The 110,757-nt window shown below is 53.3% G+C and overlaps 5 protein-coding genes, 1 long non-coding RNA gene and 1 pseudogene across 12 annotated transcripts; 2 read left to right on the top strand and 5 right to left on the bottom strand.

Moving 5' to 3' along the window:
* Positions 1-26,167: 26,167 nt before the first annotated feature.
* Positions 26,168-37,005, top strand: SLC37A4 (solute carrier family 37 member 4). Of its 4 annotated transcripts, XM_045576183.1 has the most exons (11): positions 26,274-26,473; positions 27,115-27,347; positions 27,579-27,822; positions 28,225-28,383; positions 28,557-28,642; positions 29,296-29,409; positions 35,114-35,281; positions 35,479-35,574; positions 36,051-36,234; positions 36,767-36,868; positions 36,961-37,005. In XM_045576183.1, the coding sequence occupies exons 1-10, from the start codon at positions 26,326-26,328 to the stop codon at positions 36,859-36,861; spliced, it is 1,527 nt and encodes a 508-aa protein (XP_045432139.1). In that variant the 5' UTR covers positions 26,274-26,325; the 3' UTR covers positions 36,862-36,868; positions 36,961-37,005. The 4 variants fall into 4 exon arrangements, with proteins under 4 accessions (XP_045432140.1, XP_036279018.1, XP_036279019.1 ...); XM_045576184.1 differs by lacking the exons at positions 35,114-35,281; positions 35,479-35,574; positions 36,051-36,234; positions 36,767-36,868; positions 36,961-37,005 and adding exons at positions 29,580-29,645; positions 29,880-30,018; positions 30,130-30,299; positions 30,497-30,751 and having other exon boundaries at positions 26,168-26,473; XM_036423125.2 differs by lacking the exons at positions 35,114-35,281; positions 35,479-35,574; positions 36,051-36,234; positions 36,767-36,868; positions 36,961-37,005 and adding exons at positions 29,580-29,645; positions 29,880-30,018; positions 30,130-30,751 and having other exon boundaries at positions 26,173-26,473.
* On the bottom strand, positions 31,327-35,082 carry TRAPPC4 (trafficking protein particle complex subunit 4). Of its 2 annotated transcripts, none has more exons than XM_036423131.2 (5): positions 34,634-35,082; positions 34,287-34,461; positions 32,661-32,785; positions 31,911-32,037; positions 31,327-31,657 (listed from the first exon to the last, which is right to left on the bottom strand). In XM_036423131.2, the coding sequence occupies exons 1-5, from the start codon at positions 34,806-34,808 to the stop codon at positions 31,579-31,581; spliced, it is 681 nt and encodes a 226-aa protein (XP_036279024.1). In that variant the 5' UTR covers positions 34,809-35,082; the 3' UTR covers positions 31,327-31,578. The 2 variants fall into 2 exon arrangements, with proteins under 2 accessions (XP_036279024.1, XP_036279025.1); XM_036423132.2 differs by having other exon boundaries at positions 32,661-32,764; positions 34,634-35,079.
* Positions 32,804-33,764, top strand: LOC123651729. Its single transcript, XR_006740602.1, has 2 exons — positions 32,804-33,004; positions 33,244-33,764. It is a non-coding gene; the product is annotated as an uncharacterized LOC123651729 (long non-coding RNA).
* On the bottom strand, positions 36,975-46,307 carry CENATAC (centrosomal AT-AC splicing factor). 3 transcript variants are annotated; one of them, XM_036423127.2, is made up of 12 exons: positions 46,105-46,306; positions 45,813-45,976; positions 45,383-45,481; positions 40,746-40,812; positions 40,621-40,683; positions 40,258-40,322; positions 39,545-39,650; positions 38,726-38,731; positions 38,480-38,537; positions 37,425-37,511; positions 37,220-37,352; positions 36,975-37,146 (listed from the first exon to the last, which is right to left on the bottom strand). In XM_036423127.2, exons 1-12 carry the CDS (start codon positions 46,222-46,224, stop codon positions 37,083-37,085), a joined length of 1,032 nt encoding a protein of 343 aa, XP_036279020.1. In that variant the 5' UTR covers positions 46,225-46,306; the 3' UTR covers positions 36,975-37,082. The 3 variants fall into 3 exon arrangements, with proteins under 3 accessions (XP_036279020.1, XP_036279022.1, XP_036279021.1); XM_036423129.2 differs by lacking the exon at positions 40,621-40,683 and having other exon boundaries at positions 46,105-46,307; XM_036423128.2 differs by lacking the exon at positions 38,726-38,731 and having other exon boundaries at positions 36,976-37,146; positions 38,480-38,510; positions 46,105-46,305.
* A 22,456-nt stretch (positions 46,308-68,763) lies between these two features.
* FOXR1 (forkhead box R1) lies at positions 68,764-76,095 on the bottom strand. The gene is made up of 6 exons (XM_036423136.2): positions 76,020-76,095; positions 70,919-70,993; positions 70,616-70,839; positions 70,241-70,464; positions 69,284-69,510; positions 68,764-68,799 (listed from the first exon to the last, which is right to left on the bottom strand). Exons 1-6 carry the CDS (start codon positions 76,078-76,080, stop codon positions 68,771-68,773), a joined length of 840 nt encoding a protein of 279 aa, XP_036279029.1. The 5' UTR covers positions 76,081-76,095; the 3' UTR covers positions 68,764-68,770.
* A 2,591-nt stretch (positions 76,096-78,686) lies between these two features.
* UPK2 (uroplakin 2) lies at positions 78,687-81,443 on the bottom strand. The gene is made up of 5 exons (XM_036423146.2): positions 81,295-81,443; positions 80,816-80,947; positions 79,690-79,828; positions 79,348-79,418; positions 78,687-79,034 (listed from the first exon to the last, which is right to left on the bottom strand). The coding sequence occupies exons 1-5, from the start codon at positions 81,368-81,370 to the stop codon at positions 78,898-78,900; spliced, it is 555 nt and encodes a 184-aa protein (XP_036279039.1). The 5' UTR covers positions 81,371-81,443; the 3' UTR covers positions 78,687-78,897.
* Positions 81,444-92,273: 10,830 nt separating this feature from the next.
* Positions 92,274-92,793, bottom strand: LOC118710584 (annotated as a pseudogene).
* Positions 92,794-110,757: the final 17,964 nt, after the last annotated feature.

Raw genomic sequence — 110,757 nt, 5'->3', positions numbered from 1 at the left:
AAGAAAAAAAAAGGTCATTGAGAGAAAGGTCACCACAGACAAAGACAGGACGACAAGCAAACACACAGCATTGGCACCACGCCTCCCGGAGGACGCCTGGTCCCTGTGCCTGTGGTCCCTGAGGTCCCTGTGGTCCCTGAGGTCCCTGAGGTCCTTGTGGTCCCTGTGGTCCCTGTGCCTGTGGTCCCTGTGGTCCCTGTGGTCCCTGAGGTCCTTGTGATCCCTGTGGTCCCTGTGCCTGTGGTCCCTGTGGTCCCTGTGGTCCCTGTGGTCCCTGTGGTGCCTGTGGTCCCTGTGGCCCCTGTGCCTGTGGTCCCTGTGGTCCCTGTGGTCCCTGTGCCTGTGGTCCCTGTGGCCCCTGTGGTCCCTGTGCCTGTGGTCCCTGTGGTCCCTGTGGTCCCTGTGGTCCCTGTGCCTGTGGTCCCTGTGGTTCCTGTGGTCCCTGTGGTCCCTGTGCCTGTGGTCCCTGTGGTCCCTGTGGTCCCTGTGGCCCCTGTGCCTGTGGTCCCTGTGGTCCCTGTGCCTGTGGTCCCTGTGGTCCCTGTGGTCCCTGTGCCTGTGGTCCCTGTGGCCCCTGTGGTCCCTGTGCCTGTGGTCCCTGTGGCCCCTGTGGTCCCTGTGGCCCCTGTGCCTGTGGTCCCTGTGGTCCTTGTGGTCCCTGTGGTCCCTGTGGTCCCTGTGCCTGTGGTCCCTGTGGTCCCTGTGGTCCCTGTGCCTGTGGTCCCTGTGGTCCCTGTGCCTGTGGTCCCTGTGGTCCCTGTGGTCCCTGTGCCTGTGGTCCCTGTGGTCCCTGTGGTCCCTGTGGCCCCTGTGGTCCCTGTGCCTGTGGTCCCTGTGGTCCCTGTGGTTTCTGTGGTCCCTGTGCCTGTGGTCCCTGTGGTCCCTGTGGTCCCTGTGCCTGTGGTCCCTGTGGTCCCTGTGGTCCCTGTGGTCCCTGTGGCCCCTGTGGTCCCTGTGCCTGTGGTCCTTGTGGTCCCTGTGGTCCCTGTGCCTGTGGTCCCTGTGGTCCCTGTGGTCCCTGTGCCTGTGGTCCCTGTGGTCCCTGTGGTCCCTGTGGTCCCTGTGGTCCCTGTGGTGCCTGTGGTCCCTGTGGCCCCTGTGGTCCCTGTGCCTGTGGTCCCTGTGGTCCCCTGTGGTGCCTGTGGTCCCTGTGGTCCCTGTGCCTGTGGTCCCTGTGGCCCCTGTGGTCCCTGTGCCTGTGGTCCCTGTGGTCCCTGTGCCTGTGGTCCCTGTGGTCCCTGTGGTCCCTGTGGCCCCTGTGGTGCCTGTGGTCCCTGTGGTCCCTGTGGTGCCTGTGGTCCCTGTGGTCCCTGTGGTCCCTGTGGTCCCCTGTGGTGCCTGTGGTGCCTGTGGTCCCTGTGGCCCCTGTGGTCCCTGTGGTCCCTGTGGCCCCTGTGGTGCCTGTGGTCCCTGTGGTCCCTGTGGTCCCTGTGGTGCCTGTGGTCCCTGTGGTCCCTGTGGTCCCTGTGGCCCCTGTGGTGCCTGTGGTCCCTGTGGTCCCTGTGGTGCCTGTGGTCCCTGTGGTCCCTGTGGTCCCTGTGGTCCCTGTGGTCCCCTGTGGTGCCTGTGGTCCCTGTGGTCCCTGTGGTCAATGTGGTCCCTGTGGCCCCTGTGGTTCCTGTGGTCCATGTGGCCCCTGTGCCTGTGGTCCCTGTGGTCCCTGTGGTCCCTGTGGTTTCTGTGGTCCCTGTGGTCCCTGTGGTCCCTGTGCCTGTGGTCCATGTGCCTGTGGTCCCTGTGGTCCCTGTGGTCCCTGTGCCTGTGGTCCCTGTGGTCCCTGTGGTCCCTGTGCCTGTGGTCCCTGTGGTCCCTGTGGTCCCTGTGGTCCCTGTGGCCCCTGTGGCCCCTGTGGCCCCTGTGGTCCCTGTGCCTGTGGTCCCTGTGGTCCCTGTGGTTTCTGTGGTCCCTGTGGTCCCTGTGGTCCCTGTGCCTGTGGTCCCTGTGCCTGTGGTCCCTGTGGTCCCTGTGCCTGTGGTCCCTGTGGTCCCTGTGGTCCCTGTGGTCCCTGTGGTCCCCGTGCCTGTGGTCCCTGTGCCTGTGGTCCCTGTGGTCCCTGTGCCTGTGGTCCCTGTGGTCCCTGTGGTCCCTGTGGTCCCTGTGGTCCCTGTGGTCCCCGTGCCTGTGGTCCCTGTGCCTGTGGTCCCTGTGGTCCCTGTGCCTGTGGTCCCTGTGGTCCCTGTGGTCCCTGTGGTCCCTGTGGTCCCCGTGCCTGTGGTCCCTGTGCCTGTGGTCCCTGTGGTCCCTGTGCCTGTGGTCCCTGTGGTCCCTGTGGTCCCTGTGGTCCCTGTGCCTGTGGTCCCTGTGGTCCCTGTGGTCCCTGTGCCTGTGGTCCCTGTGGTCCCTGTGGTCCCTGTGGTCCCTGTGGTCCCTGTGCCTGTGGTCCATGTGCCTGTGGTCCCTGTGGTCCCTGTGGTCCCTGTGCCTGTGGTCCCTGTGGTCCCTGTGGTCCCTGTGGTCCCTGTGGTCCCCGTGCCTGTGGTCCCTGTGCCTGTGGTCCCTGTGGTCCCTGTGCCTGTGGTCCCTGTGGTCCCTGTGGTCCCTGTGGCCCCTGTGGTCCCTGTGGTCCCTGTGCCTGTGGTCCCTGTGGCCCCTGTGGTCCCTGTGGTCCCTGTGCCTGTGGTCCCTGTGGTCCCTGTGGTCCCTGTGGTTTCTGTGGTCCCTGTGGCCCCTGTGGTCCCTGTGGTCCCTGTGGTCCCTGTGCCTGTGGTCCCTGTGGTCCCTGTGGTCCCTGTGGTTTCTGTGGTCCTTGTGGTCCCTGTGGTCCCTGTGGTCCCTGTGGTTTCTGTGGTCCTTGTGGTCCCTGTGGTCCCTGTGGTCCCTGTGGTCCCTGTGGTCCCTGTGCCTGTGGTCCCTGTGGTCCATGTGGTCCCTGTGGTTCCTGTGGTTCCTGTGGTCCCTGTACCTGTGGCCCCTGTGGTCCCTGTGGTCCCTGAGGTCCCTGTAGTTCCTGTGGTCCCTGTGCCTGTCCTCTCCGCCCGTCACTGTCGCTGAGGCCACCAGACCACTCTCTGGAGCCAGAGGCAAGCACAGGCCTGTCCCGGGCCCTGAGCGCAGGGCCATCCCTCCACCTGCTAATGGCCCCCACCTGCTAGAGGGCCAGTCCAGTGGGAGCCCCACGGGCATCTGGGCGGTGCCTAACGCGGCTCAGCAGAGGTCGCAGATGGCTGGGGGGGCGCAGGCAGCTGGTGGGGGGGCGAGGGGGCTCAGTGGAGGGCGCAGGCGGCTAGGGGGGGCTCAGGCGGCTGGGGGGGCGCGCAGGCAGCTCGGGGGAGGGCACAGGCCGCTAGGGGGCGCAGGCGGCTGGGGGAGGGGGCAGGCGGCTGGGGGGGGCGCAGGCGGCTGGATGGGGCGCAGGCGGCTTGGGGGGTGCAGGCGGCTTGGGGGGTGCAGGCGGCTTGGTGGGTGCAGGCGGCTTGGGGGAGGGCGCAGGCGGCTGGATGGGGCGCAGGCGGCTGGGGGGGCGCAGGCGGCTGGGGGGGCGCAGGCGGCTTGGGGGGCGCAGGCGGCTTGGGGGAGGGCGCAGGCGGCTAGGGGGAGGGCGCAGGCGGCTAGGGGGGCGCAGGCGGCTGGGGGGGCGCAGGCGGCTCAGGGGGGGCTGTGAGAGGGCAGGGCAGGGTGAGGGGGCAGGTGGGGCAAGAGGGCAGGCGGGGTGAGAGGGTGGGGCAGGTCCAGCTCCTGGTAACTGGACTCTAGGCCTAACCCAACCAATCAGGTCAGCCAAGGTAGCAGCACCACCCTCCCTATAAAACCCATTGATATGTTAAGTTCTTTCTCTTTCTCGCCATGCCCTCGCTGGTGTAAGTGGGACTGAGCTCGGACTAGTCCGAAATAAATACAGGCTTTCTGCAATTGCATCGGATTCGGCTCCCTGGTAGTCTTTGGGGTTTATGACACTTGGGCATTACAGGCGCAGGCGGCTGGGGGGGTGGGGGAGTGCGCAGGTGGCTCGGGGGCGCAGGTGGCCTCTGAGAACCAGGTGATGGGGGCGCCTCAAGCTGAGGGAGGGCAGCCTGCGGCTTAAGTCCCTCCCAGCGAGGTGTGCACCGGCCCCTGGTCAGTAAATAACAAGTAAATGGAGGCTATTGCTCTGTCTTGCACTCTGGATCGTGTACCTATGAGTGCTTTTGTTAATTCTCACCCAGGGATTTTCTTTCCATTGCTTTTTTAGAAAGAGTGGGAGGGAGGGGAAGAGAGAGGGAAACATGGTTGTGGGAGAGAAATCTCTATTGGTTCCTTCCCACATGTGCCTGACGGGTGGGGGTGGAACCTGCAAACCAGGAATCAAACCCTCAGCACTTCCGTACCCCGGCCGACACTCCATCCACTGAGCCACACCAGCCAGGAAAATACATGCTTTTTTAACTTCATGCATTGGTCATTTGGAAAATGTTGGTTCACTGAATTATGCAAATCTTCCAAATGTTAACACCTTACATTACACAAAACCAAAAAATGATATTTGGTAATATCACCACTGATCTCACTGGAAACATAATAAAATAGTGGAAAGCTGGCCCTACTTGGCTTGTCCAAGTGGCTAGAGCGTTGGACCATGGACTGAAGGGTCCTGGGTTTGATTCTGGGTAAGGACACATACCTTGGTTATAGGCTCCATCTTAGGCCCTGGTCAGGGTGCGTGCTGGAGGCAGCCAATCCATGTGTCTCTCTCACATCGATGTTTCTCTCTCTGTCTCTCCCTCTCCCTTCTTCTGTCTCTAAGGAAAAAAAAATCGATGGAAAACTATCCTCAGTAAGGATTAACAAACAAACAAAAAATAGTGGAAAGATGTCAAGCTGAAATTTTAAAAATTTGGCAACAAATACTGTCAGTTATTTTCCTTGACATGACAGGATTACTTGGTTCATTTTGGAGAAAATGTCTGTCAAATACCCATATCTGGGTAGCCATGGCTTGTCTCTCAGTTATTCTTTCAAGTAAAAATGATGTTCCATGAAAGAAAAGGCTTTGCTCAGCTCCCAACTCACTGCACGGATGCTTACCCTCAGACAGCCATTGTGCTTGTGTAAGCAGAAGTGCCTGCATCCTTCACATTTTATCATGCAAAACATTAAAAAGATATGTGCTTGAGTTAAAAATTAATAAAGTTAGAGAGAGAATCCAAGACGGCAGCATAGGTAACACCTAACTGCAGCCTCACACAACAATTTCAATAAAATACAACTAAAATATAAAATGGACATTACCCAGAATACAGGAAAGTCAACTGACTGGAAATTCTACAATGAGAAGCAAGGAGAAAACCAGAAGGAAAATCAGAGGAGCTGTAAAAGCCTAAGGTACAGAGACACATTGCGTGTGCAGAGAGGACGGAGCCGGAGAGGAGGGGGAGGCTGAGTGCCTGGCTGACGTTCCCTAGCAGGAAGGAGATAAAAGCTCCAGACTGTACGGAACCCCAGATCCGACAGCACTGAACCCCAGTTCTAGGCCAGACCCTGGGGACCCAGGCTCAAACAGAGGGAGCCTGGGCTGTAAGGCGGAATCCCAGGGGAGCGGTGAAAGGAAGTCCTGGAGGCGTGCACATTACACGCAGAGAATGGACGGTTGACTGTGCTGCTGGATTGCCCTGGCAGGAGGGAAACAGGGACTCCAGACTGCTCTGAACTCCACTTCCAACTCCACTGCCAACTGAACTGAACCCCAGTTCTGGGCTCATTGGGGGAGAGCCTAGGCTGTTTGGTAGCAGGCGTAACTCGAGGGCACCTTTCTCACAGAGGTGCTTGCAGCGAGTACCGAAGGACACTGAGGAACACTGAGACTCAGGAGCCTCATAGTGTGTGGCTGACGGAAGCCAAAGCTGTAGGCTCCACCCTGAAACTCTGCCCCATCCAAGCTGAACACAGAGACTTTTAAGGCTACCAACTCAGGAAAGCTGCAAAAATGCTGAGACAAGGAAACAGATCACAAACAAAAGAAGTGGAGGACAAAAAGCTACTGGATATAGAGTTCAAAACCACACTTATAAGGTTTTTCAAGAATTTCCTAGAAAAGGTCGATAAGACCTATAAGGATATGAAAAGGGATCAACTAGAAATAATAAGGGATCAATAAGAAATAATAAGGGCCAAAACCGGTTTGGCTCAGTGGTAGAGCATCGGTCTGCGGACTGAAAGGTTCCAGGTTCGATTCCAGCCAAGGGCATGTACCTGGGTTGCAGGCACATTCCCAGTAAGGGGTGTGCAAGAGGCAGCTGGTCGATGTTTCTCTCTCATCGATGTTTCTAGCTCTCTATCTCTCTCCCTTCCTCTCTGTGAAAAATCAATAAAATATATTAAAAAAATAATAAGGGATCAATAAGAAATGAATACATTCTCTGAAATAAAAAATATTATACAGAGTCCTAAAAACAGAATGGAAGATTGCAAGAATCAAGTCAAAGATTTGGGACATAAAGAGCCAAAAGATACTCCTCCACAGAAGCAAGAAGACAAGAGAATCCAGAAAGTTGAAGATAATGTAAGAAACCTCTGGGAGAACTTCAAGTGAACCAACATCAGAATGATGGGGGTCCCAGAAGAAGAGAGAGAGCAAGATACCAAAAACATATTGGAAGAAATAGTGACAGAAAATTTCCCCCACCTGGTGAAAGAATTAGACCTACAAGTCCAGGAAGCGCACAGAACCCCAAACAGAAGGAATCCAAAGAGGACCATACCAAGACACATCATAATTAAAATTCCAAGAGCAAAAGACAAAGAGAGAATATTAAAAGCAGCAAGAGAGAAACAGGTAGTTACCTATAAAGGTGCTCCATACGATTGTCAGCTGATTTCTCAACAGAAATCATGCAGGCCAGACGGGAATGGCAAGAAATATTCAAGGTGATGAATAGCAAGAACCTACAGCCAAAAATAATATATCCAACAGGAAGCCATGCCACGGGCCAGCCTGCTGAGCTTCCAGGATGAGGAGGAAGAAACCGAAGAAGCTTTCAATGTGAAGAAGTCAAATTATAGCAAAAAGATAGTAAAATTACATAAGAAAAAATTGAAGATTAAGACAGAACTCAACTCATCAGCCAACATTGCAACATAAATGCATTTTTAAAAACAAAAACAAAAAAGACAGAATGTTGGAGCTGCGGCGGCCAGGCTGAAAGCAGCCAGGCCCAGGGCGGTGGCAGCCTGGCCCGGAGCAGATAGGCCCGAAGCAGCAGCAGCCAGGCCTGGAGTAGCAGCAGCCAGGCCAGGAGCAGCCAGGCCTGGGGCAGTGGAAGCCAGGCCTGGGGCGGCAGCGGCCAGCACCAGGGCGGCCAGGCTTGGAGTAGCCAGACCTGGAGCAGCTGGGCCCGGAGCAGCAACAGCCAGGCCCTGAGTGGCAGCAGCCGGGCCCAGAGCAGCCAGACCCGGAGCAGCTGGACCCTGAGCAGCCAGGTCAGGAGCAGCCGGGCCCGGAGCAACAGAGACCAGGCCTGGAGCTGCCGGGCCCAGTACAGCTCGCTCCTCGCCTGCCCATGCCCCAGGGCTGCCTCTCAGACATGGCTGGAAACTTTGGGGGGAACTTGAGGGTCTGCTGAATCAAGGATGAAGGCTTAGATCTGGATGTGTTGAGCAGTTGTAGCGCTGGATGTTGATCTGTGAGTGCCTTGTGTGGGGTCTGGATGAGGTTGGTTGATCTATTTGGATGTGTCTTTTGTTTGTAGTGTATCCCTGGGCATGTGGAGGTATTATTGATTGAGAAAACGCTAAGTAATTGATTTGCTACCTGAAAAATTTAAAGTTCTGAAAGTTTAAGGTCTCTTGCCAAAAAGAGGTTTTAAAGCTAACACATTAATTTTAATGGAGAAAGGGGAGGACATGCCCTTCCCACCCAGAACAGATAATCCAATTCCAGCCAGCAGCTATCTTTAAACAATGTGTTCATTTACATTTGAATGGCTATGCCTTTTGATAGCTTAAGGCCAAGTTTACATGTAAACAGTTTGCTTCTCAGTTCCCAGGGCAAAATAAACAAGGTTTAAAATTATTAGATTTTAAAAGTTTATTAATTAAAAAAAACACAAGGAAATTAAAAAACCTGATGAACAATATTAACTGTTGATTATAATAGAATCAGAGATACGGGAGGGGAGTGGACTGACAATTCTCAGGGAAAAGGGGAGTGGGGGATGCGGGAAGAGACTGAACATAAACTGTGCACCTATGGATGAGGACAATAGGGGGTGAGGAAAGGGCAGAGGGTGGGGTGGGAAACTGGTGGAGGGGGAAAAATGAGGAACTTTTGTAATAATATGAACAATAAAGGTTTATTTAAAAGAATAATAATAAAAATAAATTTAAAAAAATACTATACCCAGCAAAGCTATCACTCAGAATTGAAGGCCAGATAAAGAGCTTCACTAATAAAAAAAAAAAGCTAAAGGAATTCATCACCGCCAAACCAGAATTATATGAATTGCTGAAGGGGGTTTTTTTGGAAGAGAAAGAAAATAAAGATAAAAATTATGAACAACAGAGAATGAGGAGGATCCAAGATGGTTGCTCGGGTAGACACCTAACCACAGCAGCACACAACAATTTCAATGGAATACAACTAAAATGTAGAGTGGACATTGCCCAGAGCTACAGGTAGTCGACTGACTGAAAATTCTACAACAAGAAGGAAAGAGAAAACCAGAAGGAAAATCAGAGGAGCTGAAAAAAAGCCTAAGGTATGGAGACATGCTGCGCGCCCGCACGCATGCGTGCGCAGAGAGGACGCAGCCGGAGAGGAGGAGAGGGCTGGGTGCTGCCTGGCGTTCCCTAGCAGGAAGGAAATAAAACCCCCAGCCTGGGCTGAACCCCTGAATCGGCAGCACTGAGCCCCAGTTATGGGCCAGACCCTGGGGACCCAGGCTCCAGCAGGGGGAGAAGGGGCTGTGAGGCAGAATCCCAGGGGAACGGCAAAAAGCAGGGCCCCCGGAGTCGCGCGCACATTGCGCGCAAAGGACGGAATGTTGACTTTGATGCTGGATTACCCTAACGTGAAGAAACAAAGCCTCCGGTGGCGCTGAGCCTCAGTCCGGACTGCTCTGAACCCCAGTTCTAGGCCAATCCCTGGGGACTCAAGCTCAAGCAGAGGGAGACAGGGCTGTGAGGCGGAGTCCTGGGAGAGTGGCGAAAGGCCGAGTCCCCGGAGTCCTGGCGCACACTGCGCGCAAGGGAAGGAATGTTGACTCTGATGCGGGATTGCCCCGGAGGGAAGGAAACAGGAGCCCCAGCCGGCTCAGGCAGGGGGAGACGGGGCTGTGTGGTGGAATCCCAGGGGAGTGGCGAAAAGCGGAGCCCCCCGGAGTCGCTCACATTGCGCGCAGAGGACAGTCTGTTGACTCTGATGCTAGACTCCCCTAGTGGGAAGGAGAAAAAAAGCTCCAGACTGGAGGAACGCGACAAGGAGCAGGAGCCCCTGCTGGACACCGGCCAGCCAGGTGCCAGCAAGGAATTGGGCGATGGGGCCCCCGGGGGCGGGGGGTGCCCCCGAGCCATCGACCTCTGAGCGCAGGCAATGGAGCCAAGGCCGGGGGCTGCTTTCTGGGCGGCGCCGACCCCGGCAACAGGCTGAAGCAGCGCAGGAGCCCGCGGAGAACAAAGGGGTGCCACCTGCTGAGCTCCCAGGACAAGGAGGAAGAAACCAAAGAAGTTCTCAATGTGAAGAAATCAAGGGAGAGCAAAAGATAGTAAAATTACTTAAGAAAAAACACAAAGAAGATCTTGAAAAATCAAAGACTAAGTCAGAACTCAACTCAGCAGCCAACATTGCAACATAAATGCGTTGTTGTTGTTTTTTGTTTGTTTTTTTTTAAAAAAGGACAGAATGTTGGAATGGTGGCGACCAGGCCTACAGTGGCCAGGCACAAAGCAGTGGCAGCCAGGCCCGGAGCAGCAACGGCCAGGCCCCAGAGCAGCAGCAGCCAGAACCAGAGCAGCAACAGCCAGGCCTGGAGCAGCCAGACATGGGGCAGTGGCAGCCAGGCCTGAGGCGGAGGCGGCCAAGCCCAGGGTGGCCAGTCCAGGAACACCCAGACCCGGAGTGGCTGGGCCCGGAGAAGCCAGGCCCAGAGCAGCCAGGTCTGGAGCAGCCAGGCCCAGAACAGCAGTAGCCAAGCCCGGAGCATCCAGGCTGGGAGCGGCCAGGCTCAGAGCGGCCGGGCCCGGGGCAGCCGGGCCCAGAGCAGCCAGGTCAGGTGCGGCCAGGTCCGGAGCAGCAGCTGCCAGGCTGGGAGCAGCCAGGCCCAGAGCAGCCGGGTTGGGTGCGGCCAGGCCCGGAGCAGCAGCAGCCAAGCCTGGAACAACCAGGTCGGGAGCGGCGGTGGCCAGACCTGGAGCAGCTGGTTGTGGAACGAACCAGAGCAACGAAGGCCAGGCCCGGAGCAGCCAGGCTTGGAACAGCTCGCTCCTCGCCTGCCCCTGCCCCACGGCTGCCTCTCAGACATGGCTGGAAACTTTTGTGGGAACTTGAGGGTCTGCTGAATCAAGTGAGGAAAGCTTAGATCTGGATGTGTTGAGTTAGTATAGCGCTGGGGTGTTGATCTGTGAGTGCCTTGTACAGGGCCTGGATGAAGTTGCTTGACCTATTTGGAAATGTCTTTTGTGGGAAGTGTATCTTTGGGCATGTGGAGGTATTATTGATATGAGAAAATGCTAAGTACAGTGGTGCCTCACACAACGAACTTAATTCGTTCCAGGAGCAAGTTTGTTATGCGAAAAGTTCGTTATGTGAAATGCGTTTTCCCATAACAATACATGTTAAAAAAAATAATTCGTTCTGTAGCATAAAATATGCTAAGATGACATAAAAAAAGATAAATTTTTTGTTATTATTTTTATTTATTGATAGATACATCTAAAAACAATTTAAAAAAAAACACACATTTTTTAAATTTTAAGACAGACTAAGTAGAGTCTACCGAATCTTGCACATCTTCATCCATTTTCTGCTTTTTGGCCGATGGTTTCATGAAAAACCTGTCCAAAGTCGTTTGTTTTTCTCTTTTCTCCAACATCTGCCGGAAATAACGGACAAGAGTATCGGAGTAAAGATCGTTGATCCTGTTTGCTTCAGCTGAATCCGGATAGTGGGCATTGGTAAACTCCTGAACTGCTTTCCATTTGACCAGGATGTTCTTGATGTTAGCAGTTGGGATTGGTTGATTGTTTGATTGTTGCTCCTCGTTATCAGATGACGCTTCCCTTTGAGCATTGTCCTGTTGCTGGACCAGAAGTGCTTGGAGCTCTTCAGTTGTCAGCTCTTCTTCGTGTTCCTCAATAAGCTCCTCTACATCCTCTTCCTCTACCTCTAATTCCAACCTTTGGGCCACTGTGATGATGTCCTTCACCACTTCTGTGTCATCAACTACTGCTTCTTCCTGGGTCCACGAAGGCACAAGCATCTTCCAAGCAGAAATGAGGGTCCTTTGTGACACTTCTTCCCAGGCCTTCTGTATAAGTCGTATTGCCATAAGGACATCAAATTTCTCCTTCCAAAATTTTCTGACAGTCATATTGTCTCCACCAAACTCGCATTCTTCAAACACCTTATTAAAGAGGGCTCTAGTGTAGAGTTTTTTAAAGTTCGCAATAACTTGCTGATCCATTGGCTGAAGAATGGATGTGGTGTTTGGTGGCAAATACTGCACCTTGATAAAAGGATAATTTTCCTGCAATATTTCCTCTAGGTCTTTTGGGTGAGAAGGGGCATTGTCAAGTATCAGAAGGGCTTTGAGCGGCAGTTCTTTTTCCAGCAAGAATTTCTTCACGGCAGGAGCAAAGGTTTCCAGAATCCATTCGTTGAAGATAACTTGGGTCACCCAGGCTTTTTGATTGGACTTCCAATGGACGGGCAGTTTGGACTTAATAACGTTATTTTTCTTGAAAATTCTTGGATTTTCAGAGTGATAAACCAATAGAGGTTTGATCTTGAGGTCTCCGCTGGCATTAGACGAAAACATAAGGGTAAGTCTGTCCTTCATGGCTTTGTGTCCTGGCAATTTCTTCTCCTCTTTTGTAATGAAGGTTCTGCTCGGTATTCTTTTCCAGAAAAGACCCGTTTCATCGGCATTGAACACTTGTTGTGGGCAGTATCCTTCATCCTTAATACATTTTTGAAAGTTAATAGAGAACTTTTCTGCTTCTTTCTTGTCAGCACTGCCAGCCTCACCATGCATAGTAAAGCTGTGGATTCCACACCTTTTCTTAAATCTAAAAAACCACCCCCTGCTGGCTTTGAATTCTTCTTCATTATCTTGATTGCTGCTACTTCCAGGGACGTTTTTCTTTAGATCGTCATAAATTCTCTTGGCTTTGTGACAGATAATATCTTGGGTTGTTACGTCACCTTTCACCTGCCTGTCCTTAATCCAAATCGCTAATAGCCTCTCCATTTCCTCGTGGATTGAAGACCTATGTTTATCATGAAATAGTTCTGATACTCCTTTGGCTACTTTGGCTGATTTGATTGCATCCTTATTTGTCAAAATGGTGAAAATGGTGGTCTTGCTGAGGCCAAACTCTTTGACGAGGTCACACTGTTTTACCCCACATTCACTCCTTCTAATTATTTCCTGTTTCATTTCAACAGAAATCACCTTCCTGCTTTTTTTAGAAGCCATGATATAAAAAAAATATTGAGTTTAACTTAAAAGGAGGACTGCCGTGATACGTGCGTGATTTAATTCGTAATGAAGAACGATTGCCGCGATACGTGCTTAAGTTAAGCGCAGTGACTAACGACTGCCTGCAGTGCCTGCGCGGAAGGATGCAATACATCGGCAGCGATCGTGGAAGCTCGGGCGAAGCAGTTGTGGAAGCTCGGGCAAAGCGGTCGTGGAAGCTCGGGCGACTTCGTTGTGTGAAACGAAGTTCGTTGTATGAATCATGAAATGAAGTTCGTTGTGTGCAGCGTTCGCTGTGCGAGGCGTTCTTTATGCGAGGCACCACTGTAACTGATTTACTATCTGAAAAGGGATTTACTATCAGGGAAAGGGAGGGAGGAAGAGACTGAACATAAACTGTGCACCTATGGATGAGGACAATGGGGGAGGGGAGGGGGGCAGAGGGTGGGGTGGGAACCTGGTGGAGGGGGGAAGAAATGAGGAACCTTTGTAATAATATGAACAATAAAGATTGATTTTTTAAAAAATAATAAAATAAAATTTAAAAAGAAAAAAAATTATGAACAACAAATACGTAACTATCAACAAGTGAATCTAAAATCCAAGAGAATTAAAAAATCTGATGAACAATATTAACTGGTGAATATAACAGAATCCGAGGTATGGAAGGGGAGTAAACTGACTATTCTCAGGGAAAAGAGGAGTGTGGGTGCAAAAGAGACTGAACATAAACTGTGCACCTATGGATGAGGACAATGGGGGGTGGGGAAAGGGCAGAGTGTGAGGGGAACCTGGTGGAGGGGGAAAAATGAGGAACTTTTGTAATAATATGAACAATAAAGGTTTATTAAAAAATTAATAAAGTTAGTGATTTTTCCTACTTAATAAAGGGGAGTCTTAAGACACTGGCCCTTTCCTTTCCTTTAGGCTCTGAGTGTGAGGTGGTGAAGGAAGCAGAGCGGCTCATGGCATCTTGATTCACACCAGGGGGCCAACAGCGGAATCCTCATTTGCTTTTCTTCACGGTGCAGATATTAATACGATAAAAAGATCAAATTAGAGCTCAGTGTTATCATAAAGATAGTTTTAACCTCCTTGACCCCCTGAAAAAACCTCAGGCGTCGAAGATTACACTTGGAAAACCGCTGCCTTAATCCAACCAAGGTTTCCGCTTATTTCATTGGACTGTAGTTTTTGTGAAGATTGTATATTCATGCTTCTCCTCCTTCCTGAAGCACAGTCCTGCAGAGGCCTCAGGGCCGGGCTGGTCTCAGGGTGCCTTCTCCTTGGGGGCCTGGAACTCCAATCTTCGTCCTGGCAGACACCTGAGGGCTGTGCTGAGCTTCTCCTCCCAGCAGCTCCCTCGGAACCAAGTGCCTTGGTGATGCAAACAGCACCCCAGGGCAGGCTCACTCTCTGCTTTTCTCCACTCTGAGCCCCTGCTGAGTGTGGTAGTGAAAAAAAACACCAAGAAAATCTGCAACTTTTCATCTACAACATTTGCAGTGTGATTTTTCAGCTCCTCCCAATAGAGGTGGAGTCTATTTCTCCATCCCTTGAATCTTGGTGCTCCTTTTTTTCATTTTTTTATTAAGGTATTCTATGTGTACATATATTACCATTGCCCCCCACCCCGATACATACCCGCCCTCCCAGTGTTTTGCTTCCATTGGTTTTGCTTATACGCATGCGTACAAGTCCTTCCATTGATCTCTTATCTCCCCCACCTCTCCCTACCCTCCCAGCTGTAATTGAACAGTTTGTTGCTTTACTGTCTCTGTACCTATCTTTTTGTTCATCAGTTTACAATGTTCTTTATTATCCATAAATGAGTGAGATCATGTGGTGTTTTTCTTTCATTGACTGGCTTATTTCACTCAGCATGATGTTCTCCAGTTCCATCCAGGTTGCTGCAAATGGTGAGAATTCCTTCTTTTTTATGGCAGCATAGTATTCCATTGTGTAGATGTACCATAGTTTTCTGATCCACTCATCTGCTGATGGCACTTGGGCTGTTTCCAAATCCTAGCTATTGTAAATTGTGCTGCTATGAACACAGGGGTGCATATATCCTTTCTGATTGGTGTTTCCAGTTTCTTCAGATATATTCCTAGGAGTGGGATTAATGGGTCAAAATCTTGGTAGTCTTGCAGCTGGCTTTGGCCAATAGAAGTCACAGAAGCAATAATGTAGCATTTCTGGAACTAGGCCTCAGGAGGCTTGCACGCTTTGATTCTGTCTCAGACCCTCTCCTTGGGAACTGCCAGGGGACTAAAACCAAGCTGTTCTGCTGGAACAGACAGACTACACGGCCCGTCTTAGATCAGCCAACCAGCAGCCAGCCCACCTGCTGACTTGAGACAGCGTTTTGGCCTCATCTCGCCCTCATCCCCACACAGCGGACGCCGAGGGGTCTGGCCTGCGCAGAGCTCTCCCACTCGTGCCCGTCATGGGGGCACAGCTGCGGCGAGCGTGCCTATGCCATCTGCTGGCAGCTGCTGACAGTGTCCTGGGTCCGATCACGCCGGGTGACGGTGCAGCTGCTGTTCCTGCAGCCTGAGAGCCGCAGCAGGCCCCCCCAGCCCCCCATGTACAACAGCCGGCCTCAGAGCCACCTCGGCCCGGCCACGCTGACAGGACTCAGCACACCTGAACCATCTGCATGTGGGCGCCGGCTGGGCAGCCTGCATGGGCTCCCTGCTTCTCACTGCCGCCCCAGGCATGCCCACTCACTCCCCGCCTCAGCATCATGACCACAGCCTCCGGGGTCAGGCAGAGGAGAGCGGAAAGCTGCGGGAGCAGCTGGCAGCGCCTCTGGCGAGCACACCCAACAGCCCCCAGCACTGCATCAGCCACCGCGGAGGCCGCTGCATGGGCCCCGGAGGCCCAGGCGTTCGGCATCTTAGACAAGATTCTGGTGGACATCCTGGCTGAGACACTGTGGTTTTAAATTAAATTTTTGTAATAAAATTTTTAAAAATCAGAACTTAAAATATGTGTAACCTCTTACTCTCACCTCTTAAGACTCAGCTCAAGCCTTTGGGGAGAAAGGTCTGAACTGTGTCTCCTGTCTCCTATCTGACTTCTTACAGTGAAACCCTCTTCTCTGCAACAGACGCGGCATCAGGCCCGTCTTTCTGCCCAGGAGTGGCCATGAGCCCGTGTGCTCAGCGGTTAGTTTTGCCACATGACGCGAGCAGCGACCGTCAGGTGATCACTTGGTGCTTTGGTTGTTGTTCGATACCTTCCAACACTTTTCACATTTTGATCCGCAGTTTTATTGTTATTGGCAGGAGAACTGACCTGCAAATTACTAGAAGCCAAACATCCTTGATGACCTTGTTTTTTTCTAATATTTTCATTAATCCTTAAATACAATATTTTGGGGGATATTTTAATATGTTGATTTTAACTCCTGGTCCCACCAATGTACCTTGTCTACTAGAGGCTGTTCAATTTGTTTAATTCATTCTTGTAATGATTTCTTCCTTGAGCTCGGGTTCCCTGGGGTACTTGCCCTCTTGGCTGGCAGACTTGTAGGAAGGGCTAATTTCAGTCCTCACATGGGCCCTCCTGTCTGAAGGAGGGTGTGAGATACAGATCAAAGATTTTTCCAATGTTAAAACCATCCCTGGCGGTGCAACTCCCTTTTGGGGAGCTCTCTTGCTAACTTGGAAATATCTTGCCTTTCAGGTTTGAAGTGGCGGAGTCAATGCTAGGATCCAGGCTGTCGGCCTGCACCTGTGTTGAAAGTTGATACCCCAACCTGTTGACATTTAAATGGTTGCTGTTTTCTGTCCTTAAGTAGTAACAAGGGCAAGCAATGAACTGTCCAACGTAATGACATAATACTGAGGGAGAGCGAGTGACAGACTAAAGACTCTCACCCTGCCAGAGGCTAACCCCAGCGGCCAGAATATGCCAGAAGTTCCTCCGAAGGCTGATGGACCGGAGCTTCAGCAGGGCTGGAAATTTGCATATGATCCCCTGCTGCTGAACAGCTGCAGGCATTTCCCCTCACCCGTCATCTGTTCCTCAGACTGACCTGATTGCGTTCCTAAAGGGCCAATGAAAAGCCGGAGATCAGGTTCCCCTGCCTCCCAGATTACTATTTCTGTCTGGGCTCTTCATTCCTTTACATCACAGCCCTTCTCCAGGTTCCCAAACCCCAGCTGCGGAAAGACCCTAGCACCCTCCCTCTCTCCTACCCGCAGTTTATGGTCCTCTGTCACTCTGCTCCTTCCGCCTTCTCCACTCATACTCCAAACACACACTCGGGATCTGTCATCCATTTTCCAGGAATTTCTCTATGTTCCACTGTTAATTTTTAAAAATATTTTATTTTAAAAAAATATATTTTCATTGATTTCAGAGAGGAAGGAAGAGATAGATCAAAGATGAGAAAGAATCATTGATTGGCTGCCTCTTGCACACCCACATTGTGGATGGAGCCCACAACCCGGGCATATACCCTGACCAGGAATCAAACCATGATCCCCTGATTCATAGGTCCATGCTCAGCCACTGAGTCATGTTGGCTGGAATAACTTCTTTGTCATAGTAAAAATCATTTATGCAAGGGCCTGTTTCTATTGATAGAACATCTTGTTCCTTTAATGACTGGCAATGCTCTAAACTAGGGGTGTCGAACTCAATCAGAGAAGGGGCCAAAATCTAAAATCCAGCCTAAATTGCGGGCCGAATGGTTTACTAAACAGTCATAAACTGTCATTGTGATGGAAGCGCAGCGGAGTGCAGTGATGACAGCTCGGTGCGGGCCACATTGCAAGGCCTGGCCGGAGGGATTTGGCCCGCGGGCCTTGTGTTTGACACATGTGCTCTAAACCATACAATTACCATAACCTTAGAATTGTTAATATTTGGCAATGGAAATGCTCCTCTTTACTTTTTTTTTTTTTTCAAGCTTCTTATTCTGACTCTTATTTTTTCCTCCAGATGATCTTTAGAATAATTTTTTCCAGTTTTCAAGAAATACTATTGAGATTTTTTTTGAAACTATTCTAAAACTCCAAAAGAACTTGGGAAAGATTGACATTTTGACAGTATTGAAATGATAGCTTTTTTTTTTTTTTCAGGCATCCAGTATGACTTACATTTATTTATTTTTATTTTACTAGTTAAAAAATATTTTTGACTGCGCATGCGGGCGGATGGCGGCCGGGCGCCCGGGAGCCGCGGGTGACCTGCTCCCCTCCACCCCGCGCCTCACTCCGCGGCGTGGGCAGTGCGGGCCCGCCCGCGGCGCCGCCCCAGCTGCCTCCGGGGGGCGCTGGGGGCGGCGGGCGGCCCGGCCCGGGAGGAGAAGGCGGGAGAGGCGCGGGCCGCGGGGCGCGGGCGGCGCGGGTCAGCGGCGGCCGGCGCGCAGGCTGCCCGCGAGCTCGGGGACCGGGCCGAGGGGCCGGTGCGCCGCCGCTGCCGGACCCCAGCAACGTGGAGGGCCTGCTGAGCCCTGAGAGATGGCCGTCTGGTCTGGCAGTTGCCAGAATAGACCCGGGGCGTGCGGCGGCCTGCGCAGGCCATCGGAAATAATGATTAACTTAAAGACAATGTGCAGTGCGTGTCCGTGAGAAAGACTCTGAAAGGGAAGACGCCCCGGTCTGATGTGTCGCTGGTGTATTTAACCCGGACGTTCATGGATCTGGTCGGGAACGCCCGGCGGGATTCTCGACTTGAACAAGGTGGCCACCGAGCTGGGAGTGCGGACGCGGAGTGTACGGCATCGCCAACGTTTGGACGGCATCGACCTGGTGAAAAGAATCCAAGAGCCACATCCGATGGATGGCAGCCGACCGCCACAACCTCGGGGCGGTGCCCCGCAGCAGCGCGAGGAGCCGGCCGCCCGTCGCCGTGGGCGGCTCTGGCGCGATGGAGGGCTGTGCCCAGCCCTTCGAGCTGACGGACCGCAAAGACGGCGGGAGGCTCCGCACGCGACCCCCCGGACCTCCGCAGCAGCCGCGCCTTCAGAGCAGATGGCGACCGCGGAGAAGGCGCCGGCGGAGACCAGACCTCACGGAGCTGCCGAGCGCGGGGGCCGGTCGCCGGCTGCCTGTGGGGCGGAGCGGCCGCTCCCGCGGGAGGCGCGCTGGGGGCGCGGGGCCCTCGGCGCCTAAGAAAGCAAACGCTCCGGAAAGCCTGACAGAGACGTCGGCAGCCGCGGGAGGCGAGTGCCCGAGGGGAGCTGGTGCCGTGTGAGCGGCTCGGAGCGCCGCGCGGATGTGACGCCGAGCGGGTCCTCAGCGGCCGGGCCCTGTGAGGCCCCTCCGGCGGCGGCGGCCGGAGGTCTCCGAGCAGCTCGCTGCGGGGGTTCCGGGATCCCTGTGGTTCCCGCACTCACAACGACAACGACGCTTTTCATACCTGCCGGCCTGTCAGTGACCTGGACGTCCTGCCACTGACGCTCCGTCCTCAGCGAGCGCCACTCCCCGAGAGGCCAGGCCTGGTGCACCCTCCTCCCAGGGCATGTGTCGTCCGCCCGGGAGCAGTGGCCTTACACGGGTCACGTCTGCATTAGCTGCTGCGCGGTGGGCAGGCGTGCACACGCATCTCCCTGTGACGTCTGTACACATCTGTAATGCTTAGATTGCTCATGTGTGTCTCAGTGAGTCTTCGCCGTGAACAGCCAAAATCATGTACATATGGAAATTAGCGGATTCTCTGACCTGTGGTATCTGTAACTTATTAGAATCCTCTGAACGTGAAGATCGTGGGTTTGGTTCGAGTTTCTGTGTGATCCCTGTGGTGGAAGGGTTCAGGCTGCCTGCAGTGACTGTGTCTGAGCAGACGGTGGCGCCCCACACCTTCAGGGACAGGGGTGGGAAGGCCATCAGGTAGCGGCTCAGTGAGTGTGAGACAGGACCTCGATGGCGGTGGCCGCTGGCCGCTGTTCTGAGCTTTGTGCCAGCAGGTGTGTGATGTCTCTGTGCAGCCCTGCTCCTCCCCAGAGGGTGCTTTTAGGCCTTAGCTGTCCCCTCCCTCTCCCGCTCCAGGCCCTTCTCCGAGCACCTGGCGATGTCTACCTCACTGGTGAATCACGTGCCACCTGTGCCTCAGTCACTGCGTTACCGCGAGACTGAGCTCCGGGGGCCTGTCTTACCGCCCGCCCCGCCCGGAGCCGTGCACAGTGCCTGCGCGTAAACATGTAGCAAGTGCGTGGATTGTAAAATCAGACCAAACGTCCGTGGCTTGTCTGCCATACAGGACCGTAGGAGCATCATTCACATTTATATTTTAAACGTCTCTCGCTTTCAAAGAAAAATATGAAGCAACTTGAAATTAAGATCATGTATAAAGGTTTAAAATAGGAATCAAAATATTGAAAAATAGTGCTGCCTGTTTAGGATGCACATACCTCTGCACTCCCGTGGCTTCTCCCTGTGCCCTGTGCACGTGCTGTTGTCCCCCAACTGCTCCCCTTCCCCCCACCCCCACCCCGGCTTTCTCTGCAGGCCTGCCTGCTGGGAGTGCTCCCACGTGGGACTGAAGCAGGCCAGGTCTCAGTGAGAACTGGCAGCTGTCGGTCTGTGTGATGGCCGCAGCCCTGAGGATGAGGTCATTAACGCAGCGGTCACCAGCCTTTCGGACCTCACAGGTCCCCACGTGTTGACCGCTGATCTCACGAGGGCAGAGCGGGAGGAGAGGAGGCCTGAGCCCCTGTGGGGAAGGGGAGATAGGGAGAAAAGGCCTTTGCTGAGAAGGAATGGGGTGGGGGTAAGGCATGCAGTCTCCCCAAAGCCAACAAGGGAAGCGTGGCGCAGGTGATGGCTTTGTTTCTGAGCAGCAGTTCTGAACTCGCGAGACGTGACACGTGTTCAGCTTTACGGATTGGTGCGAGGGCAAAAGATCATGTGAACAGTGCTCTCTGTAACCATAGACATGTGCTATAAAGGAATGTTCTCCATCAAAAAATATATATTTTTTTATTGATTTCAGAGAGCAAAGGGAGAGTGAGAGAGAGATAGAAACATCAATGATGAGATACAATCATCAATTGATCAGCTGCCTCCTGCACACCCCCTACTAGGAATTTTGCCAGCAACCCCCATAACCCGAGCATGTGTCCTGACCTGGAATTGAACAGTGACTTCCTGGTTCATGGATCAATGCTCACCCACTAAGCCACACCAGCTAGGCTGATTTACATTTATTCACATTAACTTTTATTATCTCTTAGTAAAGTCTGTCTTGCTTTTTGTGATGTCATCTTATTTTCTTTCCTTATTTTTCTACTAGAGGCCCGATGCACAGATTTGTGCAAGAATGGGCCTTCTTTACCCTGGCTGCCAGCTCCGCCTTCACTTTGTCCAGAGCCACCTTTTCACTCCGGCCCAGAGCTACCTTTCCATCTTCCCACACTGCCCAGAGGCCCGGAGCGGCTGGGGCCGTGTGGAAGGCCTGCATCCTTGCCATGGAAACAAGCAAGAGTCCCACCCTGCCGCCAGCCGCTTGGCTCCTGAGTATGCAAATTAACCCTCCATCTTTGTTGGGTTAATAGGCATACTCACTCCTGATTCGCTGGTGGGTATCACAAAGGTACAGTCAATTTGTATCTCACTCTTTTATTAGTGTATAGATCTTGGGAAATAGTGAGAACACTAGCATGTGAGTCCCTACTACGGCCTGATCATTAAGATATTTTATAGTGTTTTCCTTTCTCCTCCTCTTCCTCCTCCTCCTCCTCCTCCTCCTTCAGCTTTTTTTGTTCATTTTCACAGCTATGCTGAAGTGGGTTATATAATCCATATTTTATTTTAGGGAACCTAAATGAGAGAAGATGGGCAAGTAACGTGAGCTGTGGCTCAGAGGAGGTTGGATTGCACCTAGTTGGTGCTGCAGGTGTGAAGCACTGTTAAACCCTGTCTCTGGGCAGTTTTCAGGGCCCTTGTCAGGTGTATCTGCCCTTAAACTGTGGCCGAGGGAAACTCCTCCAGACTTCCTAGGTCTGCTGGATGTCAACTCTGAGATCCACTCCCTTCCCCTCTAGCCAACTAGTAGAGTTAGCAGTGGCTGAGGCAATATTCTTTTTCCATTGTGTCTCTCTACTAGAAAGTTCGCTGACACTGCAGCTCTGTCCACTTTCTGCTTCTGCTTCCATCTATTGCTCCTCAATGGCAGACTAATTTGTAGTAAACAGCATTTTGACTGTTTCACTTTCCTCAGCTCAAAGTCCTAACTCTGAAAAAATGTGCAGCCCAGCTGGCATGGCTCAGCAATTGAGCAGATGAACCAGGAGGTCAGGGTTCAATTCCCAGTCAGGGCACACGTGGGTTTTCTCCCCAGTGCGGGACTTGTAGGAGGCAGCCAGTCAATGATTCTCTCATCACCGATGTTTCTCTCTCTCTCTCTCCCCATTTCCCTTCTCTCTGAAATCCATAAAAATATTTTCTTAGAAATGTGTGTGCACTAATATAGAAGATGTTTATAGATGTGAGTGATTGCTCACCTACCAGTTTACAGAGCATCTGTTCCCAACCAGCACGCCCTGAGCGGAGGGTAAAGGGGCCATCATCCGTTCTCATGGAGTTTATGGAGTTGGAGAGGCTGACAAGTAAACTGAAAACTTCAAGTCAATGGGGAAGACTAATTTCTATATTCTAAGATATATATGTACACACATATGTACTAGTATACACGAAAGAATGAAATCAGAAATTCTCTGTTATAAATGACAATCTTCAACTGGCATTTAAAACTTTTTTATTTTTTCCAAGTTTATGCTAATAATAATGTATAACATGAATGATGGAAAACTTTTAAAAGCCCAGCTGGTGTGGCTCGTGGTTGAGTGGCAATGTATACGCCTGAAGGTCACCGTTCGATTCCTAGTCAGGCATGTGCCAGGCCTGGGGACTCAATCCCAGTAGGGCATGTGCAGAGGCAGCTTATCAAGGATTCTCTCTCACCATTGATGTTTCTATCTCCCTTCCTCTCGGAAATCAATAAAATATTTTAAAATAAGTAAAAATTAAACATATAAGGGCTCCCACTGACCAAATATGAGACAATTTGAGCAATAAGATAGATAATAGTGGGCACAGATTATAATATTACACCAAATACAATGATACTAATCTTTTGTTGCTGTTAATCTTCACTTGAGGACACTTTGTCCTGTTGCTTAGAGGAGTGGAATGGAGGGAGAGAGACAGGGAGATACCCTGTTTCCCTGAAAATAAGCACTAGGTCTTATTTTCAGGGGTTGTCTTATTTTTCCATGAAGAAGAATATGGTACACATTTATTGTTAAATGAAAATAAAGGAAATTTATTAGCTGTATACGGTACGGCAGTACGGTAGTTGTCAACACAAACCAGACAAACTGTGAATCCTACAGTATCAAGAATTTACTCATTTGCTGAAGCCGGTTTGGCTCAGTGGTAGAGCGTCGGTCTGCAGACTGAAAGGTCCCGGGTTTGATTCTGGTCAAGGGCATGTACATTGGTTGCGGGCATATCCCTGGTAGGGGGTGTGCAAGAGGCAGCTGGTCGATGTTTCTCTCTCATCGACGTTTCTAGCTCTCTCTCTTCCTTCCTATCTGTAAAAAATCAATAAAATATATATTTTTTTAAAAAGAATTTCTTCATTTATTCAATGACAATCATGTCATTATCTTCTGGAACATCATAATAACAATCCAATTCCTGAATTTCCTGGTGAATTTCTTTATATATATATATATATATATATATATATATATATATATATATATATATTGATTTCTGAGAGATAGGGAGAGGGAGAGAGTGATAGAAACATCAGTGATGAGAGGGTGGTGAATTTCTTCTGACTCCATTTCTTTCAGAATCAGTGGACCAAATCTCTCATGTTTAGCAATAGCATTCTGAGACAGAGCCTAGGGAGGCCTTATTTTCGGAGGATGCCTTATATTTCACTCAGAAGGAAACCTGTAAGTAGGTCTTATTTTTGGAGGATGTCTTATTTTCGGGGAAACACGGTAGAAACATTGGTGTGAGAGAGAGGGCTTCTAGCACATGCCCCAACCAGGGGCAGGGATCGAGCCTGTGCCCTGGCCTGGAACTGAGCCCAGGAACCTTCAGTCTGGGGACAACGCTCCAACTCCTGAGCCAATACTAATCTTTTTTTATATATATATATTATTTTCTAAGTTTATTACAGAAATATTTCATGATTTAAACATTTTTCTTCAATTTTTTAAAAATATATATTTTTTTATTGATTTTTTACAGAGAGGAAGGAAGATAGAGAGCTAGAAACATCGATGAGAGAGAAACATTGACCAGCTGCCTCCTGCACACCCCCTACTGGGGATGTGCCCGCAACCAATGTACATGCCCTTGACCAGAATCGAACCTGGGACCCTCCAGTCCGCAGACCGACGCTCTACCACTGACCCAAACCGGCTTTGGCAATAATTTTTTTTTTTAAAGAATTTTCTTTCAAGTCCAGTCGCTCTTTAAAAAATATATATTTTTTAATATACATATTATATATATATTTATTTATTGATCTCAGAGAGGAAGGGAGAGGGAGAGAGAGAAACATCAATGATGAGAGACAATCATTGATTGGCTGCCTCCTGTGCGCCCCACACAGGATTGAGCCTGCAACCCCCACAACCTGGGCATGTGCCCTGATCCGGAATGAAACTGTGACCTTTTGGCTCATAGGTTGATGCTCAACCACTGAGCCACACTGGCCGGGCTTTTTTTTTTTCCTTTTTTAAATGGGTAGCTGGTTTCTCTTTATTTGGGCCTTAGGAAGAAAATTAACTTTGATCACATATTACCTTTTTAAAAACAATCTAATTCTACATATTGTAGATAGGATCAATGATCAGAGACGTCATTTCTTTTGTAAAAACTGGCCTAATGCTATGGCTCAATTGGTTCCATGTTGTCTTGTGCACCAGGACAACGAACATATTTTATGTTTTTATTGATTTCAGAGAAGACGGGAGAGTGAGAGAGACAGAAACATCAATGATGAGAGAGAATCATTAATAGGCTGTCTCCTTCATGCCTCCAACTGGTGATCCATGCAGTTGGGCAATTACTGTATCTTTTTTATCCACTCATCTACTGATGGGCACTTGAGCTGTTTCTAGACACTGGCTATGAGTATAGGGTGCATACATTCTTTCTGATTGGTGTTTCAGGTTTCTTGGGCTATATTCCCAGAAGTGGGGTAGCTGGGTCAAATGGAGTTCCATTTTCAATTATTTGAGGAAACTCCATACTGTTTTCCATAATGGCGACCCCACGGTGGATGCTCAAACCTGTGGGCCGGGCTAGGTACCGTATTTTTTGTTTTGTTACAATGGGAAATGCGATTGTACTAGTGTTCTTGGTTTCTCTTTCTGAGAGCTCATTGCTGGTGTGTACAATGTAAGCTTGCTGGCCTGGCTCCATGGTGGCCATGGGCCTGAGAGCCAGGGATTCTCTGCTCCTGGCGTTTCCATCCCCTCCTTCCCTCCCTCCTCTCGGGAACCGGTACAAATGCGTTCTCAGAAGAGAAAGCAGAGCTGCCAGCCCACGGAGAGGCCCTGGCCCAGGGACGGGGTGACGGCGGGGTTAGGTCTGAACCGGGGCCTGGACTGGGCTCTCCCCCCCCTCCGGGTTGGGCGCAGACGCTGCCCGCCCCCGGCTCCCGGGCGCTGGTAGGTGGCTGCGGAGCGGCGCCCTCAGGCCCAGCTCCGGGCCGGAGCGCCAGCGGAGGCCCCCCTTCCGCCGCCGCCGGAGCGCCCCGCGCTGGTTCCGGGGCCCGCGGCGCCGCTCCGTTACGCGCATCAGGCGGAGTCTCCGCGCCCCGGCGATCCTCCCGCCCGGCCGGTGCGGGCAGCGGAGGCCATGGGCTGTGCCGGGCGAGCTCCCTCCCCCACGGCCGCCCGCCGGGCGCCCCCGGGGGCCCGCAGGGTCCGGCTCCGCCCGCTCCTTCCGCCCGGTGGCGCCCGCCTCGGAGGCGGGGCGGGCGGCAGGCACCGCAGCCCAGCCGCCGGGTCACGGGCCCAGGGCACCGGAGGCGCTGAGTGACCCTTCGACTGCAGCCCTGGGAGGCCTCGGGGTGACCCTGTGAGCCCCGCCGGGCGGCCTCCTCCTGGAGCGGCATCGGGCCAGGTCCGCCCGGGCGCCGAGCTGGGGGCACCGGGCTGGGCCAGTTCCGTGGCCTCGCACGTGGCGCTGCGGCACCTGCCGATGGGCGTGCGGGCTCACCCCGCCCGTGCGGCCCGCACCCAGGGGCCCGCGGCAGCTCTGCTGGGTGCGGGGCGGGGTGGGGCAGGGCAGGCGGGGGGGGGGGGGGGCGGCCCGGGCCGGGCTGGGCTGTGCGGGCTGTGCAAGGGGGGGGGGCAGGCGGTGCGGGGCGGCCAGGCGGTGCGAGCCGGGCGGTGCGGGTCAGGCCCTCCTCCGCCCCCGGGCTGGCAGGCAGTCGTCGGAGCCGTTAATCACCGCGGAGGAGGACGGGGCGGGAGCACGGGAGCGGCAGGAGGCCGGCTGGGGACACAGGCGCCGCTGGCCCCCGCAGCTTGGCTGTGGCTCTGTTTTCTTGTCTCCCCAGGACACCGGGTTCCCTCCGCGCCGCCGGCTTAATGATTGCCCGGAGGCGGCTATAAAGGGCCTGGTGCGGGAGGGGGAGGCCAGCTCAGCAGATCGGCCGGCAGCTGCCGGAGGGAGCGCGGCAGAGAGGCCGGTCAGCGCCTGTCCGCCTCAGGCCGGGCTCCGCCATGGCCGCCCGGGGCTACGGCTACTACCGCGCCGTCATCTTCGCAGCCATGTACGGGGGCTACAGCCTCTACTACTTCAACCGCAAGACCTTCTCCTTCGTCATGCCCTCGCTGGTGGAGGAGGTCCCTCTGGACAAGGACGACCTGGGTGAGCCCTCGGGCAGGTGGCGGCCGATGAGTGTGCAGCTCAGTGGTGTGCGCATCTGCACAGCGGAGGGCGGGGACGGGGGCCGAGTCCGCGGTGTGGGTGAAGGACTGCGATCCATGCCGCCTAGGGTCTGTGCTGTCCCAGGGCACCCAGGGGCACTGCTGGCGCGTGCGCCCAGGGGGTTGAGTCCGGCTGCCTGTGGTGCGGGTGCGCTGAGAGCACGGAGCGTGCCAGCAGGCTACCTTTCCGGAGGACTACGTCCCCGATCCATTCTAAGTCCTTCGCCCCATGCCCAAAGGCGGGGAGCAGAGTGCCAGAGACCTGGGCACCAGGGTGAGGGAACCAAGCGGATGTGAACCCCGGGAGGGGCTCCTGTTCTGCCCCTCTGGCTTCCAGACAGCTGTCGCTGGCACTCCCCAGGAGGCCGAAAGGCCACGGGTCAGGCGGGCTGGCGCTGCCGGAAGCGGGGAGAGCCACTGAGGCAGGGCAGTGGCGCCGGCACGGGGCAGGGCCCGCACGGTCCTCCTGCGCTCCTGGCAGGAAGCTGCCTCACCCTGCCAGCACCTCTGCCCCCCGACCCCTCTCCCCAACCTCTCCTGTGCCTCTGCCTGCCCCTGACCCCCGGGCCTGTCCCCCCGCAGGGCTCATCACCAGCAGCCAGTCGGCAGCCTACGCCATCAGCAAGTTTGTGAGCGGAGTGCTGTCTGACCAGATGAGCGCTCGCTGGCTCTTCTCGTCGGGGCTGCTCCTGGTCGGCCTGGTCAACGTGGCCTTTTCCTGGAGCTCCACCGTGTCCGCCTTCGCCGCCCTCTGGTTCCTCAACGGCCTGGCGCAGGGCCTGGGCTGGCCCCCGTGCGGGAAGGTCCTCAGGAAGGTGAGGTCTCCTCCGCCTCCGCCGAGGGGTTGCAGGAGTGCGGTCCGCTCCCGCCGCTTGTCTGTTGGTGTTTTAGGAGCCTGACACGGGGAGGGAGGGATCAGGCGGAAATGAGGGAATGGCCCTCCTCATTCCGTCATGTGAGCTTCCGGGTCTGCCCCTGGATCCCCTCCGCGTGGGCGGCAGGGAGGCTGGGCACCTGCCTACTCTGGCCCTCTGTGCCCCCCGCAGTGGTTTGAGCCGTCTCAGTTTGGCACTTGGTGGGCCATCCTGTCCACCAGCATGAACCTGGCTGGAGGGCTGGGCCCCATCCTGGCAACCGTCCTGGCCCAGAGCTACAGCTGGCGCAGCACGCTGGCCCTGTCGGGGGCGCTGTGTGTGGCCGTCTCCTTCCTGTGTCTCCTGCTCATCCGCAACGAGCCGGCCGATGTCGGACTCCGCAACCTGGACCCCACCCCCTCCAAGGGCAAGAAGGGTGAGCACGGGCGAGGCGGGCCCTCGGTCATGCGCGGCCATGCTATCGAGGACTGGCTCCGGTGACGTGTGCGCCCCTGCACAGCGGGTGCCCGGCCAGGGGGAGGGGCAGGATGGTGATGGAGAGGGTGGGCGTAGACAAAACTCCATTCCCAACACATTTAAGTGCCAGACAAATGGCAGCGCCCATAGTGCTAGGATTCATCTCGCCCCGCAGCAGCCTAAGCGGCCGCGCTCTCCTCCCTCCGCCCCGTGCTCATGTCGCCCCCTGGCTGAGGCGGGCAGCGGGCGTGAGGGACCTCGCTGCCTCGCTCTGGCGGACTCTGTTCCTGGGGCTGGCAATGGCCGGCGGGCGCCCTGGGGGAGGGCAGCAGAGCAGAGCCTGAGGCCTGCCTCCCCCCAGGCTCCGTGAAGGAGGAGAGTACCTTACAGGAGCTGCTGCTGTCCCCCTACCTGTGGGTGCTCTCCACGGGCTACCTGGTGGTGTTTGGAGTGAAGACCTGCTGTACGGACTGGGGCCAGTTCTTCCTCATCCAGGAGAAAGGACAGTCAGCCCTTGTGGGTAAGAGGCCATTGGGACAGAAACCAGTGCAGGGTGGGCAATGCAGGCCCGGCTTCCCTTCTTTCCTCTTCTTCTCTCCCGAGGCTGGTGCTATGCAGGCAGCTGTGACCAGCCCTTGGGGACCCTCAGGGACAACCAATGTCCAACACCTTTTTCTCTCCCACCCCCTGCAGGGAGCTCCTACATGAGTGCCCTGGAGGTCGGGGGCCTTGTAGGCAGCATTGCCGCCGGCTACCTGTCTGACCAGGCCATGGCGAAGGTGAGTGGGCAGAAGGGACAGGAGGGTCCCTAAATCTTCCAGCCAGAGCCCTAGCCAGTTTGACCCAGTGGATAGAGCAGTGGCCTGTGGACTCAAGGGCCCTGGGTTTGATTCTAGTCAAAGGCATATGCCCGGGTTGCAGGCCCCATCCCCAGTGGGGCGTGCAGGAGGCAGCCCATCAATGATTCTCTGTCGTCATTGATGTTTCTGTCTCTCTCCCCCTTCCTCTCTGAAATCACTCTCCCTCTCTCTCTCCATATATATATATAAATATATACACACACACACACCTTCCCAGCCAGAACGGGACAGGCACCAGAGGGGGGAGCCCTGGGGCACAGGCAGGTTGGCATGTGCTGGTTTAGGCCAACGTGGAAATCAGGCCTTTTGGGGAAAGGGTTTTTAAAAATATATAACTTAGGCCAAAGTGAGCCAGAATTTCTCAGCCTACCAGTGGGCTCCTCACAAGCCCAGCAATGTTTGGGAGGAGGTGCAGTGGCCAGCAGTCCCGAACTGGCTGCGGGGAGGAAGGGACATTGGAGTTTGGACCCAGAGCATCGGAGGTCCCGGTGGAGGGACTGGAACGGCTGTCAGCAGAGGCCTGTGTCAGAGTCCAGGGTCTTGGGCCTGACACTGCTGGACCGTCTCCACAGGCTCGGCCGTCCACCCACGGGAACCCTCGCCATGGCCTGCTGCTGCTGATGATGGCAGGCATGACGGCGTCCATGTACCTCTTCCGGGTCACCGTGACCAGGGACGCCCCCAAGGTAAGGGCTGGGCCAAGGCAGGCACGGGATGAGGAGGGAGCAAGGGCCACGGACTCGCTCTCCTCTGGCTGTTTCCCTTTCTGGTTCTGTTTGTGCCTCGGCTCCTCTCCTCTGCACCTCATGCCCGCCCTGACTCTGCTCTGGTTTTCTCCTCTTCCTCTGCTCCTCAGGACGCTGCTTTCTGGACTCTGGCTCTTCACTCTCTCTCTGAGCTCACGGGCTTTACGGAGCAGGAGGTGCCTTATCTTTGCCTGTTTCTCACCTTTGTCCCCACTGCCGTGCCCGCCAGTCCCACTCAGAGGCAGGGCTCCTGTGTCTCCCCCCTGCATGGCCTCAGGTGGCAGCCACTCCCCGGCTCCACGCTGGCAGCTGGGAGTGGGTGAGGGTGAGGGGTCCCTTGTCCCTGGGGTGCCTCCTCTCTGGTGGGGCGGTGGCGTGCCCGGCCCTCATGCCGCCTGCACTCCCCGCAGCTCTGGATCCTGGTGTTGGGAGCTCTGTTTGGTTTCTCCTCTTACGGTCCCATTGCCTTGTTTGGAGTCATTGCCAATGAGAGTGCCCCTCCCAACTTGTGTGGCACCTCCCATGCCATCGTGGGACTCATGGCCAATGGTAAGCGATCCCCTTGCGTCTCTGCCTCACCCCCACATGGGCAGTTAGAGGCTGGGGCGCCCCCCTGACTAGTTTCACAAGTGACTCTGCTCTTCCTCCTCCTCCCTGCAGTGGGTGGCTTTCTGGCCGGGCTGCCCTTCAGCACCATCGCCAAGCACTACAGCTGGAGCACAGCCTTCTGGGTGGCGGAAGTGATCTGCGCAGCCAGCACAGCTGCCTTCTTCGTCCTGCGGAACATCCGCACCAAGATGGGCCGCGTGCCCGCGAAGGCCGAGTGAGAGGCAGGTCCGAGCCCGCCCCGGCCCCGCCCCCGCTGGGAGGGGCGGGCTGCTCTGGCCGCACTGAGCCCCACCTCCTTCTGCTCCTCTTCCCGGCCAGGATCAGTGGCTAACGAGGTTCCGCTCCCGTCCTGCGCTCTATTGAAAAGATACCCTCTGTTCTAGGATTCCATTAGCTTCTATTTTCTGCCGTCAAACAGGAAGCCCTTACAGCCAGGAACCCTCCATTCCTCTCTCCTGGGCCCTGCCCGGCCCCACGGGGCCCTGCCTTCTGCCCTGAGGCCTCTCAGCAGAGGTAACTGCTACTGCCAGCTCCTCAGGGGCCAGGGGCGACCATCACTCTCACCATTATCCTGGGTACCCCTCCCGTCCGGTATGGGTGGGAGGGGAGAAAGACTTTATAGGTTTAGCCAATGACCCAGGTCCAAAAGATTAAAGCTAGATTTGATACTAAACACAGATAGCGAGTTAGTCCTTCTTTCAAGAGGAATATATAAGCCAGGCAGCTTTCCCCAAAAACACCCTCCTGGGGCCTGCTCTTCCCACCCTGAAAGTGAGCCAGCTCCCTGGAACGGGAGAGCGGACACGGCCTCGAACGTACGTCTCCTCCGCCTTCAGTTTAACACTATCTACCTCAACCATCACTTCAGAGGTGCGGTTACCGGGTTTGGAGCAGATTAAGGAGTGGAGACAGAAGCCTGGGTCTGCCAGTAACTGCCTCTGAGACTGCAGCACAGAGCCTCGCCCCGAGGTTTGAGTGTGAGGATTAAATGAGATAAAGCAACAATTCAGTAAAGCCCGGCTGTAAACACTTGTAAAGTTCTATCACCATCACCACCACCATCACCAGCCCAAAAGACAGAGCAATTATGAAACTAGATCCAAGGGCCCTGATTCAAAGTCCCACGTTCACTCATTTAATGAGCACATTTGTGTGTTTCTTACTAGATTATCTCCCCAGAATTCCTTATCATTTTTGCCTCCCCTCCTGGGCCTTTCCACCAAAACCATCAATTAGGATCGCAAACACTGAGATCAAAGGAATGTTTATTACAGCATTTATGGGCCCACTCCTCCATAAATAAAGTGTGCAGAGTCGGGAGTGGGACCAGGACAGGTATGAGGGAAGAGCAGGGCAGTAGGCTCAGGGCTCAGTACCGTAAGCTCAGCCCCTCCCCCTTCAGACGTACTAACAAGGCGCCCGGGGCTCCACTGGCGGCCCCAGTGGGCCCTGCCACAGGGCTGCGTTCGGGAAGGCAGCAGTGGGTGCTGCAGGGTCAGCCTATGACCCGGGTCCGAAAGTTCCAGCCTTCTCTGCCACCTCCAGGGCTAACTTCAGGTTCTGGTCGAACAGCTCACACCTGCACCAGGCCCAGGAGGCACACGTAAGGACAGAGGGAGCGGCTGAGGCTCTCCCCGCGCTGGGTACAGAGGCAGAGCCGGTGAAGTGCCTGCTTGAAGGATACACTTTCCAAGAAAAGTCATGAATTTCTTAAATAAGTAAAAGGCTGCTCGCTCTTGCTTTGTTTTTTAAAAGCTCTGTCAGACCTCAAGGTGGCTTTGGAGGAGAGCACACAGGGGGCAGAACTTGATCTGGGGAGTGGGACCACCTACCTGATAGGCATTTCCAGGGAGTAGAATGGATTCTTGAGGGCGAAGTCTGAGTAGATCTCATAAATCTTCCGGAGCAGAGAGTCTATTCCGGCTTGCCTAGGGTCTGCCAGCACCACAAACTTGATTCCTAGGGAGGGGCCAGCAATCGTTACCAAAGGGAGAGGCAACTAACACGTCACCCTGTGTTTGTACAGCACTCCAGTTTGGCAAAACACTTCCATCAGCCCGTTTCGTTTTATCCTTATTGCTCCAGAGCAGAGAGGCAAGGCTTTAAATCCATAAGGAGACCAAGAGCTGAAGTGATTTTATCACGTCCCTCAGCTGAGATGAGGCTTTGGGTTTTCTCTCTCACTTTCCTCTGGAGTTGGGGGTCCCTCAGCAGAAAGTGCAGGCAGCGGACAAACTCAGGCAACTTTCAATTATCTGCGTTAAAAGGGAGTGAAGCAATGGAACTCAAGATCCAAAGGTCACCACTTGGCATTCAAATTTCATTTTGAAACAACACTTTCCAAAATGTGCGCACCAGGAGCTGACAGTAAGTTTTGTGTGTGCACAAGATAACTGGGCTGAGCATTCTGGTGGTGTGGACAAAACCAGCGGCAGATTACACATTAATTAGCTTTGGATTCACAAAACAGACAGACGTGTCCATGCTTGACGGCCCCGGGAAGCCAACCGCTGCTTCCCCAGCTTTGGCCAGTCCCTCCCACAGCCAGCCCACTGCGTCCCTGGGCCTCTCTGGAGACGTACCTGTCAGGGTCTGGAAGCAGTGCAGCTTGAATGTGTCTGTCTCCAGCATCTCGATGCCCGAGCTGCCCTGCTCAGGAGACAGCTGAGAGCCGATCGCGAACAGCCTATTTGCAAAGGAGGCAGAGCTGGGGACGCCTCTGCGGCCGAGCTCTCACTACAGTGTGAGGCAGGCAGACCGGGCAGTGGGAACAAAATTCCTTTCGAGTTCACTCGAATTCTGCAAGGATTTTACAGCATGTCCTCAAATAACAACGTTTAACACTGATGAGATGCCATAGGAACTTTTCACATCAATTGACCTGTGGCAAAACTGGTTTCATGATACAATTGACACTTAAACATGGGTTTGAGCCGAAACCGGTTTGGCTCAGTGGTAGGGCGTCGGTCTGCGGACTGAAAGGTCCTGGGTTCAATTCCGGTCAAGGGCATGTACCTTGGTTGCGGGCATATCCCCAGTAGGGGGTGTGCAAGAGGCAGCTGATCAATGACTCTCTCATCGATGTTTCTAACTCTCTCTATCCCTCTCTCTTCTTCTCTGTAAAAAATCAATAAAATATATATTTTTTAAAATTGAACAAAACAGGTTTGAACTGTGTGGGTCCACTTATACACAGTTTCCCCAAAAACCATATAGTCGGCCTTCCTATCCAGGGGTTTCAAATCGAAGGATTCAACCACCTCTGGATCAAAAATAGTATTTTCAATCCATAGCAGGGGATTCCTGGAAGTTGAGGGCCGACTGTCTGCAGTTGTATGCTGTTTTACTTACTGGTTTTTAGAGAGAGAGGGAGGGACAAAGAAACATTGATTTGTTCCACTTATTTATAGGTATTCACGGGCTGATTCTTGTATGTGCCCTGATGGGGATCCAACCTTCAATCTTGGCATCTGGACCATGCTCCAACCACTGGACTTGCAGACACCAGGGGAAGACAATTGTTTGGGAGTTGTTATTTGTGTTGGGCTCACACCCCTAAAACCCTCTGGTTCAAGGCCAACTGTACCTTCTTTTGCTTAATGTTGCAGAACCCACTGAGGAGAATAAGTGAGGTCTTATTGTATACCCATACTTTGCTATACAACATTTGACATTAAGAACTTTGGAAAAATTAACCCTGAAGCCCACAATGCGACTCAATGCTTGTGCGTGGACCTATGAACCAGGTCAGGGTTAATGGCCTTCGGCCAGCGCGACGGCATCCGCGACGGATTCCTAGTCAAAGCACAGGCCAAGAGTTGTGGCCTCCATCCCCAGTAGGGGGCGTGCAGGAGACAGCTGATCAATGATTCTCCCTTATCATTCATGTTTCTCTCTCGAATCAATTAAACTTAACAATGGGAATGTTACTTAGCCCAAGGCTAGCATACCCATCACAGCTCATGCTGTGGGTGAGAACAGAAAATGATCCTGAAGATTTTTTACTATAAACAGAGCTGACATAAGCCATAGCCACCGATGCCAGTATTGCCTAAAACCTGGCCGAACAGTTTTCCTAACGACTTAAAAGCAGAGTGAGGGAAGCACTGCCGCTCAGGAGACCGCCTGCCTCCGGAGCACTACCCCGCCAGCCTAAGAGCGTGGAGCTCCGCGGGAGGGGCTTCTGCCGGCCAGGTTGGAGGACTTACGAGTGGAACATGGAGGCCAGCATGAGCTTCTCATTGGAGGTGAGGCGGGGCCGGCCGAATCGCACGGACACGGGATAGTTGGCAGGGTTTCCGAGATACTCCAGCACCTCTTTGCCATCGGCCGTGTACTTGCCGTTCACGTCCTTGCCGTTGATGGCCAGCACTGCGTGGCCCACTGCAGAGGCGAGGCAAGGGGAGGGGAGGGTCAACGAAGCCCCATCCAGTGGATTCCGCCAAGGGAACAGGGATGCAGTCCGGGTCCCAGCCCCAACCGCAGCCCCCCGCCGAGGATGCCCTCCCTCCCGAGCCCAGCCCATCGCCGCGGACTCCCTCCGAGCCCAGCCCACCCCGGATGCCGTCGCGCTGGCCGAAGGCCACGAGCACTCGCTCGTCGTGTAGCTTGAGCAGCAGGTCGAGCGGATAGCTGAAGGTTTTCTCAGCCTCGGCTCGTGGCGCGTAGCTGTCGAGCTGGTAGATCAGGCCGCCGGCTTTGTTCACCACGTACACGCTGAAAATAGCCATGGCTGCGCCGGCGGCGAGCGGGCGGCGGGCGGCCTGGCTGGGCCGCGGCCGCCGCCCCGCCGCCCTCACCTCCCCGCCCGCCGCCGGCCGCGCTGGCCCAGGTGAGGCTACGCGCGGGGGGCGCGACGCCGGAAACCGGTCGCCTGGACCCGCAGCGGGTTTCCGGTCCCGCTCCCGGCTCTCAGTGCCCGGGCAGAGCAGCGCGCGGCCGCTCCCGAACCCGCGGCGCAGCTCGACGAGGCAGGCGGGGCCCGGCGCCGGAATCGGAGCCCAGCTGCTCAGCCCGCTTCCGCTTCCGGCTCCAGCGAGGGGCGGGGCCTCGGGCGCCCTCCGCGGGCCCCGCCTCTTGCCCCTTGCCCCGGAAGCGCTTGCCGGCGGGGACGGCTTCTGCCTCCGGTGCGGAGCGGCGCTTCCTCTCGGGCCGACATCTTGGCGAGGCAGCAGCGTCTCCGTGCTCTCCGACCCCCGCGATGGTGAGTGCGGCGCTGCGGCCCGGACGCCGGCGGCGCCGTGTCCACGCGGCGCAGGCTCCGCGGGAGGGACCTGGGACCGCGGCCGCAGCCGGGGCGGGTGGCCCGCCGCCACGTGCTCCGCTGGGGCCGGATCGGGCGCGGCGGTGGGGTCTGGGACGCGCTAGGGGCCGGCGGTTATCCCCACTTTTCTTCCACAGCCGCCCAAGGACGACAAGAAGAAGAAAGATGCTGGAAAGTCGGCCAAGAAAGACAAAGACCCTGTGAACAAGTCGGGGGGCAAGGCCAAAAAGAAGGTAGGAGTGAGCCCCTCTGAGAGGAAGGAACACGGGGGCGCCCGTCCCAGACGGCCGTAGTAGTGAGTGATGTGTAGCTTTTAGCGTTGTGGGATGCAGAGGCAGACCATCAGAGCTCATGCGTCTATCGCCATTCTCGCTTCTTCTCATTTCAAGAACGGTGTGGTGCATGCTACTCGGAACTTCAAATGTGAAGACATTTGTTCTGGTGCCTCTTATGTAACATTATTCCAACCAGTCCGGTGGAACTCCACCCATGTGGAGTTCAAAGCCTGATTTATGTGATGCCATTAAAGGTTACCAGGGTCTCTTACTTTATATCCTAATTATTTTAATCTTAATTTGTAGTTTCAGACCCAGGAACCTCAGTCCTGTCACCCTCCCAGCCCTGCCAATACAGGAGCGTCTGATAGAGCTGGAGCGCAAGGGGGCTTCTGTCAGGAGCACTGACCCTTCCTTTTTGTTTTTGTGAGCAGAAGTGGTCCAAAGGCAAAGTTCGGGACAAGCTCAATAACCTGGTCTTGTTTGACAAAGCCACGTATGAGAAGCTCTGTAAGGAAGTTCCCAACTACAAGCTCATCACCCCAGCGGTGGTCTCCGAGCGGCTGAAGATCCGCGGCTCCTTGGCCAGGGCCGCCCTTCAGGAGCTCCTCAGCAAAGGTGAGGGGGGATATTGCACTGGAGTGGTTTTGCACATATTTTTAAATTTTATTTTTATTGATTTCAGAGAGGATAGAAACATAAGTGATGAGAATTGCTGATGGGCTGCCTCCTCTACACCCCCCACTGGGGATCGAGCCCACAACCCAGGCACATGCCCTGACCAGGAATTGAACAGTGACCTCCTGGTTCATAGGTCGATGCTCAACTATAGCCACGATGGCCATTTTAGCCATCTTAAATATTTTAACTGAAATTCGTAAAAAAAAAAAAAAAAAAAAAAAAAAGCATAGGCTTGGCTAACCAGTGGTGGTTAGTAATATGACTCTAACATGTCGTTTTTGTGCTCTAAGTGCTGTGAGGTGGCCATCTTGAGCAGGTGGTGGGTCCCCTCACTTACAAAGGATAAGTAAAATTAGGCTACCATGCAGAATGTAGCGTGTCTGTTATTGAATTCATGCTCAAATCCAGCAATTGTTTTGGAAAGCAGTATAACACAGCACTATGTGAAAGCCTTGTTCTTTCTCCTTAGGACTTATTAAACTGGTCTCAAAGCACAGAGCCCAGGTGATTTACACCAGAAACACCAAAGGCGGGGATGCCCCCGCTGCCGGAGAAGATGCGTGAACAATAGGTGAGCAAGAATCCAGGGGCTTGTGCGGGAATGTGGCTCCCCTTTACAAGCCGTAGACTGATGCTTTTTACCTTTCTTTCTTTTTTTAACAGATCTCACCAGCTGTACATTTTGAAAAATAAACCTTTATTAAATCAGTAAGTGGGTGTGTCTTTCCTAAGTGAGGCCATCACGAAGGATAGGATAGCGGCAGGGGTAGGGTGGGCTTCTAGCCTTAGGAAACCTTTTTCTTTGACTGCTGTTTGTTCCTTGCTGCAGCTTCAGTTTTGAATTGATGCCTGAAAGGAAATGAGGGGTTAACAGGACAAAAGGATGGCTGGGGGGAGGGGAGTCTTGGCCCTGGGCTCATACCTGGATTGCCAGCGGCGCCCATTGTTCCAGACCCGGCCGAAAGAGGGCAGCCAGCCCACACTGGTGCTGGAGCTGTGGTCAAAGTTGGCTCCAACTCTATCTGGGGGGAGTTTCTTCAATTTCTGTTTTTCCTCTATAACAAGTAATGACTTTATGTGAGTAGGCAGCTATGAAGAGCCCCACTGCCCTTCTTTAGTTCACTCACTTTCTTTAAGAAACTCTTCATAGGAAGGGCCTATCGGCTGGTTCCCAGAGCTGTGCTCCTCTGGCGCCATCCAGGGTGGCGTGGCGCCTGGAAGAGGCCACTGGTTACTTGGAGCCCCGTATACGGATGCCAGCAGTTCCTCCGCTGGGGAGGACTGCTCCAGTTGACACTTGAGGCGGCTGTTTTCAGATTGGGGCTACTATGACGAGTTGTGTACAGCCTGTCTTTACTCTTGGAATGGCTGGATCACAACGTATGTTTAAGGCATCGCTTGACTTTTCCAAAGTGACTGCCGTTTCCCACTGCGCCAGCAATGAACAAGGCTTCCATCGCGGGCCCAGCCTCACTGAGCCGTTCTGAGGAACAGCTCGTTTCTGAGTTTGGGGTTCTTGATATACTCAGAATCTAAGCCCTTCATCAATTGGTTTTCCCTTTTTTCCCGTCATTCCCATCCTGACCCTCCTACCCTTTGGAAATCATCAGCTTGTTCTCTATATGGGCCTGTTTCTCTTGGGGTTTTTTAGATTTCACATATAAATGAGATTGTATGGTATTTGTCTTTTTCTGACTTACATTCAGCATAATACTTTCTAGGTCCAAATGGCAAGCTTTCATTTTTTTTATTGTGGATACACATGGATAACATCTTCCTCCATTTATCTGTTGGGCAGCTAACTGCAGTTAGTGCTTTATCTTAATCGTATTTCTCCTGGGGCACCGTTCCTGGTGCAACACCAGGCCGAAGCATGGAGTAGATGGAGCAAGTTCCTATTCCATCTCCCTGCTCCAAAAGCCCATCTGATACATTGTCCTCAGTTAAATGATGTATCTATATTAAACTGGTCCAGAATAGATACTATGCCCTGGCAGGGTAGCTCAGTTGGTTATGTTATGGATTCCCTCCTGGTTGAGGGACATAAGAATCAACAAATGAATGCAAAACTAAGTGGAACAACAAGAAAAAAAGTTACTACACTTGATCTTAGCCAGAAGGCCAAGGAGACATTCAACTGCTTTTTTAAAAAAGTACTTCTTACAGTTGGAGAAACACTTACCTGAGTGGATGTTACCAACTCCTGGCGTGTCCTGCAGTGGGAAGTGGGGAAGAAAAAACTAGATATAGAAAGCTGGGGGATAACAGGCACTCACAGCTAGAGAAAGGGCAAACTAGGAGGCGGGTGGAGCCGATGCCACATGCTAGTTCTGTGCCCTAAATCCTAAGAGCACAGGAAACCACTGCAAGTCCTGTCCTCACGACTCGGTCTTCCTAGAAAGAAGGGCCTGCTACATGCCAGGTAGACAAAACCCTTTCTCATAACATACATGTTGGGGAAGAGAATTAAAACACAATTACATTCACAGGCTCGTACATGGTACTGCATCCATTTAAAAGAGAACTTCAGATAAGCCTTCCAGGAAATGTGGCATCTGAGCTAAAACCTGAGGGGAGGTTAGTAACCAGGTCTTGAGGAAAGGAGCATATTTAAGGCAATGCAAGTGCATGCGCACAAAGCAAAGAGCACAGTACAGCTGGAGTAAAGCCTAAGGCCCAGCCGGTGTGGCTCAGAGGTTGAGCATTGACCTATGAACCAGGTCACTGGTTTGATTCCTGCCCAGGGCACAAGCCTGGGTTGTGGACTCCATCCCCAGTATGGGGTGTGCAGGAGACAGCCGATCCATGATTCTCATAATTGGTATTTCTATCTCTGTTCCTCTCCCTTCAACTCTGATATTAAAAAAAAAACAAAAAAAGAAAAGACTAAAGACAGCAGGGGGAGGGGCAGGAACTGTTAAGAGATCAATGTACTGAGGCAGTGGACATACTTGCTAGGATGCGGAAGCTGGAGGGGAGATGATCTGCATTAAGCCTATTGGGAACACAGGAGGGGCTAATTGCAGATGCCACGGGACACCTAGGGATGTAATCAGCTGGACTTCTCCAGATGAGACAGGGTGGGTGTTGGCACTCCCAAATGGCAGTGGGGGCAACGGGTATGGATGGAGGGTGAGTAACACACCTGAAAACTACAGAACGAAGATAAGATGGGTGGAAACCTGGGAGAGGGGTATCTGGGAGCCGAGGGGCATTTGTGCTTTCCTAGCTGGCTTGTCCATTGTACCTGATGACCAATGAATGTCAGGGGTTGTCCTGTCTCCATCCAGTCAAGCTCGGGGGCAGGTGGCAGGTCCAAGTATGAGGGCCACTGTGAGGTGGAGGCTACTTGACTGAAAAAGACAGACAGGAACTAGGCTGGCAGACAAGGTCCTTGATCCACAAGGACAGCAAAGATGCGATTTGTTCCCATATCCCAGCCAAAAGTTACAGAATGCTGCCTAGCTGGTTTGGCTCAGTGCATAGAGCATTGGCCTGCAGAATGAAGGGTCCCAGGTTCAATTCCAATCAAGGGCACATGGCTGGGTTGTAGGCTCAATCCTCAGAAGGGGGTGTGCAGGAGGCAGCCAATCACTGATTCTCTTTCATCATTGATGTTTCTACCTCTTTCTCCCTCTCTCAGAAATCAATAAAAATATATTAGAGCCGAAACCAGTTTGGCACAGCGGTAGAGCGTCGGCCTGTGGACTGAAAGGTCCCAGGTTCTATTCCAGTCAAGGGCATGCACCTTGGTTGCGGGCACATCCCCAATATGGGGTGTGCAAGAGGCAGCTGATTCTCTCTCATCGATGTTTCTAACTCTCTATTTCCTCTCTCTTCCTCTCTGTAAAAAATCAATAAAATATATATTTTTAAAAAAATACATGTATATATCAGGAAAAAAAGTTACAGAATGCTCTAACAGGTCAAACTCAACTCGAGATTCCCCTCCAATCTTACCTGGTTGTCCCTTTCCAGCTTCCAGGTGCCGAAGAGCCCTCTTCTGGGTCTGGCACTGCCTGAGACTGAGTTTGATTCAGGAAAAATAAATGTGTCTAGGATGCTTAAGAGTCTACCTAGGCCATGCTCCCACCCTCCAGAATATGGAGGGTACTGCCCATCTTGCAGCAACCCAGCCTCCCAGCCCTGCCCACATCGTCTCCACTGATAAGGCTTCCCCCTAGTGGAGAGGTAAGGGAATCAGGCAGAGCAGGTGAAGCACGGAGTCCATGAGTTTCAGAGCTGATAGGGGAAATGCTGGGCCTGGGGAAGCAGGGATCAGTGGGTTTGGATACTGCTCTGGCTTCTCCGAGGGAAACCAACCTCTAAGATGGACCGAACCACCTCCTGCCGGCTGTGCTCCACCGCCCGGATGTGAGCTGCCATCTGTGGGAGAGAGGCTGCTTAGATGGGCCCAAGAGCCAGGGGGCTGGGTCCCTGTGACTTACCTCTTTGATCACCTCGTCCTCTTTTTCCTCATAGGAATCCAAACCTTTCACCATGGATTTCTTGAATCTTAAAAAGAAAAAGGGCAAGTCAGCCCAGAACCTCAGGCCCTGCCAATTGTGAAAAGATCTTCAGTAGATAATTTTTTCTTTAAATGTTTAGAAGTTTCAAACTCACAAAAGAAAATAGTACAATGAACACCTGTGTATTCTCATCCAGACGCACTGTTAACACTTTTTCATACTGGCTCTACTTCTCTTTTCTACACACAGTTCCTTTTTGCCAAAGCAAAAATGGATTTTGGACATCATGAGACAACACTACAGCATGCATTTCCTGAGAGCATCTATGGAACCATGGAACCATGACCACATTTATGAAAGTCAATTACTCTTTGATATTCAAGTTATCCCATACTAGAGGCCCAGTGCACAAAATTCATGGGGGGAGGGATGTCCCTCAGCCCAGCCTGCATCCTCTCCAATCTGGGACCCCTTAAGAGATGTCTGACTGCCCGTTTAGGCCCAATCCCACAGGTCAGTCAGGACATCCCTCTCAAAATCCAGAACTTCTGACTCCCAACTGCTCACCTGTCTGCCTGATTGCCCCTAACCACTTCTGCCTGCCAGCCTGATTGGTGCCTAACTGCTCCCCTGCTGGCCTGATTGCTCCTAACTGCCCTCCCCTGCCGGCCTGGTCATCCCTAATTGCCCTCACCTGCCAGCCTGGCCACCCCTAACCCTCCTCCCCTTCAGCCTTGGTCACCCCCAACTGCCCTCCCCTGCAGGTCTGGTTCCCCCCCACACACCCCCCGCAACTACCCTCCCCTGCTGACCTGATCACCCCTACTATTCTCCCCTGCTGGCCTGCCCTCCCTCCCAACTGCCCTTCCCTGCAGGCCTGGTTGCTCCCAACTGCCCTCCCCTGCTGGCCATCTTGTGTCCACATGGGGGTGGCCATCTTGTGTTGGAGTGATGGTCAATTTGCATATTACTCTTATTAGACAGGATGTGGCTATTGAGACCCTCTTCAAACCAGTTCTTGTCCTCTGTACCACTCCATGGGTTCACCGTGTACTTTCCCTGCTCCAGCCTGAAATCAACTGTTCTCCAATGAGATCTGCTTTCTTGCAGTAGAAAGCCATATTTAGAAACAGAGCTGAGTGTTAGTAAAGTTATTGCTCCAAAGGTGCACATATAGCTCTTTCAGAGGGCAGAGCTTTGATTTCCTTAAATAAAAATTCATACTGATACCTCCCAACCAAATCCCTCCATGCCTGCTGATCTCTTCCTTTTGCCATACTGAAATCTCTGGTTCCTCACACATCAACAGGCAGTTTACTGTTAGGGCACCAACTCCTGCACAGCTGAAATCCAGGTATGACTACAGCTGGTCCTCGACATACACACTCGCAATTGGGAAGTTGGCTCTTGAACAACATGGGTTTGATCCACTGAAAAACGTGTATAAGTGAACCCATGCAGTCCAAACCCATGCTGTTCAAGGGTAAACTGTCCTACAACACACACAAAAGTATCAGAATACCAATATCGCTGTTAACAGTGAAACTACTAAGCAAAGCTTAAGATTTCAATTCTTTAGTCCTTAGAAAATACCCCTTTAAGATGTACAGTCTTTTTTTTTTTTTTAATATATTTTATTGATTTTTTACAGAGAGGAAGGAGAGAGATAGAGAGCTAGAAACGTCAATGAGAGAGAAACATCGACCAGCTGCCTCTTGCACACCCCCTACCCAGGATGTGCCCGCAACCAATGTACATGCCCTTGACCAGAATCGAACCCGGGACCTTTCAGCCCGCAGACTGACGCTCTACCGCTGAGCCAAACCGGTTTCGGCAAGATGTACAGTCTTAAATGTTGTGTACAACATAGAGTCAGAATGTTGTGAACAAAAGTTACTTGAGCCTAGCTAGTTTGGCTCAGTGGATAGAGCTCTGGCTTGTGGACTGACGGGTCCCAGGTTTGATTCTATGCAAGGGCACATGGCCAGGTTGCCGGCTCAATCAGTAGCAGGTGTGCAAGGAGCAGTCAATCAATGATTCCCTCTCATCACTGATGTTTCTCTCTCTCTCTCCCTTTCCCTTTCTCTCTGAAATAAAAAAATATAAATATTTTTAAAAAGTTACTTGAATTCTTATTCTTTTGTGATTCTTATCAACTTGACTTATAATTAGGAAAATTTGTCTTTGCAATCAATTTTAGGATCTGTTTTCTAACTGAAAAAGAAGTTTTTAATTCCTCACCCAAGGATATTTTTTCCATTGATTTCTAGAGAGTGGAAGGGAGGGAGAAGGGAGAGAAAAACATCAATGTGAGAGACACATCAACTGACTTCCCCCCAACATATCCCCACTGGGGCTTGCAAACATGCAACGAAGGTACATGCCCTTGACCAAAAATCAAACCCGTGACTGCTGTGCGGGCCAACGCTCCAACCACTGGGAAAACAGGTCAGGGCTCTAAAGAAATTTTAATTTGTGGGGAACAGCTCTCCCACAGTGCCCTGGCAGCCCTGCACGTAGCTTTGATTTCCTTAATCAAAGCCCTGAACAGCAGTTTGTCAGTCTTGGCTAAATGCCTGTGTGATCCCAGAACACAAGAGGACAAGAGGCCCGGAAGGCACTGAGGCCATCTCCTACCCTCTCTCCCCTGCGAGGCTGCCAGGAGACAGTTTCTCATCAACCCCCAGCTTCTGATGAGGTTCTGATGAGGTCGGGCTTTCTGTCCTCACAGAGCAGAGCTGCGACCTGAGAACCATGCAGCTAGGCTGCAGCCGACACCTGGCTCCCAGCCACTCCCGCCACTCATGCTGAGGTCCCCCAGCCCTTTGTGTCTCAGTGCAGTCCCTCTGGCATGCTGGACAAGGACCTGGGAGGCTGGCATACTCTCTTTGCTGTCTAGGTAAGGAACAAACTGTCTAACCCTAAAAGTGGCTCATTTTATCATTACTGGTCAGTCAGGCTTGGCCTGTTTGGTCTTACGTGTGGTCTTAAAATGTGTAAAATTAGCCTTGGCTGGTTTGGCTCAGTGGATAGAGTGTCGGCCTGCAGATTGAAGGGTCCCAGGTTTGACTCGGTTAAGGGCACATACTGGGTTGTGGGTTCAATCCCCAGTAGGGGGTGTGCAGGAGGCAGCAGATCGATGATTCTCTTTCATCATTGATGTTTCTATCTCTCTCTCCCTCTACCTTCTTCTCTGAAATAAATAAAAATGTATTTTTTAAACATGTGTAAAATTAGCCCTGGCTGGCATGGTATGGTGGTTGGAGCATCAGCCCAGGCACTGGAGTTGCTGGTTGGATACCCAGTTAAGGGCATGTGCCTGGGTTGGGGGAGGCAACAGTTGATGTGCCATCCATGTTTCTCTCTCCCTTGCTCCCACTCTCTTTGAAAAGCAATGCAAAAATTATCCTCAAGTGAGGATTAACAACAAAACGTATACGGTTAAAAGTCAAAACTATCCTCCTATATAATAAAAGCCCAACAACTGAATGGCAGAATGACCAGAACCACCAGTTGCTATGACATACACTGACCACCAGGGGGCAGAGACTTAACGCAAGAGTTGCCCCCTAGTGGTCATTGTGCTCCCATAGCTGATCATCCCCACAGGCCACGCCCCCCACCAGTGCATGAATCTTGTGCACCAGGCCTCTAGTATTTTCATCAATTCCAGGATTCTGTCCTCATAATTCTCAATCATAAACTTTTCTGATTAATTACCCTTCAGTCACCCTCCCCCAAAACCCCTATGTGGCTGGATCAGGTAATGAGACGTGAGTGCTTTTGGCCTCAGATTCCCATTTCCTAGTCCGAGCCACAGGTGTGAAGGCAGGTAGTGGGATTTAAGCATTTTTTTTTAAGTGTTGGGTCTTTATTTTTTATTGATTGATTGATTTCTGAGAAGAAGGGGGAAGAGAGAGAGATAGAAACATCAATGATGAGAGAGAATCATTGATTGGCTGCCTCCTGCACATTCCCTACTGGGACTGAGCTGGAAACCCTGGCATGTGCTCTTGACTGGAATTGAACCCAAGACCCTTCAGGCTGACACGCTATCCACTGAGCCAAACCAGCAAGGGCGGATTGAAGCATTTCTCGTCATTCCCTCATTCCTCTCCACACCGAGAAGAACGGAATGACAGACACTAGGCCCCGTGAGCTTCTCTGTCATGTCCACTTCCACCACCTGAATGTGGTCCCCAGACGCCTGGTGCCGAGGGGCTGCGTGTCCCTCCCGGAGCCAGCCAGGCTCACACTGCCTCTGGGCTGACCAGCTTGCTGCACTTCTATTGTATTTCTAAGGGCCCTCCAGAGGCCAGAGAGTCTAAAACTATTGCGAGTGGGTGCTGGGTATAGTCACTGTGCCACCCTTCATTGATTAGTCAACCTTTACTGCTCTCTATTTGCTAAATCCCACTTGTCAATTCCATCCCCAACTAGATCATAAACCTCTCAGACTCTTGTCCAATATAGTACCTACAGTAATGAGTCCTATGAAGACAATAGACACTTATAAATTCTTTACTAAACTTTCCAACTAAGAGGAAACTCTAATACTTGACACAGACCCAGAGAATTCACATTCTGCCCCTTCGTCCCTCCTCAGCAGGACTTACTGTGCATACTCCTGAGGGGAGATGAGGAACTTCTCTTTCATCTGAAACTCAGCCTTGTTCTCCCACCAGAACCGGTTTGTTGCTTTCCTATGCTCTGGGCTGAGAATGGAGAATATGGATAATCTCAATGATAGATTATAGACTATTGCTCAGGTATTAGCCAGGTACTAGATAAGTAATGCCAGCTGACATCTGGGTTTCTGCTTCTGGGCAAGGCTGGCAGAGAAACAGTCACTAGTCTCTTCCAGATGTCCAGTCTCCGTCCTCAACTAAAATGCGAGAACCTGAGGAGGTGACAGGAGGTGACCTCGAGCTGGCTGCCCTGCTGGCTTTTCCAGTGGCAGCCCAAAGCCTCTCATCCCTTAGGCACACCCTCTGAGGCGGCCACCCGCGCCCCTGGTCAGGCCCTCCCCCCCCGCGGAAGGCTCACCTGGCCAGGTGCTCCAGCAGCCCCCCGTGCAGCACCGTCAGCGTCCCGTGGCTGAGGTGCAAGCGCACCTCGCAGCCACAGCACGGGCACCAGCAGCGCCGCTCGTGCTCCGGCACGTACCGCGCCACCTGCGCCGAGCGCACGGCCTTGCGGGCGGCCTCCACCTGCGGGAGAGGCGGGATGGCCGGAGGAGGCCGAGAGGGAGGCAGAGTGAGGCACCGAGCGCCCAGCCCCGCCATGCCATCGGGTCCTCACTGGTCTGCCCGCCGCCCCCGTCCCCCGCCGCCCGCACCTGCGGCAGGAGCCGGTCCAAAGCCGCCTGCAGCTGCCGCCGGTGCTTGCGGCTGTAGACGTGCCCGCGGCCGCAGAAGAAGGTCTGGCGGCACAGAGGGCAGCGCTGCGCCAGAGCCATCGCCCCGGCGGGAGAGCCCGGCGCCGCGGGCCCCGCGCAACCCGTGACCCCTCACCCCTGGGGGCGGGGCGGGCGGGCGGGCCCGTCTGCGGCTGCGCGGACCACCCCGCTCCCCTCCGCGCATGCGCCGTGGGCGTCCGTAGCCGCGGTGCGGCCCAGCCCGGAAGGGGTAGGGGAAGGAGCCGCGCCGCCGCCGAGCTCAACTAGCAATGCATAGGGGCTCCCCGGGGCCAGAGCTTTGCCTGACTACCTCTGTAACCCTCACAATAACTCTGTATGGCGCGCTCTGGTTTTTAGAATGCTTTTTTTATTTACTAGAGGCCCGATGCACGGAATTCATGCACGGGGGGGGGGGGGGGGGGGGGGTCCTTCAGCCCAGCCTGCATCCTCTCCCAAGCCAGGACTCCTCCGAGGGCAGTCGGACATCCCTCTCACAGTCCGGGAAGCTGCGTGCACCAGTGACCGTGCTTTTCATGCAGGTGAAAGTGTGGCAGCTACATGTTTGCCCTGGTTATAAAAAGTAGTACATTGTCCTCCGTGATCCTTCTGAGGCAGTAGTGCCATCTCCCCTGAAATATAGTGGCAACCATACTTTGGTAAAAACTGCTGTTTGAATTTTAACCCTGCTAAGTCTGGCTCTTGCATCTGATTAAAACACTGGGTACTTACCTCAGCTTCCAGGTGGAGACCCGGAGGCTAAGGCAATTTTCCCTTGCCTGGGACCAGGACCACAGGAGATTGATTCCCCCTGACTCAGTAGCTTCAGGGATAGAAACTGTAGATAGCCTTTAGAGTCTAACCGCTGAGCTCTGTTTCTGTGTCATCGCTATTGCAAGATGGGGGCCACATTCCAATGTCCAGCAGGATGTGACTGGGAACCGACCCTGTGGGCCGTCCCCAGTCTTTAGAATTTAGTCTTTAGGATTTAGAATTTAGAACAAAGGAAAATTCCTGTGGTTTGAACCTTTAAAAGAGACTGCCTACCCATGAAACAGTGCAGTCATTTGGAGTTCACCCACGTGTGGTGCTCTTGTGGCTGTCCTGGCCAGTTCGATAAATCCTTGCTTGCTTTTTTTAATTATTTAACCAGCCTCCAGTGGTCTTATTTTGAACCCAGGGTTCGACCCCACAACATTCCCCATGTTATGGGTGGAAAATCTGAAACAGAAAGAAGTAATTGGCTTTGTCACACAGTTATGTCAGAATCAGGGCTGACCACAAAATGTGCAAGCCAGAGTCCATGCATGTCACCGCTGCATCATCCTGTGTTAGAGCAGCCTTGCCAGGTTTTAATTTTTAATTCTTTATATATATATATATATATTATTGGTTTTCCACAGAGAGGAAAGAGGGATAGAGAGCTAGAAACATCGATGAGAGAGAAACATCGACCAGCTGCCTCTTGCATACCCCCAGTGGGGATGTGCCCACAACTAAGGTACATGCCCCTGACAGGAATCGAACCTGGGACCCTTCAGTCTGCAGACCAGCGCTCTATCCACTGAGCAAACCGGTTTTGGCAGGTTTTAATTTTTAAATCTAAGAGACTGTTCCTAGAGTTTAGGGTAGGATCCCTAGGCCTGGCCAGGGATCAGGGCCATCTGTGGGGTGACCAATGGGCAGAGTGATTGGGAGGGGAAATGGGGGTGTCCCGCTGGCACCCGCCTTGCTGGCTGGTGGCCTGCTGCTGCCAACTGGCAGGCCCTGCCTTCCTGTCACAGCCGCCGGTCACCTCCCTCTGGGTGTGGTGGGGGCAGGCACTCAAGCAGGGCAGCTCCTGCGTTGAGCATCTGCCTCCTGTGGTCAGTGCATGTCATAGCAACTGGTTGGTCTTCTGGTCATTCCACCGTCCAGCATATTAGGGTTTGTTATATAGGATTTGAGAGAGAGAGAAATTGGTTGATTCTTGTGTGTGTCCTGACTGGGGATCAACCAACTGAGCTACCGGTCAGAGCTGCATATACTATTGTTATGGGCTTTTTACAGGCAGGAAAACAGGCTGGGGGAGGAGGGAACTGTGTAAGGTTGCCGAGGTGCTAGGCAGGGAGGCAGCACCGCAGACTGTGAGGAGCACAAGCTAAGGGCGGCATCACCTAAGCCTGATCACAGCCACGCCTGGTGTGTGAGCACCGCTCCTGTGAAGCGGTGATGGGAAACTGTAAAGGGCACACCATCATTCCCAGGGTCCTGTTTCCACCTGCACAGTGTCAGTCTGGGGGTTTCATTCATTCTTTGCAAACCCTTCACTGAGCAGCTCCTAAGCCCTAGGCTGGGCGGAAGGTGAGCTGCTTCTTTATTTTTAAAAATATATATTTTATTTTTTTTAAATCATGGCCTAACACCAGCCTAATTGTAATTATTCTTTTTTCATTTTATTTTATATTTTATTGAGTTTTTACAGAGAGGACGAAAGAGAGATAGAGAGTTAGAAACATCGACCAGCTGCCTCTTGCACAGCCCCTACTGGGGATGTACCCGCAACCAATGTACACGTCCTTGACCGGATTCGAACCTGGGACCTTTCAGTCCGCTTTATCCACTAAGCCAAACCAGTTTCGGCCCCAATATATTTTTAAATCCATCTTCCCATATAACCTTACCTTCTAGCTGGTCTTTTAACTCCAGGGAGACTTCCATTTCTAGAAGTGACTTACCCATTCACTCAGAGAATTAATTGTTCAGTATCTACCAGCTGCCAGATGCTTTGCTCTAGGCCAGTGTTTTTATAAGTATGATCAGCCAGCTCAGCATCTGAGAACGTTGTTAGAAATGCAAATTTCTGCCTAGCAACGTGGCTCAGGAGGTCATGGTCCATTCCCCGTCAAGGCACATACCTGGGTTTCAGGCTTGATCCCCAGTGTGGGGCATGCAGAAGGCAGCCAATTAAAGAGAGAGAAACATCAATGTGAGAGAGACACATCAATTGGTTGCCTTTTGCACGTGCCTCAAATTGGGGCCAGAATGGAGCCTGTAACCATGGTACATGCCCTTGACCAGAATTGAACCTTGGACCCTTCAGTCCACAGGCCAATGCTCTAACCATTGAGCCAAACAGGCTAGGGCAATCCTTGTGTTCTTGCATTAGGTAAAGATTTCTTAGCTAGACTCCCCATTAAAATTCCAATGGCATATTTCACTGACCTAGAAAGAACTCTCCAAAAATTCATTTGGAACAATAAAAGACCCCAAATAGCCACAGCAATCCTGAGAAAGAAGAGTAAAGTAGCAGGGATCTCAATACCAGATTTCAAGCTGTATTACAAAGCCACTGTACTCAAAGCAGCATGGTACTGGCACAAGAACAGACATATAGATCAATGGAATAGAATAGAGAATCCAGATATCAACCCAAATCACTATGCTCAATTAATATTTGATAAAGGAGGCACGAGCATACAATGGAGTCAAGACAGTCTCTTTAATAAATGGTGTTGGGAAAATTGGACACATCATGCAAAATAATGGAACTAAATCACTAACTTACACCATACACAAAAATAAACTAAAAATGGATACAGGACTTAAACATAAGACGGGAAATCATAAAATACTAGAGGCATCCACAGATAGCAAAATCTCAGACATATGCCAAAAGAACTTCTTCACTGATACTGCCCCTAGGGCAATGGAAGCCAAAGAGAAAATGAACAAATGGGACTACATCAAAATAAAAAACTTTTTTACAGCAAAAGAAACCATCAACAAAACAACAAGAAAGCCCACTGTATGGGAGAACATATTTGCAAATGTTATCACTGATAAAGGTTTAATCTCCAACATCTATAGACAGCTTACACAACTAAATAAAAGGAAATTGAAGGACCCAATTAAAAAATGGGCAATGGACCTAAATAGAATATTTTCAAAAGAAGACAGAAGGCCAAGAGGCACATGAAAACGTGCTCAAAGTCACTAATTATCTGAGAGATGCAAATCAAAACAACAATGTGGTACCATCTCACACCTGTCAGAATGGCTATCATCAACAAATCAACAAATGACAAGTGTTGGCGAGGTTGCAGAGAAAAAGGAACCCTCGTGCACTGCTGGTGGGAATGTAGACTGGTGCAATCACTGTGGAGAACAGTATAGAGCTTCCTCAAAAAACTAAAAATGGAATTCTCATTTGACCCAGTAATCCCACTCCTAGGAATATATCCCAAGAAGCTCGAAGCACCAGTCAGAAAGGACATATGCACCCCTATGTTCACAGCAGCACAATTTACAATAGCTAGGATTTGGAAACAGCCTAGGTATCCATCAGCAGATGATTGGATCCAAAAACTATGGTACATCTACACAATGAAATATTATGCTGCCATAAAAAAGAAGGAATTCTCATCATTTGCAGCAACCTGGATGGAATTGGAGAACATCATGCTGAGTGAAATAAGCCAGTCAATGAAAGATAAACAGCACATGACCTCATTTATGGATGATAAAGAACATTATAAACTGATGAATCAAAAGATAGATATAGAGACAGTAAAGCAACAAGCAGACTGTCAAATTACAGCGGGGAGGGGAGGGAGATCTTAGGAAGATAAGAGATCAACCGAAGGATTTGTATACATGCATATAAGTACAACCAATGGACACAAAACTCTGGGGAGGGAGGGCATGTATGGGGGGAGGGCATGGTATATGTACACAGATAATAATTTAATTTTTAAAAATAAAAAAATAAAAAGATTTCTTAGCTAAGACTCCAAAAGAATGAACCATAAAAGAAAAAGGGTAAATTGGGACTTTATCAAAACTAAAAAAAAAACTTTTTTTTTAATAAGTTTTTATTGTTCATATTATTACAAATGTTCCCTTTTTCCCCCCCACCATTGCTCTCCTCCACCAGGTTCCCACCCCGCTCTCTGCCCTTTCCCCTCTCCCCATTATCCTCATCCATAGGTGCACAGTTTATGTTCAGTCTCTTCCCACGCCCCCCTACCCCCTTTTCCCCAAGAATCGTCAGTTCACTCCCCTTCCATACCTCTGATTCTATTATATTCAACAGTTACTATTGTTCATCAGATTTTTTTTTTTAATTTCCTTGGTTTTTAGATTCACTTGTTGATAGTTACATATTTGTTGTTCATAATTTTTATCTTTGTTTACTTTCTCTTCTGAAAGAACCCCCTTCAGCAATTCATATAATTCTGGTTTGGTGTTGATGAACTCCTTTAGCTTTTGTTTATTAGTGAAGCTCTTTATCTGACCTTCGATTCTGAGTGATAGCTTTGCTGGGTAGATTGTCTTTGGCTGTAGGTTCTTACTATTCATCACCTTGAATATTTCTTGCCATTCCCTTCTGGCCTGCATGGTTTCTGTTAAGAAGTTAGCTGACAATAGTATAGGTGCTCCTTTATAGGTAACTACCTTCTTTGCTCTTGCTTCTTTTAATATTCTCTTTGTCTTTTGCTCTTGGAATTTTAATTATGATATGTCTTGATGTGGTCCTCTTTGGATTCCTTTTGTTTGGAGTTCTGTGTGCTTCCTGGACTTGTAAGTCTAATTCTTTCACCAGTTGGGGGAAGTTTTCTCTTACTATTGCTTTCAGTATGTTTTCGATATCTTGCTCTCTCTCATCTTCTGGGACCCCCATAATTCTGATGTTGGTTCGCTTGAAGTTGTCCCAGAGGTTTCTTACATTATCTTCAGTTTTCTGGATTCTCTTGCCTTCTGTGGAGGAGTGTCTTCTGGCTCTTTATGTTCTAAATCTTTGACTTGATTCTTGCGATCTTCCCTTCTGTTTTTAGGTCTCTGTAAAATATGTTTTATTTCAGACAATGTATTCTCTATTTCTTGTTGATCTCTTATCATTTCTTGATGAATCCTTATTAATTCTAGTTGATCTCTTTTCATATCCTCATAGGTCTTATCCATCTTTTCTGAAAGTTAGAAACATGAATGAAAGAAAAAAATATTGGAGAAAATACGCCAAGATATTAATATAGTTGTCGGTAGGTAAAGTAATTTTTTTCTAATAAACCTTTCTGTGTTTTCTAAAAATTTTTAAATTGATTTTAAAGAGTAAGGGAGAGGGGGGAGAGAGAAAGAGAAAGAGAGAAACGTCAATTTGCTATTCCACTTATTTATGCTTTTCATTGCTCGTTCTTGTATGCGCCGACTGGAGATGGCGCCCTTAAGCTTGGTGCCGGGTAAGGCTCTAACTAACTGAGCAACCTGGCTGAGGCTTTTAGGTTTCCTATAATACATAATATAAATAAAAAAATCCAATAAACCTAAGTTGAAGATTGTACCACCAGTGAATATGCTAAAAATGTTGACTTGTACACTTCAGATCCACAAATTGCTTAGCTCGGGCCAGCGTGGCTTGGCTGGAGCGTCGCCCGCCGTACCAGGACGGTCAGGGCACACACCTGGCCTGCGGGAACTTCCCTGCGGCGCATACAGGAGGCAACCAGTGGGCGTCTCTCTCACATCAGTGTGTCTGTTTCTCTCCCTTCCTCCCTCTCTAAAATCAGTGAGTTCTTTTTTATTGATTTTTGGTTAATCCTCACCTGAGGATATTTTTTCATTGATCTTTTAGAGAGAGTGGAAGAGAAGGAAAGACAGAGAGGAACACTGATGATCGATGTGAAAGACACATACATTGGTTGCCTCCTGACCAGGGCCCAGGCCAGGGAGGATCCTGTAACCAAGGTACGTGCACTTGACCGGAATCAAACCCGGACCCTTTGGTCTGAAGGTCCACGCTCTGTCCACTAAGCCAAACTGGCTAGGGCAATAAAAGTTCTTTAAAACAAAGAGAAAAGCTTTTCAGGTGCGGAAACCTGCCTTGTGATGTCGGATGCTGGAAACCAAATCAGTTTCACTGAAAAAGAGATGTTGACAGGAAGCCAGGAAGGCTGGTCAACAACCTTAATTGCTCTAACCTTTAGTTGAGATTATGTTAGCTGAAGCAGAATCTACCTTATTTGTCCTGTGTAAGTTTCTGTTATTTCCTGCCCAGGGGCTACATGTAAATTTCTGTTTATGTTGCTTAAGATGTTTTCCCCAAAGCCTCAATAAAAGGGGATGGCAGGGCCAGAGCAGGAGTAGTTCTCCCACTAGAGTTGGACTACCGCCTGGCCCCCCATATCGCCAAATTGAATTTCTTCAAGTCTCTTCATTTGTGTGCGGCCCTTCTCCAGAAGCTGAACCCTGAATTGGAACTCTTTCTACGCGGGCCGTGAAAGAGAGTCCTATATCTCATATATCTGGCGCCTTCAACGCGGGACTTCTGGAGGAGAAGGTGTTTTTCGCCTAGAGCGAAGGAGGAAAAAATTTCACCGAGAAAAGGTGTGGAAGATTCACCAGAAAAAAGGTGAGGGAAATTCACTGCACTCAAAGCCCACGGCCAGCTGCAGAGTCACGAACTGTAAGTAGAGTGGGAACGTCTTTTTTCAGCCAGGCTAATGGGGAAGAATTAGGTTATAAATATAAAGTAAACTTTATTATAGATTTTTGGTTTGTAAACTTAAAGAATGTGGTTTCTTGTTCAAATTAAAATCTTAATTTGTATTTGGAATTTAAAATCTGTAATAAGAAATGAGACTCCACTGCTGAAACCGCCTCTGGTGCGGAGAAATTCAAAGGTGACAGGAGAGGGCAGAGCCATCTGCTCTCCGAAAATGAGATTACTTAATGCTTTGTTTAAAAGTTATGAAAGAACTTGCAAGTTGGGTGTTATCTTGGCCAAATTGGGTGATAGTTATTACTTCAGAAAGCAAAAGAGAAAGAAAAAATTTAAGACCTGTCTTTATCTTTTAAGCATGAAAAAATGTGTGGCCAGATCTGTTGAAACTTCTCCCAAAGTAAGCTTGATGTGGGGGGAAGGGAGAGACCAGGCAATCCTATAAGGAAGACCACTCTCCCAGTAAGCTAAGGAATGTGGTAACTTGCATTTGAATGGCTACAAACTTCCTCCAAATTCCTGTGGCAAAATTTCTGTGGAAGTTTGCTTAATTATAAAAATAAAAAGTAAAGTTTAAATTTGCCTCATAAAAAATCTAGAGGACAGAATGGAAGCTCTTACTGACTATGTTTTGTATTTTTCTTAGAAATGTAAAGTGTCATTAATCTAGGACATGCAATATATATTTGACTTGCCAGCTTTAAAAGTTCAAAGTGCAAATTAAATTGGAAGAAATTATATAGTTGTAATTAAAATACCTAAAGTATAACTTGTTTTTGAGAAAATAAAAAGTGTGTTTTCTCTAATAATTAGGAATTAAAAATAAGTTGCTTATTATTGGTCTAATTAAAAAAAGAGGATTAATTCTGTGATCTCAACCAAATATTTTCTATGCAAAAACTAGTCTAAATTTAATTGATATCTTAAGATAATAATAAAAGGTATTATAATATTTAAATCATATATGGATATAGATATTTGTTTGATGGTTTTTTCCATGTTAAAATTTCAAGGCCTTAACAGAGATGATTCTTGGAAAGCTCCAAGGGCCCGGAGAAATACAAGAAATTTATTCTCTTCTTAAATGATTTAAAACAGATTTAATAAACTTGAAATTGCATGGAAAGCCTTATCAAATAAAAATTAATAAATATAAATATTTTAGAAGGTTTATAGGCATGTATTTTACTGGCAAAGGAAAGCAGTTAACTTTCCTGGCGCATGGTGAAGAAGATGGTACAGACGCCTGACATCTGAGAATGTCTTTCTTGCCATGTTAGCAGTAATCATCTGTACGGTTATAATATAATATTACCTGGGACAAATGTGGAAGTGTTTAGGACTTATGTTCCTGACCGTTCATGGGTAAAAGCCCTTATGTGGGCTGATCCCTTGCCAATGTAGTCACCAATAATACTAAACACCTTGGTCATCCAGGAGGAAAATGGGTGGGGCAAGGAAGTATAATTACACAGGTGTTGCCACCCATTTTCTTCCCTTTTTGTATGACACAAAATCAAACCAATGCTCCTTTGTGTATAAAATTAAAGAGAGGTTTCTGGCTTGCACCAAAGTAGAGGAATATCACTACTTACTCCTGGGAGAGGTGCAGAGAATGTAACTAAGACCTTATCTATACAAAAAGAAATTGACAGCCAGTTTGAATTTGAATTGCCATTGGCTTAGAACAAAGAATATCCTTGCATGGTATTATTCTACAATGTCATTTATAATTTTTGATATTTTACAACAGCATATTATACAATTATTCCAAACAAAATTAAAAATCTAATTTTCAAATGTTTGGCAGCAATTTAAAAGGACATGAAAGGATTTAATCCCTTCCACTGTGTGGAGCAGGGGTCCTCAAACTTTTTAAAGTGGGAGCCAGATCACGGTTCCTCAGAGAGCTGGAGGGCCGGACTATATGAACTACTAATTCCTACCCACACTGCACATATCTTATTTCGCAAAAAGGTAACAAATACAATATAAATAAGATGAAGAACATTTATAAATAAACAGATCACTTACCAATATTTCAATGGGAACTGTGGGCCTGCTTTTGGCTAATGAGATGGTCAATGTCTGGTTCCATATTTGTCACTGCTAGTCGTAACAAGTGATGCAAGTGGGCATCAGTTAATCTTGATCTGGTTGGAGATTTCAGATGTTTCATTCTTGAAAAAGTCTGTTCACAGACATAAGTGCTACCAAAGATGGTTACCATTTTGAGTGCATGGTTCCTGATATTTGGATATGTCTCAGAGGGGAGAGATGCATAGAAATTCAGAAGGCTACTTGACTTGAATGCGTCTTTCAAAGAGTCACAATTCTGCAGTTCAGCCAGTTCCATTTGGTAAATTGTAAGGACATTTTCAATCTCAACAGAAAATGTGTTACGAAAAAGCTGTATGTCCTGTTCATGGAGATGAAGCTCTTTGAATCTAAATTGAAACTCCTTTTGCAACAATTCCAGTGAATCCACACATGTTTTCTTTGGGAATGCAACCAATGGTTTGTCCGCTGACAGGTTTTAAATTGTTGGGAGATGGCTAAAGTTTTCCTCCTTTACTTGTTTGATGAGAAAGCCTAATTTTACTTCAAATGCTTTCACATGCGATGCCATATCACAGATGAGCTTCCCCTTTCCTTGAAGTTGCAGATTGAAACTGTTGAGTAGCTCTGTTATATCTGTCAGAAAGGCAAGGTGCCATTTCCATTCTGCATCATTGAGCTCTGGTACTTCTTTGTTTTTTGAAAGTAGAAAAGCTGTAATCTGCGGAAGTGAGTCATAGAAACATTTCAAAACTCTCCCTCTACTCAGCCAACGGACTTCTGTGTGGAACAGAACATCCTCATGGGCAACATTTAGCTCAGACAGAAATTCCTGAAATTGTCTGTGGTTTAGTGCATGAACTCTAATGAAATTAACACAAGATACCACAATTTTCATAACAGAGTCCCACTTCAGTGATTTAAAACACAGCGCTTGTTGGTGGATGAGGCAGTGTATGGCAATTGGATGAGGATGGTTATGTTTGTCCATCTCTTGTTTAATGTGAGCAATTACTCCTCTCTTAGACCCCACCATGCTAGGAGCACCATCAGTTGTCACACTGGCTAGTTTAGCCCAGTCCAGCTCCAAACCATTCACAGTTTGGCAAACCTTTTCATATATATCCACTCCTGTGGTTGTACCTTTGATACTTTGCAGTGCAGCAAGCTCTTCTGTGACTTCAAAATACTCATTTGTCCCACGCATAAAAATGAGAAGTTGGGCAGAATCACGAACATCATTGCTTTCGTCAAGTGCCAAGGAAAAATAGCAAAGTTTTTTTTTGCAGAGTTTTGCAAATGGTGCTGCAAATTGTCTCCCATTTCTTCAATCCTTCGTGTCATTGTAGCTCCTGAAAAACTCACTGTACTAAATAAATCGGCCTTCTCTGGACACATCTCTTTGGCAACAGAAAGAAGGCATTCTTTAACAAATTCTCCCTCCACAAATGGTCTGCCATTGCGCGCTATTAGCTTGGCAACTTGAAAACTTGCCCGCAGTGATGAAATATTTAGCTGCTTCTGCTTCACAAAAGTATTTTGCTGAGTTGTCAGTGTATGTTTCAGTTTTAATATTTTATCTTTTCTCACTTCTCCGACCAAACAATCATATTTATCTTTATGTTGAGTTTGATAGTGGCGTCGCAAATTGCATTCTTTGAACACAGCAACTATATTCTGGCATATCAGACACACAGCTTTTTCTTTGTACCGCGTGAAAAAGTAATCATAAGTCCACTGTTCTTTGAATATCCTACACTCGGAGTCAATTTTTCTTTTTCTTGACATCATTGTTTCTTGACATCATTGTTTCCTAGAGATTCCAAATTGCTATTAGTAAAATACTAATATGTGTGTGTGTGTGTGTGTGTGTGTGTATATATATATATATATATATATATATATATATATATATACACACACACACACACACAGTGTATGAACTCTCATTAGTAGGTCTCTGCCCCCGATGTGGACGCTTACCTCTTGCAGGCTTTTCTAAGCAGACCAGCTCAGTCCCTGATGGGGTTCGGTTATATCTCCCTATATATCGGCCAAATTGATATGTTCGGAATCAGCATGTGAACACTGAAAAGGAAATGCAAAATGCATATAAAATTTTTAATGTAAACCCCTTTAAAAGGCTTTAATCGTCTTTTTCCACTGGAGTTGACTTTCTGGTTTGGAATGGGCCTGGCTATATTAGTAGGAAGATGTGATCAGGGTTGCCTCATGGAAAAAAAAAAGGCTGTTGGCTGGGGCGGCATGCTGTCAGTCTCAATTCTTCCACAAAGAGACTTGGTCCAAGTCCGTCCCCCGCCCCCCCCCACACACACACACACCTGGCAGAATTTTGATTTCTCATATCAGCACCGAACACCTTCCCCCCAAAAAACTGGCAGAATTTTCCATATGGGCAATTCAGCACCGAAGCCCTGACCTCCCAACCACCCCCCACCGCCCACCCCCCAACAGGCAGAATTTTGATTTCAGCACCGAACGCCCCACCCCCCCACCCCCCAAAGGGGAATTTTCATATGAGTCACCAACCCCCCACCCCCCAATCGGGCAGAAGCCCCCCATCTGGCAAAAATTTCTTTCTATGGCACTTTCGACCGACCTTTGGTGAAGGCAGTGGAGGGAGAGGAGGAGAACCTCACTGACAGGCAGGCACAGCACACAGACACCACGTTGTCTGGGGGTGAACTGGGCGCCTTTTTACATCATTGCCGCGCAGCACAGCACAGACGTGCCTGTGCGGCGGCACGTCGCACGCTCTGAGCCCAGCAGGCACTGTGCTCTTAAAGAGGCAGAGGGGTCAGAACGGCCGTGCAGTGACAGTGCATATGCAGGTCCTGGCGGCCGAACTGTAACACCTCGGCTGCGCTCACTGCCCAAAAAACCTGGCGGGCCGGATCAGACTCCTCTGCGGGCCGCATGTGGCCCGCGGGCCGTAGTTTGAAGACCCCTGGTGTGGAGGGCCTCACTGGGAAGGCACTTGAGCATTCTATATTGGCCTTTCTTGCCTTATTTGCAAAGAGGGACCCTCTTGTCACAATTCAATTGCCCACAGCTGTTGCTTGAGTTTTCAGTTCATGCTGAGGTTGAAGCCTCATAGTGGCTGGCACCATGGATCCATCTCTCGCACAATGGCATGAGCTGGGCTCTCCCTGGAGAAGAAACCTGGGTTCCCCAAGATATGTGCTCAATGCCGGGGCCCTGCCAGCAGGCGAGGGGATCCCAAGGCAGGTACTGGGCATGGAGGCCATAAGGGCATAGGCTACCAAGGAGACAGAATTGAACCTCACATCACCCTGCTTGGCCCCAGAGGATGGCTGGTTAGCCAATGACGGGTAAGATTCCTCCAGGGAGGGACGACCTAAGACAGGCACAGCCGCAGAGGGCCATCAGGAGAGGACTTGGGGGCCAACAGAGGTGGGGCACAGATCCTCACCCCCCAACACTGCAGGGGCTTGAACACTCGCCCTCCTGAGGGATGTCTCCTGCCCCATGGCTGCTTCACGCTTCCCATACCCAGCTCAGATCGGGACCCAGGCAACAAACAGATTTGGCCCAGCTCAGATTGAGACCCAGCAACAAACAAGAGACTTGGCACAGCTCTTATTGAGACCCAAGCAACAGAGAAGTGGCTGATGGCGACTGTCCTACATCTAAATCCAGCCTAAATCTACGAGTGCTCAGGGCTTTCTCAAGGATGCATATAATCTTTTCCATTAATATTTACAGAGTAAACTAAAATTATTGTTAAACTACTAATTTGACAGTAAAATAGTCAAGTTTTCAGATTAATTTAAATTGGCTAAATAAAATGAGCTAATATTCAAGAAAATTTAATTGTACAACAGGCTGTTCCTAAAGTATTAACCAAAATTTCTATTGGTAGTCCATCTCATGGTAAAATTGTTTAACATACAATAAACCCTAAAGCAGTCATAGTTTTTGTAAAAACAAATTTAAAATTTAAAAGTTATCAAAACAGCATTATAAAAAATTTTTCCAAAAGCCTCCTAATAATTAAATAGAAAAAAGGGGGATAGTGGAAAATACCATGTAAGAAAAAAATGTCCTGTAAGTAAGTTACATCTAGAAAAATTTTTCTTCTTTTGAAAACCAATTTTCATTTGTAATGAGAACAGTAAGACAGCCATGAAAAACACGCGTAGTACCAAAATAAGTCAAAGAAAAATTGTTTGGGCAAAGAATTAAAAGTATCCCAAGTAAAATTTGTAGAAAAGATTCCTTTATTAATTTTGGTCGAGATATGTTTATATATTTTCAGAAAACAACTCCAAGACCATGTGGATTCCTGCAACAGAGAAGAATTGACAGGAATACTCCAGCCATAAAGACAGGAGGAAAAACAGACCAGAGATGGAAGATACTGACGACGCCTTGCCGTACTAGCAGTCAGCAGATGTGCGTCGCTGCAGGTTGTCCAGGACCAAACCAGAGGTCGGACCTGCATTGCCACCATTTTTCCACCATCCGGATACCATTGCTGACATGGACTCAGAACTGTTGGACATTAAAATTTGGACTTGAAACTTTTTTGGAAATTGAAATTTGGACTCAAAAAACTGTTTGACATTGGATCTGGGATTCAAAAACTGTTGGCCCAGAAAGAAACTTACTGCAGACTGATTTCATTTGACTCTCAGCATTGCTTGTTTCATTTTTTGTTATTTCTAGTCTACAATACAAATGCACAAATTTTTAAGGAAAGAAAACGGGGGAGATGCTGGAAACCAAATCAGTTTCACTGAAAAAGAGATGTTGACAGGAAGCCAGGAAGGCTGGTCAACAACCTTAATTGCTCTAACCTTTAGTTGAGATATTGTTAGCTGAAGCAGAATCTACCTTATTTGTCCTGTGTAAGTTTCTGTTATTTCCTGCCCAGGGGCTACATGTAAATTTCTGTTTATGTTGCCTAAGATGTTTTCCCCAAAGCCTCAATAAAAGGGGATGGCAGGGCCAGAGCAGGAGTAGTTCTCCCACTAGAGTTGGACTACCACCTGGCCCCCCAAATCGCCAAATTGAATTTCTTCAAGTCTCTTCATTTGTGTGCAGCCCTTCTCCAGAACCTGAACCCTGAATTGGAACTCTTTCAACGCAGGCCGTGAAAGAGAGTCCTATAGTCGGACTCCCTAGAACTAACATAAAGTGATCTTCTATACATGTTTGTCCATTAAGTTAAAACATCAAAACTTCAGGCACCTGGGCTTACGGTGCCTCTGAGGTGGGAATTGAGCAAGGAAAGAGCCTACAAAGCATGCAGTAGCAGTCTACTAACTAATAGTATCAAACGACAAAACAGGCTAATGGGTAGTTTCATTTATTTAAAAACTGTAAAAAGTAATTTCTTGTAAAAAAGAAAAGAAACCTGTATAGAAGCTATAAATAAAAGGTGCTTGTCCTCTGTATCTCTTGCTACCCCCACTCCTCAAAGCTGATTAGTGCTATATTCTTCAAGACATTTCCTATGCTTAAACATATTTTTATTTTATTTTTAATGTTTTTATTGATTTCAGAGAAAGAGGTGGGAGAGATAGAAGCATCAATGATGAGAGAGAATCATTGACTGGCTGCCTCCTGCACATCCCCCCACTGGGGATTAAGCCCACAACTTGGGCTTGTGCCCTGATGGGTGGGATGGAGGAGTCAAATTGTGGTCTCCTGGTTCATAGGTTGATATTCAACCAATGAACCACACCAGCCAGAATAAACATATATATATATATATATATATATATATATATATATATACACACACATATTTAAATATATATTTTATTGATTTTTTTACAGAGAGGAAGGGAGAGATATAGAGAACTAGAAACGTCAATGAGAGAGAAACATGGACCAGCTGCCTCTTGCACACCCCCTACCGGGGATGTGCCCGCAACCAACGCAAATGCCCTTGACCGGAATCGAACCTGGGACCTTTCAGCTTAACAATAACCCACAACCTTCGGACCAACTTGAACCTGGGACCTTTCAGTCCGCAGACCGATGGATGCTCTACCACTGAGCCAAACCAGTTTTGGCAAAACATATTTTTATATATGAACAATAATTTTTGTCACGATTAAAATCATATCAAGCATACTGTTTGCTGTTTGTTTTTTACTCCAAAAATGTACTGTGGATATCCTATCTAATAAAAGAGTAATATGCAAATTGACCATCACTACAACACACAAGATGGCTGCCACAAGATAGCCTGCAGGGGGGGGCAGTTGTGGGCAGTTAGGGGTGACCAAGCCAGCAGAGGAGGGCAGTTGGGGGTGACCTAGACGGTAGAGGAGGGCAGGGGAGGCCTGCAGGGGAGGGCAGTTGGGGGGGACTAGGCCTTCAGTGGAAGACAGTTGTGGGGGGAACCCAGTTATGGGGATCAGGCCAGCAGAGGAGGGCAGTTAGGGGGACCAGGCCTGCAGTTGAGGGCAGTTGTGGCTATCAGGCCAGCAGGGAGAGCAGTTAGAAGTGAACAGGCCAGCAGGGGTGGGCAGTTGGGGGCGACCAGGTCTGCAGGGGAGGACAGGGGTGACCAGACTGGCAGGAGAGGGCAGTTAGGGGTTACCAGGCCAGCAAGGGAGGGCAGTTAGGGGCAATTGGGCTGGCCGGGGAGCAGTTAGGCATTGATCAGGCTGACAGGGGAGTGGTTAGGGGTGATTAGGCTGGCAGGCAGAAACGATTAGGGATCCATAGAGATCGGGCCTAAATGGACAGTCGGATATCCCTCAAAGGGTCCCACATTGGAGAGGGTGCAGGATGGGCTGAGGGACAACCCGTCCCCCCTCCCCCTGTGCATGGATTTCGTGCACTGGCCTTTAGTCTTTCTATAAGTACTATCTATATCCTGATGACTCTCAAATGTACCTTTAGCTGAGATATATCGTCTCAACTCTGACTTATAACAATTATCTACTTCACATGAGCACTCTGATTTCTCGGATTCTGAACAAAACTGCTAACCCTGCTGCTCTTACAGGCTTTCTCCCATCATTCACCCTATTACTCGAACCCAAAACCCGAGTCTTGCCTGGCCAGTGTCGTTGTGTTTGATCCTTGACCCATGCACCAGGAGCCCACTGGTTTGACTCCCCATCAGGGCACATGATTGGGTTACAGACGATCCCCCAGAGGGCGGGCAGGGGCCCCTCCATGCTGTTTTCATCGCTCTCTCCCTCTCCCTTTCTCTCTAAAATCAATAAAAACAAATTTAAAATAACAAAACAAAGAAACCTGAGTCATTCTTTTCTCTTTCAGCATCCGGTCAATACTGTTGACTTGTTGATTCTACCTCCAAGATTCATTATCAAATCAGCCTGCTTCTCTTCATTTCTATTGCAAGCAACTCTCACAGGTCTTCCTGCGTCTGTTTGCACCCTACAAGCCACCTTCAGTGAGTGGCCAGATAGGATTTTTTTTTTTTTTTAGGATCTTACTTTTAAAACCGATCAGTTGCCTCCCATATTTGTCCTGGCCAGGATCAAACCTACCTACATAGGTACACTGACTGGGAATCCGGGAATCGAACCCAAACTTTTTTGTGCACGGGACAATACTCCAGCCAACTGGACAAGTGGCTAAGCATGATTTTTTAAAATATTTTATTGATTTTTTTACAGAGAGGAAGGGAGAGAGACAGAGAGCTAGGATCGTTGATGAGAGAGAAACATCGACCAGCTGCCTCCTGCATGCCCCCTACTGGAATGTACATGCCCCTGACCGGAATCGAACCTGGGACCTTTCAGTCCACAGACCGACGCTCTACCACTGAGCCGAACCGGTTTCGGCTAAGCATGATTTTTAAAATAAAATCGGGTTATGTCAAGTTACTTCAATTACTTTCCACTGTCCTTGAGAGGGCTAGTCCCCGCCTCCCTCCGCAGCCTCAGCCTGGATCTCTCTCCCACAGCCCACCCCATCTCAGCAGACCACAGGGAGGCGGCCATTCTGTTCCCATCTTACCTTTGAGACAGCACGGAGGGGCCTGGGAAGGCTCGCGCTAAGAGAAACAAGCCAGAAAGAACCAAACGACACAGCCCTATGGGAAAGCGACCCTGAGAAAAATCTGCCTTCCCCCATTTCCTCCCCAATCGAATGGTATTCTCCCACCCTCACACCTGTTATTCGCTCATTCCACAATGATCCGTTCCGTTCTCAATGTGCCAGGCCCTTCGCCAGGTGCCAGGGACAAGGGGGAGCCCCAGAGGGTCCTCCCTGTCTCAGCCAGAGGGAGGACAGGAAGCAGACGCTAGCCGAGCGCGGGGTGCCGTATTCGCCACAGCCCACCCCATCTCAGCAGACCACAGGGAGGCGGGCCATTCTGTTCCCATCTTCAGCCTGGGCGCTCACTAAATTGGTCCCAGCTAAAACGTCTTTCTCAGGAAGGCCCTCCGCCCTCTCCAGTCTGAGTGCCCGCAGAGACCTGCACTTGCCCTGTGCACGGCACCCCGCGCTCGGCTAGCGTCTGCTTCCTGTCCTCCCTCTGGCTGAGACAGGGAGGACCCTCTGGGGCTCCCCCTTGTCCCTGGCACCTGGCGAAGGGCCTGGCACATTGAGAACGGAATGGATCATTGTGGAATGAGCGAATAACAGGTGTGAGGGTGGGAGAATACCATTCGATTGGGGAGGAAATGGGGGAAGGCAGATTTTTCTCAGGGTCGCTTTCCCATAGGGCTGTGTCGTTTGGTTCTTTCTGGCTTGTTTCTCTTAGCGCGAGCCTTCCCAGGCCCCTCCGTGCTGTCTCAAAGGTAAGAGACCCTTCTTTCTCACTGCTGCAGAGTATTCCATGGCATAAATGTACCACAGCTTTTTAAAAATTTATATATATATTTAAAATATATTTTATTGATTTTTACAGAGGAAGGGAAAGAGATAGAGTCAGAAAATTAAATGAGAGAGAAACATTGATCAGCTGCCTTCTGCACACCTCCACTGGGGATTAAGCCTGCATTCCAGACATGTGCCCTGATAAGGAATTAAACCCTTGATTTGCGCAGTTCAATTGAGGCTCAGCCACTCCACATATAATTTTATTTTATTTTATTTTTTTAAAATATATTTTATTGATCTTGTACAGAGAGGAACGGAGAGAGAGAGTCAGAAACATCAATGAGAGAGAGTCATCGATCAGCTGCCTCTTGCACACCCCCCACTGGGGATGTGCCCGCAACCAAGGTACATGCCCTTGACCGGAATCGAACTTGGGACTCTTCAGTCCCCAAGCCGACGCTCTATTCACTGAGCCAAACTGGTCTCGGCCACATATAATTTTAAAAACAGCAATATAGTCTGGCCAGCATGTCTCAACCTATGAACCAGGAGGTCAAGGTTGGATTCCAGATCAGGGCACATGCCGTGGGGCCTGAAGGAGGCAGTCAATTAATGATTCTTGCTCATCATTAATGTTTTTATCTCTCTCTCTCTCTCTCTCTCTCTCTCTCTGAAATCAATAAAAATATATTTAAAATAAAAAATAGCCAGGACCGGTTTGGCTCAATGGATAGAGCGTCGGCTTAGGGACTGAAGGGTCCCGGGTTCGATTCCAGTCAAGGGCATGTACCTTGGTTGCGGGCATATCCCCAGGGGGATGTGCAAGAGGCAGCTGATCAATGACTCTCCCTCATCGATGTTTCTAGCTCTCTATCTCTCTCCCTTCCTCTCTGTACAAAATCAATAAAATATATTTAAAAAAAAAAAAAAATGGATCCCTACCGAAATCAGTTTGGCTCAGTGGATAGAGTGTCAGCCTGCAGATTGAAAGGTCCCTGGTTCCATTCCAATCAAGGGCATGTATCTCAGTTGCAGGCACATCCCCAGTGGAGGGTGTGCAAGAGGCAGTTGATGGATGATTCTCTCTCATCAATATTTCTAAGTCTCTATCCCTCTCTCTTCTTCTCTGTAAAAAACCAATACAATAAATATATTTAAATAATAATAATAATAATAATAATAATAATAATAATGGAGCCCTGACTGGTTTGGCTCAGTGGATAGAGTGTCAACCTGCGGACTGAAAGGTCCGGGTTTGATTCCAGTCAGGGGCATGTACCTTGGTTGCAGGCACATCCCCAGTGGGAGGTGTGCAGGAGGCAGCTGGTCAATGTTTCTCTCTCATCGATGTTTCTAACTCTCTATTCCTCTCTTTTCCTCTCTGTAAAAAATCAATAAAATACATTAAAAAAAGATAATGGAAAATATGATTCTTTAAAAAAAATAAATGAAGCAATATAATGCTCTAACTGTAATATAACAGAAAAGGTAGAAAACTTTATAATAGTCCAGTGGATAACTATGTTTGAGAACATGAGTTGGAAATTGGCACATACTTCTGGTGACAGTTTAGATTTAAGAGGTATCTATTTAAATGGCTATTGAAAATATTTTTCTTTTCCGGCCACCCTGAAATAATAACTGAACACGTGCTTACACGCCTGTAGTGTCCCTGAGTGCAGCAGGCCCACACAGCCTCACCAGCACAGGCTGGGGCCGGCGACCAAAGCCAGGCGGCTTTGCCATCGTGACTTTCCCAACGTGGCCGACAGCGCCGGGAGAACTCCACACCGGACAGTCCAGTCTTCTGTACACAGCAGCCGCGGTCCGGGGGACCCTGTGCCTGTAAACCGGTGCACCCCTTCTGCTTAGGTGCTTGCTCAGGTCGTCATAAAGGCCTGACTTAGGGGGTCAGTTTGCAGGGTGAGAGGCTGTCTCCTGTGTGAGGACACCTGACCTTGCTGGGTCTAACTTCCAATGCCCACAATACCCCAAACCCTTTGGGCAGCCAGACCCCCACCCCCCCCCCCCCCAGGCAGCAAGCACACCTGGCCCAGACGTGCACGCTTCTGAGGGTTTGGGAGTGAACGCAGGAACCATGGTGCAGAGGTGGGGCAGGTGGAGGCGAGGGGCAGGGTGGGTGGGACGTGGTGTGTGGCCAGCCTGCGCAAATCAAGCAACCGGGTCTTTCTTCAAAGGCGGGTGCTGGTCTGGGGGGCACGGCCCTGCCTTTCCAGGAACCCGTGTTTCAGAGACCAGGCAGCCAGGTCCACGGTGAGGCAGGATCAGGGGTGAGTTAGGAGACAGGAAATGAAGGCTACTCCTTAAACAGGACTGCAATGACCACCACACTCAGACACGACAGAAAGACTGCATACACTCCAGCAGGCGGCTTTACAAATGTGCGTCAATGATGTCTACTCCGTTGTAAGTGCTCAATGTTAACATGCTGGACAGGGGATTAAATTAAATCAAATCTGCATTTGTAGCATCCCCGTTCTGCATACAGAAGACACCGAAGTCCAGCCCTGCCGGAGTGGCCCGGCGGTTGAGTGCCGACCTGAGAACCAGGTGGTCGAGGTCGGTTCCCAGTCAGGGCACAGGCCGGGTGCAGGCTCCAGCCCAGCAGGGATCTCATCGTTGACGTTTCTATCTCTCCATTTCCATTCCTCTCCAAAATCCATATATCTGTGTGTACATATTCTTTTCAAAAGCAGATACAAAGTTCAGAAAAGCTGAGAAAACGTGCCGAGAAGATGCTGTGCAGTGGGCCGGCCAGCCGCTGAGCTGGCAGCCTGGGGGAGCCACGTGCTGAGGTGCAGGCGGCCAGGAGTCCATCCAGGCTCCTGGACAGGCTTCCTGACGAGATGGCACAACGGGCAGGAGGGCAGTGACCGCGCATTCCGCTCCCACCGTGCACGGCTCAGCACGAAGCTCTGCTCCATCCCTGATCTCCCCTCCGGCTCGCAGGAGGGCACTGTGAGATCCTCCAGCTCAGGGCGGTGCCTGCCCGAGGGGGTCCCTCCAAGCAGACACAGCGCTTGGCCCGACGCAGGCGGGAGGCAGGGGGGGGACCGCCTCAGCCCCAGCTGCCTGCAGGTCCGGGAAGGCCCCTGGACCAGGGATTCATGCTCTCAATGCCCCAGCCACTCTGCCGCCCCAGGAGGTGCGATGCCCAGGCCCCTGGAGGGTGTCTGAGGGAGAGCCCTGTGTCTGTGTAGGCCTTGGCGGGCGGCGAGGGGAAGGCAGGAGGGCTGGGGCCGGCCAGCTCAGCCCTGGAGGAACCCATTGCCTTCAGGCACCGTCCTAATGTCTGAGCATCCAGACACAGCTCTGAGCCTCGTTCCTCTTTCTTTTGAAAAATATCTTTATTGATTTCAGAGAGGAAGGGAGAGAAACATCAGTGATGGAGAGAATCATGGATCTGCTGCCTCCCGCATTCCCCACACTGGGGATCGAGCCGCCCTGGGCCTGTGCCCTGAGCGGGAATCGAACCATGACCTCCTGGTGAATAGGTCAACGCTCCATGGCTGAGCCAGCCGACTGGGCTGACCATGTTCCTTTCTTCTTGCCCCCTCTTCCCCTCAGACCTGGGGCTGCAGCCGGCCGACCCTTCAACGGCCTCCATGCCCGGCACGGCCCCCTGGGTCTGCAGCGCCAAGGCCGGGCCGCGGTGAGGCCGAGTGGTGCGGGAGGCCCAGGGCCCAGCCCGGTTCCACTCAGTTTACGGAAAGGAGCCCGACTACTCCCTTGTCCAAGAAGTATTTCCTCACCTCGCTGCTGCTCAGTGGCGGCGCTCTGGGGGTCTTTGCAGGCTGGCCGCTACCAGAGAGCATCTCCCAAGACTGCCGCCATCGCCCAGAAAGCGGGGCGGTGTCCGGCCGGCACAGCTCAGTGGTTGAGTTGACCTATGAACCAGGTCAGGGTTTCATTCCGGTCGGGGCGCTGCGGGCTCGATCCCCAGTGGGGGGCGTGCAGGAGGCAGCCCATCAGGGATTCTCTTTCATCATTGATGCTTCCACCTTTCCCTTTTCCTTCCTCTCTGAAGTCAATAAAAATATACTTAAAAGGAAAAATGGTAATTGCTCCAAAATTCCAAAGAGGGTGAAGCATTGTCTTCCTTTGAGGAGAGAGTATGGGACCTCTGCTGCCCACCAGAGCACTGCTCATTGCCTCTGGGACACCCCGTTCCCAGCCTGAGCCCCCCCCCCAGAGACCACACACACGCAGGCTGCTGCTGGAACTTTAATTGGCTTGGGCGGCCTCCTGCCGCACTCACAGGCCGAAGAGGGAGGGCATCTGGTCTGTAAGAGAGGGGTCGGAGCGGCCTCTCAGGTGCCGCCGGGCCAGTGAGCGGGGTGCCCAGCCCCTTCCCCTCCTGGCGCCCGGGCACATGGCCGCTCACGCCAGGCCCGGCACTGGCCCCGTGTGCCCGGCTGCTGGCCGTGAGCACGACCGATGGCATCTGAGCTGTTTCTCCTTCAGCTCCCGGGACCTCCAGTCCCAGCGGGCGGGCGGCCCCACTTCAGGCAGACCCCATCTCAGACCGCTGTCCTCGCCCCTTCCTCCCACGGCGGGCTTCCTGCCTTGCACACCCAGCCCCCCTTACACGGGCACACACGCACACACGCACACGCACACCCCGGGCGCACCTGGCCGGCTCATGCACTGGCGGATGCGGGCACACACACTCACACACACCCACACCCACATGCACACGCACCTGGCCGGCTCATGCACTGGCGGATGCAGACACACACGCACACGCACACGCACACCCGGGCGCACCTGGCCGGCTCATGCACTGGCGGATGCGGGCCCGCTGCGCGGCGGCCAGGGCGCGGGCCTCGGCCCGGAAGCGGCGGCGGCCCTCCGCGGTGAGCCGCCAGAGGCAGGCCCGCGGCCAGCCCGCCCGCGCCGCCGGCACCTTCTCGAAGCTGTCCCGGAAGCACAGGTTGTGGCGGACGGTGTTCTTCCAGCCCTCGGGAGCCGTCCGGAAGAAGGGGAAGTGCTGTCTGCGGGCCGGGCGGTGAGGGGGCGCTCCCGGGCTGGCTCCCCGGTGGTGGCACAGCCCGTCCTCCGCACCAGGCCTGGCTCCCGGCCTGGCTCCCTCTGAGGGGGCGCAGGGTGGGGCCCAGGCGCGGACACAGGGGAGGCCTGGGAAGCCCTCCCGGCCGCGCCCGGGCGGCAGCCGCGCCCAGCAGGACTGTCCGCAGGGAGAGCATGGGGGCTGCTGGGGAGCCCCGACTGTACACTGGGTGATCTTTAGAGGGAGGTGGGCAGTGTCACCGGGGAATTTGTTTTAAAGAACTAAGATGGGGGGGGGGGGGCAATGCTAAAATATGTACACGGATAATAATTTAATAAAAAAGTAATAAAGGTGAAAAAAAAAAAAAAAAGAACTAAGATGAAACCCGGCCGGCGTGGCTCAGGGGTTGAGCATCAACCAGGAGGTCACGGTTTGATTCTGGTCAGGTCACAGGCCCAGGTTATGGGCTCCATCCCCACTGGGGGGCTGCAGGAGGCAGCCAGTCAATGGCCTCTCATCATCGATGTTTCTCTCCCTCTCCCTTCCTCTCTGAACCAATACAACTATATATTTTTTAAAGGAACGCAGTCGTAAAAGAGCGGAGTTTCGGGTGTGAGCGGCGGAGGTGCACAGTCTGGGACCGCGCAGACGGCGGAGGGAGCGCGGGCTGGGCGGGCGGGTGTTTCAGACCAGGGCCCTCCGCTGGCCGCACCTACCGGGTGAAACTGTAGATCTGCTGCACGTGGAGGCCGCAGGGGGCGCTGTTCCTCAGGGCCAGGGCGATGAGGTGGAAGTAATTGAGCGGGGGCCGGGGCCAGGACCTCCCCTCCTGGCTGCTGGCTTGCCGCGGCCTCCGACTCTGGAGGGGGGCCCTGTTGTGAGGGGGCGGGAGCGCCACAGAGGAGCTGTCGTGCTGGCCCTCAGCCTCCTCTTCTGCGAGCTGGAGAGGCAGAGCAGGGGCTGCCCTGACTCCGTGCCTCCTCCGCGGCCAGGGCCACCATCGGGCCTGGTCCCCGCCCAGGGCACAGCTGGTTTCTGAACTCTGCGATGCATCATCCCTTTGCCCACCGCCTGCAGCCTTAGGCCCCCACCTCCGAGCTGCTGGGGGCAGGGGGCTGCTCCGGAGGGGGAGACCGCCCCCCCACTCCGGCCTCCGGGCAGCGGGCGCAGTCTTCCTCTCTCGGGGCCAGCGGAGGGGCGGGACGTGTGCTGGTTGGGCCGTCCCTCGGCCTGGGCTGTGAGGCCTCCAGCTTTCCCGGGGGAAACACGATGTTGGGGTTCACCCACATCCACAGGCTGGGCTCGATGTCCGGACCTGTGCGGAGGAAGCAGGTTGGGCGCCTTAGCTCACGGCGTTGGGGCCCCCCCGCGCCCGAGCTCGGGCTCCCACTCACCATCTCCATCGGGGGCGGGGCTTTTCCTCACGGGCCGTGGTGGGGGCTCAACCACACGCAGTCTGTATCTGGCAACTGGCAAAGACGGACAGAAGAGGGTCAGAGCCCTGGTGGGGAGAGAACCCCCATCTACTAGTTTTTCCCCGCGTCTCGGGCCTCATGCACCGTTGCGTCCTCTCTTCTCGCACTGCACACGCCCCTGAAGGACCTGATGGGTGCCGGTGGCTTGGCTACTGTCTACCAGGACAACAACGTTCACATCTCTACCCAGACTTGTCTACCTGCTCTTTTTAAAAATATATCTCTGTATTGATTTCAGAGAGGGAGAGAGAAACATTAGTGATGAGAGAGAATCATTGACCCGCTGCCTCCTGCAGGCATGCCCCCCCCCCCCCCCCGGGATTGAGCCCGGGTGGGGGCATTCCTCTCAGGCCCTCACCACCTCCCACAGACCACACTCCTGATCCCAGGCCTTCCTACAAGCTGTTTCTTTAGCCAGAAACACGTTTCCTTCTTCCTGTTTGCATGGTTCATTGCTGTCGTGGACGGAAGGGGCCACATGCGGACCTGACAGCTCAGGGCGGCCTGCATGGCGGTCTTGCAGACTCAGACCTAAAGTCACCACAAGGATGGTGTGAAATGAAACCTTAACTAAAGCAGTGATGGTGCAGTTACCTCCTAGGCCGGTATCTTCCCTGACAAGGCCAACCTTTACCTTAGCTGAGCCCACCTGTCTTTTTGCATCAGTGATAGCACACCCTTGAAGTGTCTGGTAGCTTGTAACTTCCCTTTTCCCGGAGCCCCTGGGACACAGCCTGGCGTGCTGGGCGCCCAGCATGGTTATCATGTTAATTACTGACTTAACTAACTATCCTGTAAGGTTATGCCCATCATTTTTCTTTTTGCCCAATCCCAGGGTTTCCCGCTTTGCTTTCTCCGCCTCTCCAGTCTATCCCACCCGTGCCCCTCCTCTGATGGCACTGTATGGACACAGGTGGAACCGCCATTCTCCGGAGCGTCATCTCAGTCCGCTGAGGTTCTTCCCAGCACATGTCCACAATTTGGCTCAAATAAACTCACAAAGCTCTTTCCAGATTGGGATGTTTTCACGTTGACACCTATCAGGCTTCTCCACCGCTGCCCCAAACCTCATCGTCTGCCCCAAACCACATGGTTGGCATATCTGCAGCCCTCCTCTCAGCAGCCTCAGCCGCATTCCTCTCGCTGGCCACGCCTTCCCTAAAGCACTCCCTTCCAGTGGGCAGTCTTGTTTCCAACGGCCCTCCCTCAGGTTTTGCTCCTCTCCAGTCTCCAATCTCTTTACAATGTGATGCCCCAGGGCTCATCCCAGTTCCGCCTCTCTTCTCCATCCCCGCTTCTGTACCAGATCAGAATTGCCATCTGCAGCCCACCCGTGCAGAACTCCGCTTACTCAACATTTCCGCTTGGATATGGAAAGTGTCTCCACTCTGCCTGTGGAGAACACATGCCGAGTTTCTTCCTGAACCTGATTCTCAGAAAAGCAGCCCCATCCTTCCCATCCTTCCCTTACTTAGCCGAACACCTGGGAGGAGTCATCCTCACCTCTCTTACCTCACACCACTCTGCCAGCAGGCCGGCTGTTCTCCCTCCGCGTCCCCAGTGCCATCCTGGCCGTCCAGGCTAGCTTCAGCTCTGGTTTGAACCACCACAGTAGCTTTCCAGTTAACTAGTCTCCTGGTTTCTAGGATCCTCATTTTCTTTCTTTTTGTGTGTGTGTTAATCCTCACCCAAGGGCATTTTCCCATTGATTTTTTAAATGTATTTTATTTATTTCAAAAAGGGAGAAACAGCCAAAACCGGTTTGGCTCAATGGATAGAGTAGGGGTGTCGAACTCAATAAGAGAAGGGGCCAAAATCTAAAATCCAGCCTAAATCGCGGGCCGAATGGTTTACTGAACAGTCATAAACTGTCATTGTGATGGAAACGCAGCAGAGTGCAGTGATGACAGCGAGGTTTGGGCCACATTGCAAGGCCTGGTGGGACGGATTTGGCCCGAGGGCCTTGTGTTTGACACTTGTGGGATAGATCGTCGGCTTGGGGACTGAAAGGTCCCGGGTTCGATTCCAGTCAAGGGCATGTACCTTGGTTGCGGGCATATCCCCAGTAGGGGTTGTGCAAGAGGCAGCTGATCGATGACTCTCTCTCTCATCGATGTTTCTAACTCTCTATCTCTCTCCCTTCCTCTCTGTACAAAATCAATAAAATATATTTTTTTAAAAAGGGAGAAACATCAATGATGAGAGAGAATCATTAATTGGCTGCCTCTTGCATGCTCCTTACTGGGAATAGAGTCTGCAACCAGGGCCTGTGCCCTGACCGAGAACTGAACCCTGACCTCCTGGTTCATAGGTAGATATTTAACCACTGAGCCACATCAGTTGGACTCCATTGATTTTTAGAGAATGGAAAGGAGGGTGGGGGGAGAGACAGAGAGAAACATCGATGTGAGAGAGACACATCGGTTGGTTCCTACCAGAGCTGGGAATCTAGCCTGCAACTGAGGTACGTGTCCTTGACCAGAATTGAACCTGGGACCCTTCAGTCTGTAGGCCAATGCTCTATCCACTGAGCCGAACTGGCGATGGCCTAGTTTCTTTATATGTACAGTGTACCCACAACACAGCAGCCACCGTGATCTTTTCAGAATATAGATCATGCCAAACCAGCTACATAACTTGTGGAGCTCCTTGTTAAAAAGTTATTAAAAATCTCAAGACAAGCAACAAGCAGACTGTCAAATTACAGCGGGGAGGGGAGGGAGATCTGGGGGAGGTAAGAGATCAACCGAAGGACTTGTATGCATGCATATAAGTACAACCATTGGACACAAAACTCTGGGGAGGGAGGGCATGCATGGGAGGGGGAGGCAATGTTAAAACATGTACACAGATAATAATTTAATTTTAAAAATTAAAATAAGTAAATAAATAAAAAATAAATCTCAAGACAGTTACAGCAGCCATTGAATTAAGAGGAAGGTTAAAGGCCAGTTCTTTCTGTAACAAATTTTCCTCAGGCGGGACAGTGTAAGGCAGGTGGGAAAACAGCCTATGCCTCTCCTGCAGCCCCATGTTACGGGGCCATAAAAGCTAAAACAATGCACAGCCCCAGAGGGCTGTCAGTGCCGGGCCAGGCCAGGCCCTTAGGTGTGGTCTCACAACCCCCTTCCCCACCCTCGGGGCTTTTTGCAAAGCCCCAAAAGGTCCAGAGGTCCCACCCGTATTTTGGGGACAGAGAAGCCAAAAAGTTTTAAAGGAAAAGCTTCCACCAGATAGATTGCTTTGCTCAGACTTTGAGGCAACTCCTCTGAGTCCGCAAAGTCAACCCCAAGGTCCTTAAAGGGGAAGGCAGCTCTTGCTGATCTCCATGCGACACCCGTGAGCCTCCTCTCTTCCTTCATCGCCTCCTTCCTGCTCCTCTCCCTCCAAGCACAGGCCTTCCTGGTGGTGTTTGGACTGGCGACTCCGCTGCCTGAGACATTCCCTCTGAACACCTCCTTCCACTCGATGCTCAAATGTCATGTCCCAATGAAGCCCACACCGGTGCCTGATTACACTGTAGCTGCCACCACCTTCCCGGCCCCGCCCCCCGCCCCTCTACTGTGTCCTTTCTGTTTGGCACACTGGTGAGCCCATCACTAGCCGGCTGCTGCTCCAGGAGAATGTGGGCTCCATGACGGCTTGTCCATTCCCTTCCTTATGTAGCATGAGCTGTGCCTGGCAAACTGGGGGTCTCACTAAAGCTCTCTGAGTCAGAGACCACAGGGATGGCCATCCGCACTCTGGTGGCGACCTGGCCTCCCTGAGTAGGAGCCGGGTGCGGGAGTGAGCAGCGCAGAGGGCAGGCCTGCACAGGGACGACCGGGGCCAGGGCGCAGCCTGACCGCTCTCCACGCCCGGCTCAGGGTCAGCACTGAGCTGTGAGCCAGGAGGTCATGGTTTGTTTCTCCAGGACACAGGCCAGACGTGGGCTCCCTCCCCAGTGTGTGGAGTGCAGGAGGCAGCGGATCAGTGATTACCTCTCATCATGGATGTTCCTCTCCCTCTCCCTTCCCTCTGAGATCAATAAAAATAGATTTAAAAAACAAAAACAAAAACACCCTTTCTCTGCCACACGAAGGCACAGCCAGAGGACCAGGAAGAATCCCCACGGAAAACAAAAACAAAAACCAAGGTGATAAGGGGAAACAATGAGCATTATGTAAATGAAGGTAACTATAAACAAAGGACTGCTAAACCGCTGTAAAGAGACACTGTTAAAGAGACACGGCCTAAAAGCCTCCGCGGAGGCGGGGTGGGCGGCGCTGACCTGAGTTAACGCCAGTCCCTGGCCCACCTGGTGGCCGTGCTCAGAGGCTGCTGATGCCTCCCTCCCGGCACCTGAGGTTCCCGCCCAGCCCCGGAGTCCTCTCAGGCCGACCGCGGCCCACAGCACGCCAAACCAGAACCAGAACCAGAACCAGAACCGGAGACAAGTGACCCGCCCTGTGTGCGCCCAGGAGAGCGGCGGAGGGGCCTGCAGGCCGGGCCGAGCCGCTGCGCCGGGGCCGGGTCCTGCTCCGGCGGGGCCTCCAGCTCCCGGGCCCCAACTCCAAGCTGCGAGGGCTCGCCCGATGGCCCACAGCTGGGCCTGGGCCTGGGCCTGCTCCACCGCCCCCCCACCCCCCACCCCTCTCCCTCACCTCTCACCCCCCCCTCTACCCCCTACCCCCCAACCCTTTCTCCCTCACCCCTCACCCCCACCCCCTCTCCCTCACCCCTCTACCCCCCCACCCCTCAACCCCCTCCCTTACCCCTCACCCACCCCCCACCCCCCAACCCTTTCTCCCTCACCCCTCAATCCCCACTCCCTCTCCCTCACCCCTCTACCCCCCCACCCCCACCCCCCAACCCCCTCCCTTACCCCTCACCCACCTCCCACCCCCCAACCCTTTCTCCCTCACCCCTCACCCCCCCAGCCCCCAACTCCCCCTCCCTTACCCCCACCCCCCATCCCCACCACCCTCGCCACCACCTCCACACTCCCCCACCCCCACCCCCAGCACCCCCCCAGGCTCACGGTTCTGCTCGGCCGCGGGCAGGTGCGCCGTGCTGCAGGCCAGGAAGCACTCGTTGCCCATGTCCCAGTCCAGCAGCCCCGGGACCTGGCCGTGGAGGCCGGCCCAGAGGTCCGGGCGCTGCAGCCGCACGTCCACCTTCGGGGGAGCCGGGGCGGCAGACTGAGGCTGCAGCCGCGCGGCCGGCTGATCGGTGGCTCCCGCCCTCCCGCCCGCTCCGCCCGCTCAGGACTCGGAGTTCGCCCTCCCCGGGCGGGATGGCTTTAAGGCTTACCCAAAGTCCCACCTGGAGAAGCTGTGGGGTGGGATTAAGTGGTGCTCTTTTTTAATTTATTGATCCCAGGGCGGAAGGGAGAGGGAGAGAGAGAAACGTCAATGAGAGGGAACGTGGATCGGCTGCCTCCCGCACACCCGCCCTGACCGGGAATCGAACTGTGACCTCTTTGTTTATAGGTCAACGCTCAACCACTGAGCCATGCTGGCCAGGTTTAAATTTTGTTTTTTAAAATTTAAAAATTTTAGAAAAATCCTAAGAATACTATAAAAACTCAAAAAAGTTGTAATTCAGCAATTACAGTACTGACATTTGCCCAGATTTAATTTTTCTTCCCCATGCGCATGGACATGTTCTTCTGAGCTGGGTAAGAGTATCTGCAGACGTCACACCGTTAAACACATCGGCTCACATAACCAGGAAATCAGAAATGAGAACATTTTGTTGTTGTTAATCCTCCGCCGAGGATATATTCCCCCAGGTTTTAGGGAGAGTGGAAGGGAGGGGGAGAGACAGAGAAACATCGATGTGAGAAAAACACACTGACTGGTTTCGTCCTGTATGAGCCTGACCAGGGCTCAGGCCAGGGAGGAGGCTGTAACCAAGGAACGTGCCCTTGACTGGAATCGAACCCGGACCTTTTGGTCTGAAGGCGGCGCTCTATCTCCTGAGCCACACCGGCCAGGGCCCAACAATATCCTTTATACCGGTTTGGCTCAGTGGATAGAGCGTCGGCCTGCGGACTGAAGGGTCCCAGGTTCGATTCCGGTCAAGGGCATGTACCTTGGTTGTGGGCACATCCCCGGTAGAGAGTGTGCAGGAGGCAGCTGGTCGATGATTCTAACTCTCTATCCCTCTCTCTTCCTCTCTGTAAAAAATCAATAAAGTATATATTTTTTTAAATTTGGTTTTGGCCCTGGCCGAGTGGCTCAGTTGGTTGAACTATCCTCCCAATGCACCAAGGTCAGGGCACATACAGTAATGCAACCATTGGATACATAAATGAATGAACAAATCCCTGTCTCTCTCCTTCCCTCCCTCCCTCCTCCTCTTCCTCCCTCCCTCCCTGTTCCCCTCCCTGCTCCCCTCCCTGTCTCCCTCCCTCCCTTCCTCCCTCTATTTCTATAAAAATCAACTGAGAAGTGTGTTTTCGGCCCGGCCGGTGTTGCTCAGTGGTTGAGCATTCACCTATGAACCAGGAATCCACGGTTCGATTCCCAGTCGTGCTGTTGTGGCCGAAGGACCAGCCAGCTCTGAGGGAGGAAAGTGTAACCTTTATGTAGCAGATCTGCTTCCGGGTCTAAGGCTGAACTGAACTCAGGAGCCTCTGACCCTGAGGGTCCCAGCAGCTCCGCCCAGTGGGTTCGGCAGGGCGTGGGGCGTGCTATCAGAGCGGGAAGTAAGACCATGGTTTTAACCAGACACTGAGCTCCCGCCCCCCCATTTTCCTTTTCAGGTTTGGCACACTGGACAGAGCATCGGGCTTCAGACCAAGGCGTCCCAGGTTCGGTTCTGGCCAAGGGCAGGTACCTCTGTGCAGGCTGCTCCTCAGCCCTGGGCCTGGTCGAGGAGCGTGCGGGGGGCGGGGGGCATTTTCTTGAACTGAGTGAGGGCAACTCCTGCTCTTTCCCTCTGTTACCACGTCCCCGCTCTTGTCTCTGCCCACCAGGTTACTCCACGCCCGCTCCCTCCTTCCAGAGCCCCATCCTGGCCTTGGTCTCCCCGGGGGCCCTGTCTTTCCCCAATCAGGCTTCCCCTGCTCTGCCAGCTGTGCCCACGCCACTCACACCCAGGCCCTGTGGCCTCTCTGCCCCCTTGTGGTGCACCAGCCCTGCTTGGGGGCTCGCTGTGGGTCTGAGGACTCTGACCCGAACCCCCGCTGGCTGCGGGAGCTGAGGAATGGGGGCGGGGGGGGGGGGGGAGCGGGGCCACAGGAGGGACACACGCAGCAGGGGCAGCGGCTGGCTTAATTAATTAATTAATTTTAAACACATTTTTATTGATATCAGAGAGGAGGGGGGAGGTAGAGAGAGAGGAGTGGGAACCATGATCGGCTGCCTCCTACTTGGGATCGAGCCCACAACCCAGGCTTGTGCCCCTGACCTGGAATTGAACCAGGACCTCCTGGTTCATAGGTCAACACTCAACCACTGAGCCACACCAGCCAGGCTTTATTTTTTTAAAAAAATATTTTTAATTGATTTTCGGAGAGGGAGAGAGAGAGAGAGAGGTGAGAGCAAAGTATGGATCGATTGCTTCATGTCCACCCCGTTATGGATCAAGCCCACAACCTGGTTCTGTGTCCTGACTGGGACGGGACAGGATCCCAGTCATTGTAGGGGCCCGGGCACTGGGACGTATCCTTGGAGGCAATTTCAGAAGAGAAAGGGCGGGAACTCGCTGTGACAGGAGCAGGGGGAGGAAGCAGACAGGGGGGCTGGGAAAGGGGGCCTGAGACCAGGGGAGGAGCAGAGGGAGGAGGGTGACCAAGGAGCCAGACAGGTGGGGGAACAGGCTGGCTTGTCAGGAGCGAAGGCCCAGCTCTGGGCTGGAGAGCCGGCCAGTGCCAACCTCCTGGCCGAGCCCCGTCCGCCCGCGAGGCCTCCTCACTTCCGGGCGCCCAGGGCCAGGGCCACGATGAGGCCCACGACCAGCAGGAACATGGCGACGGAGAGCAGCACGGTGATGACCACCATGCCGCCCGTGCGGGCCATCCCCAGCCCGATGGAGGCCGCCTCGCGTCCTGCGGGGGGCGGGAGGTCAGGGCGTGTCTCCTCCAGGCTCGGCCGGGCACCCTTTCGCCTGCCCACTCGCCCAGCGCCCCGGCCATCCGCGGGGCCAGACGCCCACCCGGGACCGTCCAGGGGGCCACGGCAGTCAGCGGGCCCGGCGCCCGCGGAGGGCTTCGGCGTGGCGGGCAGAGGGCCACGCGGAGGGCGCGGCAGCGGCTCCGCCCAGGGTGCGGCCATCCCCAAGGAGCGCATAGTAGGTGAACCACAAACCTCCAAATCAATCAGAGCACACGCACGCGATAAGTGCCGGCTGCGGGTACTCACGAGGAAGGGTGGACATGGGGACCTCTCGGCTGGACTCGGTGGCCGCCCCCTTCCGCACCCGGTAGGAGACGCTTTGGGTTAGGAGAGAGGAGAGGGGACCCTCAGGCGCGTCTGGGCGGGACGCGGGAGCCCAGCCAGCCTCCCATTGGCCCCGGGCGCCGCCCCGAGCGCCCGTTCTTTTTAATATTTTTATTATTTGTTTTCAGAGAGGGAGGCTCGGAGAGAAGCATCGATGGGGAGAGAAGCGCGGACTGGCCGGAGAGCCCGCAGCTGTGCCCCTCCCCCAGGTGACCACGTCCCCCCGGCCGCCCGCTGCGGGCCGCGGGCCGGCCCGGCACCTACTAGTATTTGGTTCCGGGTGCGAGGCCTGTCACCTGGTAGGCGCTGAGCCGGGTGACGGTGAAGCCAGCCCCGCTGTCCACCACGCTCACCAGCTCCCTTCGCCCGCGGCAGGGCGGCACCACGAAGCCACGTGTCAGCACTGCGGGGAGGGAGGGGAGGGTCAGCACTGCGGGGAGGGAGGGGAGGGTCAGCACTGCGGGGAGGGAGGGAGGGGGAGGGGTCAGCACTGCGGGGAGGGGAGGGGGAGGGTCAGCACTGCGGGGAGGGAGGGGAGGGGGAGGGTCAGCACTGCGGGGAGGGGAGGGGGAGGGTCAGCACTGCGGGGAGGGGACGGGGAGGGGTCAGCACTGCGGGGAGGGAGGGGGAGGGGAGAGGTCAGCACTGCGGGGAGGGGAGGGGGAGGGGTCAGCACTGCAGGGAGGGGACGGGGAGGGGTCAACACTGCGGGGGGGAGGGGAGGGGTCAGCACTGCGGGGAGGGGAGGGGGAGGGGTCAGCACTGTGGGGAGGGGACGGGGAGGGGTCAGCACTGCGGGGAGGGACGGGGAGGGGTCAGCACTGCGGGGAGGGACGGGGGAGGGGAGAGGTCAGCACTGCGGGGAGGGGAGGGGGGAGGGGTCAGCACTGCAGGGAGGGGACGGGGAGGGGTCAGCACTGCGGGGGGAGGGGAGGGGTCAACACTGCGGGGAGGGGAGGGGGAGGGGTCAGCACTGTGGGGAGGGGACGGGGAGGGGTCAGCACTGCGGGGGGGGGAGGGGGAGGGGTCAGCACTGCGGGGAGGGACGGGGAGGGGTCAGCACTGCGGGGGGGGGGAGGGGGAGGGGTCAGCACTGCGGGGAGGGGACGGGGAGGGGTCAGCACTGCGGGGGGAGGGACGGGGAGGGGTCAGCACTGCGGGGGGAGGGACGGGGAGGGGTCAGCACTGCGGGGAGGGGGAGGGGACGGGGAGGGGTCAGCACTGCGGGGAGGGGGAGGGGACGGGGAGCGGTCAGCACTGCGGGGAGGGACGCGTTGGGGACGGGTCGGGGTCGGGCTTCTGGAGGCCGAGGGGGCGTTCACAGCGCGCGCTGGCCGCGGGGGCGAGGGGCGGGCGTGGCGGGCAGGGCGGTGCCCGGGCCCGGGCAGACCTGTGCTGTCATTGGCTCTGCGGACCGTCAGGGTGGCGTTGCCCCCGGTGAGGTGGCAGGGGGGCAAGGCCACCAGCAGGCTCTCGGTGAGCGCCGGGGCCAGCAGGCCGGCGAGGCTGGAGATGTTGAAGACTGCGGGGGGGACAGGGGACGTCAGGGGCTCCACTGTCAGGCCTCCCCCCAGCTGCCTCTCCCGCCCTGCAGTCTGTTGGCCGGACACGGACCTTTGCTGGTCCGACCGCCAGGTGGCAGGCGTGGGCTGCAGGAGCCGGTGCCTACCGGCCGGCAGATCCGGGCCCAGCCCCCCGCCCCGCCCGGGCGCTCTGCCTCCGGGCCAGGCCGAGGACCGGCTGTAGTGACCGATGACCAGTCACTGCCATCCCAGTCCCCACCCCGCCTGGCCGGGCGAGCCCCTCTTTCTGAGACTGGAAGGCACGGGGGCTGCCCGTCCAGGCCCCCCTCCCCCACACGGCAGAGACCTGCAGCCCCTGGGGCCAGGGTAACCATCAGGACCAGGGTCAAGGGCAAGGCCCGGCTGGGTAGCAGGGACGCCATAGCTGCTGGGCGCTGGATCGATGCCGGCGGCTGGGGCTTCTGGAGGCAAGTGAGGCCTCGCCCGGGGCCGCGGTTTTGTCCTGGGGCGGGAGGGGCGGGAGAGGAATCTCGTCCAACCTGCCCCTTGGGCTTTCCAGCCTGCGGGTGGGGGGGAGGGTAGGTAGGGGCAGACAGGTTTTTCAGGATGGGGAGCTGCCCTCAGGCCCAGAGTAAGCATCTTGGTGGCTTAGTCAGCTGCCAGGGGGGAGCAGTGGGGAGGGGGGTGGTGGTAACTAAGGGGTGGGGGTTAGGGTTGGAATGGGGGGTGGGGGTGGGGGTGGGGGTGGGGGAGGAGGGGTGGGGGGGGTGGAGGAAGGAGGGGGGTGGGGTGGGATGGGGTGGGGGGAGGGGTGGGGTGGGTGGGGGGAGGAGGGGGTGGGGGGGAGGGGAGGGGTGGAAATCCCCCCTTCTCTGGGCCCACACCTGGAGGGCGCCGGTGGGTGCTGCCGTGTGGAGCCCAGTCTGGGGGCCGCTCCCCGGTGGCGGGAGGCCCTGGAGGCAGCGAGCTCTGAGGGCCCCGGCTCAGGACAGGGAGCCGCGCCGAGGCCCGGCTGCGAGGACGGCGCGGCTGTGCAGGGGCAGCAGCGCCCAGGGCTCCAAGGCCGCCGGCCAGGCCTCAGGCTGTGTCACCAGGAACCGGAGGTCAGCCCGGGTGCAGGCTGGATTCCCAGGGCGGGGCGTGCAGGAGGCAGCCCATCCATGGTTCCCTCTCATCATGGATGTTTCTCTCTCCCTCTCCCTTCTCCTTCCTTTCTGAAATAAAAAACATACATATGCGAAAAAAGGGGCCCTGATTCTGAGTGCCCGAGGCCCAGGCCCCGCTGTGGGGCGCAGGGGGGAGCGGTGCTGGGAGTGGGGGTGGGAGGCTCGGGGAGCAGGGCGCCGGGCTCAGCCTGAGGAGTGTCTGAGAACCGGACAGAGGCCGGGAGAAGGTGAAAACGCCCGCCCCTCTGGCTGCCGCACCCTGTGCTGAGGGAGATGGGATGGGAGCGGAGGGGAGTCCGGGATACGGGGCTGTGGGCTCCAACGTTTGTCCTCCCGGGTGCTGGGCACTGGGGGCACTAGCTCCCCTTTGCAGACGTGGAAACAGACTCCAGAGGAGCGGGCCCTGTGGGATGCGGGCCGGGGGACGGAGGGTCCGCAGGCTGGTGCGTGTCTGGCTGGCCTCACGGGGGAGTGGTCCTTGGGGTTAGAGGCAGCGGGTGGGAGGAGGAACAGCGTGGAGCAGTTGCCGCCCCCACTCGCCTGGCGGGGAGGACGTGCAGCAGGGGGCGTCCCGCCGGGATCCAGCGGCGGCCGCGCAGCCCGAGTGTCCGGTCCGTTAGCGCCTGACCCTGTCTTCCCCGGCCCGGCGCAGGTCTGGGTCCTCGGCAAAGCGAGGGGCGGGAGGCTGTGCCCTCAGCGGGGCAAAGCCTGGGTGCAAGCAAGGGGGACAGCGAAGAGGGGCGGGGGCCTTAGACAGTGCTCCTCCCAGTCTAACGTGCGCTGCTCCAGGCATCTACAATGTACTTTTATTGATTTCAGAGAGGAAGGGCGAGGGGGGCGGGGGAACATCGATGGAGAGAGAGTCTTGGATCGGCTGCCCCCTGCAGCCCGGGCATGGACCCTGGCCAGGAACCCAGCCGGGACCTCTGGCTCACAGGTCAGCGCTCAGCACTGAGCCACGCGGGCGGGCGCCTCCTGTTAAAATCAGGCTCAGGTTCAGTGGGTCTGAGGTGAGGCCTGAAGTCCCGCATCGACAACGAGCAGCCAGGCCAATGGTCTGAGCGGCCAGACACCTGGGCCATGTGCTGGCCCCAGGCCAGGTTCCCGCCTCCGGCCGGCCGCCCTCCCGAAGAACCGGATTCTGCTCTCCTCGCTCTTGGCCTCTGTCCTCTTTAGATCAGAGTCTGCCATCGTGTGCAAACCAGAGGAGCTTTGTGCGTGAGAGGAGCTCAGAGGGAGGAGGCTGACCAGGAGGTGGACTCCGGGAAGGGCTTCCTGGGCTCTCCCGTTGGGGTGTCCCTCAGTCGGGGTGCCCTGGCCAGGAGGGCTCTCCGCAGGGGCTGGGGGAGTCTGTCTCCATGGCGGCACCAACCAGGAGCAGAAGGGGCGAAGCTGGGTGTACGCGGGAGGGCTGTGTGGGACACTCCGAAGCCCTGCCCCACCCGAACCTGTGAGCAGAGCTCAGGCCAGCACTAAAGGGATAGAGGGCCTGCAGCTTTAAACCCGCCCTTTCCCTCCAACCCCCGCCCCCCGCCCTGGCGCCCCCCTCTTCTACCCCCCCCCCCCCCCAGGTTCCTGGAGGAGCTGAGAGTTGTGTCTTCTCCCTGCCCTGCCAAGCTGCTCACTGATGGCTCTGGAGGCTGTGCTTTGTGGTCTCCATGGAAACCATTAGTTGCTAAGCAACTGGAGCATCATCTGTGCTGAGCTCTCACATCTAATTATCCCATCACGGTGGTGGAGAAGGGTTTGGGGAGCTGAGAGGAGGGGAGGCCAGGCTCAGGAGTGAAAGGATAACTCAGCCTCTCAGCTAAGACTCCTGGGAAACACGAGGCCTGGCAGCCGCGCCCCGCCCCCGGAGAACTCTGCGCGGCCTCAGCAAACCCGAAACACAAGTGCTGGTGTCTCAAATCTGGACCCACTCTCTCTAGCTGTCTCCCCCTGCTGGGTTCTCAATCCTGAGCTCCCTCAAGTTCCCTCCCCTGCCTCTTTCCTTCGGAGTCCCACGTTCAAGTTAGCCAGCACGTGTAAAGCAGCCACCATGTCCCTGCCCTGTGCAAGGCACCAGGGACGGGAAGGCCAGAGAAGTTCCGCCTGGAGCTCCCAGGCTCTCTCTGTGCTCGGCCGGGGTCCTCCTCCCCCAGACCCGCTCTGTGCTCCGCCGGGGTCCTCCTCCCCCAGACCCGCTCTGTGCTCCGCCGGGGTCCTCCTCCCCCAGACCCGCTCTGTGCTCCGCCGGGGTCCTCCTCCCCCAGACCCGCTCTGTGCTCGGCCGGGGTCCTCCTCCCGCAGACCCGCTCTGTGCTCCGCCGGGGTCCTCCTCCCGCAGACCCGCTCTGTGCTCCGCCGGGGTCCTCCTCCCGCAGACCCGCTCTGTGCTCCGCCGGGGTCCTCCTCCCGCAGACCCGCTCTGTGCTCCGCCGGGGCCCTCCTCCCGCAGACCCGCTCTGTGCTCCGCCGGGGTCCTCCTCCCGCAGACCCGCTCTGTGCTCCGCCGGGGCCCTCCTCCCGCAGACCCGCTCTGTGCTCCGCCGGGGTCCTCCTCCCGCAGACCCGCTCTGTGCTCCGCCGGGGTCCTCCTCCCGCAGACCCGCTCTGTGCTCCGCCGGGGTCCTCCTCCCGCAGATCGCTCTCTGAGTGATAGCATCGTTTTTTCCGGACGCTGGTCGTTTTGCAACCAGAAAGCCTCCGCTGAGAGCCCAGGTCTGAGGGCTGCACTGCCGTTCCCGATAAAGCCCCTCCCCCCGGCCTTAGGGAAGTGGGTCTGGGGGCTCCAGGGGCCTTTCAGCCTCCCCTGGGGGCCTCTAGCTGATGAGTGGAGCCATAGGCTTAGGTAAGTCACTCTGAACCTCCATTTTTCTCACCTAAAATGGGAAGACTCATTCCTTCCCATTCCTCTAGCAACATATGACAGGTGTGAGAAATGGAGGTGCAGGCCCTGGCTGGTGGCTCCTTGGCTAGAGTGTCAGCCCGCAGACCAGACCAAAGGGTCATGTGTTTGATTCCAAGTCAAGGGCATGTACCTCGGTTTCCTGTTTGATCTCCAGGCCTGGTCAGGGCACCTGCAGGAGGCAACCCATCGATGTGTCTCTCTCTCTTTCTCCCTTGCCCTCCTTCTCCCCCTTCCACTCTCTCTAAAAATCAATGGGAAAAAATATCCTCGGGTGAGGATTAACAAGCACGCACGCACGTTAGTGCACACACACACACATGCACACATGCACACATGCAGGAGGCACGCAGGAGGTCATTGCCCTGATCTGTAGGAGGACACACTGGGAGAAGCCCTGGAGCTGAGCCTGGAGGTGAGATGCAGCGCTCAGCAGACCAGATTTGGTCCCACGGGACACGGCGAGGCCTCTGTCCTTGAGGCCTGAGGCTGGAAGAGGCCATGAGAATGACAGATCTCCTTGCTCGGATGGAAAAGACATGGATGCTCCATTTTCTTTCTAATGTTGCCCACGCCTGCTTCCAGCTTCACAGCTTGGGCCAAATTACCCACGTAGCTGCCCGGAGTGCCGATCCTCCTCTGTGGGAAGGGTAGACAGTCTGTCTCGTCCCGATACTGCGTCTGTCACTCAGTTAATTTATGAAAGAGTGTCTAGCACAGGATCTGGTTCAATAAATATTAATTTAAGTAATTAATCTTCTCCTTTCTATTAACCCTTCATGCAGATAGACACAGAGGCAACTCATTATCTCCCCAAGATTATAGGGTGAGTGGAGAAGGAGATGGCATAGAAATTAGAATTTGCTTGGCTCAGTGATTGAGCATCAACCTATGAACCAGGTCAGAATTCAATTCCCAGTCAGGGCACAGGCCCAGGTTATGGGCTCGATCCCCAGTGCAGGGCATGCAGGAGGTAGCCAATCAATGATTCTCATCATTGATGTTTCTATCTCTCTCCCTCTCCCTTCCTCTCTGAAATCAATAATTAAAAAGATAATTCTAGCCGAAACCGGTTTGGTTTAGTGGATAGAGCATCGGCCTGCAAACTGAAAGGTCCCGGGTTCGATTCTGGTCAAGGGTATGTACCTTGGTTGTGGGCACATCCCCAGTAGGGGGTGTGCAAGAGGCAGCTGGTCGATGATTCTCTCTCATCGATGTTTCTAACTCTCTATCCCTCTCTCTTACTCTGTGAAAAATCAATAAAATATATTTTAAAAAGATAATTCTATTATATAAAAGCATAATATGTAAATTAACCATCACTTCACCACACCCACAAGCCAATCAGGATCGACTATGCAAATTAACCCAACCAAGATGGCTGCTGTCATGGAGAAAGCAGGGGGCTTGGGTTTCCCAGCAATGGAAGAAGCCAAGCTTTCCACACACCCTTGCTGGCCCAGGCCTCCACTCCAGGCTACAAAGTTTCAATTATAGAAGATAAATAAATCCCAGATACCAGGCCTCCGCTTGGGTTGCCAGGGATAAGGCCCCTTGATCAGGCCACCCCACACCCCAAGGGAACCCCCACACTGATCCAGGACACCCTTCAGGGCAAACCAGCTGGCCCCCATCCATGCACCAGGTCTATCCTATCTAATAAAAGAGTAATATGCACATTGACCATCACTCTAACACACAAAATGACTGCCCCCATGTGGACACAAGATGGCTACCACAAGACGGCCAGCAGGGAAGGGTAGTTGGGAGGGACCAGGCCTGCAAGGGAGGGCAGTTGGGGGCAATCAAGCCTGCAAGAGAGGACAGTTAGGGGTGACCAGGCCAGCAGAGGAGGGAAGGTGGGGGTGACCAGGCCTACAGGGAAGGGCAGTTGGGGGGGGGACACCCAGGCCTGTAGGGGAGAGCAGTTAGGGGTGACTAGGCCTGCAGGGGAGGGCAGTTAGGGGTGACCAGGCCTGAAGGGGAGGGCAGTTAGGGGTGACCAGGCCTGCAGGGGAGGGCAGTTAGGGGTAAATAGGCTGGCAGGGGAGTAGTTAGGGGTCAATCAGGCTGGCAGGTGAGTGGTTAGGGAGTGATCAGGCTGGCAGGCAGAAGCAGTTAGGGGCAATCAGAAAGGCAGGCAGGTGAGCAGTTGGGAACCAGCAGTCCTGGATTGTGAGAGGGGTCCCAGATTGGAGAGGGTGCAGGCTGGGCTGAGGGACACCCCACATGCATGAATTTCATGCACTGGGCCTCTAGTCCTATATAATAAAAGCCTAATATGCTAAGTGTCCAATTGTTGATCAACTGCTTGACCAGTTGCTATGATGCGCACTGACCACCAGGGGGTAGACACCCCGACCAGCAGGTTAGCTTGTTGCTGGGGTTTGGTCAATTGGGACTGGGGGAGACGGCCGGACACACCCTGGAGCCCTCCCCCACCCCTCCCCGGCCTTTACAATCCTTTTTCGAATTAATTCTGTAGAGAGCCACCTGAGCAGGCACAGGGACATTCTTTTAATTCTTATCAGCTGAGCCCGAGGGCACTGGCAGAATCCTGTTATTAGTGCTGATTTCTTAATCCATGTGCTTGGAATGAGGAACAAATAGGACCTTGACTCACCCAGGTCTTGATATGCTAAATCTTGTACCAAAAAATGAGGAGCTTACCCAGATTTTGATGAATGGGATCTGGGCACACTGGAAGCTCCTTTTGACCTTAAACTCCCCTTTGGAAGCCAATATATATGCTGTGTTGTCTGTGGTGAGTGTGACTGTCTCTCCATCACAGAGATGACACCCACCTAGCGCCCAGCTTTATGAATCTATTTCTGCCTCTTGTCTCCTTCATTCTCTAATTTCTTAATCCCCAGCTCCTCCCCTCAGGAACCTGTCCTTTTTCCGTGCGGGACACGGAAAAAGGAGAAACACCATAAATTTCCTTTCAATGTGCACGAATCCGTCACCAGGCCTCTAGCAATAATAATAAAAAGATGGGCCGGGACCGGTTTGGCTCAGTGGATAGAGCGTCGGCCTGCGGACTGAAAGGTCCCAGGTTCGATTCTGGTGAAGGGCATGTACCTTGGTTGCAGGCACATCCCCAGTGGGGGGTGTGCAGGAGGCAGCTGGTGGTGTTTCTCTCTCATCAACGTTTCTAACTCTCTGTCCCTCTCAATTCCTCTCTGTGTAAAATCAATAAAATATATTTAAAAATAATAATAATAAAAAGGTGGGCCTGGAGAGAGTCTAGCCACTGGCAGGGTTGCTGGTGGCTTTGCAGGCTGTGCTGAAGAGCTTGGTTTTTACCCTGAAAAAAACCAGAAAGCTTTTAATTGTGTGAAGAGCCTATGGGAACCGGAAAGAATGGAATGGCAGCACAGAATGGATTGACACATGGTCGCAGGGTGGGTTTGTGGCCAGGAGCACACAGCAGAGGCCACGGCGAGAGAGGCCACGGCGAGGCCACAGAAAGCACTGGGCTTGCTCCTGGCTCTCGCTTGGATGCTCCCTCTGTCGGACCTGGGAGCCGAGACCTGCATGGCTAGGGTTCGGGATCTGAAGGAGGGCCAAGCACAAATGAAAAGAAACACAAATTTAGAAGGCATGGGGCTTTTCTTCTTCCTTCCCTTTATTGACTAAGGTATTACAAATGTGTCCTTATCCTCCCATTGTCCCACACCCGTAAGCCCTCTGCCTTCTCCCCGTGTCTGTGTCCGTTGCTTAGGCTCATATGCATGCATACAAGTCCTTTGGTTGATCTCTCCCCTTTAGTCCAGTCCTCCCCTGCCTTCCCTTTGAGCACTGAGCATCGGATCAATGCTTCTTTGTCTCTGGATCTGTTTTTGTTCATCAAAAATTCCATAAATGAGTGAGATCATGTGATACTTATCTTTCTCTGAGGGGTTATTTCACTCAGCATAATGCTCTCCAGGCCCATCCACACTGTTGCAAATGGTAAAAGTTCCTTCTTTTTTACAGCAGCATAGTATCCCATGTGTAGATGTGCCACGGTTTTCTAATCCACTCATCTGCTGATGGGCACTTAGGCTGTTTCCAAATCTTAGCTATGGTGAATTGTGCTGCTATGAACTTACGGGTGCATATATCCTTTCTGATTGGTGTTTCTGGTTTCTTGGATATATTTCTAGAAGTGGGATCACTGGGTCAAATGGTCGTTCCATTTTTATTTTTATTTTTTAAAGGAAATTCCATACTGTTCTCCACAGTGGCTGCACCAGTCTGCATTCCCACCAGCAGTGCACGAGGGTTCCTTTTTCTCTGCCTTCTCTCCAGCACTTGTCATTTGCTGATTTGTTGATGAAAGCATGGGGGCCAGGTGGAGGGAGACTTTCTTGGAGAGGCACACTGAAACCTGGTCTTACTGCTTTTTGTTCAGTTTTAGATACATACCCTGCCCTCAGTAAAGCATGGCAAACAGGTAGCAGACAGACTGTCTCTGAGGTCAATAAAGGTCAGTAAAGATCAGTAAGTTCCAGGAAACATTTACTTTGAGGCTATCAGATCAGGAAATTGCTTCGAGCTACCACTATCTCCACAGAACCGTGGTGCTTGGCTAGCCCTGCTACAGTCCAAGGCCATCGGCCTTCGGCGTTCCTCGGTGCACTCAGGAGTGTGGCTGCTTCCCGCACACCCCCTGGGGAGCACCACACAGCAAGGGGTCTGGAGGAGCTGAGACTCCAGTCACGTGTATGGACAAGCTCAGAAGCATATCTTCAGGCCCAGACAAGTCCTCCAGGCGTGGTCCAGGGGGTCAGCTTTGCTGAAACTTCCTGAGACGCCCTGAGCCAGAAACACTCAGCAAAGTCCCTCCCAGATTCCTGATGCTCAGAAAAGTGTCTGTTTTATAAATCACTACAGTTGGGGGTGAGATATATCCTCCGGACATTTTCTAATTGAATACGTGAGTCTGGGGCAGAGGAGAGGTGTGGGATAAAGTGAGAAGGTGAGCCCAGCCGGCGTGGCTCAGTGGTTGGGCATTGACCTATGAACCAGGAGATCATGAGTTCGGTTCCTGGTCCAGGTTGTGGGCTCCATCCCCAGTGTGGGGTGCGCAGGAGGCAGTCGATCAATGACTCTGTCATCATTGATGTTTCGCTCTCTCCCTTCCTCTCTGAAATCAATAATTAAAAAAAAGAGAGAGAGAAGGCAAGCAATGGCTAAAATCCTGAGTGTGGACGAGTCCTGGCAGAGGGCGGCAGGAGAGGAGACAGCAGGACAGGACCTGAGCAGCACAGTGTCTGAGGGACAGGTGCAGAGAGGAGGTGATGCAGGAGGGATGAGAATGAGGAGAAAACGGAGGGAGTGGATGGAGTTTCCCCGAAGGCCGCTCACGTGACGTGAAGTAAGGCCTGTGCGCCCACGGGCTGAGCATCGCAGGGTCCCGCTCCCTCCTCGCAGCAGCTCCGTGGGGAGGGAGCGGAGGCCAGGCGGCTCGAGGACGTCCAGCCGAGCCGCTGCTTCCGGGCTCGGACAGGAAGGAAGGAGATGCCTGGAGAGGAACCAGGTCCAGGCTCCTCCGTCTGTTTCAAAGTCAAAGATGCAGGAGAGGGGGCCGGGCTGTAATGATTGAGGGGCTTTTGAAGGAGGAAGAAAATGGGGTTCGATCAGCGGTGGAGGCATCAGCCTTTGCTCTAGGAACCACACTTGCTTTTTATTTTTTATTTTATTTATTTATTTATTTATTTAAATAAATCTTTATTGCTCAGATTATTACAATTGTTTCTCCTTTTTCCCCCCACAGCTCCCTTCCACCCGGTTCCCGCCCCACCCTCTGCCTTTACCTCCCTTCTCCCCCCACCCCCCACCATTGTCCTCATCCATAGGTGTACGATTTTAATCCAGTCTCTTTTTGCAACCCAACACCTCTTTCCCCCTGATAATTATCAATCCACTCCCTTTCTTTGCCCTTGATTCTATTCTATTCACCAGTTTATTCTGTTCCTCAGATTTTTTAATTCACTTGGTCTTCTTCCTCTTCTTAAATAATACCTTTCAGCATTTCATATAATGCTGGTTTGATGGTGATGAACTCCTATAACTTTTTTTTCTTCCTTTTTAAAAAAATATATTTTATTGATTTTGTACAGAGAGGAAGGGAGAGAGATAGTTAGAAACATCGATGAAAGAGAATCATCGATCAGTTGCCTCTTGCACACCCCCTACTGGGGATATGCCTGCAACCAAGATACATGCCCTTGACCAGAATCGAACCCGGGACCTTTCAGTCCCCAAGCCAATGCTCTATCCATTGAGCCAAACCAGTCCTGGCTCCTTTAACTTTTTCTTATCTGTGAAGCTCTTTATTTGCCCTTCAATTCTGAATGATAACTTTTCTGGGTAGAGTAATCTTGGTTGTAGGTACTCACTATTCATCACTTTGAATATTTCTTGCCACTCCCTTCTATCCTGTATAGTTTCCGTTGAGAAATCAGCTGATAATCGTATGGGTGCTCCTTTATAACCAACTGCATTTCTCTTGCTGCTTGTAAGATCCTCTTTTTGTCTTTTGCCCTTGGCATTTTAATTATGATGTGTCTTGGTGTGGTCCTCTTTGGATTCCTCTTGTTCGGGGTTCTGTACGCTTCCTGTTCTTGTAAGTCTATTTCTTTCACCAGGTGAAGGAAGTTTTCTGATATTATTTCTTCAAATATGTTTTCAGTATCTTGCTCTCTCTCTTCTTCTGGCACCCCCATAATTCTGATGTTGGTTCACTTGAAGTTGTCCCAGAGGCTCCTTATATTATCTTCAACTTTCTGGACTCTCTTATCTTCTTGCTTCTCCAGAGGAGTGTCTTTTGGTTCTTTATATTCTAACTCTTTGACCTGATTCGTGTTCCTCCAGTCTGCTGTTGGATCTCTGCATAATATTTTCCAATTTAGACAGTTTATTTTTATTTTTTATTTTTTAAATACATTTTATTGATTTTTTACAGAGAGAAGGAAAGAGGAATAGAGAGCTAGAAATGTCGATGAGAGAGAAACATCAACCAGCTGCCTCCTGCACACCCCCTACCAGGGATGTGCCCGCAACCAATGCACATGCCCTTGACTGGAATCGAACCTGGGACCTTTCAGTCTGCAGACTGATGCTCTACCACTGAGCCAAACCGGTTTCGGCTAGACAGTTTATGTTTAATTTTTAGTTGGGTCTCATGAAATTTATCAGCCTTTTCTAGGAAATTCTTTTTTTTTTTTTTTTTTTTTTTTGTATCACTACAAATTTTATTCAGAAACCCATCTTTGTTTTTTTAAAAAAAAATTTTTTTTTTAATTCCCATTATGAACTGGTTTGGTCAATCAACTACAACACTTTCTAGCAGACATACGGTAAAAATGGCCTGGCTCAGAATCGCCCAGATCTCTCACGATCTCTTGACCGCCTCCTGTCACACTCCCGTCCCCGCCGCCACTGCCACGACCACGGTCTCTCGACGGGGACCTCGGCCGATGCTTCTGCGCCGGCGCCCATGCAGCTCCCGCCTCGGCTCTGGAAGTGGGCTTCAGAAGCATGAAGTTGCAGAAGCCACAGCGGCGGCAACAGGCTTCCCGGAAGTCGGTCACAGGAAAGCTCGGCGGGGATGGGCTGCCCGCTGAACCAGGTTGTTCAGATTGATCACAGCCTTCTCCGCATCTTCTTCACGGCGGAACTTCACATACACGTTTCCGACGAGGTGATCTCCAAGGTTATCACAGACGTTCATCTCCTCCACCTCGCCATACTTCTCCATTTCTGTGAAAACCTCCTCAAAAAACTCATCACAGTGTTCCTGCATCTCGACATCGCTCACAGCACAGCGCAAACCGTCAGCAGACTGGGAAGTTTTGAGGGTTACGGTAAATGTTCAAGAGGGCAGTGGTAGTGTGAGCTGTCAGCTGTCTGTGCACTGTTCTGGGGATTACGGTAGATGTTTTGAATCAAGATGGTCTGGCTAAAGGTTGGTTTATTGTGCAACCGAGAGCATCTGTCTCCAGGATGACATGCTCCAATTTTGAAATAAAATGAACAGTTGGCTTTGTCCTTCTCGGTGCCGAAGATGGAGGCCAAATACTCCGCCATTTCCCGCCCGCAGCCGCCGAAACTCTAGGAAATTCTTGCATAACCTTATAACCGTGGTTTTGAACTCTATATCCTCCATCTCTTTAGTTTGAGATCAATTTCCTTGTCTCGGCATTTTTGCTGCTTCCCAGAGTTGGTAGGATGGCTTTGTGTGTTTGGTGTCCTATATGGCCCAGTGGGTCAGCCTCCTCAGTGCTCCCCTTTGTGGACTGCGTGTACAGCCTTGTTGTAGTTAAGTCTTGATTGTTGGTACCCTGGGAGGAATTGACCTTCAGGCCAACTGGATGTGAGTATCAGTTGTGTCTACTCTGGGATACCTTCTGGTTTTTTTTTTTGTTTTTGTTTTTGTTTTTAATATATTTTATTGATTTTGTACAGAGAGGAAGGGAGAGAGATAGAGAGTTAGAAACATCGATGAGAGAGAGTCATCGATCAGCTGCCTCTTGCACACCCCCTACTGGGGATATGCCCTTGACCGGAATCAAACCCGGGACCTTTCAGTCCCCAAGCCGACGCTCTATCCATTGAGCCAAACCAGCCTCGGCTGGGATACCTTCTGTATTGGAGACAGTCTTATAGGATCAGATTTGCAAAACTGCAGAAGCCTCTGTGTTCAGCTTGGATGGGGCGGAGTCTCAGGGCTGAGCTGACAGTCTTGGGTTCTGGTCAGCTCTGCCCTTGTGCGCTCCCTGAGTTTCTGCCTGACCTCTGCCTTCTGCTGCACCCCCGAGTTTCCGTCTGACCGTCCAGATTCCCCTGCAAGAGCGTGTGTGTCCCAGGGGCTCGCCCGGAATTGGGTTGGGTCTCTGTAGTCTGGAGCTTCTGACTCCTTCCGCTACGGAGAGGCCATGGCAACCTGCGCAGTCAGACCTCTGAGTGCACTCACTCGCGTGCGACTGTAGACCCTGCCCGCTGCGGCTCCCGGCTCCCCCGGTCTCCCAGTCTCTGAGTCTCTGGGTGCCTTTCTCTACAGTCCATACTCCACCTGTATCAGCCTGGGTCCACAGGGTTTCGGCCGGGGCTGGGGTTAAGTGCAGTTGGAAAGAATTCAGGGTAATCAGGAATTCCTTCCCTCCCGCCAGCCAGGCACTCAGCTCCCCTTCCTATCTCAGTGCCTTGTGGCTCCCAATCCAATCCGTGAGCCTCTCTCCTTCTTTCTAGTTGTAGATTTCCCACTCTGCCAGCTTTTCTATGTTTTTGGATGATGTCCGTTCCGATTTTAGTTGTTGTTGTTGTTGTTTTAATATATTTTATTGAGTTTTTACAGAGGAAGAGAGAGGGATAGAAAGCTAGAAACATCGATGAGAGAGAAGCATCGATTAGCTACTTCCTGCACACCCCCCAATGGGGACACGCCTGCAACCAAGGTACATGCCCTTACCGGAATTGAACCCAAAACCTTTCATTCCGCAGGCCAAGGCTCTATCCACTGAGCCAAACCGGCCTCGGCTAGTTGTTGTTTTGATATTGTCGTGTGAGGCAGCAGCTTAGGTGCTTACCTAGGCTGCCATCTTGGTTCTCCTCCTCCACACTTTCTTTTTATTTTTTTATTTTTTTAAATCAATCTTTATTGTTCATATTGTTACAAAGGTTCCTCATTTCTTCCCCCCTCCACCAGGTTCCCACCCCACCCTCCGCCCCCTCCCCATCCCCCATTGTCCTCATCCATAGGTGCACAGTTTATGTTCAGTCTCTTCCTCCCTCCCTTTCCCCGATAGTAAATCCCTTTTCAGATAGTAAATCAGTTACTTGGCATTTTCTCATATCAATAATACCACCACATGCCCAATGTTACATTTCACACAAAAGACATTTCCAAATAGGTCAACCAGCCTCATCCAGGCCCCACCCAAGGCACTCATAGATCAACACCCCAGCCCTATACTAACTCAACACATCCAGATCTAAGCCTTCATCACTTGATTCAGCAGACCCTCAAGTTCCCACAGAAGTTTCCAGCCATGTCTGAGAGGCAGCCGTGGGGCAGGGGCAGGCCAGGAGCAAGTTGTTCCAGGCCTGGCTGCTCCGGGCCTGGCCTCTGTTGCTCTGGTTCGTTCCACAACCAGCTGCTCTGGGTCTGGTCACTGCCGCTCCCGACCTAGTTGCTCTGGACCTGGCAGCCGCTGCTCCGGGACTGGCCGCACCCGACCCGGCTGCTCCGGGCCCGGCCACTCCGGGCCCGGCCACTCCCAGCCTGGCAGCCGCTGCTCCGGGCCTGGCCGCTCCCAGCCTGGCCGCTCCCAGCCTGGCAGCCGCTGCTCCAGGCCTGGTCGCTCCGAGCCTGGCCGCTCCTGGCCTGGATGCTCCGGGCTTGGCTTCTGCTGTTCTGGGCCTGGCTGCTCCCAACCCGGCTGCTCTGGGCCCGGCTTCTCCGGGCCCGGCCACTCCGGGTCTGGGTGTTCCTGGACTGGCCTCCCTGGGCTTGGCTGCCTCCGCCTCAGGCCTGGCTGCCACTGCCCCAGGTCTGGCTGCTCCAGTGCTGGCTGTTGTTGCTCTGGTTCTGGCTGCTGCTGCTCTGGGGCCTGGCCGTTGCTGCTCCGGGCCCGGTTGCCATTGCTTTGTGCCTGGGCACTCTAGGCCTGGCCGCCGCTGTTCCAACATTCTGTCCTTTTTTTTTTTTTTTTAAATGCATTTATGTTGCAATGTTGGCTGGTGAGTTGAGTTCTGACTTAGTCTTTGAATTTTCAAGATCTTCTTTGTATTCTTTCTTAAGTAATTTTACTATCTTTTGCTCTCACTTGATGTCTTCACATTGAGAACTTTGGTTTCTTCCTCCTTGTCCTGGGAGCTCAGCAGGTTGGCCTGTGGCACCCCTTTGTTCTCCGCGGGCTCCCGCGCTGCTCCAGCCTGTTGCCGGGGTCGGCGCCGCCCAGGAAGCAGCCCCCGGCCTTGGCTCCGTTGTCTGCGCTCAGAGGTCGATGGCTCAGGGGCACCCCGCCCCCCTGGGGGCCTGTCGCCCGGGTCCCTGCCGGCACCCGGCTGGCTGGTGTCCGGCAGGGGCTCCTGCTCCCTGTCACATTCCTCCAGTCTGGAGCTTTTTTTTTTTCTCCTTCCCGCTAGGGGAGTCCAGGATCAGAGTCAACAGACTGTCCTCTGCGAGCAGTGCACGCGACTCTGGGGGCTCCGCTTTTTGCCACTCCCCTGGGATTCCGCCTCACAGCCCCGTCTCCCCCTGCCTGAGCCTGGGTCCCCAGGGTCTGGTCCAGGACTGGGGTTCAAAGCAGTCCGGACTGAGGCACAGTGCCGCCAGAGGCTTTGTTTCTTCACGTTAGGCAATCCAGCATCAAAGTCAACATTCAGTCCTCTGCGCACAATGTGCGCGCGACTCCGGGGGCCCTGCTTTTTGCTGCTCGCTTGGGATTCCGCCTCACAGCCCCATCTCCCCCTGCCTGGGTCCCCAGGTCTCACACTTTCTTTTTAAAAATATACATATTTTTGCCAGGACCGGTTTGGCTCAATGGATAGACCGTCGGCTTGGGGACTGAAGGGACCCGGGTTCGATTCCGGTCAAGGGCATGTACCTTGGTTGCGGGCATATCCCCAGTAGGGGGTGTGCAAGAGGCAGCTGATTGATGACTCTCTCTCGTCGATGTTTCTAACTCTCTATCTCTCTTCCTTCCTCTCTGTATAAAATCAATAAAAAATATATTTAAAAAAAAAAAATAAAAAAAATAAAAATATACATATTTTTATTGATTTCAGAGAGGAAGGGAGAGGAGAGAGATAGAAACATCAACAGTGAGAGAGAGTCCTTGACCAGCTGCCTCCTGTATGCCCCCTACTGGGGACCGAGCCCAAAATCCAGGCAAGTGCCCTGACTGGGAATCCAACCTTGACTTCCTGGTACATAGGTCAATGCTCAATTACTGAGCCACACCAGCTGGGCAGGAACAACACTATTTAGCAGAGAAAAGGGGGGGCAATGATGCAGAGCCAGACTTTCGGGGGTGGGGGGGAAAGACAGTGTGAGAAAGGCTGGGGTGCAAAAATAAGTGAATGGGCCGAAGCCGGTTTGGCTCAGTGGTAGAGCGTCAGTCTGTGGACTGAGAGGTCCCAGGTTCGATTCCGGTCAAGGGCATGTACCTTGGTTGCGGGTACATCCCCGGTAGGGGGTGTGCAAGAGACAGCTGGTCGATGTTTCTCCCTCATCGACGTTTCTAGCTCTCTCTCTCTCTCCCTTTCTCTCTGTTAAAAATCAATTAAAAAAAAAAAAAAGTGAATGGAGCTCCCTTGGAAGGCTTTTGCCTTCTCAGGGGAAGAGAAAGCTCCAGAAGGAGAAAGGTTTGGGGCCTGAAAAGGGCGAGAGAAGGGTCTGGAGTCCCTGTGGTGAGAGAGCCCGGTGTACTGGTCTCGGGCCGGCTGCCTCAGCCAGGGCTCTCCAGAGAACCGGGCCCAGCAGGATGTGTATTCACAGACACATTCATTTAGGGAGTTGGCCGTGCCCTCGGGCTGCTTGGCAAATCTGAAATCTGACGGGGGCGGCCAGCAGGCTGGACACCCAGAGCAAGAGCTGCCGCTCGGGCCCCTCTCTTCTGCTCCATGTTCAGGACCCCGGTCTGTGCACGAAGGGTCGAGGGTTCAAATTCTCGTCAAGGGCACATGCCTCGGTTGTGGGCTCGATCCCTGACTCAGGTCAGGGTGTGTGGGGGAGGCAACCAATTGATGTGTCTCTTTCTGTCTTCCCCTCCTTTCCACTCGCTCTGAAAAGCAACAGAAGAAATGTTCCTGGTGGGACAAGTACCGTGACCATCAGTTGACACATAAGATTAACTGGCCTTGCTATTTTGGGAGTTTTCCCCCAATTACTCCACAGTTTGGATAGAGAAATTGTAAACTCGTCAGGCTGTATTGACTCAGAGTTCGGGTTTTCCAGGTTTGGGAATGGAGGTATGGGTGGAGGAGAGGGAGGGAAGGGCCATCGCGGCCAGTGAAGAGGGGAGTGACCGAGGTGATGGCGAGCACAGAGGGGGCGTGCAGGGACGCGGGGGTGGGTGGTGAGGAGACCTGGAAGAGCAGGGCCCGTGGACAGGCCAGGAGGGGAGCGGTGGCGTCTCGGCTGCTGAGGAGGGAGAGCCAGGCTCGCTGCTGCGCTGGGCGACCACAAAGGGCAGCCGGGGGCGCCCCGGTGTCTGTTGTGATGGTTACTCCACCCAGGATGTTCCCATTGATTCTTAGAGGGAGTGGAGGAGAGACGGAGAGAGAGACAGCGATGTGAGAGGCACCCTGATTGGCTGCCTCCTGCCAGGGCCCTTGAACTCTGGACTTTGACCCTCAGGCCCATGCTCTCTCTACCGAGCCAAGCGGGCTAGGGCGCTTTTTTTTTTTTAATTAATTGTTTATTTTTTATTCTTTATTTCACTTATGTGGTGCCTCACTTTGATTGATTGTGGGTATTAAATCAGGAACAATCCTATTTGATCATAGTGTATGATTTTTGAACTATATTGCTAACGTTGGTTTGCTAACATTTTGTTAAGGATTTTCGGGTCTATCTTCTTTAGGGATATTGGCTTATAGTTTTGTTTTGTTTTGTTTTGTTTTTTAAATCCTCACCCAAGGATGGGTTTCTCCTTTTGTTGTCATTCCTCACCTGAGGGTATTTTTCCCTCTTCTTGGAGAGAGTGGAGGAGAGGCAGAGAAGCACAGAGAGAAGCATCGGTGTGAGAGAGACGCACTGGCTGGTTGCCTTCACATGTGACCTGACCAGGGCTGGACTCCAGCTGCAACCCAAGCTCGGCCCCGGGGACCCTCAGTCTGAGGGCTGACGCTCTACCCACGGGCGCCCAGCCAGGACCAGCCCTGTGTCTGGAAGGACCAGGCAGGTAACAAGATCAGCCAAAGGGGGCAGGGGCCGGGGCGCTGGAGAGGGCGCAGCCCGGACTCTGCCAGGGGACCCTGTGCGGCCAAGCCCTCTCACTTTTCCCAGAGAAGCCAGAAATGGGAATTTTAGGTAAAATGTTCTCATTTTCAAATGTAAATGGATAGACATGACAAAAAGGCACCTTGTGAGCCAAACAACATGGCATTGGGACTCAGGCGGTGCCGTCTGGTGGGTGCTGGAGGGGAGCTGTGTTTCTGCCGGGGGAGCGGAGGAAGGTGCTGGAGGCTGGGGGCTGGAGTCTGCAGCGGAGGCCGGGCCAGAGCAGCCGGGGCAGAGCCCTGGGAAGGGGGACTGCCTGGTGGGTGTGAAGGAGCAATTCCCCTGCAAAGACCTGGCCCGTGGTGTTGCCACAGAGAGGGGCCTGGGCGGGCGGAGGGGGCAGTGTGTGGTAAGAGAGGTGGGGCCTTCATGTGATAATTAAGGCTCTTAATGCTGGAAGGAGAGTGAAGCTAATCCATACGAGAAGTAATGCCGCCGGAATTAGCATGAATTATTTTATTCAATCAATGTTTATGAAATGCCTTTCCACTAATTACTGCTAAGTGCTGGTATTCTGAGGTTAATGAAATGCTTTCCCCGAAACTAGGGTCCAGGGGGGGATTGAAGAACGGCTACTGGCCCGCCCCGGGATTGTGGCAGAATTGGGAACAGCTGCTGTCTGTGGACGCTGACCCCATGCCAGGCTCTGGGGGAAGTGACTGGAGAAGCGGAGACGAGAAGAACTCTGTAAGCCCCTTGAAGGATTCTATTTTTTTAAAATTCTCACCCAGTATATTTTTTCATTGATTCTCAGAGAGAGTGGAAGAGAGGGAAAGACAGGGAGAAACACGGCATTGATGTGAGAGAAACACATCGATTGGTTGCCGCCTGCATGAGCCCGACCAGGGCTGGGCCGGAGAGGGGCCCGCAACCGAGGAACATGCCCTTGACTGGAACTGAACCCGGGACTCTGATCTGCAGGTCAACGCTCTATCCACTGAGCCACACTGCTTAGGCAAGGATTCTCATTTTTATCCTGATGATAAAAGAAAGCTTGTTCAGGGTTTTAAACAGGAGAGTGTCATGATGAAACTTGTGTCTTATAAAGATTGTTTCTGCTGCAATGTGTTGGATGAACAGCTGAGAGACGTTTTTAAAAAGTATTTTTTCTAGCCCTGGCTGGTTTGGCTCAGTGGAAGGGGCATTGGCCTGAGGACTGAAGGGTCCCAGGTTTGATTCCGGTCAAGGGCACGCGCCCTGGTTGCAGGCACATCCCCAATGGGGGGAGTGCAGGAGGCAGCTGGTCGATGTTTCTCTCTCATTGACGTTTCTGACTACCCCTCTCCCTTCCTCTCTGTAAAAAGTAAAAAATATATATTTAAAAAAATATTTTTCTAAAGTTGATTTTAGAGAGAGGAAGGGAGAGGGATAGATAGAAATACCAGTGAGTGGGCTGCACAACCCCCACTGGATCGAGCCAGGAACCCGGCCTGTGCCCTGACTGGGGATCGAACCAGTGACCTCCTGGCTCATGGGTTGCCGCTCAGCCACTGGGTTGTTTGTTTTTTCTTTTAAAATATGTTTATTGATTCCAGAGAGGAAGAGAGAGACATGGCTGAGAGAATCACTGATTGCTGCCTCAATGACAAACCACGGAGCCACACCAGCGGGTCTGAGCACCAGGCCTCTCCTGACGCTGGTGAGGGGAGATTCTAGGCCAAAGGCGTTCGCAGGAGCCTCTGGGGGGTCTTCAGGGCGGGCGGGGTGGGGCAGTTAGGGTGTCTGGGGCCTGGCTTAGCCGCTGGCTGGCTGCTGCCCTTCGCTGGGGCCCTTTGCTGTCTGAAGCCGCAGGGCGGGTGAGAGGTAAGGGGGTGGGGTGGGGGTGTTGGTGGGAGGGGCTGGGGCTGGGGCTGGGCGGACTGGGGCAGAAGGAGGACCTCTGTTTTGAACGTGCAGAACTGGCACCGGGACACCCAGGGGAGATGTGGTTGAGGCTCAGACGGGTGTGCGGGTGAGGGCTGCAGCCTTGGAGAGCTGGGCATGCCTGGGGGAGTGCAGGCCGAGGACAGAGCCTGGACCCAACGTTCACGGCAGAGGAGGAGCCAGAGGAGAGCCGCTGGGCGACCGAGAAGCTGCCCTAAAAGAAAACAGGGGCCCGGGGGCGTGGCTCTGCTGAGCGTGGAGGCCACAGTTCGATTCCCGGTCAGGGCACAGGCCTGGGCTGCAGGCTCCATCCCCAGTGCGGACGTGCAGGAGGCAGCCGACCAATGATTCTCTCATCACTGATGCTCCTCTCTCTCTGTCCCTCCCTCCCTCCTTCCGTCTCTCCCTGAAATCAATAGTTATATTTAAAAAAGAAAAGAAGAGGAGAGAGCCGCAGGGAGTGGTGCCCCAGGCAGGAAAGCAGCCTTGGGAGCCCTGCAGCTGCCCGGTCCTGGGGGGGGATGTGCCTGGAGGCAGAGGGGGATGAGAGGGACGGGGCAGGAACGCGGGGCTGCGGGCTGGGGGAGCGGGATTGGGGATTGGGGCGGGGGTGGGGGGTGGGGCTGTGGCAGGCCGTCTGGAGCAGGTGAGGAGGGGTGTCTTTCCTCTCCTCCCCGCAGCCTTGGGGTGCGGTGGGCTAGGGCGGGCCCCTCCCGCCGTGTCTGTGGGACTAAGCTGGGCGCCCGGAAGGAAAGGGCAGGGCGTCGGGGTGCTGGGGGTGGTGAGATGGGAACGGAGGCACAGGAGTGAGTTCTCTGAGCCCCCTCCTCTGGCCCAGGAGGAAGGCCCCAGCGGCCTGGCCTGGGGTCTGACTCGGTGCAGGAAGCTGGGGAGAGTGAGTGCCGGGGTGTTAGTTACCCGTTCACTCCTGAGGGGCCCTGGTTCGGGAAGCGGGCTCGCTATGGCTGCCCGCTGTGTCTGCGGCTGCTTCCCTGTCCCCGTCCCCCTGGCCGGCGGGCTGCGGGCAGCACCGGAACCTCTGGAGCCCCGTGGACAAGGGACCCAATCGAACTGTGACCTTTATCCTTGGGTCCAGGTTAGGTGTGGTTCTAGCAGCCCCAGGAGAACAGGCGGCGTTTAGGCCTCCACCGGGAGGGAGAGCAGGTGATGATGGGACAGACCCTCCAACGGGCGGGCGGTCTTGGCATAGCTACCCAAGAGCACACACGCCCTTGGACCTGCCGTCTCCCACCTCCCAGGCCCTTATAGACCGCTGTTTGTAAGAAGCGGGGGGCGGGGGCGCTCCCACAGGCCTGCGGGACCTGTTCCTTCGGCTCCGCCAGAATGCCAGGGCTCTGCACCCCCAGCCGAGCCGCCCTTCCTACTGAGCCAGTCTCACTGTCTGGGGCATGTTTGCCTCAAGGCCCGGCAGCTCCTGTGCGGCACCACCTGTGCGGCAGCACCTGTGCGGGAGGGTGCGGGCGCAGGGCCGGCTGGGGGGGGGGCAGGAGCACACCGCTCTGCCTGCCCGTCCAGCCGGGACCTCCATCTGTCTCTGGTCTGTGCTCTGGCCGAGGGGAGGACAACGGAACCAGGTGCAGTGCTTGTGCACAGTAGGTGCTGAGGCCAGTCCCCGCCCCTCACCTAGAGCTTCTGCTGAAGAGGCAGGAGGAAGAGGGGGTGCAGAGGCTCCCAGGGCCATGAGACATGTTGGGGGTGGGGTGCAGACTGCCCTCACCCAGGAGAGGAGGGGGTTCCAGAGGCCTGACCCTCCAGGACAGTGGCACCCCTGGTCTGGTCTTGGGGGCCTCTGAGAAAGCTGTTCCTCAAGGGTAGAAGGTGGGCTGGTGTGGGGGCTGGTGTGGGGGCTGGTGTGTGGGGGCTGGTGTGGGGGGCCTGGTGTGGGGGGGCCTGGTGTGGGGGGGCCTGGTGTGGGGGGGTTGGTGTGGGTGCTGGTGTGGGGGTGATGTGGAGGGGTGGTGTGGGGGCTGGTGTGGGGGGGGGCTGGTGTGGGGGCTGGTGTGGGGGAGCTGGTGTGGGGGGAGCTGGTGTGGGGGGCCTGGTGTGGGGGGGCCTGGTGTGGGGGAGCTGGTGTGGGGGCTGGTGTGTGGGGGCTGGTGTGGGGGGGCTGGTGTGGGGGGGGCTGGTGTGGGGGGAGCTGGTGTGGGGGCTGGTGTTGGGGGGCCTGGTGTGGGGGCTGGTGTTGGGGGGCCTGGTGTGGGGGAGCTGGTGTGGGGGCTGGTGTGGGGGGGCCTGTGTGGGGGAGCTGGTGTGGGGGGGGGCTGGTGTGGGGGCTGGTGTTGGGGGGCCTGGTGTGGGGGCTGGTGTTGGGGGGCCTGGTGTGGGGGAGCTGGTGTGGGGGCTGGTGTGGGGGCCTGATGTTGGGGGGCTGGTGTGGGGCACTGCTTCTGGGTCTTGAACACCCCTTCTTCTCTCCCCCAGCTCATAATCGGATTTCCATTTCTCCTTCCTCCTCTGGACCCATCACCATGGCAACAGTTTTCTCAGTTGCACTCAGTCAGGTTCTCCTGCAAACCTTCCTGTCGCCCCTCCTGCACCCCAAGGCTCCTCCAGCAGCTCCTCGGCTCTCTGCATCGCTTCCTTGCTACCCAATTGTCCCTGCACTTATGTTCAAACCTCTCCGCAGCTTTCCTCCAGTCCTCTCTTTTCTTTTAAAAAATATTTTTTAAATGTATTTTATTGATTTTTTACAGAGAGGAAGGGAGAGGAATAGAGAGTTAGAAACATCGATCAGCTGTTCTTGCACAGATGTGCCTGCAACCAAGGTACATGCCCTTCACCGGAATCAAACCTGGGACCTTTCAGTCTGCAGGCAGACGCTCTATCCACTGAGCCACACTGGCCACGGCCTAGCCCTCCCTTTCTGAGTCCACAGTGCATGGGCATAACTGGAAGGTAGCCGTGAGCCTAAGGGAGGGAAAGCAGGTGGTAAGTGTCAGGGCTGCCCCACAGGGAGGCCCTCCGACAACAGCACACACTCGCAGAAATGTTGGCAGCGAGCGGAGCATCAGGAAGTGTTTGGACTCGGTTGTTGGTCTCTGAGACCCTTACCCTCCAAAACGGCGCTGTGCTCCCCTGGACCGCTGTGCTCCCCAATGCCGCTGAGCTCCCCTGGACCACTGTGCTCCCCAAGGCCGCTGAGCTCCCTTAGACCACTGTGCTCCCCAAGGCCGCTGAGCTCCCCTGGACTGCTGTGCTCCCCTGGACCGCTGTGCTCCCCTGGACCGCTGGAATCACCTCAGCTCAGGCACTGTTTCCTGCAGGAAACCTTTTCGGACTCCCACGCCTGGACAGACGTCTCCAAAGGTGACATGGGACTGAAATTGCCCCTTCACTTGTAGTTTGTCCTCAACTAGACTGTGGGCTCTCTGAGGGCAGGGACCATGTTTGTCTTGTTTTCCAGCATGCACTTTTAAAAAATATATAAATTTATTGATTTTTCACAGAGAGGAAGGGAGAGTTAGAAATATCGATGAGAGAAAAACTTCGATCAGCTGCCTCCTGCACACCTCCTACTGGAGATGTGTCTGTAACCAAGTAGATGCCCTTGACCGGAATCGAACCTGTGACCTCTCAGTCCGTAGGCCAACGCTCTATCCACTGAGCCAAACTGGTTAGGGCACCAGCATGCACCTTTTGTCTAGTCCCATGCCCCAGCACATTTATAGTAATCATTGAATAAATAAGTAGGTGGGGTTGGTGAGGAAGGATTCCTGGAGGAAATGGTACATGTGGATTCAGACATCACAGTCAACAAGCAGCCAGAACTGCCTGTGCAAAAGACAGTCTTAGAGAGAGGATCCTGGGAATTGGGGAGATGGGGGGAAGGAAGGCAGTTTACTACGAAACTAGGCGGGCTTCTGGATGGAGGGAGAATGGACTCAGCCTGGAGCAGGGTGAGAGGAAGTGGTGGGAAGGTCCTGTTATGGGGAGAAGCTCAGAGGGTGTCTGGGTGGAGAGGAGGAAGCTGGTGGTTAGCAAGAACGGGGCCGGGGTGTGGGACTCTGCAGGAAAGATTTCACACACCATGTCCAGGCGGGGGTGAGCGTGTTCATAAAGCTGGGACTGACACAGAGCTGAGGGCAGGAAGAGGCACTAGGAGGGAGCTGGCCGGCGCTTTGGCTCTCTGGAGAGTCAGAGAAAAGGGATGTTGGGGACAGGTTCGGGGAGAGCTGGGACCAGCTGTCGCTGCCCGTTGCTCCCCTTGTTGCAAGTCTGCTGGGGACCTGAGAGTTAGAGGAAGGCAGCCCAGGCTTGCTACGCAGCGGTAGAGGCAGTCTGGCTCCGGAAGGTGTTTTTTCATTTATTTTTTCAATGTGTATATTTTGTTGATCTCAGAGAAGAGAGAGGAAGATAGATAGAAGCATCAATGCTGAGAATCATTGATCGGCTGCCTCCTGCACACCTACTGGGGATTAAGCCCGAAACCCAGGCATTTGCCCTTGATTGGAATTGAACTTGGGGCCCTTTGGCCTGCAGGCCGAGGCTCCATTTAGAGCCAAACCAGCTAGGGCTCTCAAAGGTCTTAGAGGCTGGGAGTTTAGGGGAGACTTCACAGGAGGGTCCCAATTGGTGAGTTTTATACCGATGTGACAAAAATGAGATTTACTCCCCGGACTTCCTCTTTCCTTAGGTGCGGTGGGCACAACGCACCAGGTGGAGTTCTGTCTCCCTGGGCAGGGTAAGGCAAGCTCTTTGTCCTCTGGTTGGGGAGCAGTGACAACCATTTACTCCCAATATCCTTGGTTAGGAAGATAGGATTTTGCAATTTACCGGATGGTGGTAGACTGCTTGGCCGCATACCTATTTGTCTGTTTCCCTTTCCCTTGTCCTGGCCGACTGGCCTGTCTCCGCGGGAGCCGGGAAGCCTGGCCTGAGGTGTGAGCTGGGTGCTGAGGCCTGAAGGGCACAGAAGAGAAGGTGAGGGCCGTTTCCCTCCACGGAGCCCTCCGTTAGGGCTAACCCTTGGCAGGGCTTCTGTTTCGGCCTATGTCTTCTTTCTTTCCCTTCCCTCCTGCAGGGCGCTGGCACCTGGGGCCCGCGGCGGAGTCCCTCAGGCCAGGATCTGGGTGGCTGAGCGGCCTGCGGACTCCGGCTGGCACTGCAGGGCCTGGGGCTCCCTCACTCCCTCTGCCCCTCCAGAGCCGCTCTTCCCCCAAAGGGGCGGGAGGAGGAGGCTGTCCCTCCCCAGCCCTTCGCGGCTCCGGCAAGAGGCGGCTACGCAACGCCCAGCCACCAGGGGGCAGGCGCAGCTCGAGGTCATTCCGCCGCCCACGCGGGCGCCCAGAGCGGCGGCGGCACCTGGCCCCGGAGCCCGAGCTCCGTTACCGCTGCCGTCACTCACAGGGCTGGAGGGCAGGGCTGCTCGCGGCCGGCCCTGGCGGCTCAGGGTTTGAGCGCCGACCTCGGAGCCAGGAGGTCACGGTCGGACTCCCGGTCAGGCCCGGCCAGGGCTCGGGCTCCACCCGGTGTGGGCGTGCGGGAGGCAGCCGATGGTGGTTCTCCCTCGTGGACGTTTCTCTCCCTCGCCCTCTCCCCCTCCCCTTGCTCTCTGGAATGAATAAAAGCACATCATCTAAGGAATGGCGGGAAGGCGTGCTGCGGGGGACTCAGCCTGGCCCGTCCCCGCGGCCTCGTCCCGCTGGGGCTGGGGGCCGGCCTCACCGGCCTCCGTGGGTGCCCCCCGGGGTGCAGGCGGCCGGAGGGGAGAGGCGGTCTCCAGCGCCGGCCTCGCAGGCAGGGTGCGGGGCGGCGGGAGCCCACGTCCAGGCCCCCCCGACCCCCAGGACCCTGTTGGGGGGCGGGCGTCGGAGGGACAGCGGCGGGCGGGGGCACCGGCGCGGGGCGGGGGCCGGAGAAGACTGGATGGGCGGCTCTGGTGCCCGGTGTATGGGTCGCCCATCGGCCCCAGGCGGCCTCCCAGGGCTCCGACCCCGCATTCTGAGCGCGTCCGGGCTACAGGCGCTGCGGCGGGGCGGGCGGCGTCCCGGCGCGGAGGGGTTAAGTCCGCGGGCGGCCCGGGCGGAGGAGGCGGTGGGCGGCGCAGGAGCGGGGACACCCGCGGGGCCAGCGCCGGGAACCCCTCCCCGGGGCCTGCCCCGGGCCGGTCCCCGATCCCCGCAGAGGCCCCGCCCCGGGGTCGCCCCGCGCCCGCCCCGCGCCGGCCCGGGGCCGGAGGGCGGAGGCGGAGGGCGGGCCGCGGCGCAGCTTTCCCAGCCTCCGGGGCGGCGCCCTGTCAGGATAAGAGTCCCCGCCCCCCGCCTCCGCTCCGGCAGGCCGCCCCCTTCCCGCGCGACCCCGTCCCCCGACCCCCGTCCCCCGGGGCCCTCAGCTCCGGCCTCGCGGTCCGGGAGGTGCCGGCGCCCACCCTCCGCGGCGCCCCGGGCCTGGGTGCCAGCCGCTCCCCGCCGGCGCACCCCCTCCGGGACCGGAGCCCGCCCTGGCGGAGGCGGAGCCGGCGGCGGGCTCCGGGCGGCGGGGCCGGGCCGGGCGGCGGGAGGAGCGGCGTGTTCCCCCGCGCGGCCTGCCCGGGGCGGTTACATAACCGCCGCCGTCCACCCGGCAGCCGCCGCTGGCGGGAGCGGGCCGGGCGCCCACGGCCCTCCTCCGGCCCGGAACTCTGCTCCTGGCGGGCGGGGAAGTGGGGGGCAGTGCGGGCCCGGCGCCCCGCAGGCGGACCGCAAGCCCGGCCCAGGGTCTGACTGGCAGAGCCCCGAGCCAATGGCGGGAGTCGCTGTGGGCGCAGAGTTAACCCTTTCCTGGGCCCTAGTTCCTTTAAGAAATGGTCGCTTCCTAGAACCGCATACCTTCCAGCCCAGCGCTCCCTCCGCGAGGTCCGGGAGGCGCGGGCGGGGAGGCCTCGCCCCAGGTCCTCGCAGGCCGCCACCCCGGCCCCCAGCCCCAGCGCCGCCCTTCCCCTCCAGCCCCGGAGGAAAGCCTTGGCCGGATGGAGTTGCATGCGCACACCCTGGGCTTCCAGAGACAGGCCTCGTGGCACCCACCCCGCACCCCACAACAGGTGTCCGCACTCGCCACCTCCACCGCCGCGCGGACACACCTGTGACTCAGACGCACAGGAATGCGTGGTCCCCGAGCCGCCGGCAGGGGGCGCCGCGCGGCTCCGTCCGCGGGCCTGGCCTCTCCCACCTCCCCTCTGCGCTCCAGGGTCCCACCCAGCAGTTGGGGCCCCCCAAACTCAGCTCCACATCCCAGCCTGAGCCTGCGCGGGGGAGCGAGTCACAGCCCCCAACCCCTGCGGAGCGCTCTGCGCGGCTGCCCCCAGAACACGCCGACCCCTTCTGAACTGACATTTCTGATACCCCATGCAACCCAGCTATTCCCCCACTGACACGGTACCGTGAGCCTACTAGCAACCGGGCATTGTGCTACACGGATCAGAACAAGCCACGGAGCTTGTCATGGATGTAACAGGAGACCCATCCACATACATGGGCTGGACCCTTATGACAAGCATTCTGTTTGACAAATGGCCTTCTTGCCTTGTCGCTCATGTTTTTTTATTTTAATATTTTTATTGATTTTAGAGGGGAAGGGAGAGGGAGATAGAAACATCAGTGGTAAGAGAGAATCACTGATGGGCTGCCTCCTGCATGCCCCACACTGGGCATCGAGCCTGCAACCTGGGCATGTGCCCTGACCTGGAATCAAACCTTGACCTCCTGGTTCATAGGTGAATGCTCAACCCCTGAGCCACACTGCCAGGTTGTAGCTGATATATCCACAGGACTTGGAGAGGAAATTAAACCCTAATTACACGGGTCAGGCACTATCTAGGCCCTAGGATTGCTTCACAGCCAAGCTCAGCCTCTCTGGGCTCCCGCTTGCCTTTCTTCTACGTGGACCAGTTCGCGCCCAGAGGGTGTGATGAGCGATCCCCAGCCCTGCTCAGTGCTGGGCAGCAGGTAGTGGACCCTGGGGATGTTTTGCTGACTGGCCCAGCTGCTGGCCCCATTCACGCTCGGTGAAGTTATGGAAGCCCTACTATGACCCCAGCACTTGGATGCCGTGGGGAATATACTAGGTGTATCAGTTAATAATGCGGATTTTTTTCAACAGACAGAGCTACACATTGATGATATATATGAGATTTGATACGTATACTATATTGTTGTATTGACAGCAAGCTTCAAAACTTCATATGTCAAATTTGCTGAAAGTGTTAATATCACAGATATTTTTACGCTTAAAAATGTTGAATTTCATGCCCCAAAAAAGAGCATTTGCGGGGAGTTTTAATTCATTACTTAATTTTGAGGACAAGTGCTGCTGAATACTTCTGGAAGCTTCTGGTGAACATGTTCCATCTCAAGACACTTGTGAACGCTGGTTTACATGCTTTTAAAAGTGATGATTTTGATGTGAGAGACAAAGAACATCCAGGTCAACCGAAAAAGTTTGAAGACCAACGATTACAAGCATTATTGGATGAAGATGCCTGTCAAACTCAGAAACACCTTTCAGAAAGATTAAATGTTGCTCAGCAATTTCCAATCGTTTACAAGCAATGGGATTTTAAAGGAAGGAAATGTGTGCCACATCAACTGAACGAAAGACAAGTGGAAAACCGAATTCATCAGTAAACATTGCTTCAACGGCATGAAAGGAAGTCTTTTTTGCATCGAATTGTGACTGGCGGTGAAAAATGGATTTGAGAATCCCAAATGCACAAAATCATGGGTTGATCCAGGTCACCATCATCGACTGCAAATCGCATTGGAAAGAAGTCAATGCCCTGCTTTGGTGGGATCAGGGAGGTGTGGTGTATATGAGCTTCTAAAACTTGGTGAAACCGTTAACACTGATCGCTCCCGACAACAAATAATCAATTTGAACCATACTTTCATCATAAAACCACGAGAATGGGACAGAAGACATGGCAAAGTAATTTTGTTTCGTGATGACGCACTATCACACACTTCAAAACCAACTGGCTCATTAAAAGATCTTGCCTTGCCGAGACCGATTTGGCTCAGTGGATAGAGCGTCGGCCTGCGGACTGAAGAGTCCCAGGTTCGATTCCGGTCAGGGGCATGTACCTTGGTTGCAGGCACATCCCCAATGGGGGGTGTGCAAGAAGCGACTGATGGATGATTCTCTCTCATCCATGTTTCTAGCTCTTTATCTCTCTTCCTTTCTCTCTGTGAAAAATCAATAAAATAAAAAATAAAAAAAAGATCTTGCTTGGCAAGTATGAACTCACCCGCTGTATTCACCAGCCCTTGTTCCTTCAGATGGCCACTTGTTCCGATCGATGGCACACGCACTGTCTGAGCAGCACTTCAAATGTACCAAGAAGTGGAAAATTGGGTCTCTGAATGGTTTGCCTCAAAACAAGAAAAGTTCTATTGGGACGGAATTATCTGAAAGATGGGGAAATGCCTAGCTGGCGATGGCCATTACTTTGAATAAAGCACTTTCGATGTTTCTCTTGAAATTATTGTGTTTTCTTTGATGACAAATCTGCGTTATTAACTGGCATAGGAGGCGTGGTTTGGGCCCTCAAGAATCTTTTGGGGCGACCAGGTTTATACTGGAGAGACGGCCCGTCCTTCTTACTTGTTGGTGTTATTCTGGGGGGTGAGGGCAGGGACACAGGGAAGTGCCTTAGGACACGGAGACCCACACTCTGGTCCTGGGCTCTCCATTTCCCAGCTGTGAGAGCCGGAGGCAGCCTTCCCTATGCTGGCTTCAGTGTCCTCAGTGCAATGGGCATACCTTCTTTCTCACGGTTTGTGAAATAAAAAGTACAACTTCATTTTCATTGCATCTGCTCCCAGATAGGGGTGTGTGTGTGTGTGTGTGTGTGTGTGTGTGTGTGTGACTGATGTGAGGAGAGTTGTTGGGAGAAGACCAAGG

This window comes from Pipistrellus kuhlii, unplaced genomic scaffold (assembly GCF_014108245.1).
Source record: "Pipistrellus kuhlii isolate mPipKuh1 unplaced genomic scaffold, mPipKuh1.p scaffold_m20_p_77, whole genome shotgun sequence".
In the NCBI taxonomy this organism is placed as follows: domain Eukaryota; kingdom Metazoa; phylum Chordata; class Mammalia; order Chiroptera; family Vespertilionidae; genus Pipistrellus; species Pipistrellus kuhlii.
This window is presented reverse-complemented; position numbering and strand designations above follow the sequence as displayed.

Excerpts from the sequence above, each read along its gene's own strand:
- SLC37A4 (XM_045576183.1), top strand. The coding sequence starts at position 26,326 with ATGGCCGCCCGGGGCTACGGCTACTACCGCGCCGTCATCTTCGCAGCC. Across the intron at positions 29,410-35,113 it reads TGACCAGGGACGCCCCCAAG|CGAGGGGCGGGGCCTCGGGC; the intron begins GTAAGGGCTGGG and ends TTCCGGCTCCAG. Across the intron at positions 36,235-36,766 it reads TCAGGAGCTCCTCAGCAAAG|GACTTATTAAACTGGTCTCA; the intron begins GTGAGGGGGGAT and ends CTTTCTCCTTAG.
- CENATAC (XM_036423127.2), bottom strand. The coding sequence starts at position 46,224 with ATGGCTCTGGCGCAGCGCTGCCCTCTGTGCCGCCAGACCTTCTTCTGC. Across the intron at positions 45,482-45,812 it reads CTGCTGGAGCACCTGGCCAG|CCCAGAGCATAGGAAAGCAA; the intron begins GTGAGCCTTCCG and ends CTCCATTCTCAG. Across the intron at positions 37,147-37,219 it reads GGGCGCCGCTGGCAATCCAG|GCATCAATTCAAAACTGAAG; the intron begins GTATGAGCCCAG and ends ATTTCCTTTCAG.
- TRAPPC4 (XM_036423131.2), bottom strand. The coding sequence starts at position 34,808 with ATGGCTATTTTCAGCGTGTACGTGGTGAACAAAGCCGGCGGCCTGATC. Across the intron at positions 32,786-34,286 it reads CTGGCCTCCATGTTCCACTC|CTCTGCCTCCTTTGCAAATA; the intron begins GTAAGTCCTCCA and ends AGGCGTCCCCAG. Across the intron at positions 31,658-31,910 it reads TCCCTGGAAATGCCTATCAG|GTGTGAGCTGTTCGACCAGA; the intron begins GTAGGTGGTCCC and ends GGCCTGGTGCAG.
- FOXR1 (XM_036423136.2), bottom strand. The coding sequence starts at position 76,080 with ATGGGCAACGAGTGCTTCCTGGCCTGCAGCACGGCGCACCTGCCCGCG. Across the intron at positions 70,994-76,019 it reads GCCCGCGGCCGAGCAGAACC|TTGCCAGATACAGACTGCGT; the intron begins GTGAGCCTGGGG and ends CGTCTTTGCCAG. Across the intron at positions 70,840-70,918 it reads CCCCGCCCCCGATGGAGATG|GTCCGGACATCGAGCCCAGC; the intron begins GTGAGTGGGAGC and ends TCCTCCGCACAG.
- UPK2 (XM_036423146.2), bottom strand. The coding sequence starts at position 81,370 with ATGGCGTCCCTGCTACCCAGCCGGGCCTTGCCCTTGACCCTGGTCCTG. Across the intron at positions 79,419-79,689 it reads GCACCCGGAACCAAATACTA|CGTCTCCTACCGGGTGCGGA; the intron begins GTAGGTGCCGGG and ends CCTAACCCAAAG. Across the intron at positions 79,035-79,347 it reads CCCCATGTCCACCCTTCCTC|GACGCGAGGCGGCCTCCATC; the intron begins GTGAGTACCCGC and ends CGCCCCCCGCAG.